General features: G+C 35.8%; 1 protein-coding gene across 8 annotated transcripts; it reads left to right on the top strand.

Moving 5' to 3' along the window:
- The first annotated feature begins 31,087 nt into the window (after positions 1-31,087).
- Positions 31,088-119,009, top strand: LOC131051079 (mitochondrial ATP-independent inner membrane protease subunit 1a). Of its 8 annotated transcripts, none has more exons than XR_009107081.2 (7): positions 31,123-31,302; positions 31,559-31,616; positions 32,238-32,390; positions 32,654-32,909; positions 32,992-33,102; positions 78,650-78,787; positions 118,632-119,009. XR_009107081.2 is itself a non-coding variant. In XM_057985443.2 (6 exons), exons 2-5 carry the CDS (start codon positions 32,250-32,252, stop codon positions 78,683-78,685), a joined length of 510 nt encoding a protein of 169 aa, XP_057841426.2. In that variant the 5' UTR covers positions 31,126-31,302; positions 32,238-32,249; the 3' UTR covers positions 78,686-78,699; positions 118,632-119,009. The 8 variants fall into 8 exon arrangements, 1 of the variants encoding a protein (XP_057841426.2); XR_009107079.2 differs by having other exon boundaries at positions 31,126-31,302; positions 32,688-32,909; XR_009358238.1 differs by having other exon boundaries at positions 31,126-31,302; positions 31,546-31,616; positions 32,688-32,909.
- Positions 119,010-144,179: the final 25,170 nt, after the last annotated feature.

Raw genomic sequence — 144,179 nt, 5'->3', positions numbered from 1 at the left:
ATGACATCATTACCTCCAAATATAATATCATCAACAAATACTTCATTGACCAGTATTTCATCTCCTTCAGACTTGAGATATATGTTACTATCATCACTGGTTCTCAGAAAGCCTATCTTCATTAGATGTGTATGAAGCCTTTCATACCATTCTCTAGGTGTCTTCTTTAATCCATATAAAGCCTTATAGAATCTGCATACCGTGTATTTCTCATCAGTCAAATCATAACCATCTAGCTCCTCTATGCATGCCTCTTCTTCCAATATCCCATTCAAAAATGCAGACTTAACATCCATTTGATATACCTTGAACTTTTTGTGGGCTGCAAATGCAAGTAAAGTTCTGAAACCTTCTAGTCTTTCTACTAGTGCAAAAGTTTATCCATAATGTTCTCCTTCTTCTTGTGCATAACCCTTGCAAACTAATCTTGCCTTGTTGTGAACTACAACACCATCTTCATTCAATTTGTTCCCGTATACCCATTTAGTGCCTATAACATTCTTATTTATCAGTCAGGATACTAGGGTCCAAGTGTTGTTCTTCTCAATTTGATCTAATTCCTCCTCCATATCTTTAACCCAATGATCATCACCAAATGCATCCTTAGCAGTTCTTGGTTCAATAGTGGAGACCATGCAAGAATTCTCTATGATTCTTCTTCTGGTTAGCACTCCAACATCCTTATCTCCAATTATCTGCTCAGGATTGTGATTCAATCTCACATATCTAGGAATAACATGATCATTATCTTCAGGTTCAGCTTCTTCATTGTCATCTTCTTCTTCTGACTTTATCTGTTCTGGTTGAACTGGTGCATCAGAATTTTCTTTGTCGGTTTCAGATTTCACAGTTTCTGTTTCCAAAAACAAAATGCAAGGATCTTCATCCTTCTTCTCTGAACTGGTGCATTCTGAGACTTCAAGAAATTGATCCACTCAAACATCAACACTCTCAACAATTCTCTATTTCTGGTTGTTAAAACATTTGTAGGCCTTACTCTTGGTGGAATAGCCAAGAAATATGCCTTCATCACTCTTAGATTCAAAATTGCTAATATAATCACATCTCTTAATAAAACATTTCCTTCCAGATATCTTAAAATAACTAACATCAGGTGATCTTCCATACCAATATTCATAAGGAGTATTTTCCTTACCTCTCTTTACCAGAACCCGGTTCATTGTGTAGACAGTTGTGCTGACAGCTTCTCTCCAAAAGGTTTTCGCTACACCTTCTTGTATCAACATTGTCCTAGCACCTTCAACAACTGACACGTTGTTCCTTTCTGTGATACCATTCTGTTGTGGTGTTCTTGGTGCATAAAGTTGTCATTTGATACCATTCTATTCACAGTACCTAGTGAATTCCTCAGAAGTGAATTCGCCGCCTTGATCTATCCTTAGACATTTTATCTTCTTACCGCTCTCTTTCTCTGCTAAGGCCCTGAATGCCTTGAACTTACCAAAAGCTTCAGTCTTATCCTTCTAGAATGTGACCCACATCATCCTTGAGCAATCATCAATGAGAATCATAAAATATCTGTCACCTTGAATTCTTTTTGTTCTTATTGGTCCACAAAGATTTGTATGAACCAAATCTAACAAGTGCTCTACTGAAAAGGATTTTCTTTTGAAAGTTGAAGAAGTCATCTTTCCTAACTAACATTCTTTGCAAAGAGCATTAACTGATTTGTCTAACTGAGGCAAACCTTTCACTGTCTTGGACTTACTCACTTTAACAATGTTATCAAAGTTTATATGACAAAATCTCCTATGCCAAAGCCAGCTATCATCTATTTTTGCAATAAAATAGTTGCTAACTTTAGAATTGAGTTGAAATGGGCTTCTTTATTTTGTCTTGATTGCAATTAATTCACCTTTGTTGTCAAAGATTTTGCACATACCATTTTTAAACTCTAGTGGGTATCCTTTATCATTAAGTTGTGCCACACTCAAAAGATTGTGCTTTAGTCCTTCAACCCGGTAGACATCATCTGCACTGCTCTTCCCATTAAGAGAAATAATTGCTTTACCTTTAACCATGCAGGGTGAGTCATTAGCAAATCTAACAACACCACCATCAAATTATTTCAAGGAAATAAATTTGCTCCAATCACTAGTTATATGATGTGAACAACCACTATCAATGATCCAATCATCAAATTTATCCATCCTGGATACTAATGCCTTCTGGTCTGATATCTCTTCCTTAATAGCTACAAACACAATATATTCACTAGCATCATCATCAGATTCTTCATCAGTGGTACCACTATCAATAGCAATAAGATAATCTCATTTGCCTTTACCCTTATATTTCTTGAATTTATCTCTCTTGTGTTCATTTTCACCATTGGGACAATTAGCCGCTATGTGACCAATCTTGTTGCATGCAAAACATTTTGAAAAGTAATTTACCTTTGTATTTACCAATGCCTCTAGGCAACCGCTTTGCCAATAATGCTTCAATCTCCATAAACTGTCTTCATCATCAACATCTCTGCTGGATCTAGATTCATAACCATGACTAGTATCTCTACTTTTTCTCACAGATGGGTTAGAAATAGAAGCTCTAAATGTAGACTCAGATTTCTGTGCACTACCATCATAACCGTTTAATTTAAAAGCAGTAAGCTTGCCAATGATGGAGTCAAGGATTACCTTAGTTTTGTCAATGGACTTTAGCTCTTGAATAGCTGCAACTCGAATAGCATAGACCGGTAGCAAGGTTCTCAGTACCTTACTGATTACTGTGGCATCTTCTACTTTCCCTCCTGCACTCTTAATTTCACTAATTATCTCTTTTATCCTTTGACCATACTGTTGGATATTCTCACCTTCAGACATCCTCATGTCATCAAACTTTCCTCTTAGACTCTCTTCTTTAGCGATCTTAACATGTTCATAACCGCTATAAATCTCTTCAAGTTTTTCCATACTTCATATGCAGTTTCAAGACCATGAACATCTACATATTCAACATCAGATAGGGAACTAATAATAGCCTCCAATGCTTGATGATTTTCTTGTTGTTCTTTCTTTTGATCATCAGTCAGAATTCCAGTAGGTGCAATATACTTAGTATCTATATGATCCCAATACTAACTTTCCAGACTCTTGATGTAAATTTTCATTATGTCACTCCATATCCTATAGTTTTCTCTGATGAACTTCGGACCTTCCTTCTTCATAATGATCTAGCGGAACTTTTCCTCAAGTTGTTAGGCTTAGACCTTAGAGGACCTAAGAAGCTCTGATACCAATTGATGGTATGATGAAAGAATAAGTATCTAATAGATTACTGAGGGGGGGGGGGGGGGGACGTGAATCAATAACTAGAAAAACTGATTATAACTCCTAAACTCAAACTCAAACATGCAAAGTAATCTTGTCAATGAAATACCACTGTCAAGATCAATACTCATAAGAATACCAGTTGACTGTTACAACAACTTAACAGTAAACATCATTTAACTTGTAAACATCCAAGTGCTTTATCATATGCCAATGCTTCATTTCTCAATGCATCCGGTTACCACGCCTTGTCAGAAATAGTTAATCAAATCAATCATAATATAATAACCACAAAAACATTCACCACATGACACAAGTATTTATACGTGGAAAACCCAAATAGGTAAAAACCACGGTGAGATGAGACTCACAAGATAATATCTGAACTCTTCTAAAGTTCGCCCTGTTAGGAGCCAAGCCTGTTAAAGCTTTTATAAAAGTCTTATTAAGAACTGATCCTGTTAGGAATCACCCAGTTAAGGGATTGACTACAAATGCCCTTTTAGAAGCAAATACTCTGTAAGGAGTAACCTCAGTAGAGGATTTGAAAATCCAATCTAATGGACCACCTTGTTAGAGGATTTAATGAGTAACCAAGCTTGTTAGAGCTTACTCGGTTAGGGGATTTCAATTTTGTTGTAATTGTTAAAAAACATGAGTTTCTTGATCTGTCTGAAAAGCACTACATTTGCTTGATCAGATCTATTTAAGCTTCTATTTGCCTTTACTCAAATTGCATACTCATTCTCTGATTCGGCAATCACACACTCAACTGATTTCTGCCAACTCTTGCCAACACTAAAACAAAACAACTGTTGGTATTTTGGTATGGTTTTGTCATTGATGTCAACACCTGCTAAATTCACCTATCTTGGAGATCCAGCAACATTCACCGGCAAACAATAAACTGTGCAACAGTTACCAGTATATGGTTAACCGACAGGATATAATGTTCACCAGTACTTGCATTGACATGGAAGACACTTGGTAATGTCGAATACATCATGTGGACACTTTACTTTGAAGTAATAATCATTAGTATATTCTCATTTGCATATTTGCTTTTACCGGCAAATAGGTCCAAGTTATCTAGGGTTACACTAGCAGGTTTATCTTTTCCAGATCAGCATGGCATGCTATGGAGATGATTTATTATTGTTGTAAATGCATTAAGCCGACATGTTCAATCGGTTATTGCATTGGATATTGTATTGTTTGTAAAATGTTTTTATTGTAATATCTTGTAGAGCCGACCTACTACAATTGGTCTTAGGGTATGGTATAAATGTAAAATCTTATTTGTAAGATCAAGTGTGGAATGCGAAAAAGATTTAAGGAAGGGTATATGCGAGATCAAGCAGGGATATACACGAAGACATCATTTGAAGGTGAAGTTAGGTTTATGTAGAAGCATATCAGCATTACACCGGTACTGAATTCAACATATGAAGATGCTATTTTGTGCAGTACATTCTCATTGGATTTAACCATCTAACTGTAGTCAGTGTGACTCCCATTTGTGATTGAGCAGTAAGCTCTAGGCTGTTGGCCTTTCTGCATGTGCAGACCCCTCTTTGTACACTTATTATCTGCAGTAGTATCATCTGATTGTGGGTAAGGTTTCCCACCGTGGTTTTTCCCCTTACAGGGTTTCCACGTACAAATATTGGTGTCATGTGTTGTGGATGACTTTATGCTTATGTTTCATGCACTAATTCTTACCGATACAACAATTTTCTGTTAACACTGCTTACCGGCATACTTAACTGTCTTACCGGTATTAAGCATTAAGTTGGTTAATAAGATTTTGGTTTGAATTTATCTAACAACTGATTCACCCCCCCCCCTCTCAGTTGTCTCTGGGACCTACAACAACTTCATCGACCTAAAATACAAATCAATTAGGTCGGTAACACAACAAAAATCTAATCCTCTCATTGAGATTACAAACAAGTCGGTACAAGCATGATCATTGGATTTTATAGAAATATCTACACATCAATCAAGAAAACCTCAACCGCTCCTTGATTACCGCTTCATCGAGCTCAGTAACTCGTCACGCATTTTGCATTAGATGCAATACATTTTGTTCATTCCCTAGACAAACAAACACGCCAAAACATTTTGAACTTGTCTTCATACAATGACCTTACGTGTCACCATCATTGCCGCTCAACATCAGATCATAAACCAACATAACCAATTCAACAACCTTAATCGGTTAGGGTTTAACAAAAAACAACTGGTAGGGTTTACCGGTTACATAATATAGAAAGGGTTTAACCTTTAACTCCAATTACCAGTTAAACTCACAAACTTACATACCAGTTTACAATAACCTTCACAAAGCTCTTCCTACTGGTTATAAGACAATATCAACAATAACAACAATAACAACAATATCAGCAATATCATTACTATCATTATCAGTTCAATTGACATCAATGACAACACAACATATCATTAATGCAATCTTCATGCAAATGCCAACAACCCCGTGCTAGGAGATGACACATGGTTCCAACTAACACTCTAGACCTAGGCTGACACCTAGCAACCAAGGGACTCAACATAACATCCATGAGAGATAAACAATCAAATAGCAATGAACCAAATCACATAACAAGGCTAATCATAAATCATTAAACTCCCAGAGGCATACCAACAATCAAGGAATAAGGATAATGGACACATGTCAAGAAAGAGTGTCATCACATGCTAGCCTCATGTGGAATCTGTCTCAACCTTGGAGCTAAACAAGGGAGATTAGTTCACCGCACCAATGATCTTCCCAACCATAGATCCTAAAACCATCTCCCTGGGACCCGCCATTGGGGCATACAACTCAAATTAATTATCTTGATTAAGTGAATCCTAATTACCCAAACCCACTAATTAATTGTTTAAGGTTATCACTTGCAATTAAATATAAATTGTCCATGTGGTTCCATGACAGGTCTAGACCCTGAGCATCCTTACAAGGAACCTCTTAGAAGTCTATTGGTCATGACCTTGGTCCTACACATGAAAGAGCCCACTCTCCCTAACCATGGACCAAGACCTTAGGGTGAAACATAACAATAACAACATCACAAGGAGACTCATACATAATCCACCAATAACAACATCATGCTGATACAAAACTGAAGCATAACAAGGACCATGAAGTCAACATGAAAATCAAGAGCCTCGCCCATCAAAAGCACAACAATAAACAATAGTAAGGCATACACCATCTTACTCAATAATATGCAAATACGATCCTCAACAGTGAGGCACAACCATCCCACTAGAGCTCACATAAAATCAACCTCAACAACAAGGTATTCTCCTTCTTGCTGGAGCTAATCAACATATATGTACAATCTTCAATGACAAGGCATAACCATCTTGTCAGAGCACAAATCAACAATAAATGAATAATACTAAGCCATAAGCATCTCTAATAAATTCAAGACAATCACAAAAAGCCTCCGGTACAAGCCCAAAATCCCAAAAATGCATCACAAACTAACAAATAATCAAAGACCCATATATAGAGCAGTTTAGTGCATCACCAATCAGATTAGCGCATTTGCAAAACATAGTAGCGCATTCACAAAACATAATAGCGCATCTACTATTCATAATGGCGCATTGGCCTAACATAACAATGCATCTGCCTTTTAGAGTGGCCCATATACTAGATTAAATAGCGCATACAATATATATTTTAGTGCATACAACCAATTTTGTAGCACATATACGACAGGGACTAAGAACTCAGAAAAATGGAAATAAAGACTCACAATTAACTCATAAGATTCATTAAGGCTTAAACTGTGGCTTGAAACCAATCCAGGGGAGACAATAACAAATGTATCTCAGGGAACGAGTAAAAATCTCAACAATCAACCAAGGTAAGGACATAAGATTTATTCCCAAATGCCACAAGATCTCATGGCAACACCCAACACAATAAAAAAAAAAGCATGCAAATATTTAATTCTCCAATCTTAATACATATATTTCAATATTAATAACCTTTCTTCAATTATGTTTCCCAATCTCCCATAGACAATCTTTTAGCAGACATGAAGAAAACAACTCTTTTCAAAATACAAGAATGAAAAAAGATCTCCAACCTAGAAGTAGAGTGATGGTAATGCAATCGTAGAAGAGCAAAATCCAGATCAACAAGCTTTCCAAAATCCAAAATCCAAATCCAATCCAACAAGCAATTCCAACTCCAAGCAATTCGAAAATCCATAAGTTGTAGAAAAATATCCAGAAGCACACCCAGCAAAAGCTCAAAAATCCAATAAATAAAATCTCATTAAAAAACTATAGAAGAATCTCAACCAATCAAAATATTCCAATAAACTATATTCTATACCAACCCTCTTCCAAAAATCGAGGTAAGAATATAAAATAATATTATTTACTTACCCCCAAATCTCAACCAATAAAATAATAAGGTAGGTAATATTTAACTACTCAATTAGTAACAAGAGAATGTAATAATATAATAACCAATAATAATAAATCAAATCCCAATAAAATAAATCAAAGACAATATAAATAAATGCTCGAATTAAATATAAAACCACAAATAATATAAATAAATAAACAAACAATTAAATAATAATATCCTCATAATCACAACTCCCAAGAGGGCCAAACATAACAAGGGGTAGGTACATAAATAATAAATAAATAATCAAAACAATAAATAATTAGATAAACAATAAATAACCCAATAATAAATAAATAAACAGTAGACAAATAAGCAAAATGGATAATAAATAAGTGTAAAGACAAGCATAAATAATTGAAACGAGTAATTAAACAATAAATAAATAAATAATAATCCAATAAATCAAAAGCTCAAATAATAAATATTCAATTAAACATAGACCATAATAATAATAATAATATAAAATCATTAATTAAATACAAATTCGTGAAATAAACATCAATAAATAATAAAACTCCAATAATAATAATTCACACATTATATCAAATATTAATGTCATCTATTAATTTAATTTAATACTAAATAAACTATATAAACCAATTAATTATTAACTAATAAATAATCGCAAACTTACGAGGCAACCCAACATAGGGTCGAACAACGTACCACATGATGCAGACCAACGACTCAAGCCAAGATACTAACTGACAAGGGTATCAATTTAAGCCTAGAGTGTGTAGAGGGAACTCATGTCATCTCCAATAACTTGGCATTGGGATAAAGACATGCTCATACCTGTGAGATCAAGTGGAGTCGATGTTTGGTACCTACAATCTTGCAACCACCAATAACCACAAAGCAACATATACTGTAATATATATATATATATATATATATATATATATATGATTAGGCAAGTGAGAGAGAATCACAACGTCATATCATGCTCGTAGTGAATGGTATGACATTGTTTATATCACAAATATAGTAGTAAGACAATTGCAATCAACAAAGCATCATCTCATCCATTACAATCATAAAGTGGGGTTAGCAATAATAAAATGTCATCATATCCTTGTAAGAAATATAACCGATACATGAATAATGAGTTTATCCAGATCACTACACATAAGTTTGATCATCATATTAGTCTAAGACATAATTTCATCCACATAAATCATGATGAATCCACTAATGTCAAAGAGACTATCAGTATAAGAATGAGACAAAGATAATAGAACATGCACAAACCTAAAAGTGTTTATCACACCCTCTCAAAAGGATGAGTCAAGGAGGGGTACTACACGGGGCGTGACAAATAGGCAAGGTGTGATGAGATTTGAGAAACTAGCCTATAGAAAATATTAAATGCATGATGCACAATATTAAATGCTAAGTGACTAAAAGTTCATAATGAGGCGTGGCCCCATTATAAGGAACTTCTATAATGCCACCTAAGAATAAGTGAACTTAAGTCATGTGAATGGTTTCCCACAAATAACCAGTTAGGAACAAATCACATTCACGCCAACAAAACTGTCTTGTCCCATTTTTTTTATTTGAGTTTGTAGATATTAGGTCTACTCATTATCTCTCATTTCTTCTCTATTCTTTTGTTATTGTGTATCTTTCCCCTTTTGATTGTGTCTTTCCTTTAAAATATGTTTTCCTCCTTTTTATTGAAGTTTTAGATTTTTCTATCTTGTTATGCCTTCCCTCTTTCCCCCACTTTTTTTTTTGTATTTGTCAAACTTTTAAACCTATATTTTCTAACATTCTCATTTCTTAAGCCTCAAAGCCTCAACTTATCATCTGAGTGTTGTGGTATTTCTAACATCTAAACCTTGATATTTTTCCCCTTGATTTTATTCTCATTCCAACTCTCCAACACACGTCATAATATCATTTATGGTCTATTTTGGCACCATATCTTTCAAAGGTGGGAGTTTCTTACCCATAATCATTGTTCAAATTAGAAGATGTAGATTGACATTATGATTGACCTATTATTATTGTGATGGATATAGAAGGGTGAACACATCCATTTAGTGATCATCACTTATCACTTTACAAAAATCCTGATTTAGAAGTTAATTAAGCACTTATGTTCAATCACAAAGATCAAAGGATAAAATCTCTTTGATTTAGAAGTTAGGGGATGAAACCCCTTTGGTTGGAGATCCATCTTAATTCAAAGGTTGTATTAGACCTTCATTGATCACATACTTTAGTTACTTTGTATTGGTTTGATTTCATTATTGTCGTGACTATGTACATGAAAGTTTAATGCTTTTGTAATTACTATAGTTGTAAATGATGTGAACGTGATTCAATTTTAATTGGTAACAAAATAAATATTAAGAGTTATATTCATAGATGTTATTTGTTGTTTAGAATGCGATGATAATGATAATATGTGAATAGTGAATTAAACTAGAGTTATTTAAGATCTATTTTAAGTTTTAAGAATTTGATAGATCATTGATCCAAATAATAAATGATTAAAGAAGGTTAAATTTTTTATTTGTATAACCTTTTTTGCCAATTTATTATAAGCTATTGGGTCTAATATGGTAAGGAGAAGCATCAAGGTTAGGCATTTGTGGCCCATGAAAATAAATATTGAAGGCTTAATCAGACATAAGCTAAGAATCCCAAGTTTAGAAGGATAGATATTGTAGTAATAGTTATCAAATATGATATGATCTTTCTAATTAGAGAAACAATCACAAAGACTAAACAATGTATCATCCCAAGTGTTTTGAAGATCATAGGGTTTGGTAATGAAATAATCAACACATACATGACTAATCCTAGAAAAGAGCTAGTATTCATGGGGTTTAACAATAAAACTTCATTTTCATGAACACACTTGAAGTAGTTGTGAAGCATATAAGGAGTAACCTACACAATTTCAAACTAAGGATAACCCAAGAGATCACTAAATAGGTTATAGGTAAGAATAATATGACAGAGTAATTATAAGTATTTATAACCCACTATAGTAAAAAGGATCAAATAGTCCAATTTATCAACAAGAAAATATCATTATAGTATTTTAAAGAGACAGTAGATACCACATGACTCTTGGGGCCAAGGGTAGTTACATAAGTGCTCTTTGGCGATAATTTAAAAGCATGTTTGGGATATATGAATCTCAATAATATGAGTTTAAAACTAACACTTCAATATAACGAGTGTATCACAAGAAAAATAGGCATAAATAACTAGATTAAATGAGCTAACCACCAAGACTCAAATCTAATTACTAAATCCGCAATGACAAGGAAATGTATGACAAAAATCAATGACACGTAGAAATTAAGTATATAAAACCCCCTCATTGATTCCATTCATGGCTTCCATTGCTCTTCTCAGTTGTTGTGGTTGATTAGCTCTTGGTGTTGTGTTGGGAATCCTACACAAGAACAACACAATAATTTTGAAGATAGTGGTTATTGAGAATGTAGGAATTGATATTCAATTTATAGATTTCGAAGAGAGGAATTAAACGATCAAGATGCCTCTGAGAACAAAATCGATCAATGGTTGAGATTAGTTGAGACAAAATTGATTGGGTGTTGAACTCATTTGATTGATGAATTCATTGAATTGATTGATCAGTGAATTGGATAGACTGATTAGTGCAATGAATATATGAGTTTGTTCGAAAAAGCTGATAGATGACTAATTTGATTGCCTAGTCAGAAAAAGGTGATTGATAGTTAGACTGAAAGTTAGTGCCAGTTAGGAATTTGACATGTGTTGTAGGAAATTGACTTGAAATTCAAATTTCAATTGTATTTGACTTGAATTTGGATTTTCAAAATCATGAAATAAAATGCACATTTTATTTGAAATTAACTGAAATTAGCATTTGGGAATTTTTGAATTTTGAATTAGTAAAGATTGAATTAGATAATTAAATAACTTTAAGAAAGTATTTAATTATAGGAACTTGGAAATTGAATTTGATTAAATAGTAAAGATTATTTAATTAAAGGTATTTTATTTATAATTAATCAAATAATAAATTTATTTAATTAATATAAAGAAGAGAAAGTTAAATGATAAATGATTATAAAGAAATTGAATAATTAGAATATGATGGAATGTGATGATTAAATTAGTTTAGAAGAACAAAGATTAGATCAATTAAACAATTATTTAATTAATAAAGACGAATAATTAGTGTATTAGTGATGAGATGTTTTTAAGTGTCTACATTTGCCCATCTTTGAGACAATGTTGGAACAACGTTGTTTCAAAGAAATTTTTCAAAATTTCTTGTCCCAGCGTGTTGTGGTGATAGCAGGGTGTAATGCCCCCTCTAGAGATTGTTTGTGCATTAAAGGCATGAATGATCTCTCTAAAAAAGAAGAATGTGAGATAGTAGAATGATTAGTTGATGACATGTGTGGGTTTAATTGGGTGGAAGAAATGGTTGGAGTGATTTGTAGTTTGACTGATTGATCAAATTGATTGGATTGATTGAATTGATTGGATTGATCGGATTGATAAGATTGATTGGATAAAGATCAAGTCTGGTTTCAGGAAGGACACATCCTGTATAAGACAAATGATTGATGAAATATTATGAGTGAAGAATGATTAGTAAGAAGTGAATAATGTTAGGAAATATAATTGATTGATGGATATAATAGTTGATATGAGGAAATGAAACTATCACAAATTCTTGTGTCTTTGTTATAGCGCAACATTATCATCATTGAGTCTTATTATGTATCAATGGAGCTTTGTACACCAGGGTATAAGGAACAAACATGTAAATGATATCCCATTGTAGAAACAAACACATAGCGGACAAGGAGTGAACCCCTCCATTCTAGGTATAGCACTAAAGGTCAAGGTATGTGCAATAGTCACAAGCATAGTTATCCTTGACTTTCATTTTTGCATAGGGTACCTGCCAAATGAATGTACCAACACGGACACCCAAAGTGCCATTGCCTAAAAAATTCATCAATTAACACCACAAACAAGAAACAAAGTCACACCACAAACAAAAAACAAAGAAAAAGATCACGAACCCTCTTGGCTCTTCTAGTCACTTATGGACATCCTCGAGTAGCATAGGAACATGGCTTGTCACCAATTGATAAAGATAAATCAAATAAAAGATAAGAATAACTTGACCAAACTAGTCAACAACCATACTGATCTTCTTGCCAAGGATAAGTGTTTCTAGATAGGATGTTTGTTGTAGGAAAGATGTATTCGTTAGGACATGATATCTAATAGGTGCTTGTTTTAGGAACAATGTATCTATAAAGACATTTTGTTTGATAGGGATATTTGAAACTAATAGGCATTTGATCGGTTAGATTGTAGACTAGCTTGGTTGTTTTTCTGATGACGCATGGTTTGTTAAGCTCAATGTTTTGATTTGATTTGCATTTTGTGTCTATTGAAATGCTTGTCGTTTGCAACAGATAATTTATTGTGAATTGTAATTGATGGAGTTTTTGTGTTTTTGATTGTTTTGTTAAATTTTTAGGATTTATTGGAGTTTATTTGATTTTTTTTTTTTGGGGGGGGGGGGGGGGTGGAGGTTTGAAAGATTTTCCCATTTTTTGGATTTTTCAAGATTTTTTATGATTTTTAGGGATTTTTTTAGGATATTTTTTTTTAAAAAAGTTTTTTTATTCTTTTTTTAATTTTTGTTCACCCCTAGTGTGTAGCAAGAGAAGGAATTGTATGAATGTATGAATGAACTGTTGAGGTGGATATGGATAGGAGAAAGTTGGAGGTAGCTTATTATGGAATCAGAGGTGAGTTGGTTTCCCATGATTATCTTGTGATGGACAACATGTTTCCAAGCTAATGGATTTGATCTAGTGTAAGACAATGGTATGGTGCATTGATTGGCATGTGGTCTATATGAAGGGACATGTAAAGAGCTTTTTAAAACCATAATTTTGTATTCTTTTTTTTGTCCTTAGTTTTGACCAAGATCAAGGGATAGAAAAGGGGATATGGATGCAGATAGGATATGAATAGGAGAAGCAAGATCATAGGTAGTAATGGATGATGAAAGGAAGGAATGTATATGATAGGGGATATGGACTAGAGGGTATGGATAAGCTGAAGCAAATAGGATGCCTGAAGCATGTTGCTTATGAAGATCCTTAGCCTTGTCAAGATCAAAGGTGGAAAAATAAAATGGATGTAGATAAGGTGATGGATAGTGAATGAGGGATAATGGGAGATGTGGTAGGAAGGACGGAGTGGATGGAACTTGCCCCTAAGTGTAGAGGTCTCCATTTGCAAAAGGGCAATATGTAAGATCATCACAACATCTAGCATTGCTTGAATAAGTGTTCTTGAATATTTCAAAGATAGAGACCCAACCCACACTTAGAAACTCCAGAAAATTCAACCAAACATATCAGTGACTAGGAAGCATACTCAAAAGGGAAGAAGAATCCCAAACTAGATCAAGGTAATTAGCCTTTTATTAGTCATGTGTGTGGAAATGGGTTTATTCTGGTTCATATGATCATTGTAATCCTTAGAATCTGGTGTGACTAGCTACATGAGTTATCCTGACTTCAAAAGCATCCTGGATAGAACCTCAATGTCAGTGAGCATCCATAGCTCTAATGAGGTTATTGTTGTAATCTCATGAATATTCCTTCATTTCTAGCTAGGCATCCATAGCCCCAATGGAGTTCCTCACATGTTCCCAAAGCCAAGCATTTTGATATTGCATTTTTTATTTCTTTTCTCAATATTTCTTTTTTTGCTCATTCTTTTCTTTTGATATTTTTTATATTGGTTTTATTATCTTTTTTTTTCTTGTATTGGCTTGTAAGAAATGAAACTCACACGAGTTCGAGAATTATAGCAGCGCTCAAGCGAGATTTTAGATTTTTCACTAGTCATGTCTTCACCTAAGAAACCATAATGACTTAGAGCAATTGATTAAGTGCATGAGATATAGTAATTCGAAGATGTTGGTATCAAGATACAATAAGTGATTCTCTTTCTAGATCGAGTATGCACCCCAACCAAAAGATAATGTTAAAGGAGAACAACCTCGAATTTTGAAGTGTTTCATGAATATATATCTAAGAAATGTACTAGACATAAAATTGAGCATGAAAGAGCGTGTAACAAAATGACACAAATGCCTATATCATATATGAAGGATTTATGCAAAGGATTGAATGGGATGGATGGAAGGATGGAAAATAGGTGTTGGATAATAGATAGGATGTTGGAAGATTTGCGCAAGGATAGATGGAAATGTCTTCAAGATGAACATTGGCACATACCTTGAAGGGTGGGGGAGTGATGAATGACGAATGAATTTTGGATTTTGAGATTTTGAGGGAGGAGTGGATGTATCTAATTCAAGACATAAGGACCCAAAATGGATGAAGGAAATGATGGAAGAATAGATTTGGAAAGTGGGAGATGGACAATTGAAGGAATCTTTTGGAATAGCAAACTCGGATGTCAATTTTGTTTTTTCTTTGGGATGCAATGTTTTTGTGGGAATCCACATTGATTTTAATTTTTCTTTTCTTTATGGTTCTTTGGAACACATTGCTTCTATGGGAAATTTAGGAACCCACATGGTTTTTTATTTTTCTTTTTGCTTTGAGCCTTTGTGGCCTTTTGAAAATTGATTTTTTCATTTGGATCAAACTTTTCTTTGTTTTGACATGTCTTTTAGATTGGACATGTTGACCTTTGGATGTATGTGGATTTTTAGACACATGGATTTTATGCTCGGCATCTGAATTGCTTCTAAAGGGAATATGATTCATGGATGAATAGGAGTGATATGGGGGTTTTTGGATGGGCTGATGTACGTAGATGGTTGGAAGGTGCTCAAAAGATGCATTCCTTTATCGATCTTTATCTATGACAGGGTAATTAGATTGTGAGGTAGGGGTCACATGGATAGGCGATGGAAGTATGCAGGGTCCTAAGATGGATGGAAGAGAGGAAGGCTTTGATCTAGGGATAAAAGGACCCAAAATAGATTTGGATGATGGGGCTTGTGTATGCTTGGATTTAGATGGATAAATGTGGGATTTAATAGGGACACCAAAATTATGAGAGTGAGTTGTGTAGCCAAGGCCATGATAATTGAGATTTGCTTTGATATGAAGGGGTTATAATATACCTTTTTCATGCATGCCTAACCCTTTGCCTTCATAATACATGTTTTGACAAATATTTTTAGCAATGGGATACTTGTTGCTTTTAAAACAAGATGCGACTCCATTTTACGGAGGATAAGGTATGGAAGACATGAGAGGATCATGAAGTAGACCAGATCAAATGAAAGTGGAGAAACCCATTTGATATATAAGTGGTTCATGACTAGCCTTGATAGGGGTGATGAGATCTTGAGGTGAATTAGAATCATGAGGGGGATTAGGACAAGGAGACAAAAAGGATACTTGAATCTTGACTTGGAAGAGGATCATTGGAGTCTGTGCTTTGCTCATGATTTTGAATTGGATCATTGGATGAGATGTATTGGTGTAATTATTTATTCATATAGGATACAATTACACCTTACTTAAGTTGACTTAGGTAAATGCATAACATTGTAGTTTTCATATGAGACACTTAGGCATGTGCATACATTGGGAGTGTGTATGTAGGAGAAATTCCACCTTTTATGGTGTGATATTGTTGTTACTTTATCACATCTACTTATTGTGGGATGATAATTCCACCTTCGATGGGTGATCCACCTCATGTGGAATATTTTATTATTTCTCCTACCTACCCTTGCATCTCATTGAGCCACATGTAATCTTTGTGTGCTTTCTTGTCTCTTACCCTCACCTTTATAAGCAAGCTCATCTACATTGTATGTAATTTTTGATGATCTAGTCGATCAGTATTTTGCATCTTGATTTGAATATAATTTATTCTTATCAATCTATTTGTCTCTCTTATTATGCTATCAATTGGACTCTATATCTTGGCAAATTCTCACATGCTATCAGAGTGGTTGGAGCGCCATTGCATAACCATTTGAGAGATTTTATTATGCCTTTGAAGGAGGTTGAGAGGCGGATATGTGGATCTACACATTTTGAGGGCATCGTATGGCAATTTCAACCACACGATTGCGTCTAGGTGGCTATTTCCAAAAAAATTGAGTATAAATTTGGCCTATTTTGGAGAAAATGAATTTTGGAGGATGAATTTGCCCATCTAGGGTCGTACAGTATGATTTTGTATAAATAAATAAATAAAAATTAAACATTTCTACGATTTTATTTTAATTTCTATTTCTTTTTTAATTAGCAGAAATTTAATATTTTGTTGTAAAGTTTTTTATTGTATTAAAAAAAAATAAAAAATTATTATTTGGTGGGAGGGTCCTGTGATCACCCCCCCTCCTGTACTTTGCATCACAGAAGTTGCAAGGGTCTATCGATGATACCCTGTCCATTGGCATCCTCTTACCGACATCCTCCCACCGGCATCCTCCTTTTGACAGGTCTCCAAGCTTCGTCACCCTCGGTTTCTCTATTGCCGACTGTACAAAAGCCGCCATGCCTCATCACCATGTTGACACTCACCTCCCAACGACCACTATTTTTGTCATCGATTGACACCCATAGAGGCCATGCAATATCCACTCCAATCACCACATGAAATTTTTCTATAGGCCTATGCAACGCCCCACCAGCGAACACAGATAACGCCCACACAGATCCCAGTCGTATTGCCACATCAGAAGTATGGACTCAATACAAGCCACATAGACCGCCACATCAGCGTACGATATCACCACATCAACACCGAGTCAGCTCAACACAAGCAACCCTTGTTAGTAGCCGTACAAGGCCACATGTCATCCCAGTCAGCAGTCTGGTCACATTTCCATGCTACCACGTCATTTCCGTATGACATGTGGCACTTCGTTATTGGTCCATGTCATCATTTTTTTCGTACAGTATGAACAACCATGCAGGGGGTATGATGGTTTGGAGACAACCATACAACCATCAAATTTAATCCATTGATTTACTGACATCATCATTTTCTGAAATTTTTTTGACCCCCTCTCAGTTGAGCAGTTTTGATTTTTAGCCCAACTTTGAAGGCCCATATCTTGCTCATTTTGAGGCCTTTTTTAGTGTATTTTTTTTTTATTTGGGCTAATTTTCATGTAATTTCATGTGTTGGTGTTATTTTATGATTTTGGTGGATAGATTTTTCAGAAAATTCAGTTTTTGGTGACTATACCTATCCAATCCTCATTTCTACAACTTTTGGGGCTCCGTTCAGGGTCATACAACCTCATTTTCAAGTGCATAATTTTTTTATCTATTTTCATAATCCGCTATCAGTTTGCAATGACTTTGAGTGGATATTGTACTTTCATCATTTGGTCATTTTTTGGCCTATTTGGTACTTGTACTTGATTGGAGATCATTTATTTTTTGATTTGAATCTATTATCAACCTATTGTGGTAGTTGTAAAACAAAATCAGAAGTCCACTTTACCATTGATTGCAAGTGGCCTATTGTACACACGCTACTTATAAAGTGCCCAAATCATCATTTTTTGGGGGGTTTCTTGATTGAGTGAATTTAGGAGGGGAGTCTCTCTCGTGCTCTTGTCTTTTGATCTTGTTCTCTTTTGTTTCATCATGGGTTCACCTAAGTTTTCTTTGTTAATTGCACATAACTATGCTTCTTAGAAAATCGATGCTTGGAGCAAGTTAATGGAAAAAAGGTTTAATGTAATATGTTGATGGAACCATAACAACACCTGCATATCCTAAGGCTAATCCTAATGCTCAAGTAGATTGGCTTGTTAAAAACTCTATGGCTATTGGTACTTTAAGGAAATATGTCTCAAAAGATCTTATATTCCATATTGAAAAATGTACAATAGTCAAAGAGGCTTGGGAGAAATTGCTTCTTTGTATGGAAAAGTTGATAAGGTTAAGGGGCACATGCTTGATAGTGAAATCTCTGGCCTTTATCCCAAGAATTTTGATTCCATTGAGGATTATGTAACCAAAGCTAATGAGCTGAGAGCATAATTTTTGGATTGTGGTATAAACAAGAATGATGATCAATTGGTTTTCAATTTGGTGCACAAGCTTCCATCAAAATATGCAACCTTTGTCTCTAGCTTCCATACTCAAAGATTGACAAGTAGTACAAACTAGGCACCATCTTTTGCTACATTGACATAATTGTTGATTCTTGAGCAGGATAAGCTGAGGCAAATGGGGATTCTCAAGTCTTCAAAGTCCATGACTTTGGTGGCTAATCAAGCAAATCAAGGAAAGGGCTCCAACAATAAGCATAATAACTCTAAGCCAAAGCCACAACAAGAGAAAACACAATCACCCTCTCCACAACAAGGTTATTCTACATCCTCATATTTGTCTAAGGGGAAATCATCTAAGGAGAAGTATTTTGTGCATATTGCGAGAAGTCAGTACATGAAGAACACTTTAGTTACAAGAAGGATATCGATGAGTTGAAGCATCTTCTTGAGAAGAACAAAATCAATTTACCTTCTAGAATTTCTACTTTAGCTTCTCCTTCATCCTCCAAAGGAAAATAAATTGATAAGGGAAAGAACCACACTTCTTGGACACATAAAGGACAAGCTTTTTGTGCTACTACAAGTCATGATTCCGGGAGATGGCTTCTAGATTCAGGGGCTTCTCATCATATGGCATCTTTGTAGTCTAGGTTCTCTTTATTTGAGCATTTCCACATGCCACCAATTTTGATGGGAAATCATACTTACACAAATATGATTAGGAAAGGATCTATATCCATTGGGGATAACTCCAATGATGTGTTGTGTGTACCTTATTTGACAAATATTTTTCTTTCCATCTATCAGATCACTAATGGAGCAACAAGGAGAACTGTGGAGTTCACACCTGATTCAATTATAATTAGAGACTTGGAGAGGAGAGTTATCCTTGCAATTGGGGTGGTGGATCATGCATCTCAGTTGTACTCTTTTTCACATTTTGGTCCTTTTGATGATGTCAATTTTTCACATGATGATCACACTTGTTTTAATTCAGATATCGAGGAGAATTTTGGTTACTTGAACTTGGGGATTATCATATGTGACCCCGTTTCTTGAGACTAGCATTTCATCTCCTCCTCTTGATATCACATCACCTATTGCACCTGATGATGTAGATGATGCTACAATTGTGCCTTCTTATGATTCAGTGTAGCAGGATATACCTTGTCTTCCAGCTTTTGTTCATTGGGATGCCTACTTGACAGACATTGTAGGTTTGTTTGTGGAGTCCTCCATTGTAGATTTGGGAGACATCATTGATGATATTCATCATCTCTTTGATGAAGATGATCCTTCTTTGATTGTTGCAAGGAAACACTCTGACCCTCTTGTTCATTCTCTACATGATCATTCTTTCAAGATTGATATGATTCTGGATTTTTATGTACAACACTTGGAGGAGGTCTCTTTATCCTTAGAGGAGACATGTGAGTCTTTGGAACTTGTTCTACATTCATCTCCACTAGATCTTGGAGTGCCTTTTTCAGCAATGTGGACCGGTACACCTGATTTGGAGGGGGAAACTTTCAGCATCAACATGGGGACACTTGAGCAGTTTTTCAGAGACTCCACACATTTTGAGTTTTTTCCCTACATCTTCCCTTCATGATTGGGGAGACTTCATGGATACACCTTTGGTTTTGTTTCTTCCCAAGGGGAGGAATGTTCTTCGACGTTCGTGGATCAGTTTTTTCATTTAGCTTCGAGCTGCTACTATTGGTGCATATTTTACATTGAGGAGGGGCTACTTGGTCTCTCTTCTTCTCTCTTATGGGGGGGGAATTTTTCCTTACATGGGGTTTTGTCCTTCACATACTTCTTTTAAAGTTCTCTTATATATATATTCATCTCTCTTTTGGGGGGGGAGTTTTTTTCCCATGTGGTTTTCTCCCTTTCTTTGTTTGTGAGAGATATATTTGCATCGGTTTGATTGTGTACATTTGTACATGGGCACCTAACATGACCTCGTAATTGGGACCCATCTTGCATTGTTAGCTTAAGTGAATTCCCCTAAGTTGCACTTAAGGGGGGTGTTGGTGTAATTATTTATTCATATAGGATATAATTACACCTTACTTAAGTTGACTTAGGTAAATTCATAATATCATAGTTTGCATATGAGACACTTAGGGATGTGCATACATTGGGAGTGTGTGTGTAAGAGAAATTCCACCTTTTATGGTGTGATATTGTTGTTACTTTATCATAGTGGGATGATAATTCCACCTTCGGTGGGTGATCCACCTCATGTGGAATATTTTATTATTTCTCCTACCTACCCCTACCTACCCTTGCATCTCATTGAGCCACATGTCATCTTTGTGTGCTCTCTTGTCTCTTAGCCTCGCCTTTATAAGCAGACTCATCTACATTGTATTTAATTTTTTATGATCTAGTTGATCAATATTTTGCATCTTGATTTGAATATAGTTTATTCTTATCAAATTATTTGTCTTTCTTATTATGCTATCGATTGGACTCTAGATCTTGGGAGATTTTCACAAGATGGAAGGGATATCATGATCTTTCTTAGGAGGTGTGTGTTGAATGGGATTTGAAAAGACACTTTGCTCTTGAAAGGGAAGGGGATCATTGTGAATGGAATACAAAAGGATGGGGGGGTCTTCATAAGATTCTTGATAGGTGGGATCTTGATTAAAAAATTAGAATAGATGAAAGGATTTGTTCTTAATCTTGATTTATTTCAGGACTCTTTTCTTATAAATTTTGATTATCCTTTGACATTGGGTAGGAGTTTGGGTATGCATGGAGGATTTTTGGAAGGATTAAACACTTTGGCATGATAATAATGGATTTTTGAAGTTGGTTTGACTGCTAAAGTGACTTTGCAGATGCTAATGAGGACAAGACTAGAGGACCAAGTTAATGACACTATGCAAGACAGATTTTAAGGATTTTATATGACCCAGGTTGAGACTATGATTGATGAGAAAAAGGTACCTTATACTAGACTTACGAGCATGGACACAAAGAATAATCAAACATTGATTAATGATGGAGGGTCTCTTGATTTTCAACAACTTTTTAGGCAAGTGCTTAAACTTGTTTCTAAGACAATGTGGATGCAAAATAAGGGTTGTGAAGGATATGCAACCTATAAGGACCAAAGGACTCTAAATAGAATCTACGATTGTAAAAGGTAAATAAGACAACACGACTTTTCATAGTTAACCTTGTGTTTGAGCTAAGTTTTTATTTTGAGAACTTTGTTGAAGGCTTTGGTGACTAAGTTGTTGTCTTGGGACCTTGTTGGAATGCAAATCTTTGTTATAGGAATTCTTTGTGTTTAAAGCACAACATACAAAATGGTTGTTTGATTTTTGAAAAAATTAAGAACACAGTCAAGTACAAATTCCTAGGTTGGAAAAAGACAATATTTGTTGGATTCCCACTGCGGAAATAATTTAAGCGACACTTATTCTATGTGGATAGCTTAGAATTTTGGTAGCACTAACTCCCCCTGATGGGGTTTGCCTAGTTTTCTCAACACTTCACCTAGTTGGTGTTACTCAATTGCACCAAATCACTAGGCCTAGTTTCTCTCTAGACCTTCAAGTCCTTATCAATCTCTTCTAGGGCTTGATTCTTGTTCTTTCTAAGGTGTTTGGTTCAAGTGTTTTGGCTAGGAACCCTACCAATTCATAGTGCTTCCCATGTACTCAATTATGGCTTCTTGGCTTCAAGTTGTCAAAATGACCTCCTACCATTGTGAGATTATGCAGAGGTGTGGAGGTGTCTTCATTCATGTTTTGGATGCATTTAGGGTCCATTTGAGGTTTTCCATCAATAGGTTTCTTAGTGATTTCAAAATCTTGCCTAGGAAAGGGCTACAAGGAATTAGCCCAATTAAGCCTCCTAAAACCAGTTTTTTAGGGCTTGAGTGAAAATGGTCCAAAAGACCCCCAAGAAATCTTGGATTTCCTTCAATGGTTCATCTAACCTCAATATATTTTTGTGGTTTTAGCTTCTTGTTCCACCATTCAATGTGCTAACCCCAAAATGAGGGTTTTGGAGGGTTTCTAGGCCTTCTAGGTGGCAGTGACAGGTCAAGTTGGGGTTTGTGCATTAAATGAACTCTTCAAGGCTCATCCTTGCATTGGAAACTCTGTCCGAACTCCTTGGACCCCTTCAAAAACTTAGAAAGTGATTTTACGTCCACCTCTGCACTTGGCACTTCATTTTCACCTTATTTCCTCTAGCCGGGTTGCTCCTGGACTCGCCTAGAATAAGGTGACAGACATATCAAATATCTTCTCCAATACTTTAACTTGCATATGTACACTATACAGAGGGTTTCCCATCGTGTCCCAACAAGCCATGATGGCAGCACATGCGGAACTCATGGGGCAACCATGTTTACAAGAAAACTGCTATATACAAGCCAAAACTGGCTGCTTGCAAATTAAGGCAAGAAAATTCTAATGAATAGTATCTACAAAGCTCTATATTGAACCAAAAACACAATAACATACATGAGTAACTCAATCCATTTCTAGATCAGTGGATTCAATCCATCTTTCTATACAAAATGAGTAAAATCAAGCCAAAACATTGCCAACTAGTCTGAAAATGAGTAGTTTCAGATTGTTAAGCTTGCAAAACATATTCACCAACCTTGGTAACCATGAAAGAGAGGGTTCTTATAGAATTCCCATGTGTGGAGTCATCCTAGGGTGTTGAACAATCCCTAACTCCATCGCTAACCATTTCAGGACAAAAGTTGTCATGACAACTTTCAAAAGTTATGACAACTTTGGCACTTTTGGTCTTTCCAACCTATAAGACCTATTCCAAGTCATCAAAAATGACTTTTAAAACTTTCCTAATACTAATTTAACCCTCCCTAATGCCTATACCAATTTTTGACACTTTTGACCATCAAAAAGGTCAATTGGCTACTCAAACTCACTATTTACACAAAAATGCAAACCTAAGAAGTATGAACACAACCTAGGCCTACATTGACTCAAAACTCTAACTCTTGGACCTTCCTGTAGTCCTTATTCACCACTGACTTGGCTAGGGTCAGTACAAGCCAAAATTGAAAAGACTAAACAATCCAAGTCCTAGGTGCTCCTGCACCACCCCCAACATGACACTCACTTCTCAGGCATACCAAAATTCAAATTCCCAAACACCTGAAGATCTAGGGGAACTTGCTATATCAACTTTGAGATTGTGAGACGAATTTAGAGGTGCGACCTCCTACGCTAGAAAATAGAGGGATTTTTGGCTACTAAAAATAGTTGGTTCATAGCGGGGGGAACTTTAGTGGAACCTAGTGTCTACTCATGCGGTGGTGGCTCACTTAAGAGCCTATCCCGAAGGAACTGTTAGTGTAGATACACGTTACCAAGTAGTCATAGTTTTCACTGAATTTTTAATTTATATAGTAGGCTTAAGAAATACCCCTTGGGTCATTCTCTCTCACCAACCTTATGGGCTACTCGAGAGGCAGGCTAAGTGTCGCTAACACTTTTCTCTTACACCTAGGAGCACGAAAGCTAGGGGAGAAGATAGTGTGTGTTAGCAATAGGTCCACTCATGAGCACAAGTGTGCCAAACACAAAAGACACTGAATATATTTAAGCACCAATTGAAATATTGTTTATTCTAGAAAAAAAGAAGGCACACACCTAATTTACCTCTGCAAGCAAGTAATTAGTAGTTTGAGGTTTTATTTATGTCTTTGACCAATCAAAATACTTCTATTTCACTGCACTTTGCCACACCCTGCAGACAGACCATTAGTAACAGAAAAAACTCGAAAATAAAGATAAAACAGAAACAAACCAGAAACAAACCAGAATCAAAATTACCAACTGAATGTGAAATAGTACTTGAAGCGAATGTGAAATAGAGAGTGAATGAATGTGAAATCGCTTCCTATAGAGAACTGCAACTCAAAATCTACAAAATAGATGATTAATTTTCACAGATTATCGTCAAAATCTCAATTGCGTCCCATGTATCATCTTATACTTTTGAATGTAGGCTTGGACATGTCTTTGATACTAAAAATATTGGATTTGTAATTCTGGTTCAATTAGCAATTGATCTACTCGTAGGGTTTTCTGATATTTTCTCTGTAGTCGTTTGTGTTATGCTCGTCGCGATCCTGCAATCTTAATTTTTATCCTACGAGCCATGTGGTTAAAGACATTGCAAATTTATTTCCTACCCTATTCAGCAAAATTTTCTCAAATTTGAAAACTAATTAAAATCTAAAATTTTCAAGCGATAACAGAAATAACAAAAATCGATTCATAGACCTTACCCACTTTTACCTATCATGCATGTGAAACATCCAACAGACGCATGCAAAACAACATCTTAGTGAATGCGAAATAGTATGTGGACATATGCAAAATACTATTGATACGAATGCAAAATCCTACCCATGAATGCAGAAAGCCATATATAATTCCTGCATTTGAAATAAGAAATAGTCCAAATCAGTAAGTCTATGTCCAAGTCGGGTTCACCAAATGTATCATGGGAAAATTAGGCATAAAAAACTAGATTAAATGAGCTAACCACCAAGACTCAAATATAATTACTAAATCTACAATGACAATGGAATATATGACAAAAATCAATGACACGTAGAAATTAAGCATATAAAACCCCCTCGTTGATTCCATTAATGGCTTCCATTGCTCTTCTCAATCATTGTGGTTGACTGGCTCTCAGTGTTGCACTCGGAATCCTACATAAGAACGACACAATAATTTTAAAGATAGTGGTTATTGAGAATGTAGGAATTGATGTTCAATTTATAGATTTCAAATAGAGGAATTGAATGATCAAGATGCATCTGAGAACAAAATCGATCAATGGTTGAGATCAATTTAAACATAATTGATTGGGAGTTGAACTCATTTGATTGATGAGTTGAATTAATTGATTGATTAGTGAATTGGATAGATTGATCAATGAACTGAATATATGAGTTTGTTTGAAAATGTTCATTGATGAGTTAACTGAGGAGAAAACTGATTTGATTGCCCAGTTAGGAAACGATGATTGATAGTTAGACTAAAAGTCAGTGCTAATTAGGATTTTGACATGTGTTGTAGGAAATTGACTTGAAATTCAAATTTCAATTGTATTTGACTTGAACTTGGATTTTCGAAATCATGAAATGAAATGCACTTTTTATTGAATTTAACTGAAATTAGCATTTGGGGATTTTTGAATTTTTGAATTTTGAATTAGTAATGAATGAATTAGATAATTAAATAAGTTAAGGAAATTATTTAATTATTGGAAATTGAATATAATTAAATAATAAAGAGTATTTAATTTAAGATATCAATTCATAATTAATTAAATAATAAGTTTATTTAATTAATATAAAAAAAATAAAGTTAAATGATTATAAAGAAATTGAATAATTAGAATATGATGAAATGTGATGATTAAATTAGTTCAGAAGAACAAAAATTAGATTAATTAAAGAATTAAATAATTATTTGATCAATAAAGACGAATAATTAACATATTAGTGATGAGACATTTTTACATGTCTACAATGAGGTCCCTCATAGCCATTGTTAGGGCTATCAATAAGAGAGAATGTGACGTTAGAAGGAGAAACATAGTAGAAGAAGGTGTCATATCAATGACACTAGCTAACTCATAAAATAAAAAAATTGGGAAAATAAATGATAGTAGTAGTAGTAAAAGTGATATAAGAGGCCACTACTAGATTAATGTGATTAGAATTGTTTTTTTAAAGGAATTTCTAAAAGTCTAAATATTTGAATTGTCAAGAACAACCAGTATATTTCATTTATCATTAAGATCCTCAAACATGTACATCATTATTATCAATTATATTATTCACCTAATGTTGAATGCACACACAAATTTTAGTGTTGTGACCCAAAACACTGAGGTACTCGTTGAAAGAGTTGGTATCATATGTTGGAAAAGGTGTCTCAACCTTTCTCCTAATGTTAAGATTACAAAAACTGTGTTTTTTGAATATAAAATAGAAAAAAACAATTTCTAGGCTATAGAGTTGATTATCGGCTAAAATAAATATTTCTATTTGTTTAACAATACCTATGGGGTGCTTGTTGCATATATTTCTTCAAACTATTCAATTTTAAAAAGGTGAGCTTAATTGGCTCACCAAATTAGAAGTTGTGGCCTTTGGAATTTTGCATAAAAAATGTAATTAGTTGTTGGATGCATAAAATAGTTGTAGTGGGGAGTTACACTTGTTGACTAACTTGTGATGCATATTACAACACATCATAAATCATCTTTGATTGAGAATAAATTTGGGCACCACTATTTGGGTGGTTTTAGCTCATAGTTTTCTTGTTACCATTTGATGGTTTCACGTATTGTATGTCCTATATATTATGTGCTTGAGATGGAGGTTGCATGTGTTTTTTTTTCCAGATATTGTTAAGTTAATAAAATTCCTCTAGATCTTTGGTTGGTGATACTTGTATGAAGGCTTTCTCTAAAAGTGTATTGTAACTATGGTTTACTAAATTATACATTTGGTTGCTATGGAATGCAAGGGTTTTCTCTCAAAAGGGTTTTCCCCATGTACATCTAGGTTATGCCATTATTTATTTTAATGTTTAAATATGTTTTTTCTTTTTGTAGTTGTTAAAATATTAAAATTTGTACAACACTTTCCTTATAGTATTAGCATAGGAAGCATTTTTATGTACCTCGCTTCATTTCATTATTACTCATTAAAAAATGAGAAAAGTAACCAAGGAGTGTATGGGAGGGTGTTGAATAACATTGTTGGCTAAGAATTGTTCAAGGATGAAGAACATAGAGTTTTCTAATTGAATGAAATGATGAGAATTATTTGTCTTAATAGATATTACAAATAAAGAGATAGAAGCTGTAATATCTAATGGTTTAAAGGGGCTTAGTTTTTAGGTTAGGGAAGTTAGATTATTAAATATTTACTAGGATATTTGGAAGGGTAAGATGAAGGATTAAAAGAGGAAGTAAGAGAATTCAAGGAAGTAAGAGATAATGTATCAATCTAATCCATAGCGTTATCATATATTCCCTTATGAATACACAACAGTTGAGGAAATAAGCATATTTCATTAGAATAATCTTGTCCCAAAATGCAGATAAAAGATTCCCAATGAATGTGCATTAGACTTTGTTATTAGGGAGATGATTATTAATATAAGAGAGAATAGCCTTATAACAAAGCACAAAGTTTGTAATACATTATTTAGAGCCTCATTTATAGCACATGGTAGTTGTAAAGTTTATCTATAGGTCAATGTTGACTTGAAAGTGTTACACAAAGGCATGCAAAAGCCCATAAAATGAGTTAAAATGATTTTTGTAGCAAGGAATATAACCATTCTAAAATAGAACACTTTAGAGTGTGATTGAAGAGTTTGGCCAACACATGATGGTTATAGATGAGGTCAACACATGTAGCATTGAATGATCACATCTGCATCTTAGGGTCCTTAAATCTTACATCTAGTAGAAGAGAACAAATTGGTATCACATCATCCCATGTTGTGAACAAGATGACTAATAGGACAATTAAAAGGAAGAGTTAGGGGAGGAGTAAGGCTAGTAGAAAGAAAGATAACAAATACTTTTCTTACATCTAAATCACTATGTCATATCTATCTATCAAATAGATAACAAATACTCTTATTACAATACTAAAAAGATAGGTACTCACTGCTACACAATACTTCTACTAATATATTATATTTTTCTACTTTATTCCACATTTGTCCAAAGGGAAAATCCCTCCAAATCATTGTAAATTGTAGGGGCCAAGCATTCATGAGGGTAAAGAATAGAATATAACACTTTAATGTTTACGAGGTTAAGAATAACCTATGAGACACTCGACTCTTTTATTTTTATCATTGTGAAGTGCCGACCTTCTGCATTTTAGCTTGATAATGAGCTCTCCCATTCTCTCCACCCAATCTTCATTGAATAAATCTTAAAAAAATAGCTGTTAAACTATTTTTGTAATTGAACCTAATGCCATTGTATGCTTTTCAATTTAAAATAAAGTGTCTTTCAAATTCTACAATCTTATATACATAAAATACATACCCTCTTTCAAACTTCTTTTGACGCTCTCCACCTCCCCATTTCACACAAGACATGCAAACTAATCCTTAAGTACACAATAAGAGGCCGCAACTAAATTGGCTTCAAAACCACATAGTACAGATCAGTAACCTTTGTGTTATTGATTTTTGCGAAAATTACAGATCGTTGATCGTGATTAACAGAGTTGCGGCTTTGATTTTTAATTTTTTTTCGAACTGTGACTTTGATTTTTAATTTTTTTTTGAAAAATCAATAACATAATTTTTATTTATTTTTGATCGATAACCAGGATAATATATTGCATTAAATAGGAAAGATTTACATCCAAAATGTTGATAAACAACCTACCACTATATGGGGTCTCGCCCCTGCAAAACCAACAGAACCCGAAAAAGACACCAGACCTACAGGACCAACCACTACAAAAAAACCAGCTATACATACACATGCCCCAAAAAAAACCCGACAGTCCCAAAGGACCTGTCTATCGAAACCATCCCAGGGCCTCTTCCCTTGAGAAGTTTGGAATACCTCGGCTGGGCCTGCATCATGCCTCTCACTCCCTCCACCTGGCAATGTTCTCGATTTGCCACCACACATCGAACCACACCCCACCACCTTCGCGTGCTTCCATGGAATCTGATGGCAGATCATAGGCCTCCCATCCTCATCCAGAGGAGCTTTAGATCGAATTGGGGTCAACTTCCCACGAATCTTCACTCGCTCAGTCAGCCCCAACTCTCGCACATACTGCACAACCTCCCTCCATCCCTTCCTTGCGTTCTCAAACTGAATTTCAACAGGTCGAGACGCCGACCAAATTACGAACAGCTGCAGCTCCCCCATTTCTACACCAATCCTTCGCCACGACTCTTCCGTCATCTTCAGCCCTTTGCCAACAGCAACACGAGCCACCACTTCATTCAAACCTCCCACCCATTTGGGTCGCAACACCAAAGATGCAACTTGCTGCACCTCCTCCGTCGACTTTCCCACCGATAAGGCCAGAGCAATGAACAACGACGAAATGTTGAGGTTAGTTCGAGGCCGACAGTCAGAAACCAGAAATTCCTCCCCATCCACCCTGAAGACATTCATCAGCCTATTGCTCGAGATCAAGCCGCAAAATGCTGGCATTTGACTGTCCGTTGTCAAGGAAAAATTTGCCTCCATCCTGTCTCACCTCTTCACCAAAACCTGCACACACAACCAACACCAAAAACCAGCAACTACAAAATTCCAGGGAACCAAAATCCAAGGCCTTAAAAAAGCCACCACCATCACATGACATGATTGCTCCACACAAATCGCATCAAACCACGCATCATCACCATGCCAACTCACTGATTGCCTCCATCATCACTCCATCGCCGCTAAGGCCACTTGCAACATATTCATAGATCTCAATCCACGAGGGCCATTACTTCCCACAAGGTTAGTGTCAAAATCAACCACATCAAAAACAACTCAGGTTCACTTCCCTAAGTTTAAGCAATTCATCCAAAATCTTGAGAACTAACATATCGAAAGTCCTTGAATAATCTAAAATTATTTTCCAATGAACCATTCGCTTCTACATTTGAAAGCTTGTCAGCCTCCACATTTGCTTCCCTGAGAACGTGAGTCGCCTTATAGTCTTCAAACCCACACATAAGAAGTTTCATTCTTCGAATGTGTTTGTCTAAATGCCATGCCTCCATTCAGCCTCTAGTTATCCCGTTCACCACAATCTGAGAGTCTCCCTCCAAATGGAGTTTCTTCACTCCCATTTTTTTTGCCATAAGAATGGCTTCTAAAGCCGCTTGACACTCAGCATCGTTGTTCAATCCATCCACCAATCTTATAGCTCCTATGGCAAGAATGTTGCCACAGTCATCCCAGGCTATTACCTCAGCTCCAGAGACCCCTGGATTTCCTCTCGAAGCGCCATCAAAATTGACCTTAGTCCAACCCTTATCTAGTGGGTCCCACTCTTGTCTTGCTTCACCCATCCTTTGAGGATTAGCCCTCAAAAGCCCATTAGCAGGTCCAATAACAAAAATTTTAACATACAATTTTGAAGCCAATTTAGCCACGTCCAAGAAATCCTACCTCCACAAGACACAACATGAAGTGCATGTTCAATTATCCCTTTTTCCATCCCTTTAAAAAAAAACCTTAACCCTTGGATTACTGATTAGGGTAAATAGTTATACTTCGCGTTTGCCTAGCTGTTCAGCTGAGCGGACTTAATATTCTTGCCTTATTTAAATGTAGCTGAAAAGAGTAGCTTCGCAGAATTTATGTTCTCAATTTTTCTTGAATGCTTGCTCATTTGTAGTCTAATTGGCCGTTGCTGTCACAAATTTGAGAAACCGAGCATCTAATTTGACAAGGTATTTGCTGCTTTCCGGCCGTAAACCTAAAATTCTTAGAAAGAATTTCAAAACCCATTATCTGTTCTAGAAACGTAGCATCAGTTATCTTAATATCTACGAGTACTCAAATCAGGTTAATAGAACTTAAGAGTACATCCAAGTATGATAGAAAAGACTACGTGAACTTAAAACTCTTACTGACTGAGGCTGATAAACTTTGCTTTAAATGTGCTGTATCTGCAATTTTTTTTTTTCCTTGAGGCCTATTCAACAGCTCATTTTGATGCGTATTCTACAGCCATTCCATTCCAATAGACTGCACGCTGTTCAAGGTATTTTATCAAACAATTTGTTTGCCATTGAATGCCTTTACAAGTCACATATGTTAGGTTAAAAACTCTTAGATGTTGGGTTTTGCTTGCTTCTGTTCAGTAACTGTTATCATATGAAGATATTGCTGCATGCTTTTCTTCCATTTAATACGCTTTCTCAATTTTCAGCATTAGTTTTCCATTTCAGTGTTTCAGACTCAAAGAATATGTGTGATATGGTGGATAATCCAATCGGCTATAGTGCCCCTCCATCCCCCAATACCCCCATCAATATACGGATATGGGCCTTGCTTCTTATGGGTAAACAGCTTGCTCTACCAAAGCTATTGATTCTGGGTTGTATAATGATGGTTGTTCAAAGCTCTGAGAGTAACTACCGCCTCTATAATCCCCACCCAACCATTCCTTACCTCTTCTGATCCCATCCTGGGAAACCGATCCAGGGAATGAAATAAGGCCTTGGTTATGTGCTTCAATTATTGTTGGTAATGGTGCAATATTTCAATAACAGATAAAATATTGTTTGTTTTCTGTATAGTTTGTGTTAGAACTCAATTGAGAATATGCTTTGTTTGAATTTTTATTCAAATAATTAAAACTGTTGCTTGCTTGAATGTGAAGATTTGGGAAGAGATGCCAAGGAGATTAGCGCATGAGATCATTGGTTTACCTTGGAGGAAGTTTGCAGGGGAGGTATGGCGCCCCACATGTATTTTTCTCAAGTTCGTATGCTTCATGGACGTGCTAAGCAATTATGTTGGTGGTTTAACGCTGGTTGGTCTCTCGACCTTTCGTTATCCTCCTTTATGTAATCTTCCTTCCCATTCTATGTAAGAAATTATTATATAAAGCAACTATGCCTCATCAGTTCTAGACTTCAACTATAGATGTGCTTTCTTAGCCACTATATTCATATTCAGTGCAATGGTTTCCTTATTTTTTTTTGCGTTTATCACTTTTAACAAAATACAAGCAAGATTCTGTCCTTACAATATGCTATTTTTTTTTTTGATAAAAAATATTGCATCTGATCTCAGGCCCGACTCTATGTATGTTGTTGATTGTGCACAGCCAATGGGACCTAGCATGCTCCCTACGTTTAATATCTCAGGCGATGTTGTTCTCACAGAAAAAATATCTCATAGATTTGGAAAGATAAAGCATGGCGACATTATTCTATTACGCTCCCCAGAAAATCCAAGGAAGGTTGTTGCTAAACGTATTACGGGCATGGAAGGCGATTGTGTAGATTCTAATAAAACTGAGCATGGAAAACAGAATCAACAAATTGTTGTAAGATTTGCAACCTTTATACCTTTGCAGTGGATTTTCTGAGCTAAATGAAGTAAAATTATTTCTCTGTGTTTCTTTCTAGGTACCCAAAGGGCATGTATGGGTTGAAGGTGATAACCCATCTGTTTCAAAAGATTCAAGGAATTATGGGGCTGCTCCTTGTGCGCTTATAGAAGGAAAATTATTTTTTAGGGTAAGTTGGCATGTTACAGTTTTGCATCAAAAAGTTCTCCGATTAAAACTGATTAAAATATAATAATGAGACCATTCTATTCTAGTTTGAAAAACTTTTATGTTGGAATTGTATTTGTAAAAGTAGGATTTGGGTAGATAGTTATAACTTGTAATTTACTGCCTACTTTGTGTGAGCAAAAGGAAATGATTGAAAGGCTTATAAAGAGGAACAATACAAGGTAGATGGTGCATAAATGCAAAATCCTAAAAAATTAATGCATCCATGCGGTATTATCTTTGTTAAAGCAGCTCAAGATTTCAATGTCTTCTACCAGGTGGGTTTATCACCAAACCTCAACAGCTGTAGTGGTCTTTATATGCCGGACTAGTGCTAGATGCAAAAGCCTTCATAACACCTTCCACCACAGAGCAATATGCTACTACAGCAGAAAGCACAATATACACAATACCCCATACACTCTTACAAATGTCATTAAGTTCAATGATGCCAGCAGAGACAGTTGAAAAAGATTTTCTTGGTTTTGATCTCCTAACCATCTCTAATCAAAATTATATGCTGAGCCAGCACTAGCTGATACAATGAATTAAAGGCAAAACATGTTTTTATCCAATCCACGATATTAGCATTAAAGTCCATTTCATGCAAAGTTTGAAAGACAACTGCATGGTATATACTGTCAAAAGCATTGGCCATATCCAGTTTATGGCTATAATTTTTGTATTGGCATAAACACTAGATTGAATATCTTCTTGGGCAAGCATGATCCCATCAGAAGCGTGTCTAGAAGGGACAAAACCAGTTTGCTTTTCAGAAATGAGGATGGGAATCACACATTTAAGCCTCTCCTAGCTATAATCTTTGAAACAATTTTATAGCTGTTATATAGAGAGATAGGTTTGTGCCTTTCAATGCTATTAGCTTGATCTTATTTTGGAACTTAGGCAAGAAAGGAGGAGTTGATTCTTCCATGTTCCTTATGGCACAGCTTGGAGGCTTCCACTATTGCAAGAGATCATTCTTAACAATATCCCAATAGTCTTGGTAAAAATTAGCATTGAAACGATTGGGTCCAAGGGCAATGCTCCTTTTTCATGTTGAACTGCACTTGTTCTAAGTTTTAACTCTTTCAAAGTAACTGGTTTATTCCATTCTTTGTTATGCTCATGAGTGACAGTAGTAGAAATGTTGACTAGAAGCTTTTTAAAAGCATCAGATCTGTCTACATGCTCTTCCTGTAAAAGTTGTTGCAAGTGGCCAAATACAAGATATTTAATGCCCCTTCACAAATTCTATGACATCACCATTAAGTGAGTGAAGTCTAGTTATAAAATTTAAAATCCTTCTTTGTGAAGTTTTTCTGAAGAAGTATTCTGTATTGCTGCCCCTTGGGCTAGGGGAGGCATCTTGGATTTCAGCCTCCATATAGTTTCCTCATTTGTCAAAGATTTCAGCAGGATGTTGGAGCATTATTGTTGCCTTGAGAGGAGACCAGGGGAATGATATTTCTCATCAATATTTGTTTGGATTTCTTCAAGTTGAAGCTTAAGGTATCTAGAGTTATCTTGCTTATTATGGGAAAGGACCCAACTCCGTCTTCCTTCCTTGATGGTCTATAAGTTACTCACCTAGAGTTGAGAAATAGGGTGAGAGGAGGGTGGCTAGGCCTCCTTGACCATTTGGTCAAAGCTCTCATTCTTATGCTAATGGGAGGAGTACTTGAAAGGGATTGGTCCCCAGTTAACTTTATGTTGAAGACTGAGGACAATTGGTTTGTGATTGTAGATGAGGTTTGGAAGGATTACTGAGAAGGTGAGAGGAGAATATTCCAATAAATCCTTGAAGATCATGAATTTTTGAAGCTTGGCAGAAATATAGGGCCTAGGCACTTTCACATCTTTTATTAGACCACATATATCTCCATTTGTTGGGTTTGAGGCCTTCCAAATCATGAATATTCATGATTTCTTTCACTTGCTTTTAATTTTTATCTCTAATAGGCAAGCCACTTCCTTTTTCCTCCTAGTTGAGAACAAGGTTAAAATCCCCGTCAAAGATCCTTTTAACAGATTTGAGTTGGATAGCATATTCATTGAAGGATTGCTGATATTCGAGCTTTTCAATATAGTGATTGGGAGAGTATATATTAGTAATAGTGAAAGTCAAGTTTGTATCCTTTATGCAAAGAGAAGTTTTGATCCAATTATCATTTTTAGAGGAATTTACCAGCGAAAAATCCAAAGACTACATAGTAGTAAGGCCTCCCAATGCCCTGCTAGAGGAAATAGCTGGTCACTATTCGGCTAGACTTTATCTACTACAACTCTTGCTTCTTTAGAGCTTAATTTTGTGTCTTGCATTATCAAAATATCTGTTTTTTTGGTTTGCAAGAGGTCTTTCGGATATAAATTTTTTATTTAGTCTCCTAGAACCCTTATATTCCATGAAATAACTTTAATTGCTTACCTGATATATAGGTACCTTGATTTGCCTACTATGATGTTTGAGCTACTTCTTTTACTTGGAATTTTGCATTTTTTCTTGCCTTTTCCCAACTGTGATTTTGGTGAAGGATGGGGGTTCTTTATCTTCTTGCTCTCTCTCTCTTCACTTTGTATTGCAATATTTCTTACATCTAGTTTTGTTGGAGGGAATTGATATATTTTTTTTTTTTTTTTCTCCGAGACCCCTTATATTCCATGAAATAACTTTAATTGCTTACCTGATATATAGTTGCCTTGATTTGCCTACTATGATGTTTGAGCTACTTCTTTTACTTGGAATTTTGCATTTTTTCTTGCCTTTTCCCAACTGTGATTTTGGGAAAGGATGGGGGTTCTTTATCTTCTTGCTCTCTTTCTTCACTTTGTATTGCAATATTTCTTACATCTAGTTGTGTTGGAGGGAATTGAATTGGAATGTCATTTTCCAAGCCTTGCTCAAGAGTATCTTCATTGTTTAGTTCCTCAACTAGCTCTTCCTTTGAACTTGAAACTTCTTGCTCAAGAGCTGTAATGGGCTGGAGGAAGAAAGCTCTTTGATTGGAGGGCTGTTTGGGTAGATTATTTTTATTTTTATATTTATGGTGGATCTATTGAAAGTCTTCATTTTGTTCAGCTTGATTCCTATTGTCCTATGGCATTTTGTTATGTTGTTGGTTCATCTTTACTACCTAGTTGGTTTGGGTATGATTTGCTCCAGATTGTGATCTTGGTTGGGTGAAAACGAGGGTGTAACTAGGGGTTTATATTTCACTTGTGGGATCATTTTGGATGAACCTGGGAGAACCCATGTCGAATTCAAGGGCATTGATGGATTTCACAATGAAGTTGTCATTTTCTTTTTAGATTGCATTTTGCAAGGGTTGTCTTTTTCCTTATCATCGAGCTATGGGACAATTTTCCTAGGAATAAACCCCTAGAATATAATTGTGATAGCATAAAATAGAATCTGGACAAAATGAATAAAAAATATAGTCATGATATTGGGTTTTTATCTTGTCTTCAACCCTTGCATTTTATGATTCAAAGTCAGTCTTGACAAACCTAAATAGTTGATGATCACTAGTAGATTTCAACAACATAAAGCATTCATAAAATTTAATTTAATCGTGACATTTATTATACCTTTAATAATAGACACTACATATTTTATTATAGTTGCAACAACATATAATCAGTTTTTAATATTTATATTTCCTTATTAGCACCCTAATATTGCCTCTGATTTTAATGTTTACATAGAAACTAATTAATTAGCACACTATATTACAATTATAACACAATGTACTTAATTTATATTAATAATGTTTATTAATATATTAATTTTATTATTAGTGTATAATTTTCGTAAATATTTTTGTACATTAAAAATATTAGAAAACATCAAAAATGTATATTGCCTCTAATATTTCTCATTTTATCCTCAAATTTGTATATATTTATTATTTTTATATGGATGGGCCCAAAACAAACCCAACATTAATTTGTTTAGATCAAATCCATGAATTGATCCTCTAAACCTAAATTTGAACAAATACCAGTTGGTAATTTAGTTTTTTTGGGCAATCTCTTTTGAAAATGCCCATGCTCATGGCATAAATTAGATATAAATGGAATTTGCTTATAATCCAGCCTTTTGGTGTATCATTTAGTTTTAGGCAAGGTTACTAGGAGTCGAAGGAGTCGGGGGTACTTGGAGACTCTGGAGACTTTAGAGATTGGAACTAGTACTTGTACGACTAATTTTCAAAAATAGGAGATGGTGTACTTGGAGATGCCAATTGTTTTTTTTAAAATATAATTTAATAACTTCCAGAAAATATCTTGACATAGAACTTTGAAACAAGAACAACAGTAAAGTTTAAATACACAAATGTTAAATGTCATTGTGTCAGTTCAAAACTCACAATACGTATTTCATATTAGATTATCATTACATATTGAAATTCAAAAATATTGATAGTGTGATGCTGATACACAAACAAAAAACAAAAGTCAGAAATCTATGGTCTACTGTTCTACATTTTGATCGACCATATCAAGGTTGTTGGCTATGATGCTCTCCAAATACTCATCACTTTCAAATTCAGGTTCCTCTGATGGTAGTTAAACTGGGGGTAATTCATTAAGGCCATTTGGTTCAATTGCTTCATCCACCATGGCTGGAACTTTTCCATTAGGTGCAATTTGGTCCCAATTTGTTGAAGGACCCTCCACGTACCCAGGATCTACATGAGAGAGAAGACAAAGTGAGCTATGAATGTAGACCAGGTTCTTTGCTTTCTTTTTACCCTAATCGATACCTCTTGAGTGATTGAATAAAACCATAACTACTCCAATTTCTCTTACAAGATGAAGAGCTAGCTACTTGTGAGAGCAATCTTATTGCAAGTGATTACAATTCAGGGGTTTCACCTCCATGGTTCCACCACCACTCTTTAAGGTCTTTCATTGCTCATAAATCATATAAAGCTTCCATTGAAGAAAAATTACCCTACCCATGTGAAAACTTATTTCATCGATTCATCATAATCGAGGCATCCTCATGTTGTGACCTTTTCACACATCGCCCCATTGCTAACGGGGACCCCCTCTTTTCCTGCTTTTCGCGTGTTTAGGTTAGGGTTTTAGCAGCTTAGTGGGCAATTTTGTGTTTCCTGCCCCGAGTCCCAGAGTTTTGGTCATGCCTGGTGTCGTTTGGAGTTTTTGAAGTTATAGGATCAAGCGCATGAAAATTGAGATTTTTAAATGATCCTAGTTTTGTCTAAGTGTAGACCCTTTGGAGCGTTAGTGTGTTTTTGAGCGTCCTCATCGGTGATTTTAAGTGCTAAGGTGTTTTTAGACCTTTTGGAGTTGTTTTCTCGCTCCTAGGAAGTTATTCAAGTTGATTTCGCACTTTATCCCGATAGATTTCCTTGTGTTACGCTCCAATTTTTGGTAAATTGGCCTGAGTCCAGTTGAGTTTTATTGAGTTTTGAAGTTTCCTAGTGGTTTTGAGTGGAAAAATCATCATTTTCTGAATGAAAATCCATATTCTAAGGGTTAAAAGGTCAAAATTCCATACTAGTAGAGGTGCTCTTCCCCTCATATTCCTAACTACCCACGGTTTTCCCCACTCAAAATCCAGACTGGACATGGATTTCCCTTGAAATCCAAACTTGCCTCGTTTTTCCACCAGGGAATATGGATGGGATTGCGGATGACAGTTGTCTTGATTCCACACCTGGATCGATTTTCCACCAGGTCTTTTGTGACAAGTTTTGAGGCTTTTTGTGCAGACTCTCAGTCCTGACTCAAGTCGATTTTCCACTAAGAGAGATTTCTAATGTTTTTGAGTCTGGATTTTAATCCAAACTAGGTTCGTTTTTCCACCAGAGGGGTATTTTTGTGTGATGACTTAATTTTAAGTGGAATTTGTCATTCCACACCTAGATCGATTTTCCCCTAGACCCCATTTTATGCACATTTGATGATTTTGTGAGGATTACTGGGATCGATTTTCCCCAATTGGCCCATTTTTGGATTTAAATTGAAATATTTTAATGAAGTGAGCCCCATTTAATTGTTTTTTTAATGAAAGGCAATGATTATTAAAATAAATAAAAAACAATTAATGATTTTCAATAAGCATTTAATGTTTTCAACCTTTTAGAAGCAAATCGGTTTCACCAAGCAAGTATAAGAACAAGTGTTTTATCCCACATTGCTTGTGTGGTGAGATTTGACGATGAAAGTGAGTTCAAATAGGGAGTGATTCAGTATTATTTTATTATTGAGTTTGCCAAGTGTGTCTATGCAAGGGCAATTTTCTCCATAGTCGGCGATTTTGGAGGAAGTGTCTAAATGGAAGTGATTGATTGAAGACTCTTCTTGCTGCCATTTTTCCTCATTGCCATTTCTTTTTCCAGCTGGGCGACATGTTTGGTGGCTGCCCTTGTTGATTTAATGTCACGATTTTTTGTTGAAGTTCACCATTTTTGGTGAGGTAGCGATTTTGTAGAAAGGGGCGATTTTTGTGTTTGGAGTTTTTTTTCTCCAACTTGGACGATTTTCATTGATGCCACCATCCTTTCTTGCTGTTCTCAGACTTAGGTTGGCAGATTGGAATGCCTTTGATGACATTTTTCAGACTTTGTGTGAGGTGACGCCATGGCTGGAAAATTTCGATTTTGGTTTTGTAAGGGTTTGGTGCCATATTTTTGGTGGATTCCCTTCATGTTTGGTGGCTGCCATTGTTCCTATTTGCTGTGGTTACTTCAGATCTGAGTTTTGACGCCATTACTACAGCTAGTTCGACCTCCATTGTTGGCTGATCATCAATTTTCAGACTTATATTTTATTGCCCAGCCAACCACAACTTCAACGATTTACACTTGGAGGCATTTTGGGGATCATTTTCAGTCAATCCTCAGACCATTGGAGGGCTGTCATAGGTCAGAAATTTAACTTTTACCAGCCATACCTATGTTCCTTGGTTTGATTGTTTTCGTCATCATGATTGATTTTCATCAAATTTGTGCATATTTTGAATGATTGCAACATGTTTTGAGAGGTGAATTTATTAGTTGCAGGTTGTCTTCAGATTTGTTGACAACCATTGTTGACTGCGGAAGGTGTCCTCAGACATAATTTTGTGTGAAAACACAATCTTTCACGCCTTTCCTTAGTCACGATTGATCCGGTATACTCCTTTGCACGAAATTTCCAAGTATAAGGAGGTGTTAATTTCATGAGGGTTTTCATACCCTAACCTTGTCACATTTTGTATTTAATTGTCAAAATCTACCTAGAGTGTGGATTATTTTCGAAGAAGTTGAGAAAGTACAACTTCTGAGATCCCAAGAGCATTTACAAGCAAAATACTTGTCACAAGAGGAGAAGATTGGAGACAGAACACAAAAAAGGCTCTGAAGAAAAGATTATCATTTTAGAGAGGGAATTGAAAAAGAAAAGTTACAATACAATCCTTATGACAGGAGAATAGAAACCCTAAAGGGATAAAGAGTATTTAATAATTAAATACCTAAGTTTAGCTTAAGCGTAGAGTATAATAGACTAATAATTAAATAAATAATTATTAGCTAATACAAGATAACTCTAACACCCCCCCCCTTAAGATGAACTTAGGGAGTAGCTAAAAACACTAAATGCAGGAAAGCAAAATGCAACTACAAGAAGGCAAATTTGGGTCCCGACAACAAGGCCTGATGAGGTACCCAATCACAACCAAATCTCTTTGAAACGAAGAAATAGAGAAAACTATTAGAATATTTAATTATATTTTAGTCACCTATATTTAGTTCCTTGTTTAATGGTCATTTAGTTTTTTAGTTAATTAGCTTTTAAGCTTTATTTAGCGTTTAGCTTTTTAGTAGTTCACTTAAAACGACTTGTTCTTAATTTAGAACGTTGTCTTGTAATCTCTATATATGCGCTCGTATATTGTTGAATACATTATCTGATTATTGAATCATTCATTCAATTTATTTTTCATGGTATTAGAACATGGAAATTAAAAATTTTGAAAGTTTTTGTTATTAAAATTTTTCGAAGTTTTTATTGAAGAGATTTTATTTAAAATTGTTTTTTAAAAAAAAGAGCAGGTTTTTTTTTCTCTTCCTAGGTGCATTGTTTTCCGTGCCTCAATTTTGAGTCGTCGGATTTGCATTCTGTTTTCAGATTCTTGGTGGGTTTTTCGAGAGCTTGTTTGGGTTGGTCTCAGATTTTTCCGTGCCTCGTTTTCCGTGCCTCATTTTCCGTGCCAGCAAATTTGCCTTGGAATTTAAAAACAGTTCACAATTTCTGCTATTTCTGTGGACATTGAGATTTATGCCGTTTTTTTTGGCACCATTTATGCTGTTTTAAGCGTAGAAAATTTTAGTTTTTGGGTTTCTTCCAAACCTCGAAATTCGTACCAAAGAGTGTTGATGCGAATTTAGAGGGCAGTTTGCTGTTTTATCATGTGGTAAAATATCAGACATCACGTGGTAAAACAACAAACGTCACGCGGCAAAATAGCAGACATCACGTGGTAAAACAACACTCAATCAAGCAAAACCCTCCCCCATCAAGTGGAGTTAAGAAGATGACTTCAGAGGAAGCTTGGTCTGGCAGGAAACCCAAAATCAGTCATTTGAAAGTTTTTGGCTCTACAACAGTTCATGTTTTTTTTTAGAGTTCTGGAGATTTTCCCAAACTTAAAAAAATCATGGCCTTCTTTCTGGAATATTTTCCAGATTTTTTTTAATTTTTTTTTAATAAAAAAACGATTTTGCTTTTTTGAAGGCTTTTTGAGGGTTTCGAAGGTTTCTAGTTCGTGGGCGAATTTTTCGAAGGTTTCTAGAGCAGGTCAATGGGATTCTTTAAAGTTTGGCGAATTTTTTAATAAAAATTCATGCCCTTCTTTCTGGAATATTTTCCAGATTTTTTTAATTGTTTTTTTATAAAAATACGATTTTGCTTTTTAGAAGGCTTTTCGAGGGTTTCTGGTTCGTGGGCGAATTACTTTGTGCTGGGCAGCAGTTCATGTTTTTTTAAAGCGTTTTGGAGAATTTTGGGCCTGCAACCTGGAGTTTTCTTTTTGCATATTGAAAATTTTCTTAGGGTTTCTGCAATATTCGACTAGGGTTTTGACCCTTCATTTCAAGTCGAAATTTTATTTTGCTTGTAGATTCTTGGTGGGTTTTTCGAGACCTCAACTGGGTCGTCGTCAAATTTTTTTGGGTGCATCGTTTTTCGTGCCTCAATTTTTGAGTCGTCAGATTTGCATTATGTTTTCAGATTCTTGGTGGGTTTTTCGAGAGCTTTTTTGGGTTGGTCTTAGATTTTTCTGGGTGCCTCGTTTTCCGCACCTCGAATTTTGTGCCAGCAAATTTGCCTTGGAATTTAAAAATAGTTCACAATTTTTGCTATTTCTGTGGACATTGGGTTTTTTGTTGTTTTTTTGGGCACCATTTATACTATTTTAAGTTTGCAGAAAATTTTAATTTTTGGGTTTCTTTCAAACTTCGAAATTCACACCTTACAATTCGTGCCAGAATTCTCCTCTAGGGTTTCATATTTTTTGTGCAGTTGCTTCTATTCTGATTTTTGAATCAGATTCTTCTATCTCATGCTTTCACTAGGTTGACCTCATTCAACCTCCATTTTTGTGATGGCATCTTTGACTAACATCATGTTGGAACATAGACAAAAGTTCAACAACTGTCACAACACCTGGAAACAGTGCATGTTCACGATATCTGAATATCGTTGCCTTGATCAGATTGATTTAGGCCAAACCTCGTCTTACAGGTCCTAGGGTTTTCATGATTTTTTCCTAAAAAATTGTCTATCGGTTTTTAGATTTTTTCCACAAAAAATCATGGGAGGGTTTTTCATGATTTTTTTCTCAAAAATTGTTCGCAAGGTTTATAATTTTCCCTTAAAAATTATCTCTTCTGTAATCCGCGATATTCGTGTAAGATTTTAGTTATCTGGGTTTTACCATTTTTTTCCACAAAAACGATGATTTGTAACCTCAGATTTCTTGGTTTTTCGATTTTCTCCTCAAAATCGTAAATTCTCTTTTCGAGGGTTCCTATTTCAAGGTTTGACAGTTTTTTCCTCAAAATCATGCTTTGTTGCAGTTAGTTTGGGTCGCATCTACAAGGGCGAACATATGCAACCGTGGTATCTTGCAGTCAGTTTTGGAGTTGATACTCTTCTGCAAAAGGGTTTGCCGATTTTCCTCAAAATCATGGTTTCAGTTTTCAGTTTGGTTACCCAACATTAGGTTGGATCAATTCTGGTATTCTTGGTCATTAACACTTTTCAGATCCAGGGAGGGTCTCCACTGCAGCAGAGTGTTCTTTTCATTTGTGATCAAAAAACCTGCAGTGTCTTCTGTAGGGTAGTTAGTAGATAGAATGACCATTAAGGGAGGGTATTAGAATATTTAATTATATTTTAGTCACCTATATTTAGTTCCTTGTTTAATGGTCATTTAGCTTTTAAGCTTTATTTAGCATTTAGCCTTTTCTTTTTAGTTAATTAGCTTTTAAGCATTATTTAGCATTCAACTTTTTAGTAGTTCACTTTAAACGACTTGTTCTTAATTTAGAACGTCGTCTTGTAATCTCTATATATACGCTCATATATTGTTGAATACATTATCCGATTATTGAATCATTCATTCAATTTATTTTTCAAAAACCACATGGGAAAAAACTCTACTCCAAAAAGAGATGGGAAAAGCATGCAAAAAAGAACATGAAGGAAGGAAGGCATCAATGAGACCCCCCAAGGACAACTTCCTTCACCCCAAGCATAGAGCGCAACTGAAGATAGCGCGAAGATGCAAAAGGTTTAGTGAAGATGTCAACAACCTGCTCCTCTGTAGGAATGTACTCCAAGATGAGAAAGCCATCTTGAATCAATTGTCTAATGAAGTGCATGTGAAGCTCAATGTGTTTAGACCTTTGGTGCTCCATTGGGTTGCGGGAAAGGTGAATGGCACTCTGATTGTCACACCAAAGAATAGTGGGACTATCAGGAGGGAACCCAAACTCAGTCATCAACTGTCGAAGCCATAAAACCTCATGATTGGCTAACACCGCTGCTCGGTACTCAGCCTCTGTAGATGATAATGCAATAGCAGACTGCTTCTTGCAAGACCATGTGATGGGACCATAACCAAGGCAAAAAACAAAGCCAAAAGTAGACTTCCGATCTTGAGCATCACTAGCCCAATCTGAGTCAGTGAAGCCAACAATTTGAGGGGATCCTGAAGTATAGTGAATGCCAAACTGTGTAGTGCCCCCAAATACGTTTGGCTGCTTGCCAATGGCTCTCATGAGGATCATGGGAGAACCGAGAGACAAGACCAACCGCAAAAGAAAGATCTGGGAGGGTATGGGTCAGGTACAACAAACTGCCAACCAACTTCCTATATAAGGTAGAATCCACAGAAGGTGTAGAACAAGTGGTAGACAAAGAGACACCTGACTAAAATGGTGTGGGTGCAGGCTTGCAAGTAAGCATGTCAAATATGTGAAGCATATCAAGAGCATACTTTTGCTGAAGAATGGAAATCCCATCCGAAGACTGAATAACTTGTAGGCCCAAAAAATAGTGCAAAAGGCCAAGATCTGTCATCTCAAATTGCTCCATCAAGGCTCGCTGAATATCCTGAATCAAGGAGGATGAGCTACCGGTAATGATAAGATCATCAACATAGAGCACAAGAACAACTATATCATCCCCCTGACGCTGAATGTAGACTGTAGGATCAGAATGACAACGTTTAAAGAGTGTGGAAAGCAAGAAGAAGTCCATCTTCTCATAACAGGCCCGAGGAGCCTGTTTGAGACCATATAATGAACGTCGAAGTTTGCAAACCAAAGAGGAATCCTGCACAAATCCTTGAGGCTGCTCCATATAGATCTCCTCACGAAGGTCTCCATGCAAGAAAGCACTCTTCACATCCATCTGAAAAACTATCCATCCCTGTAAAGCTGCCAAAGAAAGTACAAAACAAATCGAATTCATTTTGGCAACAGGAGCAAAGGTCTCAGAGTAATCAATACCCTCCACCTGAGAAACCCCTTCGCAACAAGACGAGCCTTATACTTATTAATAGAATCATCTGCTGTTGCTTGTTCCTGATTTCTTTTCAAAAGATTTTCTTTGGAGGCAAGGGTTTCAGTTCTTTTTCAGAGTTTTTTAGTTTGGATCTGGGGTATCTTTTTGTTTCTAAGAATATTATATTTTTCTTAAGTTCTAACTACAGGGGTGATGTCGAAGTCTGGACTTAAGGAAAGGAGAGAACAATAGAGGATTGTTGAGATTGGATTCTATCCAGAATCCAAGATGTTATCTAGATGGAAGGAGATAACAGACACGAACATGCATTTCCTGAACCTGAACCTGATGCGACATCGGATGCTCGGAGTTGGAAGCCAGATTCCTTCCCCAATGTACGTGAACATTATGAAGAGTGGTATTTTTCAAGAGTATTGTCATTGCCTACCTTGTTGAGGATGCGATTGCTGAAGTGTTTGGAATTCCACGTGGAGCAGACATGAAGGATGTAACTAAAGAAGAATATGAAGATTGATATACGAAGAAGATGGATGCGTGTAAGACCATGGTGAACAAGGAGTGGATGATCGAGCCTAGGCCTCATCAATTCAAGGCTCCCAAGACACTCATGTGCACAGATTTCAAAGAGGAATATAGTGATTTAGTATTCCTGCTTAATCGAGTGATGGGGATGCCACAGGGTGCAATATACGATGGATGGATGTTCTATTTCATCCAGGATTGTCTTAGAGGAATGTTGATAAATTGTTCTAGAATCACAAGTGATAATCTGGACTTTCAACTGAGGAATGTAGAGCGGTCCAAGACATTCACCATGACTTCCTACTTGGTATACCTGCTTGCATGGTTTGTTACATACAAAGGATTGATATGCAGAGGTGAAGTCGGGAATGGGCAAGGACAATTCAAGAGTTATGAGTGCTATCCACAATTGAACATGTATAGAATTGAAGATTATAAGAGAGTGAATGATGTATTCACAATGTACATCACGCGGATGCTGCAAGGCAGAATCCACAGGAGGTTGTCCAAGGAGGCAACATAACTGATAGAGAAATATGGATCGTGGTATATTCAGTTTCCCACTTTCACGTACTTTAGGATTCATGGGTTTCAATCCGAACCCTACAGGCTTCCTAGGTATCCTTCCGACAGAATGATCTTGTGGGAAGTGGTGAGATAGCTTCTAGAGTTTGATTCCATTGAGAAAGAGAAGCACAGGACACGCATGACATTCCCCATTTCAGTTGGGAAGACATTGGAGGTTCGCCAGTCTGCCTTAGCCGCCAACACTGTGAGTGAGGATCTTTCATTCTATCGATTTGCAGCCTTCAAGAAAAGAGAAAGATTTGATCCAGATAAGAAAGTTGGAAGGATTAGGGGAGAAAAGTTCATCCACAAGGCAAACATAGAAGATTATTTGGCCAACCTGATGGACGAGCAGGCAGTGAAGAGACGAATGTGGTCCAGGATGTCAGTGGATTTCATGAGGAAGTGTGGACTTTTCCTCATTTCTGATCAGGTGTTAGATGACAGAGATCATATGCATCCACAGTATGAAAATGAAATGAAGAAGACGATCTTATTGCCTAATTGGTCAGAGTCACAAGAGATAGATTTAAAGATATTGATGAGAGAGGTCTTGAGTTTCTCCCATGCATGGGTAGAATTCAGATGAATAAGTTAGTTGATATGGGTGTTTCCTTCACTTATGAAAAGATGAAGCCGGAAGAATCCGCTTCCGAGGAATGATCAAAGGACTATCAATGATGTCAGGATTCATGCGGATGAAGAGAGTCAAGCTCCCAAGAGAAGGAAAAACACACCAGGAGGAGTCAAGGCTAGAGGGAAGAAGATTGAGGAGGTCAAGAAGAAGAAACAAAAGACCATCATTCCTTCACCTATCCCTCTCAGTGTCTCATCAATTAAGGAAGTTGAAATGACAGATTAGAACAAGGAGACCCAACAATGTTCCAACACAGTGATACTACCAGAGAATATTCAGGATTTACATGCCACAGCGACATCTGCTCCACCGAATGAGAATGATGATCAGCCAAGATCCCCTACTGTCCTTTTGGAACCAAGAGCAATCTTGATGATGATGATGATGTTATCTCGGCATTGAGAGGGCTTGATCGAGAGATGTGTCTCGATGATGGTATGGAGATGGCCGCTGTTCTTGATTAGCTGATGAAGAGTATGGAAAAGAGTAAGAAGATGATAGAGGTATAGCCTATTGATAACATTGACGACTACTTAGCTAGGAGCAATAAGGAGAAAGAACCAAAGAGAGCTGAGATCTTGTCGCACATAGCTAGAGATGAGACAAGAATGTAGATTGCATAGGTGGCTATTCCTATTGGAGGTGTGACGACAGACATTGCTACTCGTATGGATTTCCAAATTACTTCAGTTGCCCTTGGCCGTACTACAAGAGAGCAAGAATTTTAGGAGGTTGGTGATAACCTTAGGGCGATCAACGCAAGATTAGATAGCGAGATTGAAGAGAAGGAGAAGTACAGAGAAGAGAATATCAGACTTAGAGAGTACATTGCGGGGATAAGGCATGAGAATCCCACCCTTATTTCCCCTATTGCAGTTGATCATGGACTACATTCACACCATGAGGCAGCAAGAGATACACTCTTGGAGTTGGAGAAATGGATTGAAAGTGCAAGAAAACAGGCGGATGATTTCCTTACTCAGTTTGTCCAGGCATATGATAGGACAACAAGGCTCATGTTTAGAATCTAGTATTTGGAGGCAGTTTGGGAAGAATTCCGGCCTATCTAGGAGAGGACTATTCCACGTCTCAGAGCTTTGAAGAAAATTCCCAAGTCCACATTGATCAGGGAGAATATTGTGCACAGTGGAGACATATACGATTTCCATGGTTGGTATTGTTCATTGGCCATGAAGAAATCGAGTTATGAAAACGCCCAACTGAATTGTACAGAGATGGAAGGATCAATTCAGGATATTCAATTGAAGATCCTTTCCTCAATTGATGAGTTATTGGGTGTTGATGTTAGTGACGCTAGTGGTTTACACTTAGCCGAATTAAGAGACAAGATGAAACTTATATATTTTTGCCAGTTGGACTCTTTGAAGAAGAGTCAGATGGATGATTTGGTCTCTTTGTTGATTCATGTTCACAGTTCGCAAAAGCTCATGCCAGATTGGGAGAACACTTTGGATGCTTGCTCGGATGCATTGGACGTGATTGATTTACAACAAGATACCTTACCTAGCATTTCCATGGAGGAGTTAGATTCTGTATTGGCTAGATTCTTGGAGTATGCTAGGAGAGAGAGAGATGCAGAACAAAATCTTCTAGAAGATTCCTTATTTGATGACTAGGTATCTTTCTATTGGGTCATATGTTGGTGGCTCCATTTTTGATGTAAACCCTAATTAGGGCAATTTTAGGGTTTGGTTGGCATGACCTTGGCCCTTGATTTAGTTTTAATCTTGGCCATCCATTTTGTATGAGACTCTATATATACCCCATTGCCTCTCATTTGTAGGAGAGTGTTTTTGTAGAATTGTTGGTATATGCTGCAGCTATTTGAATCTAAATCATTGTTCAATTTGTTGGTGATTTTGCTCTTCAAATGTTGTCTTTGCATTCATGGTTCTCAATTCCTCCAAGTTAGATTAGAATTTGTTTTCATGTTTATTAGATTGAGTGAAAGATTTGTTGAATATATTTGTGTGGAATCTTTAATCCATACCACTAGCCTCTTGCCGTTGGTAAGTGCGCCTTGTGTGGTCAACTGGAAATTTGAGTAAGCTTAACTTTAATTATTATGCGTCCCTTGACAAGCGTCAACTTGGATGGTGTCAACGTTTGATGGTAATAGATTGAAAATCCATAAGTATACCTTAGATGATTGCACTAAGCTTGTGTCAATACCTGTTTGTGAGACCTTGCCTAGTTTGATTCCACTAAATTTGTTCATCATTTCCTACATTCTTAGGCGTAGAATAGATTTCTTGAACCCTATTCCTTTTGCCCATTTTTTAGTAAGAATTAAGTTCGGAGCTACATTGCTAAATCATAAGTTGTTAGCACACCTATATCGCATATTTCATGATCAAAGAAGACAATCCAAACATTTATGTAATTCCCCAAGTGAACACAACAATTCACATCGACCATTGAGTTACCCACTCGTCAAGACCTGACATGTAGAAACCTTGGAATCATTTTAGTTGATCTTACCCTTAGCATCTGAGGTGATTTTGTTCAATAGAGGGTAAAATACCTTGGTATTTTATTCTGAAATGTTATGTGCATAAAACACACATCAACCTTGGTATTTTATTCTAAAATGTTATGTGCATAAAACACACATCAATACCTCACCTTGAGTATAAATCTTTTTTATTGCAGCCCAAAATCCCTTCATTTCCTCTCTATCCTCATATGGAGCCCTCTTATTGGTCTTGTGTATTATGCCATTTAGGATTTAAGGCATAGGCAATACAATGAAGGGGTGTGTTAAGTTTGTTCCATCTTCCATCTAACTTTTTTTCTATCAAAGGATATAAACAAATATCTTTTGCATATGTTATTTTCTTGACTCTTTCACACATGGAATCTATTTCTTCAAAAATTTATCCCAAATGTAGTTTGGTGAGTCTGCAAATTTAATCACCTCACATATGGGCGTAATAAAGTCCACACCAAATTTAACATCAGCCCAAAAACGGTCATCAAGAACCATACCTCTCACCTCAATTGTAGCATTTGATGTAGATTGTCTCCAAGTTGCCCATGCATCACTAACTATTGTGGAACACAAAGTTCTTTTGACTTCACTCAATAAGAAAAAAATAAGATGCAAAGCACGTATCAACAGGTTTTAGATTTTCCACCTTGGTAAATTTTCATTAGATGGCTTGTGTGTGGTGATGGTTACATATGAATGTCTGTATTTTTTTTCCCTTTTCTATGAGAGCTCAAATCTATTGGAAATTGCCAATATCTTTGAGTGCATTATTCAACGAATGTAAACAACATGGTGCCCAAAACATATGGTTGTACTTTTTTTGCACCAACACACTTGCTGTTTTACAAACAGGGGCGGTATTAGTAACAACTTGGATTACATTTGATACCCCCCACTCTTCAATGCTGTCACATAGCTGATTATGAAGAAACTCTGCATTTTTTTCTTCCCTCTAACAATCTATTGCCTTCAAAAAATAAAGCTCTTTGTTGCATGATACCATGATATTAAGTAGTGGATGATTTCTAGTTTGTGTCCACCCATCCATCACAATACTACATCCTTTTGTAGCCCACACTCTTTTCATTGGTGCAGTTTATTGCTGTAATTGATTTTTTTTTTATCAATTTGAGTAGTGCCAATCTTTTTAGAGCCAGGTGGTTTATACTCGGTCCATTATAGATAGCATGAACTATATTTCCATGGAAAGGTGAGTGAGCAACATTATTCCATTTGCATAAAAGAAACGAGCAATTGTTGTATCAACCGCTTCTCAACCTTGCACATCAAATAGTTTTCCAATGGGGTTTGAGCTGCTAATGTGTGGTCTCTTGTGAGAATGTTGTGCTGGTACATCTCTAGAAGACACATCTACCTCTGAATCTCTATTTTGATTTTGGGTTGGAGCAGTTGCCCCCATTGTTAAAGCATGAGAACTCAAATCAGAAACCTTCACATCAGCCCTTTCTTGATCCCTCACAACATCATATCATTCTATTTCATTTGGACAAGGATCAACACATTTTCTAGGTATGTGAAGGAAATGAGCCCTCACCCCTGTGTAGGTACCTTGCCATGACATTGGGCAAAGCTTACATGAGATCGTGGCTGTTCAATCCATACCTTTTTGCCTCGTAACATGATTACAATACTTTTGCAATGGGTGCAAGGCTTGTTTTCTGCCACTTGACATTCTACACAAAACGGAAAAAAAAATAAAAATATTAGCAGCATATCCTACTCAAATATAAGTTTTTTTCATTGGATAATTATTTGTTTCTTAAATTCTGTGTCTGACCATGTGTGCTGTGCAATGTGCATCAAACATGAGTTTCAGTCTTAGTGTTTCTTTTGCCCAAGTTTGAACTTCTTTTTTGATGTCATGAAGGATTTTTCAATTTATATTTTATTTGAAATCAGAATTTTATTTGCCCACAGTGCAGAATTTCATTTGTTTGGTGGTTTTTTGTAGTTGAATGCTCTTAATGTCTTACAATATTGAGTATCCAATTTAATAGACATTGAGCAAATATAACATTTTGAAGTTTTTTGACCTGAAATTTAGTATATAGTGAGCACAATATATCTGGAGATGATACTTGGCTCTAGGCTTCGAGCAAAGCTCTAAAACCCTCATGCCTCCTGCTATATACTTGGCACCTAAGAAAATGGCTACAAGTTGCTCCAAATCTGCCCAGTTGATTCTCTAAATCTAGTCGACCTGCACTATTCTCCCACGCATGTAGAAGTAGATCATGATTTGGTTTAGAAAATAAAATGGCTATGCTCAAGAAAAAAACAATGAACATGCGTCCCACGTCTAATTAAAGGTGGTCTTTTTTTGCATAAAACAATACCATTTGAACTTTTTAGGGTTTTTAGTGCCACGTTTAGCAAGTATTTTTTACTTTTATTCTTCTCCCGTCAGTAGATCAATTGCAATGGGAGACGACAAGATTCTTCTTGGTGAGTGCCCAGTGTTTCGTTGCGTCTCTAGGGACGTTTCCAGAATTGGAGATGCATCTCTTGGTAACCCTTGTTTTAGGTTTATGTCTTTAGGAAGAGCCATAACCAAATCATTTGCCACACGCATTCTAGCCACTCAATTTTTTTCTCATTAGGCACAAGCCATGTTTTGAAAATTCCAATTCTATTATCTATAGTTCTAAGGGCTTCTTCATGCTCCCAAATAGGAACTTTGGACAGTGTCCCCTAAGTTGATTGAAGTTATTATTCTAGTGATTTAGATATTTATCTTCTTTGTTGGAAAAAACAGCTACGAAGAAACCCCTTTTACACTTTTTGCAATCTCAACATAGCTAGAGACTTTTGGGTGTTATTTCTTGTTGACCCATTGCTCCATTTTCAATGAGGGCCATCCTTTGGTAAATGTTGTTGGAGTTGATTGGTGTCTCCACAACACCCCAAGGAACCTTGCAAGACCAAAATAACTTACACAAGAGAGAATGGCAAGAATAGCTTGCTCTAATGGTGCAAGATTGAATAATGGTTGAATATTACAAATGGACATGAAAATGTGCATGAGAGGCCTTGCTTATAAAGGCAAGGTGAGAGATAGGATTTGATAAGATTTTGATATGTGTCTTAATCCTATACAATGAGACAACTAAATTATTGACCTAGGTAACTGTTGTGACCTTTTTCACACATCACCCTATTGCAAATGGGACCCCTTGTTTTTTTTTGCTTTTTAGGGTTTTGCCTTGGCGTCACAACTGCTAATCACCAGTTTCGTTTTACAATGAGGAGTTAGAGTTTTCGAGTGGTCATCTAGGCTAGTTAGGGAAATCATGCTTAAAATTGTGTTTGGATGTCATAGAAGTGCTTCGAAGGCTCGGAAGACAAAAATCGCAACTGCCTAGTGTCAATTTTGACACCTTCCTATTTTTGTGGGATTTTGCTTTTTTAGCTTTTTCTTTTTTGCTGTTTTGATTTTTGGCACTTTGGGACCAATCTGAGAAGCAAATTTTTTGGCTTGCTTTTTTGAAAGTTGACCTAGGATTGGGTCACTCAGGCCATGGCAATAGGGTTCATGTCTTTGAAATCAAAAGTTTGTGTCTCCAAGTACAAAAAGCAAGGGAAATTCTCTAGACGGGGTATTGATTCAGATTTTCCAAACAAACATGGATTGTTGATCAAGAAAATTCATCCAAGTGTTCATGGCAAAAATGGAGAAGACTATGTCTTGAGTCGTCATGAAGTCCGCTCAAGGTAGGAGTTTCCAACGTCCAAGCCGTCATGAAGTCTGCTCAAGGTAGGAGTTTCCAACGTCCAAGCCATCATGAAGTCCGCCCAAGGTAGGAGTTTCCAATGTCCAAGCCATCATGAAGTCTGCCCTCCCTTGGAATAACGTCCAACACAAGTGCAAAGTCTGCCAAGGAAAAATTCAGAAAATCGGCTGAGTGTTGATACCTTGGAGAAGGAAATTTTAAAATTTGGTTTAAGTGTCAAGGAAATGTCTTGCCTAAGCGTCAAGACAAAGCAAGACAATGTTTTAGACAATGGCAAAGCCGCCTATACAAATCATACAATTGGCTTGACCAATTGTCAAGTCCGCCATGCCACAAGTTGGAAATGTCCAATCTATGTTGACGTCTGCCCAAGGTGGAATGCCAAGTTTGTCCTGCCAAGTGTGAATTCCGCCTAGATGAGAGGGAAAACATCCAAGCCATGCTTAAGTCCGCCATGCACAATGTCTAGTCGGCTAGCGAGTCAACCCAACCTTGGCTCATGAACTATGAACTCCGCCTTGGCCAAATGGCTTGTCAAAGGTAAGCTCCGCCAAAGCATGGCCTGAAGAATGCTGAAGTCCACCATAAAGTGGCATGGAAACAATGAACTCCGCCAAAGCAATGAGCAAGAATGGCATGACGTCATCCAAAGTTCGCCATGGCAAAATAAGGAAATGTCTTGCCAAGGCTAAAGTCCGCCACCTCTAAAGCACAAAATGGCGCAAGAAGTGCAAACTCTGCCCAAGATGACATGAAGCTAATGAAGTGCTCCTTAACACTTCAAGGAAATTGGCTGGCCAAAGCTAAATTCCACCCAACAAAGGTACAATTTGGCTTAACATATAAGCAAGTCTGCCTAGAATAGGAAGTTGAATTGCATGATGAAAGGGTAGAAAATTCGCCAAGAAGAGAGAGAAATTGGCATAATGAAAGGGTATAAAATCTGCCAAAGAGAAATGTGAAATGGCACAACACATGGCAAAGTCCGCCATGAATGAAGATTTGACCAGGTTTGGAAGTCAAGGAAATTTGCCCAATACTTGGAATATTTTTCAAAATTTGCTTAACACTTAAAATATTTTTCAAAATTTGCCCAACACTTAGGAAAGTTTCCTAAACACATGAATTTTTTTGAAAAAAGGATTCCTTGCAAGTACATGGACAAGGTGTGAAGTGGCGCCAATAAACAAAAATAGAAACTTTCTTTGAAGTCTTGTGAATGGCTTGAGTTGCCATTTTGAGGAAGATGAGAAGGAGACTAGGTTCGATGAATATACGAAAAATGTAAAGATGCTAAAAAGGATCGAACTTCTCAACTTATATCAATTTCAACTTGCCATTTTCTTTCTCAAGTTTGAAAGTTGAAAGGTCTCTCTCTCCAAGTGCAAGCAAGGAAGGGAATTTCCAAAGTCCGACCCAAGTGTTGGAATTTGCCAAGAGGAAACAAAAAAATGGCTAAGTGTGGAGTTTTCCACAACAAAAGAGTTAAATTTTGACTAAGTGTTGGACAGGAAACAAGAAGAATGAAGAAGAAGAAAGAAGAAAAGTAAAGAGGAAATGAATAAAATCCTTGTCTAAGGATGCAGTCTGTCCTACTTTACACAAGCCAAATTCAGAATTAAAGGCAAATCCACAGACAAAGTTCATCCGAGCATAAAGATGGCCAGAATCTTGGCTAAAGTTGAAAAGTCCGCATGAAGGTGTTACAAAATAAAATTGAATAGCCAAAATTTGTCTAAGTATGGGAAATACTTCACAGAGAAAATTCCAATTTCCTCCATTGTGGCGAAAGCTCAAAGAAATTCTTCTCCAAATTCAAGGCACTTGAAAGAATTTCAAGGCAATCAAGAAAGAGAATTTTAATAACTTCAAGTCCAAACATCTACTCCAAGGGGACACTTCCAGACCTCAAAAGATTCAAATGCAGGTGAGAAGAAGAGATCAAAATCTGAGGTGACGCCTTGTCATCTCAGATTTAATAACTTCAAGTCCAGACATTTGCTCCAAGGGGACACTTCCAGACCTCAAAAGATTCAAATGCAGGTGAGAAGAAGAGATCAAAATCTGAGGTGACGCCTTGTCATCCTCCAACCAATTGGATTGTTCCAAACAAAGGCTTCTAGAAGGCATACATCACAATGCAACAACTTTCTATTTTATTATTGGTTTATATTTAACAGAAGGACAAGTGTCCCCAAATGTAATTCTCTCATTGGTTGAGAGGTAGTTGTAACAAACCAAACCCTAATTAGGGTTTCATTTTGTAATCTCGGTTGTTGATTTGAAATCAATCTTGGCCACTGAATTGTAATTGAAGAGCCTATTAATTGAGCTCACCCCTCATTTGTAAAACATGGGAGCATATTGCAAAAACATGTTAAGATAAGCAAATTGTTGTTTATGACTGCCAAAGTAATAAGTAATGCATTGTTCAAATTAATGGTGATTATTTCTATTATTTTGGAGTTTACATGGTTCTTATCCCTCATAGTTTAGATTTTATTTTGTGTATGTTAGACGAATGCAAGATTTGATAAGAATTGATTTATGGTGAATCTTTCGCTAATACTTTTGATGAACAAATGATTTTTGTTCATCGTATAAAGTTAGTCTGAGCTTACTTTGTGGATGCTTAACTTCTGTCTGGATGAATATTGTTCGATTTGATGGTAGTTATTCATGATGTGAAAATCATAAGCACATCCCTTGAAGATTGCACCAACTTTGTGTAGTTGTCCTAGCGTGGCGAAGCAAAGCGTGGTTACTGGTTTCACCTAGTCAATACCGTCTCTTGAATTCTTGGGAATAGATTAGAACTTCTAAACCCTTAACTCCTCTTTAGTTTTCTTGAAGTCCATGATCCAAGACCCAAAATATAGAGCTTCATTGCCTAGATCTTCATTGTGAATTGAACGAGCCAAGCGTAAGTCCCTTTGTGTATTACTAGCATATCACAACGCCCATTGAGCTTATCCAGATGTCAAGACCTGACAAAAGAATTCTTGGAATTGCCATATGATCTTCTCACAATCTTAGCATATGCGATGATTTTGTTCAAGAGAGGATAGAGTGTCTTTGGACATTTTATTCTGTGTTCGGTGGATAATAAAACACACACCAATAGTAACTAAAAGTAGTTGTCATGAGATAAGATCATGTGACAATTAATCAATCTTCTAGATGGACACCTAGGACCTAAGTAAACTTAAGTCATTTGAATAAGTCCCTTACGATAAGATCATGTGACAATTAATCAATCTTCTAGATGGACACCTAGGACATAAGTAAACTTAAGTCATTTGAATAAGTCCCCTACTAGGAACTAGTGAAAACACTAGGTGCAAGACCTTACTAGGTCCAAAACCTTATTCCCACCAACACCCCCCCAATGTAACTTAGGGAGTATATTATTATGCAAAGATGCAAGATTATTATGATGATGGGTCTCGACTCCAAAATCCTGTTAGTTACCCATGTACAAAGCAAATGCAATTCTCTCACAAAAGGAGTAAAGGAGAAACCCCAATGGGACAAAACCCTGCTTTAAAAGAGAGAAAAAATACAAACAAGAAAGGATAATGCATGGAGGATTCAGTGATACCCCCCAAGTACTACATCCATCATGAAGTTACAATCAAGTATTCCCCCATAGGAAGGAAAGAGAGAGACATGATAGCTCCCCCTCAATGTACAATGTCCTATAAAAATGGTGAGTGTTTGAATACAAAACATAGTCCAATGCCTATAAACAACATTTCTCCCCTTGGGAAGAAGATAAACCGAGTACAAATGTAGCAATGCTTCCCATTCTAGATAGGAATTAGAAGGAAGGAGAATCCAAATGTAGGATAATGTCTTTGAAATCTGCTCATGCGTTGTCAAGTCCTTGAATGAACAAATCAATTAGGTACATGGCCAATCACAATAGAAGGTGACAAACAAGGAACAAATGGAAATTGATTAAGCTTCAAAGACAAAGATGAAATGACAATGGTTGTGCCATGACTGCCATCAAATAGGAGAGATAAACCCTCAAATTTGTCTTCCAAATTTGAAATGTGAGACTTAACAAGCAATGAAGCAATATTTCAAAGATAGGAATACCAATCAGGAAGACATTTAAATACTTGTTACAATGAATCACCAACAAAAGATGAATGTGTGATTTCAATAGAAGTAGGAATTTGCAAGAGAAGTCTCTAGATCATCAAGATGCTCAAGTTTGTAAAATATTTAAACTCCTCTTAGGTATTATCATCAAAGAGAAGATTGTCAACATCAAGTGGAATGAGGCAATTTGAAGCAAGATCATCTGGGAATGGAGGAATATATGGATCTCCAAAAATCTCCCAAATTTTGGTCCAAGCTGTGTGTGGGCACCTAATTCCTGAAATCTTATGGTAGGTTTCTCTGAAGATGCTTACATTGAAACTACAACCAATTAATCCTATGATATGATCATTTCTATTACCCCAAACAAAATTCTTCCCTTGCGCCTTTGGCTCAAGAATGAGTTCATAAAGATGAGGCAAAATATTAAGCTGTCTACAATGTGTTACAATGCCTTTTTGTCATGACTCATTATTGCCTTTAGTTAAAGGAATTACAGAAGGATGAGTTGAAATTTGAATAAGCCATGATTACAACAATGATTTTTTGCCTTTGCAAAACTGTTTAAATCGTCTATGAATTTTATAAGACGACTATAGTAAATATTTCATTGAAAAATAAATTGTAGTAAATAATATTTTTATTTTTAGATGAAATAAATACACTATGCCTTAGCGGTCGTGGGACTGTATGGCTTACTTGGGCAATTTTTTTGCCTCGAAAACAACTTTGCCCAAAATTGACAAATTTATAGTCAATTCATCAAATCAGCCTCTTGAATGCAATGGCAATGTTGATTTGGGGCCAAAAGTGCTAGCTTTGAAAAATCAGTGACCTTTTGGATCAGCATCTTCACACAACTTTAAACCCTTGTGGATTTGGCAAAACACAATCAAATTTGACAAAACAAAAGGCAAACCTGACTTTCTTTGATACCTGGATTCAACCGTGAGGTTAATGAAACCCCAATATGCACCAAACAAATTCTTCAAGCCAAAACACATCCCTCAAATTTGGGAAGGAGTCTTCAGATCTGGGGCTCTGATACCATGATACAGTTGATTGGTTGCTCCACAACACCCCCAAGAACCCTGCAAGACTTAAATAACTTCCACAAGAGAGTTTGGCAAGAATAGCTCAACAATGCAACATTGAATAATGGTTGAATATTACAAATGGATGTGAAAATGTAAATGAGAGGCCTTGCTTATAAAAGCAAGGTGAGAGGTAGGATTAGACAAGATTTTGACATGTGACTTAATCCTATACAATTAGACAACTAACTGTTGACCTAGGTAACTAAAAGTAGTTGTCATGAGATAAAATAATATCATGTGACAACTAACCAATCTTCTAGGAGGACACCTAGGACTTAAGTAAGCTTAAGTCATCTAAATAAGTCCTCCACTAGGAACTAGCGAAAACACTAGGTACAAGACCTTACTAGGTTCAAAAACCTTATTTACACCAAGAAATGTTCCCACTAGTGCCAACTGAGAGAGATTGAACAATTTTTTAGAAATAAGGACATGAGGTATTTACTATTTCCATCGTTGGAACTTCTTCCCACCTCTTCATCATATGAAAATCAGCCCTATCTTATATGTTCTTCCTATTTGCAGCAGTGTTTGATGTGAGCTTCTTAATGGTAGCATCATTGAGAGCATTAGCAAGATGAGAGGAGACAACTGACTTGAAGGATTGTTGGCTTTCGAGGTTGATGCCAACCAAGGAGGAACAGGTGGCAATGATTGTCGCAACAAACCCAAGCTTTCATCATCATGTGAGCAACAAGTGAAAAAAACATATACAACTGTCAAACAAAGATAGCTATTATAATATTTAATTCTTAGGTTAGATTTTAATTTTTAAATTTATTCAAATTTTGAATTTAATATGATATATTTGAATAAAAATAAAAACTGCAGATTTAAATTATTCGAATTTAATCACAATTTTTCTCCCAAAACTTATTAGTTGACAAACTTGTTTTAAATATTCTCTTCACCAAACACAAACACGAACACAAACATGAATCTTGTGACATTGCCAATACATATTTCTATTTGTCCAATCCTTATCAGCAACCGAAATATTTCCTTATCCCTTCTTTTTCCTAAAGTACATGCTTTTGTCTGATTAAACTTGATTTTAGTGATTGTATTAGGATGGCTTTTGTCTGATTAAACCTGCTGTTAGTGATTGTATCAGGATTGCTATATATTAAATTCAGAAACTGTGTCAAATTCACTTAATTAGATTCCTACTACATGTCAGAATTTGGGTATCCCATCTATTTCAAATCTGAAAGATAGAACACTTAAATATAGATTGAGATTTGAAGTGGATAAAATATGATTAAATTGAGGTAAATAGCTATATTAATTGATTTTTTAATCAATGAATAGATTTGACAGGAATAAATAATTACTTCAAAGCCATTAATTAACTCAGTAATAACTGTGACCAAAATCCATGTTGTATTATGAGAAACCCATTCAAATTGTTTACAAATGAAATTCAACTATACAGATTAATTTTGTAGAACTAAGGTTTAATTAAGAACCAAAGTGACTGGAAATTGAAGTTAACGGGGAAATGAAGTGATTTATGCTTTTGTAAAATTCAAAATTCAGGGGCCCTAAGTCTAGAATGAACTTGGGCGTGTTTTAGCTAATAGTCACAAGTATGTAGGGAGTTTAGTTGGCAAAGAGGTTCACCTTTCTAGTGGATTCTTTCTGAAAAATGCTTAGATGAAGTGTGAATTCTGTAAAATTTTGTAAAATGTTACTTGTCTGCCAACCACAGTATGAGAATTCCTATTTTTGGGTCTTCTTTGTACTAATATTTTGCATTTTTCATGCATCGATGTTAAACAATAAAAATTTCCACTTTGCAGCAAAAAGTAGGGAATTCTTGCACTACATTGTCAGGGCTTAATTGGCAAGTTAGTTATAAATATCTATGCATGATACATGTAATGCCAAAGTGACAATTAAAAACTATTTTCCATAGAGTCTTGAGATAGGGGGATTGGGGGACCAAGGGCTTAGATGGGGATGGGGTGGGGGTAGGATGATAGTAGGTGGAGGTTTGGGGGTAGAGCCCCTAGAGGGGGTTGAGGGGCAGCGCCCCTTGTGGGGGTTTGGGGGCAGAGCCCCAATCAGGGTCAAGGGATGTTGCCACCAAGTGCAAATTAAGGCCTTCGAAACCACACGAACCTTCAATGCGCATGCTATTTTCACAATTTTATCACTTTTTTTTTTGCAACACCAAGTCCTTACTATTTTTGAAGCTTGGGAGTGATTTTGAATGAAGCTTAGATGCTTATTTATAAAGTTTTTTGTGATTGCTTAGGGTGTGGGTGGGGACCCATAGAACATTAGGGTTGGAGTTTGTGGCCTGGAATTCCAAAAAACTTATTGATATTTTAGAAAAAAATTATTTTTTCACTAATCAATTGTGGGAAACTTTTGGGAGCCTCAGGTACAGTTAGGAGACACACTTGGGAGTCCTTTGAGTGTCTTTGGGACGTCCTAGAGTCTCAATTGCATCTCCAAACTAGGGGAATATCTTGCAAACGTTCCCTCTTTGAGAGAGACATCCTGCAAAAGACCAAGGGAATGTGGTTGCAGTGTGGGATGGTGGGGGGGGGGACATTTTTCCCCTAATCCCCCCATCTCCAGAATGTGCCTATCCTAGAAATGCCTGGTTAGGGGGGTATGTGTCCATGTGGAGCAAGGATTAATACCATATAAGTTAATTTTAGTAATTTTGTTACCCAAGGGCTGAAAATGCGAGCAATTTTTTAGTTGTTATGTTGATCAAGGATTGTAAATGGTAGCTCCCCATATCAGTGACCTGTTTTGGGTCATCCACATGAAAATATAGTCTGTGAAGTAGCAAAAATCATAAGCTTCTTAATTAGGGCTTATGTTTTCTGTGCTCTTTGCAGCTACCTTGTTCTTTGTCAGTGAAGGAATAAAAGGAGTATATACTCCATTTAGTGTGACAAGCATAGTAGCTGGCAACTTGGGATAACAATCAAATAACTAACAATTTGATTGCTGGATATTAATCACCATTAGTGTCACAAGCATAGTAGCTGGCAACTTGTGATAACAACAAATAACTAACAATTTGATTGTTGGAGTTTAATCACCATAAGTCTAACTCAATGTTTTCTGTTCTTTTTGTTGCTACATTGTAGAAATAGTGGACCTGGCATCTCGGGATTAGTGTAGAATAGCAAATAGGTCAATCATTGGGATCTGATGACCATGCATTGATCATCAGTATATTGATCTTTTTGATGAAATCTTGCGATATCCTTTCTTTCTACTAATGTTTTGATATTGATTTTTCCACAGAGCAATTGAAAGATGCTACAATCTTTATTGCTTGCGTCTTATTGAGGATAATTTTTTTGACAGTTGCCATAAATTTTGTTAACCTCAACATCCTTCAGTTGTGAGATTCTTTACAGTCAAAATTTATATCGTTTTGCATTTAAGGCATGGAATGCTATATGTAAAGAAGAGTTCAATTTATTCCATTTCGTGTGAATGAGAGGTAAAAACTTCTTCTCAAGTTCTTGCTTTGCCTCTCTAGGCACTTTTTATTGTTTTTAAGGTTCTCTATCATACTTTCAATTGTTTGAACTTAGATACACCTTTTCCAATGGAGAGAAATTTATAAATAAATATCAAGTAGTTTCCTATGCAGTTTTCTGGAGGGCTACAAAATATTTTGGATGCTCCCACCAATCAATAGCAAGCACATTTTTAAAATGTTTTTGCATCCTCTGTTTAAAACTAGTTTGTTTTTCTTCTTCGTTACTAATAATGAGGCTATGGTTTATTTCTCTTTGTGCTCAATGAAAAGAAAGTACGAACCTTAAATTGTCTCTAATGGTCTTATTTATCCCCATTATGTGCATGTGGCATGTGATGCAAGGTGATAACAAATGTGCAATGAAAAAATTTGCTCTTTATGAATGTTTAAGAAATCCATTGTATCCTTTTGAACTTGATGATAAATCTTGGTCTCCAAAATTGGTTAAGAAATCATTTTATCTTGTATCTACTAGTGCATTATCCATTGCATATGGTGGATAGGGGATATGAATGAAATATTGACATAGTTCCCTTCAGATATTTGGGTATGGGTATGGGTATAGGGACAAGGACACCATTAAAATTTTTAGACATGAGTAAATTAACAAGGATATGACTATATTATATATAATTGCAATCACTAAAAATTGTAGGTATGGGCATGGGAATGTGGTCTCTATTCATTGATGGGAGCTTCCTGTCTCTATTCATTGATGGGAGCTTCCTTTGGGAAATTTGATGGGAAATCATATCAGGAATTTCATCTTGTAGATGTTTGCACTAAGGAACATTGTGCACATGAATTGTTGATGTGTGCACTAATGTTTGGAGTTTCTACTAGAGATTTGGCTTGAGGAGTCTTTTAAAATGGCAATTTGTCTCATCAAGTGTGTCTCACTTGGTGCCATCATTATTTTTATTAAGAAAGGTCATTGGTTTTTTAAATGCATTTTCCCACCTTTTGTGCCCTCAAACATACTCCCTAGGTTGGCCACCTTATCTCTTTTAGGATATGAGTGTCCTTTTACCTTTCTATGATTGCAATTGTTAGGATTGTTAGCCCTAGACCATAAAATTGACAGTATCAACATACATTATGGCAATATAGTTCATTTTAACACATCTAGATTGATTTTGTGACATGAAAACTGGATAGAACAACAAAAGTAGAGCAAGTTATCCAAGAGATAAACCACCATTTTGTACTGACTTTCCAAGCTTAATCTAACAATATTATTTCAATACAGGAGGCTAAGCAAGTGACGTGCCAACTGATGGTTAAAATTGATAATATCCAATCCAGATTTGATAAAAATAGTAGACTGAATCATAATATCAATAAGTAGTAATTATAGTAAGGACTACTTGTAATGCCCTACCAACGAATCCTAGAGGATATGAGCAAATCATACAAGGAATACATGGAAATATTTTTTTCTAAAGTAATTATGCGTGAAAATGCATAACATATACCAGAACATGCATAACATATACTTGAACATGCTCAAACCTCAAGATTAGGTGAAATCGTAGCTTACCAATAACGCACAAGAGGAAGACTAAACACTTGGAACTTTAAACGAGTAAGGGGAAAGGTCTCCCAAATCCTTGGAAAAGGTCTAAGAGGTGTTTAGGATCACACATGACCAACCCCCAAGTTGCCAAGTTCGATTCGTCAAACAGGACAAATGGCTTCGATGAAACCCTAATCGCAAATGGACGCCCCCGACACCAATCAAACTCACTCAAAACCTACTCAAACCACCTCTTAGGGTTCCCTAACATCGCTACCTTCGCAACACAATTGAAATGGAGTCAAACGGGTAGGACACTTGCATGTTTAAGGACACTGGAGCTAGACTGCTTAAGTGTCCTGGATGCTAAAGCGAGTCTTCACAAGCGCAGATCGAGGAAACTAGTGTGATGCGCAAATGTCCTTCACTCGTGCATGCATCCTTGGGATGTGCAAGCATCCTCTGGATTGGTGAACTCGCGATGACATCCTTGAGACACATGTTTGTCCAAAACCAGTGAGCTTCTCGGATGGGTTGTATGAAGCTCCAAACACTCTAAACCCCTTGGTGAAGTTGAAATGTGAATACGATCTGTGAATTGGGAGAAAATGATAAAATAGTGCGAAATGGGTTGGTGAACTCGCGATGACATCCTTGAGACACATGTTTGTCCAAAACCAGTGAGCTTCTCGGATGGGTTGTATGAAGCTCCAAACACTCTAAACCCCTTGGTGAAGTTGAAATGTGAATACGATCTGTGAATTGGGAGAAAATGATAAAATAGTGCGAAATGGGGTCAAGTTGAGTGACATCAGGTTGTCGGTTAGCTCCTACAAGACGAGGCGAAGTTTGAGTGGACTCATTTCGCCACAATTCAACCCACAACACCCCTATTTAGCACATACAACACAAAATAGCCCAACACAACTAAAATTCACTATTGGACCTCCAGAAGCACTTGCTAGATGGTTTCGGTCAAGCTTGGATTGGCTCTAAAGGACTCGATCCTACCAAGTCTTGATCAATGTCTTATGATCACAATAGCAGATGACTTAATCAATCTTCAGAACTATAAAGACCATATTTACATTCATTTTAAAGCACCAAATGAAGCGTTCTTATGATAACATCATAATATAGCATCAATTGAGAAGCATGCGTAGTCATGATTGGGTCCACTAAAGTCTAGAGTAATCATATCAATATGTTTCATTACATCAATCTCCACCTGTAGTGCTCTCAACATACATTTTCAACAATAATTGCAATGCTTATATCAAATTACATTCATATTATGACTTGAAATGAAGAAGGATAAAGAAGGTCTAATGTCGAGGTAGGTGAAGTAGCTCTCCAAAGTGGTCACGAACAAGTCTACTGGTTCCTCGACGATGTGCAATGCCACTCAACCATGTGGTACTCGTAGGTCCATCCCACCATGCTTGTGGAGATAGTCACAAGGCCCATACACTCAAACAAGACAAACAAAAATGCAATAGGCTTACACTCACACCATACGCAGAGCATACACGACACATCAAGCATACAAGAATGCAATGCACTATCAAGGATAGGAATGATACCAAGTTATAAATCCACCATAAGGTCACTACTCAAGTCTACATGGGGTTGGATATTAGAGACAAGAAGTGGGAGTGTCATTGCATAGCTTGAAGGGATGGTTCATGTGGAACCAAGTAGTCCTATCATGAAGACAAGGACACTCAATCATGCCATATCAATGCTCCATAGATGACTAGGCCTTCCCAATACGTCCTTAGCCTTTATAAGCACTCAAGGCATGCAAGGGGCATCCATAATTAACTTATTAGTGTGTTTACCCCATTGTTTTAGTTATGTTTTCATTTATTAACTCAACTCTCCAAGAGATTATCTTTGTGCTCACTTTGTGGCCTGACCCCCATTGGGAGCCACTCCCCTTATTGACTCTAAATACCCATACCCAAGCTCATCTCATTCTCATGAGTGAGGAACAATGCATAAACAATGCTAATTTCAATTATAATACACAATAATCTCATATAAACAATGCATTTCAAATCACATATTCCCAAATGCTCATATGGCCTCAAAGGCATGGAATTGGATCCGAATAGATCCCAATTCAAAATTTACATATATAGTACTATGGCTCCACATTATAATTTCACATTTTCAACTTCAAATTCACACTTTTAACAAATGTCCAGTTTGGCTAAAAACTAGTTATGGAGGCCATCGACCATTGATGGACCTCCAAAAAACTTCAAATTTCAAACATTCTTAAAATGAAAACCCGGAAAAACCCATTAATCTATAACTACGCCACACTCCAAAAATGTAATAAAATTCACATTTCATCCATTCATAAAAATTTGGGCAGAGTTTCCCCATTCCAATCGAAATTTCCAAAATTCAAATACTCATTAAAAGACCAAATTAAAATATTGGGAGTTTTCTAAATCATCCCATGACTCATTCCAAACAAGATTTGAACATCTAAATTGAGAAACAAAGAAGGAATTCTATACTCATACCTTCAAATGGAAGAAATATTCGGTCTTAAAAAGAAGACAAACACATCAAGAGAAGCCACGAAATCCGGACAGCCCAAGGAACTCACCCACACGAATCTTTTGGACTTCTACCTACAAAATTCTTCTCAACCAATCTTCCAATCTCAACAATCCAAAATGGCCATGTAGGATTTTGAGAGCAAATGTAGGAAAACAAAACTAATTGTAGAAATAAAACTCCAATTGCCAATTATATTTCACTTTTTTCACTGAAAATATAAAAATAGTAAAATCAAATTAAAATTTATAAAATCCATTAAACTCCCAAAAGATCCCCAAATGACAAATCATTTAAATCTCCTTAAATTAAATACATCTAAGGAAGGCATAGTTCATATTTAAATATTAAATTACCACTATAAAGGTAAAATTTTATTAAAATGCATATTAAAATAGTGATAATTAGCAATTGACTGACTAAGCACATACAATCTACACAAGTCATTCACAATGATGCATATGGGCAACCGAACATTACTAGAATGGTAACCGGAGGTATAATCATACAAATTAGGGAGAAATTGTCCAAATTAGGCATGATGGATAGGGCTAAGTGACATAGTTGGCCTTTGTGCTATCTCTTGTAACCATCGTCGAGGATATGGGCATGCTTAGACCTGTGGAGCTAGGTGGAGTCAATGCTTTGTACTTGCATCAACCAAAACATACAAAAACTTGTGCATACATATACATATAACATAATATACTGAAAGCATAATTAATCATTCCCCAATTGGGGTCACATAATAATTTTGGTTAGCAATATCATATCTCACTGAATCAACATTACATCAACAAAGCATCGTTAAGTAACCACATCATTATCAGTATAACCAAAATATCCTCATAATATAATCCACACATCATCATATAACATCAGGCCACATCATCGTAGAGTCATCATGCATATATGATCATCACTGAAACTACAAGTATAACCTACTATCCACATCAGCAGTGATATCATATGAACAAAAGAATATAACTCTAAGAAGGATGCACCTCACGGGTGACGATACAAAGGAATGATATACGCACAGTCATAATATAACATATATTGAGTCAATCTCGGATCAAAATAATCAGATGACAGAATGCAAACGTGGGAGGCATTACACTACCAGCATGCCAAGAACAAGAGCAGATACTATATCTGTCCTCACATTACCCTTTGTCTTGGAAGCTTTGTCTCCTTAATCTTTTGTTGTTTTTGGTAGGGAAGCCTGAGCTTGAATCTCATCAGGTAGGTAAGTTTTAACATTCTTCACAATTTCACACGCAACTTTTTTTAAAGATTATCGGATTGGTATTGAACTCTTCCTGGGAGGTATAGTGCTTACTAAACGTTAATAAATAGCTAACAACTAAGAGTGGTTCTTTAACCAGAGTTACAGGATAGCTCTCAACATTACATTAAGTGTGGATATTGACCAATTTAGGGACAACCTCATCAAATTTTCCATTGTTATTGTCATTTTATATAAGCATAATGCAATTGAGTTTTCTAATTCCTATGTGCTAAGTTTAAAGCCATTTTGGTTAAAGTCATCAGGGGTTGAAATTTTCTTTTGCCTTATTTAGAGCCTTGGATATCTATAGAATTCAGCTGGGTCCTCTTCTTAGACTTTTGCTTCGCAAAGTTAGGTGTTTTCAAAATAAATTGGAGGTTGGACGGAGTTTAGGTTAGTGTTGTAAGTTGAATCAATGATGGCTACTGAAGTGTTTACTGCATTCAATATCATTTATTGAGTTTCTTGGTTAGAGAAAGGTCACCGAGTAACAATGTACGAAATAATGTGGGGTTACATACCATATTTGGGATTACCATGTTGAAACATTGTATTATCTGTTCACCATGATTTCATGCCATGTGTTATTGGGCAGACTTGGTAGTATGATAAAAGTGTTTTCCATGATGGAAGAAAGCAGTAGCACATCTATAAAAGTATTGAATATGGGAAGAAATTTGAATTATTGCTTATGAGAGATAAATAAGGTGAGAGTAGTGAAGTGAATTTAATTTTCAGCCAAGGCATTAAAGAAAATGAGAATCAAAATGGTGTTGTGCTATATTCCAAAATAGAAAAACCAAAGGTCCCAAACTAAAATGAGAACTTCCAGTAGGAGTGAAGACCTTGTTGGAGAAATACAAGGAAATTATTTTAGATGGGTCGCATAATGGATCACCATCAATGAGCAAGACCTCTTATCAAATATTTAAAATCTTTATGTAGTTGACGAAGTAAAGCCCCAGATAGAGTAAGCTCAGTTTTGAGATGAATGCAAGTGTCAAGATCTGTTGAATAGATGCTTTGTCAGACATAAAAGCTAACATAGAAGCTAAGTGCATTATCAGCAGTGCTTGCACCAAAGAATTATTGAGAATGGCAGATGTGTGTGAACTCACTAGGAAGTACAATTTGTTTTGCAAGGATGGATCACTAGACTGACTGCTTGAGTGGAACAAAGTATTTTGAAGATTGATTTCATTTCCTTATCATTGACATATAATCTGAAAATAATAATTATTAGTATGGGTTTTGATAATCACATAATTGAGTTTGCTTTATTCTCATAAACAGCTACATCCTCAAATTTGTCCTAGTGCAATACTATGTTGAAATTAGATGCAGATCCTGTGAATTAAAACTTCTGTGACTTTTATTGACTACACTCTTTTCAGCTTCCATAAACTAGACACGAATAGCTAGCCTATTAAATTACACTGTTTGTATGAAAATCACAAATAAAGGTAACTACCTCAGCGAATACCTCAAATTGGTCTTTTCAAGTGTGTATTCACATTTACAAGTAAAATATCCATGTTCATTTGCCTTTGGGAAGTGGCATTTACAAGTTTTAAAACTCTCTCTTGATATGCTAAAATAATTGCAGTCAAAAGAATGCACATACTTCACCAAAAGTCCTCCTTTCAATGCTATAGTTAAAATGATAATAAAGTTAAATACTAACAAGCACATTTACAAGTAAAATACCCACGTCCATTTCGGGGAAGTGATATTTTCTGTACTGATAGAGGTATTAAATATTGTCTTTTAGACGTGAAAATACTGATAGTCAAATGAGAGTAAGTAAAATAATTAAAATAATTTGTCTTCTGGAATGGGTTTACACTTTACATGTACAATTAAAATAATCATAACTTACTAATGACAACATGTAACTTCATTTAATGCTGTAAAACCTAGAACTTGCACCTTATAAGTAAGTATTGATACATAAGTAAATAGTATGATAACCTAAGCATTGATACATTCATAAGTAAAAAGTATGATCAATAGAATCCTCAATACTTCTAACAGCTACAAAGGCAAGTTCCATTGTCATTTTAAAAACAGTGCCGGTAAATGTATGAACAGATTGACAATTGTAAATCTGCAAGTGTTGAAGTTTTACAATCTATTTTTTACCATACAATAAGGTGATTCATTGCAATGTAATGGATATCTGCCCATGGATAGCAGCTACACATCTTGAATGTACTGTGTTTGTAGTTGCATGGTTTAAATAGTCTGGAATATTTGCTTCTGTAGTTGTAAAGGAAGTAATGGTATTTCATGTCCAAGTTGCCAAATCGGAATCAGGTATGTGGGTATAATACACTGGTATGGCAAATATTTTTTGGGGTTTGTGTATGTCCGTACAAAAAATCATATCATATATATATGTATATTTTAAATTAAAAATCATATCATATATATATGTATATTTTTTGGGGTTTGTGTATGTCCGTACAAAAAATCATATCATATATATATGTATATTTTAAATTAAAAATTAAATATATTTATATTTAATGATGCTGTCTAAGTACAAAAGTTTCAAATTTATAGTTTTTAAATTTTATATAATTTTATAATTTTATTATATAATTATTTATATATATAGTTTAATAAACAATATACTAATATAGTATGAAATAGTTAATTTGTTTTTAAAACTATTTTAATTATTAACTATAGATAGGGGTTTGGAGTTTGAGACGAAGGAAGATTAGGTTAGTACATCAGTTTTTCCACACTTCACTTGGATCTGCTCTTATGCTACTAGCTATTTTGTTCATTCACTCCCAGACAAGAACTATCAATTCACAAATCTTATCAACCACAAAAGCCATTGAGTAGCACCAAATCTCTCTATGGATTGTTCCTCCTATGCCTTCCCCTATTCAAGTTCCTATTACTTATTCTAACATTGCTTTATTCCGATTCAATTCTCGCCATGGTTTTCGATAGATATAAAAAAAAACATAAACAAAATGCCTTGAGATAGTTAAAATATTATATTTTGATTCATAGTTTTGTTTGAAACAAAACAAGGTTCTTATTCGTAATGCAATCAAGGTTATGTTTAGGGTTTTTAATTTTTTGAAGTAAAGATTGCTGTTTAGGGTTTTTTAGAGGTCAGTAAGCAAAAATTAGGGACAAAATTCCTAACCTTGACTGATTATGCGTTGATTCTATGCAAACTCTGATTCTGGGTCATTTCGTACTTGGAATTGGCCTTATTTTCAAGCAATTCAGTAACAGTATTTTTGGTGGTAAAAATGTATGAAATACTTAAAGATGTTAGGATTAATGATAGTCCCAAAGATACTGAGAGGGGGGGTGAATCAGTATCTAACCGGTTAACAAGATATTTAACCTTATTAAGTATTTTGCATTCCAAAACAGTGTACCGGTAAATAAGAATTAATGCAGTAAACAGGAACAATAAAGACAACATAGAAAACACACCATAACACAAGATGTTTAACGAGGAAACCTGGTGTGGGAAAAACCTTTGTGGGATTTGTGACCCACAATATTCACTCATTGGCCAATGAATAAATATTACTTACAATGAGGGGCCTGCACATGCAGGAAGGCCAACTGCTTAGAGCTCACTGCTCAATCTACAAAATAGAAGTCTCACTGACTTACAAAATGGATTATGAAAATCCAATACAATGTACTGCTTCAAATCAGCATCAACTATGCCAGGTTCAATACCGGTTTAAGTTCATACTATAACCATAAACCTTATACAAAATTTGCCTTATGCATTCACATATATCTTCCTTATTATTCGCTCATTCCTATTCCATCTCATCTATCAAAATGATTTACAAGATCTCATACATATATGAGTCTATTACAATATGCCATGTTGGCTTTACAAAAGATAATTACAATTAAATACGATAAACAAAAGTTTATTCGTGTTGGTTGGGGTGCCGGTATGCATTGTTGCCGCTGCTGGTGATGTGTCTGCCGGTGTCGGTGCTTGTCGGTGGTTTACCAGATGAATGCCACAGGGTCCCCTGAAGGTTGCCAGTAGGTTGCCATCAATGACAACACCATCATTTCTCACTAGAGTGTTGAATGCCAACAATCTCCCCCTTTGGCATTGATGGCAACACTCATGAGAAAAATCCAAAAACTGTTTCCAAAAGTGAAGTCCAAAAATTTACCAAAAATATGTGCTCCCCCTGAGCAGATGATCTCCTTTGAATAGCCTTTTTTCTCTGTCCACTACTCCCCCTTTGACATCAATGACAAAGGTTGTCAAAAAATGAGTGGAAAATTTCACCTTAAGGTTTGTAACCGATTGGTTACAATCTGAAATATATCAGCCAAAACCAAATTTAAACTCTGCATGAATCTTTTGCTATCATTCATGGTTGCCTCCGTTCGTTGGATTGTGCCAGTGAGATGATGCATATGCTCTTCCGATGATCTTTCCCCTTGAATTAATGCCTTAGAGATCTCATTTCTCAGAGAGATTAGGTTATCCAATTTAGGACTAAGTTTATACTTAAGCTCTCTGGCATTTGCCTTGATCCTTGCTTTTTCTTTCTCAAATTTCTCCAACTTTTCTTCAAATCCTGCTATTTCTTGCTCAATAACTGATATAGGTTCGGATGAACCAATGATGTTATCAGCTTTATCATCAATTTCCTTTTGTACTATGCTTATTTCTTTTTCAATGTCCTGGGTCAACAGATGTGGCTTGCATGTTTCTCTGTACAGTTCCTTATACTTGAAAATTGTTGTATTCAGTGCCAGTAAAAGTGTGTTAATATGTTCAGTGCACTTCTTTATTGTTTCCTCAAAGAGTTTTTCTTTTTCTTTTTCCATTTTCTCTTTGAATGTATCCTCATTTACTTTATCAACTGTTATTACATTTCCAACAATAAATTTAGACAATGTGTCTAACTGTCCTAAAGAATCCTTTACATGATCTACATTACATTTTGGTGCAATCATCTTAAGAATAGGTATTGTATCATCAATTGCCTTGTAGGCCAATGCATTACAGTCAGTTATCCTCTTAATTGAGTCTAGAAGTACCTCTGTCACATTAGTAGGTCTGAATTTGGATGTCTAACCAACTGCCTTTATTATTTCAGTGCTTCCAGTATTAGTAACCAATTTGCTTGTATCAACCTCTGGTGGATCAGTCCGAGTTTCCATTTCAGCTAGTAATGGTTTGGGTTTCTCAGTGATTACCGGTTTCACTGTCTCAGTATGTACCTGTGCCTCTGCCGGTTTCTTTGTTGGTTTCTTTGTGTTATCAGCTGCCGGTATCTCTATCTCTGCCTCTGTAGGTTTCTCAGTGCCAGCATCCATACTACCAGTATTCATTCCACTGTCCAAAGGTTGCTCTGTATGCTCTGTTTGTATTTCAACCTCAACATTTTCTGCCGGTTGCTCAGCAATGTTTCCACTGCCAACAATATCATTCTGTACCTCTGTGCTGTCCTTGTCCACAACAATGTTCACTTCCTTAGTATCAACATTCATGGTGAATAGAATTTCTGATTCAGGGTTAGTGTCATCATGTGTTATGTCCACATTTTCAGTAGCCGGTGTATCATCAGTATGTACCGGTGTAGTATCCAAGGGTGGTGGTAAGTTGTCAATTATTTTGATGTTTGGTATTCCACCAACTTTACCTTTCCCTTTGTCCTTATCCTTCTGATATACTTTGAATGTTTTCTTGGATCGGTTTAATTCTTCCCGGTTTTCCTTTTCTACAAAAAAGATATCCCATTTATCAACCGTTTCCTCTGCAATTTCATTAACTCTACCAGCCATTAAGCTTACTTGCCGGTGACCACTAGCAAAAACTGATTTGTTAGCTTCACAAATTAATTCATCAATCTCCTCTTTAGAGTTAACTGGATGTACAGCTAGAAGTTTTTCAACCTTAAGTTTCTTGTCCAACTCCATTACTTCAATCCTCTTTGCATCCAACCTTCTATATAGATCATTTGGTAAGTCATCTACTACTTCAATTAGCACTTTCTTTTATATGTCCAGATGTAGAATAATACTGTTTTCAACACTTTCCTTTTTTGAATCAGTGAATGTGTTATACAGTTTGCTCACATTTGCCAAGTTACTGTCATCAATGATTTCATTCAGCAAATTATCCAAAGGTGGTATAACCCGTTTTTGTTTCTTCTTGGGTGTTAACTTCTTTGCTGGTTGTCTTACCGCTTGTTGCTTCTTTCTCAGAGTTCTTGTTTTCTTGGGTGGAGGAGAGGGTACCGGTGAGGGTTTTCTCTTCCTATCAACTCTCTTAAATTCAACAGGTATCTCACTGTTAGATGATGTACCAACCGGTGAAATATGTGCCTCCGGTTGTAATCCTTCCAGTTCACTTTCCTTTATTCTAGTAAGGTTCTTAACATTTTCTTTTATTTCCTTTACCTGTTTTGATTCACTCCTTATGTACTTTTCTCTTTTCTTTCTTTGTTTCATTGTTTGTACATCACTCTCAATTGTTTCTGCACTACCAAAAACTTTTTCTGTTGGTTCTCTAGGTGCTTCTAACAGGGCTTTAGCATAAGTTTCAATAATATTCACATCAACCTCATACCCCATTTCAGTTACCCATACAGTTCTAGGAAGAACTGCTTCCATCCATATTTCATCTTTCTTAATCACAAAACAAATTTTCTTATCATATTTATCTACTATACTCTGTGGTAGTCTCTCTTTGGTTTTCATTTTGGCTTGGAAAGCTTTGAAATATTCAGTTGTATTGTTTTCCTTAGCAGTACCCATGCCGGTGAAGGCTTCTTGCAATTGTTTGCCTATCGGTATGTCATATCCAAAATCTTTCTGTCCAATACCGGGAATTTGTTTTGAGAAATACAACATAAGGCATACCAAAAGATTACCAAAATGAAATGTCTCTTTCTTTTCACCTTTTATCTTTTTCAAATTATCTACTAGTTCATCCTTCAGCCATTCACACACATCTATTTTTGCATTGTTATTTACCATATCATAAGCACTTTTAATGCAAAGACTAGAAACAGAATTAAGTTGGTTTGCATGTGTAGTCTTGTAGCCTAAAATCATACTTACGAATCTCACATTGATATCCTTTATGTCATTTACTCTCAGAGATCTACTAACTATCAGATGTTGCTCCGGTTAAGGTCATGACTGTGTTGTTAGGTACCTTCTTTGTCTTGTCTGGTCTGCGGCCGGTAGAGGGTAAACCTGTCACTACCCTAATTGCTTGCCGGGTGAATTTGCATACTGAATCTAACCAAAGAAATTCTCCATGTGCCCTACTTAGGACAATTCTCACTACTTCCTTCGGAAATTCAGGAATGTTCAACATTTCCACAAAACCTAAAGTCTCAATAATCTTGTGTTCGGGTTTGACAATTCCATTTTCATCACAAATTACGGTTTTAAACATCTTTAACACTTCCTCAGAACCTAATTCTTCAATATTGCAGTGAATATAAATTCTAGGGTCTTCAACATAAGCTACACCTTTAGGAATTTTTGAAAATGCGCCTATGGAATCATCTTGCTTAGCTATCTCGGGAATAATTTTGAAAACGGGCCTAGGGCATTTTACAATTTCCACAATAGTAGGGTTTGCAATAAATTTGGGAGTAGAAGAGGAAGCCATTTAAAAAATACCTAAAGCTGCCTGATAATGTTTGAGTGCTTGAAAGAAATTGCTTCGCTTCTTTGCCTTGAATGCCTTAGCTCAGATTTCGCGCTCTCTGCTAGTTTGAATGCCAACAAAAGAATAACCAGAAATAAATTATGGGAAAAATTATTCTATTGCTATTTAAAAATCATCAAAATTTGAACCTAAAGGTGACTAATAAAAGAAAAATTGTGCAAGAACTTGATAGGAACAACGAATTTGCAAAAGGTTAAGCTATACTAAATTATGCTGGTAATAGAAAAAAAATGACTGTAAAATTAACAATGCTACTATCACTGGACCAGATAATTTTATGCACTTTGTAAAGTTCATGTGAGTTTATAGTGGGGTATTTACTATTTTTCTATGTTACCCCGAGTTTCCGGGATGGGGATGACAGGATGCGTTTCTGGGACGACAAATTTTTTTGCCAAATTTGGGGACGGCGGGGGATGGCAAAGGGGATGGCTATATAAAATATAGGAAAAATTTAAAATATATAGGAAAATTTCAAAATTCTAAATGTTCATATGAAAACATGGATAAAGCATGCATATGTACATTATATTCATATGAAAACATGGATATAGCATGTGTATGATACTATGAAAAGTTGAAAACATTTTAGAATGTAAATTCTGAACATACAACATTGTTAATACTCAATAGACAATATGCAATTATGCATTCATAAATCAGAATTTCAAATCATTCACATTGTCAATATGCATATCATAATATTTATTAATTTTAAATTTTTAAATGTTTAACAATTTGTCAATTTAATATTTATATTTATAATATGAATTAATTAAAATTTTAAATGTTTGATATAAAATTATGAATTAAATTAATAAATTAAAAATTTAATTAATTTTATCTTTTAATTTTTTTTATTTTTAATAACAATTTGAATTAATAAGGGAGCTATATTAGAAAATTTAATTTTTTTTTTTGAAAATACAACTTTTTAAAATTTTTTTAATATTTTTCAATGGCCTTAGATATGGGGGATGTTTGGCCGTCCCCGGGACGGATTGGGGACGTCCCAGCCGTCCCCAGCCGTCCTTGGGACGTATGGACGTCCCCCAGAGCTAGGGCAGGCATCCCACCGTTTCGGTGACGTCCCCTCAAAATGCAGGACAATTTGGGGACGGGGGAAAACGTCCCCTGGCTGTCCCCAAGTCCCCGAAACGTCCCTGGGACAGGGACGGGGGTTTTCAGGTCGGGGACGCGTCCCCGGGTAACGTAGCTATTTTTTTATTATCAGATTTTGGTATACATGGTAAAAATAGGAGTAACAATGTAAAAGGTATTCCCAGTAAAAATAGCAGTAAAATAAGGAGTTCTAGTAAGAGGAGGGGAAGAAAAAATAAAGAATAGAGAGAATTAATTAGAACTCATGGGCAGATTACTCTATGCAAATGTTAAAATCCATGTGAACATACAATGGGTATTTTTTTAATTGTAGGGTTTACATCGATGTAGCCAATAAAAATAGGGCTAAAAGTCTAAGAGGGTATACCCAGTTAAAATAGTAATAACAAATAATGATTCCCTGTTATAAGAGGATGCAAGATCAAATTTAGAAAAAGGGAGAAATATCTAGAATCTTGGGAATGTATTTCTTAAGAATATTACATCAATGTAGCCAATAAAAATAGGGCTAAAAGTCTAAGAGGGTATACCCAGTTAAAATAATAATAACAAATAATGATTCCCTGTTATAAGAGGATGCAGGATCAAATTTAGAAAAAGGGAGAAATATCTAGAATCTTGGGAATGTATTTCTTAAGAATATTTTCTTTACCAAATGTCAAGCTTGTGAGTACTATAATGAAGATAAACTTATTATGAGAGCAAAATGAGCTTACTCTAAGATGTAAGGTCCAAAATAATTAATAAATCTTAATGAATTAACTTTTCACTAGTATTCGAAATGAAAATACAAAGAGCTAGAGAAATAAGATCCTACAGTCTGGAATATTCATTTTGCCCTTGTTGTGTTGTCTAAGTGGAGAGTGTGTTGATTCTTCCTTGATGATTCTTATCAAGGTGATATAGCCTGGTTGCAGGTCTTTAGGTTTTTGAGATTGACTGAATAATTAAAAGAGATGTTATTATAATGTTATGTAATGTTTGGTGGACAGAGTAATGGGATTTTGATGTGAACGATATATCAAGTGGTGGCATAAAATATGTTCGTACCTGTGCAGCAATGCTTGTGAGGAGTGCAAAATAATTCTAGAAGCATCTAGAATTTGATTACAATTCTTTGTGTAGAGTTCTTGGGTTGTACAGTTCCCTCATAATTTTGGTGAAACAATTTATATATGCATAAAATATGTATGTAGTTATGCAGCAATGTTTGTGAGGAGTGCAAAATAATTCTAGAAGCAGCTTGAATATGATTACAATTCTTTGTATAGAATTCTTGAAGTGTACGATTCCCTCATAATTTTGGTGAAACAATTTATATATGCATTGCTAAGCAGAAGAGTTAGAGCAGTGCAAAAGAAATTTTACATGGATTTCCTTGTGTTTTGGCAAAACATGATGACTGGGCAATAACAATAACTGCCCCAGGTTTTAGGAATAGAAAATGTTAGTCCTAAGGCTAATAATTTGAAGTTTGAACGATAGATAATGAATATAATGCTCTCCTTGTCAATAATTATAGGATCCCTAGAATATCAAACTTAGCACCATCTTGAATCAGGTTTTACTTTTAGGATAAACCAGATTATCATATTGTTTGTAAAGTAGGTCTAGTCGTTTGAGTTACTAAGGGACCATCTGTTACCTTTTTCTTCAGTTGACGGGTGAAAAGAACTTGTGGTTCTCTGCTTATAGAATATTAATGTGATAAAATTTCTTGCTTGATATAGTGCAAAATACAAATATTTCATCTTTCAAATACAAGATGGATCAGTTTAGTCAAAAGAGTTTTTGGTGAGTTATTCAACACTGGTGCAAATATTTCATCTTTAAGATACAAGATTGATCAGTTTGTGTCATGGAATAATATAAATCATTTACACCATGCACATGCAATGTTCTTGGAGACAAGCAGGAATTTATGATTGCATCAATCAGGGCTTCAGGAGACCAGACTGGAAACATCTTTCAAAAGAGTAGGGATATTTCTGTCTAAGAGAAAGAAATGTGTTACTTGCTGAATCTTATGCTGAGAATTTAAGTGCTTTCAGATGTAGGATAAATGGTTTTTTGCCATAATTCTTCTCTCTTTTAAAATTTCAATTCTGTGGTTGCTTCAAACACATGAAGCCTGGAGGGCTTTGATATTTTAGAAGGTTTATGCTTATAAAAAATGAATTGCCTAAGCAGAAAGATCAAAGAACCTGGATTGATGGGAGATACGTTTTAATGTTAAAGCTTTGATGGGGCTGTTTTAGAGATGCTTGAGTGAGTAAAATGGTTGAATTGAAATATACTTACTTTGTTGCAACAAGGTATCGAGTAAGGCCTTGAAATATTTAAGGATTGGATGAGGATCTACATACTGCTTTTCCAATTTTTCAACACTTACTTAAGTTGAATTGGCATTTTGTATATTACTTTTATTTATTGGTATTGGTTAAAATGAGATTATGTCTCCTGAATTTTAGCACTTACATTCTATCTATATTTTTGAGTTATTTTACATTGTCAACTGTTGTGCTTCTTTCAGATCTGGCCAATTGAAGGATTTGGACACCTGAAATGAAGCAGTTCTTCAAGGTACACCATTAGAAGTCTCTGGTTTAATTGGTTATCGAGTGAGCCTTAGATGGATGCAATATTTTTGTGGTACCTGTACAACATAAGAGTAAGCTGTAACCATCTTTTTAATTTTCTGCTCAATTACTTAATTTGCTTTCAGATGTTATTGCAGTCAGTGTCATAAGAAGTTGTTGTTAAGTAACGAGTTGAAATTATTGCTTTGGAGGCGTAAAATTATTGCTTCTGAGGTTGATTGCCTTTGTATATCTCTTTATATTTTCAATAAAGTCCTTATGTTGACATATTAAACTTTTGATAATTTTTTTAACATTTATAGCTAAGTTGCCGGTACGGGTTCGGGTACGTGGGTGTGATACGCCAGTACGGCAAATTTTTTTTTTTTTTGGGGGGGGGTTTGGGTACGTCCGTACAAAAAAAAGTAAAAATCATAAATGTATACAGCCTAAAAAGTAGAAACAAAAATTAAATTTAGAATCCCAAATTGTTGAAAATATTAGCTAGTTCGGATACTTGATTATTGAATTTTAATGTTGTCAATGACAATTAAAATTCATATGTATTATCTCAATTGAATGTGTTATTGGGCTGGACCCAAATGTAACGTGGAAGGCAATTAAATATGTTATTGGGCTGGACCCAAATGTAACGTGGAAGGCAATTACATATGATATTGGGCTGGACCCAAATGTAACGTGGAAGGCAATTACAATGACAATATAATATAATTAAATAAATCAATGCAAGCCGACTTGAAGCTGCAATAAATCAATGTAAGACGACTTGAGGGTTGGCGCTAAGATGGATATAAATATAACAGCAAATGAAGCCATTAGTCAATCATCATATCACCAAGTGCTATCTGCTCTCCTAGCAGTGATCCTTCCTCATGCGAACTTGTATAAGGCAATTGTGCAAACTCTTCAAGGTGGCCAAGTTGTCAAGGATCTTCATGTGAATTCAATAAGGTCTCTTGTGCGAATCTGATCTAGACATCTGCTGCTCCTCTTAACCATTTGCTGTTAATGAAGGGCTGTGTTCTTCCCCGATATCTTGAACAACAATCTGAGATAAGTCATTGCCTTGTAAATTGTCTACATTTGAGATAATACATATCATATTTAAGGCTGGGTTTTTCACCTCCAAGAGGGAGGTTTTCCCAGGGTATTGGTGTCTTGTGTCTTTTGTTTTATTGCTGTTACTATTTATTCACAGTCTGATTATAATCTAATTGCTTAAATTAACATTTGATTGCTTAAAATTAACACAAATATCATCCATATGCTAAACAAAACTTGGAACTATCATATATGATATAAATATAACAAATTTACTGTAAGTCTAATCTAATTTCCATTTGTCAAAATTTGAATGTTATGATAGATATATTGAATTCATTGTTCATTGGTTTAACAATAAAATAACACAATTAATAATCAGCATCGTATGGGTCACTAGGAAGATTAGGATCAACATCATCATTGACATTAGATGATGTAGCTAGGGTAGTGGAACCACATGCAGCCTCACTGCCACTTTAGCAGCAAATTGGCTATTGGACTCCCCAGAAAGTAAAGATTGTGTGGCAGCTGAAAAATCCAAATCAATTCGCTCTGGATCTACATCCCAAAACTTTGTGCTCCCATCCTTGTACTCATTTTGTTTATGAGTAAGAAGGCGCAAGTTTGAATGCACATAAACTAGCTCTTCCGCCTTACTTGCTCCAATTTCGCTCAGATGAAGAGGAACTAACAACCTATTGAATAATTGACACAAAGTTAGAGGGTGACAATTATAAAATTAACTTTAAATTTTAAATTAATAATTTTATTATTTTAAAATAGTAAAAAATATAAATTTAGAGAGTAATAAAAATCAAGAAACTTACTTGCGATAAAAGTTTGATTGCAAGAGTTTGAAGGTTTGGTGATGTATGGCCATTGAGGTACCACCAAGCATGAGCATCCTTCTTATACTTGTCACGGAGAGCGGAAACACTTTGACCATTGGAGGCTACAAAATCAGCAAACTCACTTGTCATTAAATCCTCCATTTCAGAATCGGGGAAGAGTTTAGTAAGTGCTGCCCTACCCTCTTCATTGACTTCTGAATATCTATATGGTGGTACCCTTGATGACTTAGCAAGCATTTCATCACTATAAAATTAGGGAATCAATGCAAATGCAAGAAGATGTAGTGGGGTGGTCATTTTGTTCCACTGCTCAACACAAATTGACCGAACCTCTTTGAAGAAAGTTTCTTTGGGATCTTGCTCTTTTGCAATGATGATGAATTTCATTTCCTCAATCATCGAGTCAATGCCATCATATACCTCTCCCAAACATGGGTGATTCGTGTTAGTGTAACGGATCATACTCATGATGGGCTCAATGAAACTCAATCGATATTACATGCGATCCCACCAAGTGTCATCTAGGATCATGTGCTTTACATTTGTTGCCCTTTCAGTATTGGATTACCTCTATAGGGACCAACTTTGACTAATTACTGTGCTAGCAAGTGGCTCCTGCACCTTCACAAGTCGCCTCAAGACGATTGTGTTGGATGCAAATCGAGTCTCAACAACCTATTAAAAAATAAAAAATAAAATTTAGGATACAAAGAAGACATGATCAAATTTAAAAAATAAATTAAGGATTACTAAAGTGAAATGTAGATTTTAAAAATTGAAGTGTTTCAATTACCCTTAGCAACTCCAATTGCGAAAATGATCTGAAAATGGCCTGTGACATGTTATGGTTTGTGATGAACATTTGGGTCTTTTCAGCCTCAGCATAAATTTGTTTGGTCCAATGTATTTTCCTGCCCATCTTTTGTAGCATGAGGTTGAGAGAGTGGACAACACAAGGTGTCCAATATATGTGTTTAAACCGTGTCTCAATCAACATACTTGCAGCTCTACAATTCTTTGCATTGTCCGTTATTACTTGGACAACATTTTGAGGTTCCACATCTTGAATGCATTGTATAAGGATGTTAGCAATAAATTGTGCATCCTTCACATGGGCCTCACAATCCACAACTTTCAGAAACACTGCCTCTTTAGGGGACACTACAATTACATTAATTAATGGCCAATTTTTGGTATCCTTCCATCCATCATAAATGATGGATACCCCTGTTTGTTTCCATGAATTTCTAATGGGAGCCAATGCATTTTCTATGCTTTTTACCTCCTTTGCTAGTAAGGTGCTATGCACCTTCTCATAACTTGGCCTTGTGTACCCTTGTGGAGCCTCAATTACCTTTCTCAACATATCCTGCCAATATGGTGATCTTACCACATTAAATGACAAACCGTTTACATATAGACATCTTCCAACAGATTGATCTGCAATCTCTCTAGCATCATTTTTAAATGCTCTCTCTAATGGTCCCTTGCTTCTCTTCACAATAACAAGTTCTTCTTCATCAATTCTACCCAAGAATGGGTGGCTCTCTACCACAATATCAGGAAAATTACTATGAGATGGAGAAGTAGGGGGCCTCTTTGATCTACTTTCTCTTCCTCTCAACAAAGGAAGGTTGAAGCGTAACCAGCTCTTGCATCTGCTTCCTCGTGCTCTCTAATAAATACTGCGATTGTTAATGTGGTAACCCATTTTCATCCTTTCTTGGACATGGTTTGATTCCTTGTTGGGGAATGGCACAAAAATGGGCTTTGACATAGCTATAGGAGCTAGTATATTTCACACTGCAAAAGATGCATATCCAATTAAATGTTCCACCTCCTTTTACTTGGTCTATTATTTTTACATATTTCCATAAAGGTGAATTTGGGTCGATTTTGAAGGTTGGTTGAGGAATAGAGCTAGCAGTCGTTGCCATTATCTATCTACAACACGTTAAAAATTAATTATTAAAATTTAATACTACACAATAAAATTATAAATGTTAAATATTTAAATATAATTAAAAGTGAAAGTGAAATTAGTAATAATTATGAAAGTAACCTTTAACGATATTAATTAATTAATATATTTGCAAACTTGTAAATTACACAATAATTAAAATAAAAAATATTCATATTTAAAATAATAATAATACAAATTAAAATTAAATATGATATTTAATTTTAATTTTAATTATTATTATTTTAAAGATGAATATTTTAACTATTTTGTAATTTAAAAATTTGTAAAATATCATTATCATATTTATCATTTATGTTTACTTAAAGATTATGAATACTTTTATTTTCACATTAAATTAAATTTAAATATTTAACATTTACTATTTATATAAATTAAAATATAAATCATTAATTAATAAATCTATATTTCATTTCATTGCTAAAAATCTAAATTAATAAACAAATAGATAAAATAGAAATCCAAAATATAGAATTTTTTTGAAACAAATTAAAAATTTACATACCTCGCACTGCCTCCCGTTGCTGTCACCTGCCTGCCGTCGCTCCTATGGGCGTCGCTTGGCCTACCTTGGCTCTTGTGCGTGTCGTCAAGGAAGGAATGGACGTTTCCGCCCTGCATCGTGCCCTTTTCTTTGTCTGCATCGTGTTGTTTTCTCTGTCCATCAAAGGCAAAAACGAAGTGTCGTGCCCTTTTCTTTGTTCGCGGAAGACCAAAATGAAATATGTTTTTACTTTTCGTTTAGGGTTTAAATGACCCGTTTTTAATTCGCTAAGTTAAAAAAACCCTCAAAAATCGTGCATGACACGGATTCGTGAAAATGCACCATGGAATCACACGTCGACATTAGATGCGTCGGGATTCGTGGGTCAAAACATAGATGCGTTTCAATGGCTAAATGGAGGAACCCTGTCCGATTCCACTGGGATTCTAGTTCGAAGCCGAATCCGAATCGTATCGTACCTAGATTCGGGCCAAATCTTTGACGAATCGGTAACTTAGATTTATAGTTTACTGCAGATATTTTTCTAGGATATTAGCATAGCACTGCTTATAATGAATTTCATGTTTTAATTATCTGAGAATATAGCTTAAATTTGATATAAGTACATGTTTAATTTTTTTGAAGAAATTAGGATCTGTGAATAGCTAGATACATCTTTGGGGTTGAATATCAATAAAATCACCACAATCAGGAAGCATAATAGTTGTTTGTAAATGATACATCACTGTGTGTGAGTACTTGAGGTTTGCAAATACTAGTGATTGCTGCACATGCTATTGTTTATAATATATGCCTGCTTAAATGCTGCAAACAACTATGATAAGGATAGTGAGGTCCTTTTCTAAGCACAACACCTCATGGAGGTGACTGATTGTCCCATGAGGCCAAGGGGGTGCAAGGTTGCCCTGCCCTTGGGCTTGGGTGGGATGGACGTTCCTGACAACCTATTTTTAGTTTTTCCCAATCTTCTACTTTGGTTGACTGTGGGATTAAGGAACCCCAATCTTATTAAGGAGAATAAGGGTGGCAAGAAGAGAGGGAACGACTATAGAATTCCTCACTGGATACACCCCCTCACATGGATGGCAAAGGGCCACATGAGGCCAAGAGGGATGGTATATTCACTCTTGGGCCTAGGGTAGAGGATCTTAGGCACCCTATCATGCCTCCTTATCCTAACCCTTTATTTGTTTAACTCCATTAATGAATTATATATATCATACGATTAAGATAACGTTTCTAACCCTAGTAGGAAAGATCTATTTTATGGATTATGCTTTCGATGATTATTTAACATGATTGCAGGGTCTCAACCAGGATCTATCTTGTTCAACAACTTAAATTGGTAAATGATATCTCTAACTCTATTTCATTTGTTTCTTTACTTGGAATTGTGATTTTAGGGCAAAGACTAGGGCATTTACAAAAGGGGATATTACATCTCATTCATGACTATTCAACGATTACTCCTCCTTTGTGGTGTCTGCTGCTTTAACTTATGATATTCGCTGACTAACGACAATTTTCCTTTGTTCATGGATTAATAAACACAAGTTGGTGCTATAATGGACACTTTGCTGAATCAGAGTACTGTATACATACCCGATTTGTAATGTCCTTGTTGGTATGCGTTTTATCATTTACCGAACATTAGAATAAAATATCCAAGGATACTCTATCCTCTCCTGAACAAAATCACTACGTGTGCCAAGATTGCAAGAAAGACCACACGACGACTCCAAGGTCTATATGTGTGAACAGGCGACTTTGTGTCGGATAGCTACCTTGGTTATGTATGCTGAAATACAAGGGGGACTTACGCTTGGCCTATTCAATTCAGACCGAAGATCTATCGTTTGGGTTTGGATCATGGACTTCAAGAAAACTGAAAAGGAGATAAGGGTTAAGAGGTTCTAATCTATTCCTAAGAATTCAAGAGACGACATTGACTAGGTGACTTCAATAACAACACTTTGCTTCGCCATGCTTAGGACAATTACACAAAGTGAGTGCAATCTTCAAGGGATGTGCTTATGATTTTCATACTCATGAATAATACCAACAGTTGAACAATATTACTCAAAGTACAAGTTAAATCCTCCACAAAATAAGCTCAGACTAACTTTACATTATGAACAAAAATGATCTGTTTATCAAAAGTATGAGCGGAAATTCACCATAAATCAATACTTATGAAATCTTGCATTCTTCTAACATACATGAAATAAAATCTAAACTATGATGAGGGATAAGAACCATGCCAACTCCAAAATAAGAGAGGTAATCACCATCAATTCGAACAATTCATTACTTATTACTTGGCAGTTCTAAGCAAGAATTACTTATCTCAACATGTTTTGCAACATGCTCCCATGATTTACAAATGAGGGGTGAGCTCAATTTATAGGCTCCCCAATTACAATTCAATGGTCGGGATTGATTTCGAGATTACAAAATAAAACCCTAATTAGGGTTTGGTACAACTAACTACCTCTCGACCAATGAGAAAATTAGGACTCTTGTCCTTCTTGCTAAATATAAATCAGTAGTAAAATAGAAGGTTGTTACATTGTGAAGTGTGCCCTCTAGAAGCTTCTGGATAAGTCAGGTTCATTGAACTTGGACATGTTGACTTGGAACAATCTAATTGTTGAATGTCCTCCCCGAATTCTCCAATTGGTGCTGAAAAAATTGCCTATGGAAATTTGTTTGGAATGGTCCTCTTGCCCCTATCTGATCTTGATTGGGAGCTTGTCTTTGACTCTTCAGGAGATGAAATCCTTCAAGAGGTCTGGAATTTTCGCCAAGCCTGAAGACTTTTCTTGATGCTTGGAAACTCTTTCAAGTGCCTTGAATTTTGGAGAAGAATTCTCTTGTGCCTTTGCCACAATGAAGGAAATTGGAACTTTTTCTGTGAAGTATGTTCTCATACTTGGCCAAATTTTGGCTAGTCAATTTTATTTTGTGACACCTTCATGTGGATCCTCCAACACCTAGCCAAGATTTTGACCATTTCTATGCTTGGACACATTTTGCCAATGGATTTGCCTTCAATTCTGGATCTGCCTTGTGCTGAGTAGAACAAACTCTGCCCTTGGACAAGGATTTTATTCATCTTCTCCTTACTTTCCCTTTTCATTCTTCTTCTTTCTTCTTGTTTCTTCTCCAACACTTGGTCAAAATTTGATTCTTTTGTGGAAAATTCCGTACTTCGCCATTTTTCATGTGTCAAACTTTTATTTTCCAACCCATTCGTTTGTTTGAACCTTGATTTCATGCGCTACTTTGTCAAATTTGTTTTTCCCTTTAGCCATTTTCTCTCTTTGGCATGGCAAGTCGATTGTCTTCATGTCTTATCCTTGAGCCATAGGCAAATTTTTATGTCTTGCTTAGGCATCTTCACATATTCCATTTATGCCTAGTCAACTTGTGTTTTATGCAATTTGCCTTAGCGAATTTTATTTTCTTTTATCATGTCATAACTCTCCATCTTTACTTGCATAGGCGGACTTTGTCTTTGTTTGAACAATCTTCTTTTCAAATTTATCTTTGCCAACCTCCTCCCATCATGGGTGGATTTGAAGGTTTCTTTAACATTGCTTTTCTTCTTCAATTATGTCTAGACGGACTTGGATGAAGTCTTGCCATCATGTTTTATGCTTTATCTTGGACAATCTAAACCATGCTTTTCTATCATTCCAAGGTGAATTTGAGAGTTGACAAGCCAAGGCGGACTTGGCTTCCTTTATGCCATGTCTTTATGCTTTTCTTGGTTGACTTAAGGTAGTTTTGGCCACACCCTTCAACATGCTAGGCGGACTTCATGCATGCTTTGGACGTTGTCTTCTTTACCTTGCCAAATGGAGGAGTGAACTTGCTAATAGCTTAGACAAGTTTCCTAGGTTGGATTTCACACTTGGCCTGACCATTCAACCTCCCCATCTAGGCAGACTTGACTTCATGCTGGTCCCCTTTTCAACTACCAAGGCAAACTTCTCTCATGTTTGGACATTCCTCCATGTGTTCCTTGGCGGACTTTACAAATCTTTTGCCATCCAAACCTCTTGCATGCTTAGGTGGACTTTGAATGCCCTTGGACATGGCAGACTTTGAGGTGTGTTTGCCATGTTCATCTTGCTTCGTGCCATAGGCCAAGGCGGACTTGGAGCTTCATAGGCCAAGCCAGACTTGGCTTTGTTAGACCTTCCTTACTGAGGCGGACTTCAACTTCTCCTCGACATCTCCATCTTCCAAGGTTGGGCAGACTTTACTATTGGCTGGCCATCATTCCTTTTGGCTGTGGAGTTCATAGTCCATTGGACATATCCATTAGGGCGGACTTTGAGTTACCTTTGCCATTCTTGCTTTGGGTAGAGTTTACCTACACTTAGGCATGGCGGACTTGAAGCTTCATTGGCATGTACAAGGCGGAGTTCGAGGTTGCTTGGAACTTCTTTAGGAGGGCAGACTTTGAGCCATGTTTTGACATTCCCTTTTCCTTGGCTGAGTGGACTTTGAAGAGCCTTGGACAGTCCACCATAAGGCGGATTTCCACCTTCCTTAAGCATTCTTCATACCTTCTTTTCCATTGTGCAGATCGGAGTTCAAAACTTCCTTGCCATTGTACATTGTTCCTTAGTGCAGGTCGGACTTTGATGTGCTTTGTGCCATACCTTTCACCATGCTGATTGGAGTTTGCAGCTGCTTAAACATATCTTCCACCTTACCTAGGCGGATTTTCAGCACCATTGGACATTGAATTTCTTCTTTACTATGCTCCTCCTTTCTTCTATTGCCATGCTTAAGTCTTGATCTACCATGTTGAAGCTTTGATCTTCTAGAACAAAAACCCTAGATTAGGGTTTTCACCTTGCTTTTTACACTTGAAGACATAATTTTTTAATTCTGAGGACATGGGTATTGATCATATGACTTGAGGAATGATACTCTGGAACAAAACCCTAATTAGGGTTTTTACCTTGCTTTTTACACTTAGAGACCAAATCCTTCAATTCTGACAACATGGGCAGTAATGATATGGCTTGAGGATCAAAACCCTAATCTCTGAAAAAAGTAGAAAAAACATAACCTTGCTTTTTGTACTTAGATGCAAAATTTTTCGAATCTGAAGACATGGGCATTGACCGAATGACCCGAGGAACAAAACCCAAGTTCTACTTTCAAAAAAGCTAGAAAAAGCAAAAAGCGAAAAAGGCAAAAAGCAAGCCAAAAAAGCTGCTTCCCAGAATGTGCCCAAAGTGCCAAAAACAAAACTTTCTAAATTTAGAAAAAGCAAAAAAGAAGAAATTCCTAAAAATAGAAAGTTGTCAGAAATGACCCAAAGCAATTGCGATCCTCGTCCTTCAGACCTTCTAAACACTTTGACAACGTTCAAACACTATTCTGAGCATGAACTCTCTACTTGGCTCAGGATGACTTCTCAAAAACTCTCCTCATTTGCAAAAAGATTGGTGATTAGCAATTGCGATGCCAAGGCAAAACCTTAAAAAGAAAAAACAGGGGGTCCCCATTTGCAATGGGGTGATGTGTGAAAAAGGTCACAACAGTCCCCTCTTCAGTGACAGGCTACAGGGATTCAACTTCTGGCCTGCAGCATTCCCTAGGCTAGGATTAATAAATTAAATAATGGAATGAGTGATTAATTTAATTTGTAGCCCAAAAAGCTAACGTTTGGAGATTAAATATTATAACTCATCGTTATAACTTAAGTCGGGGCCATTTCAAGTTATAAAGTTATTTCTCCTAGGCAACTAAACATGGGGGACATCTAATAATTATTAAACCTTGTACTATCTGCCTAAGTCAGTCAAGGGAGAAATTTCTAGAAGCATCGATGGGTTCTAGAAGAGTTAGCAGCTTATTATAAATAGAGATCAATGCTCATAGAAGGGGATTCATTAAGTATTATCAATGTTATTTCTGGTGCTCTGCAATTCCAACTTTTACAGGACGAAACCCCTGTTGGTCTAGCCTGAACGTAGCCCAGACTGGTTTGATCTCCATCACTTACAGCTAGTATTGGCCAGAAACTACACCAGCACTCTTCATCTAAGGTGAAAAGGCAGAAATAATATTGAAGTCGCAGGGATTCAGACTTTCATCAGCGCTGGAAACTTAGAAGGGAAATCGCTGCTGTCATAGATTGCTAGATACATCATCATCACAGTCCGAACTTATGACCAGAAGTTTCAGTCTGTGCCCTTGATGGATATGTGGGCGATGGTAGGATTATGTTTGGGTGAGACTGAGAAGAAATACAGTTAGCTGCCATTAATTATCAGAATATCATCCTGTGAAATTGTTTTTATTTGCATTGAGAATTCATCATAAATCATCCATGTTTCGTTTGCCATAAAATTATACGTCAATTCCTTTAAAATTTCAAGCAAGGATATTACACAATCAGGCATTGATTCCATCCTTTCTATGTGACACCTTAATCCGATTTGCCTGTATGACATATTTGTTGATTGACTCTTAATGACTGTTGGCTGGTGACTGGAAAATTGTGATGTCTTATAAATAAGACAATTCTGTTTGATCGATTATATTTTTACTTTGTATATTGTCTTTTAAGAATGGTTCAAGGAGGTATTAGCCAGGGGCATGACAATTGTTTCTATGATACACTCTTTAATTTCATGGTAAGAAGAATATTTTTGTTTTTATTATTTTTGCTTCAGTGGGGAGCTGTGAAGAAAGTATAAATACGAGTCTGCATCAAGGTAGTGCAACATAGTCTTATTTGTTGCCCAGCTTCTAGCTGCTGGTGACAAGTAAATATGTGCGGCACTTGTTTTGCAGTGTATGATCTAAGCCTTACTCATCTGAGCCCTTCTTATTTGCACTTTTATATTTTTATTAAAATTCATGGTCTGAGAGTTTTGACTTTAAGATTCAAAACATTCAACGCAGTTGAATTGATCACATTCAGGAATTTAATTGCAAAATTTAAAAATTATGATGCAACTTCTTTTGGCTGAAGGGAAGGGGAAGAAAGTGATGAGTAAAGCAGGTACTTCCAACAGGTTTATCAAAAACCCAGATTCTCTTGGCTGCAGCTGCACAGTTGTGCTGAGTATCATGGTTTTGCCTGTATGACGAAATGCAATGCTGCTGATTCGTTCCCCTTTGTTTCTGTCTTAAAACACTGTGTCATGTTGTTAATTGTTTCTTTACTTAAATTACTTAGGCTGTAGTGGGGATATATTCTGCTTGCAATTCAATAGTTGTCAAGGCAATTCACATGATTGCTCTATACCACTTGGACTTCTTATGTGCACTTCTATTCCTATTTTTCTTAATTTTTTGCCATTAAATTTGTATATCTTTAAGATTGTAAACTCGAATGTGGATATACTTTTTTCACATTTCAGCTTGTTGTCAATGATATTATATTCCAAAACATGGTAGGAAAATTCAGACTTGGCAGCCCAAATTTTGACTGAGACTCGGGAGTCACAAAAAATTAGGCAATAAAAAGAAAATTAGTTTCATAAGACAGAAATTAATGCATTAGAAGCAAAAGGATGAATATAGAGAACACATGTCTGTCAAGCTTGCACTACAGAAGATGATAATTTAAGAAAAAAAATGGTTTTGAAACCCCTGCCAAAATTTTCCTTAAGCAGCAGAATTCAAGTATGAATCTGACAATCTGAGATCGAAATTCACAGAGTTTAGCCAGAGAAGCTTGTGAATTATCTGACAAGTTTTGACCAGTGACAAAAAAAACATCTCTGCCTTTTTTAGTTCTCATTCTTATGATGGATCATGGAGCATGATGCGAAACGTTGATGAAAAAAATTCTCACACAGCCAAATCCAGAAATCATATAAAACCTCTGCCTTTATTAAATTAAATTCGATTTTGGAAGCAGGAAATAGAACATTCAAGCTGATATTTGTAGCCGGGTAGACTCAAATCTTCCATTCCTTTGTAGTCATTAGGTATACCTTCTTTTTTCTTAGATGTTAATTGAACGGACAACTGAATTGTCAAAATGCAAGATTCTGTTGTTCAATATACTGCAAGCAATGAGATGTATTCAAGTAACTCAGTAAATATACAGCATCCATTAGCAAGAAACAGCATATGAAGGCTACGGTCTTATTGATAATTATGTTTTTTCAGAGTTTTGGGACTCGCCAAGATTTGGTGAGTCTCGAGCCGGGTGACATTGGGCAAGTCTCAGGGGCCTGGACTCAGGCTCGTTCGAGTCGTGGGCAAGTTCTGGGACTTGCGGACTCAGCCTGGACCTAGTGAGTCTTGATGCCCCGACTCGGCCAGACTTTTAAATCTCAAAAAATGACAAAAATGGACATTTTTCGATGTTTTTCTCGAAATTTCTTTTTTGGGGGGCATAGCCCTCGAACCCCCACTTCTGGCTTCCTGCACCCCTTCTATCATTGGGTTTTTCTCACATCTAACACCTTGTGCAGCTTATCATTGCTAGCCTTCAAACCCATTAGTGGGACCTACCTTAGATGCCTTTGTAGGAGGGATGCAGATTCCTTTGAGCCATGCAAGTTTTGAAAAAATAACTTAAGTGGACACCATCAAAGAACAATGTTTCAGTGTTATTTTCTCAAAAAACTTATCGCAACAATTTCATACAAAGCTCCCTCTTTTTTTCAAATGAGGGGGGTCACCCCTTTATATAGGCCTCAGGCGTTGCAAAACCCTAATTAGGGTTTCCCCAAAAGATTCTCCTCTCAAGATGCAACAAGGTGGGAGTCAACAATAAATACCCCATAAAGCCAATATACAATTAATTACAATCCTGCCAAAAATGGCACCTGCAAATGATATTCAAATTTATGTTCAAGTCTGAAGTTGTATAATATTTTTTTTTTTTTGTGTAACTAGGATAGGAAAATAAAAAGGATTTGGATTGCCTTAAGGCATCATCCGAATCCTTATAGGGCTGAGCCCTTCTTCATTAAGGAGGCGTGTAAATAGGGCTGGGCCCTATCTCCATCTAATGTATTTATGTAGAAGGGCACATAGGGCTGGGCCCTATCTATGTGCACAAATTAGGATAGGGCTGGGCCCTTTCTCTTTCACACGCCAAGCAAGGTCAAACGTGTGAGATTGTAGCATCTACCTTAGCGCCCAGGATAGGGCTGAACCTAAATAAATCGTGGAGTAAGATATAGGGCCGACCCTATCTTGCACATATAACGTGGGAAAAGTACAAAGACTTTAGTGCCAAAAAGTGCTTTATTGGGCCGACCCAATAAGGCACCAATCCTCATTTATAAAAGCTACATAGAATGCATCTTGATACAATTATTATATATGCGAATCAGATCTGCAATAACAATGCGAAATATATCTGCTCTCCTTTGGTGTGAAGATCCCTGACCTATGGATGCGACTTTGCTCTGATTGATGGGAACTAAAGTCTATTGTTCATGCTGAAGAAGGCACGGTTATGCTGATTACAAGAAGGTCATTTGAAGCTGAAGATATCTGCACATGTATTCAGCCTGAGATAAGTGTTGTAAGACTGCAATTTTATTCATAATGAATAATCAGATCCGAGGATTTGTTGTTGCTGGGTTTTTCCTCCAAGAGGGAGGCTTTCCTAGGGTAGACTTGTGTTGTGTGCCCTTTCTATTTGTGTGCTTTGATTCTTGTGACTATGCATTATTATTTCCTGCTCATTATTGTTAATCTGATCACGAAAACTAACAATATTGTTATTCTTTTACTGATATTTTCTGTTGCTTCTTATGTCACAGGTTGCTGCAGATAACATTAATTATTTTCTATGCCTCTACAACATTTCATTGACATATACTTATAGACAATGCCCACCGATCAAGGCATGCCTTGATTGGTCATGTCTTTTGACATGCTCGATCAAGACATGTCTTGATCGGTGCATAGGCACCGCTTCACTTAAGTGTTATATGGATAACTGTCGGTCACGCCATTTAACATATTAAAGCGATTACCATTTGGGTCACGTCAAATAGTATAATTAATCGATTAACAATCGGTCACATCAAGTAATATAATCACCCGATAAACAATCGGGTTATGTCAAATATAATCATTAGATAACCGATCGGTATAATGTGAGATTAGGATGATAACTATTATAGTTATCATATGATATCATCAATCGATGCTATCATATGATAGCTATGATAGTTATCATAAATCTGGTCTGATCTTATTACAATCACAGCATGAGTAATATGATTATAGTATGATCGATTATGCATATAAGATGATTACAACAAGTTCATTTATTTAATCATGAGGTCTACATTTATATTGTAGTTATATCGATAAGGTAGATGATTGAATGAGAGATAAATGAAGTCTCTCATTCAATCGTTTATCTTACCGAAGCTACTAAGTTTCAACACTCCCTCTTAGCTAGGGAAGATAACTGGAGACCTATGTAAAAATAAGCATCATATTTCTCATAATAAAATGTATTACACGACTTCTTTATACAAAGGATCATATCACATATGCTCGTGACATGATGCATCACGTAATGAGTGACACAGGAAGATATCACATTACACATCATATAGATATCACATTACACGTGATATCAGTATCGCATAACATGCGATACCTTGGATATAAAATACTTGAGAATGTTGAGTTCCCTTATATCCAGGTTATGGTATGTGCACTGACATTATGTCACATAATGTCTACCATAACATATCATGGCACATCCATGAGTCGGAGTGATATCAAGTCAGCATGATATCAACATTACAAGATTGTCACCTCATAATGTTTAATACAAGTGTTCATAGTCTAAAAGATCGTCACCTTTTAGAATTGTACACAGGGGGTGGAGCCCATAAAGTCATAACACGACAAAAGAAGTTTACACATTAAATATCTCATATATTAGTACAGATTACAAAATGATTATAACTCAATCATACCAAGACCTTTTCTGAAGTGTTCAACTTTCAATCTGGCTAGAGGTTTGGTCAGTATGTCTGTTGTTTGGTCTCGTGTACTGATATACTGCAACTGAATCACATTCCTATCCACCATATCTCTCACATAGTGATAAGGGATCTCAATGTGTTTGGATCTATCATGAAATACAAGGTTCATGGAGAGTTTTATACAACTCTGATTGTCACAATGATTTATAGTAGGCTTCATTGGCTCTCCAAATAATCCCACAAGTAGCTTCCGTAGCCATATTGCTTCTCGTGCAGCCATGGAAACTGCGATATATTTGGCCTTTGTAGAGCTCTGAGCTACTAAAGACTGTTCCCTGCTAATCCAAGATATCATGGCTGAACTCAAGCTGAAGCAGCACCCTGAGGTGCTTTTTCTGTCAGTCACACTTCCAGCCCAATCTGAATTAGTGAACCCTTGAAGATTCAAATCAATATTCTCATACTCGAGTCCATAGTTGAGAGTGCCTTGAAGGTATCTCATTATATGTTTTACTGCCATAAGATGAATCTCCTTAGGTTCACACATGAATTGACTCAAGGCATTTACTGGATAACAAATATGAGGTCTAGTATTGACTAGGTACATTAATGATCCAATCATTTGTCTGTAGAGCGTAGGATCTACCAATGGGGAATCTGCTATTGTCTCCTTCAATTTGTGAAGATTAGTTTCCATGGGAGAAGTCATGGGTCTGCAGTTCATCATACCAAATCTCTTCAATATGTCTAAGGTGTATTTTCCTTGATTAAGTATAATGTTGTTAGAGTTTTGCCAAACTTCTAATCCAAGGAAGTAATGTAGAAGGCCTAAATCCTTCTTATCAAACTCCTTTTCAAAGTCTTTCTTACATTGACCAATAAGGTGATTTTCTCCTGTAATCAGAAGATCATCAACATATAAGATCAATATCAGCATGTCACTTTTGACTTTCTTGAAGTAAAGATTCGGATCTGCATCATTCTTTGAGAATCCCAATCCCAGTAGATAGTTGTTAATTCTTTCATACCAGGCCCTGGGAGCTTGTTTTAGACCATATAGAGCTTTCTTTAATCTGCACACATGTGTCTCTGTATTGTAGATCTCAAACCCTTCTGGTTGTTCTAAGTAGACTTCCTCCTCAATTTCACCATTCAAGAAAGCTGTTTTCACATCCATTTGATGGACTTTCCAACCTTTGGTTGCTGCAATGGCTAGTACTGTTCTGAGAGAGGTGTATTTAGCAACTAGAGCAAATGTCTCATCATAGTCTATTCCTTCTTTCTGTGAGAACCCCCAGGCAACAAATCTGGCTTTATGTTTCTCTATGCTGATTTTGAATAGCCACTTGGATGAGACAACGAATTTCCCTTTTGGCCTAGGAACAATTTCCCATACATCATTGTTGAGGATGGATTTATATTCTTCTGACATGGCATCTTTCCAAACTTGATGTTTAAGAGCTTCTGGTACACTAGAAGGTTCTGATTTAGAGAGATCATTCATTAGGGCTACATAGCTAGTGAATCTTCGAGGCCTCTTACTTTCTCTAAAAGTCCTTGAAGGAGCTGCAAAATCCCTTGCTTCTTCCATTGTTTTGTGAACCCACAAAGGTCTTTTCTTAGCGATTTCTTGGGGAGGAATTTGTTCTTCATTTTCTTCTGAGCATTCCCTCTGAATCTCAGGAGTGGAATCCTCTTCTATCTCTGAAGATGGAACCTAGATTTCTGACTCAATAGAGTATTTGGCTCTTTTGAAGGCTATGTCTTCTTCAAATATTACATCTCTACTAAGTTCAATATTGCTATGTCCAGGCACAAATACTCTGTAGGCTTTAGAGGTTTCACTATATCCAACAAAGATTCCTTTTCTTCCAGAGGGTTCTAGTTTTGTTCTTTTCTCTTTAGGTATATGAAAGTAGACAGGGTATCCAAATATCCTAAAGTGAGTGATATCAGGTTTTATACCTGTGAAAACTTCTTCAGGAGTTTTATCTTCAATGTGGGAGTGAGGGCATCTATTTTGTATGTATACAACAGTGTTGGAGGCTTCTGCTCAAAGATGAGTTTCTAAGTTTTGATCAAGAAGCATGGCTTTGGCTGCCTCTACAATGGTTCTATTTTTCCTCTCAGCAACCCCATTTTGTTGGGGTTTGTAAGGGACAGTGAACTCCCTCTTAATCCCAACATCTTTACAAAATTCCTTAAAAATGTCTGAGGTGTATTCCCTCCCATTATCAGTCCTTAAGGTTTTTATTTTCCTTCCGGAAGAGTTTTCAGAGAGAGATTGGAATTCCTTAAATCTCTTGAGAATCTCTTCAGATTCTTTACGTTTAAGAAAATAGATCCTGGTTTTCCTGGAGAAGTCATCAATGAATATTACATAGTAAAGGAACCCCCCTAATGATGGTACAGACATTGGCCCACATAGGTTAGAGTGAACTAGTTCTAAAACATTGCTTGTTTTCCTAGAACTATTTTGAAAGTAACTCTTAGTATTTTTGCCTAGGGCACACCCCTTACATGTACCTAAATGGTATTGTTTTAACTTAGGCAAACCAATTACTAATTTTTCCATTGAACATAAATCACGAAAGTTTAAATGACCTAATCTTCTATGCCAAATTTCTTTTGAATCTGTAATCTCATGAAGTAGGGCTAGGTTAGATTCAGTACATACCTCGTATAAATAGCCTTTTCTATGTCCTAGGGTTGTAACCTTCTTGATGGAAGAGTTTTGTGGCCATACTAGGACTTTACCATTCATGAATGTTATTTTGTACGCATCATCTTCAAGTGCAGATATGGAGATTAAGTTCCTCTTGATGCCAGGAACGAATAGAACTCCAGTGAGTTGAAGAGACATGCCTGTCTTCAGCTTAATGGTGCAGGTATTGACGCCTTTCATTGGATGTGGAGAGTCATCACCAATGGTTACTTCCAAATCATTTTCTTCTAACATGGAATCCAATAATTCTGTATACCCAGTGATGTGTCTTGAAGACCCACTGTCAATGATCCAGGTGTTAGATTTATTGGATACTTGACTGGAGAGGGCAGAGTAGAATACATGCTTCTCGGAGTCATATTCTTCCCTTTTAACTTTTGCAAATGTAGCTTGTTGTTTGATTCTATCCGGACATCTTGCTGCATAGTGTCCATATTGATCACACCTAAAGCACTGAATGTGAGAGTTGTCTCTTTTAGATGACCTTTTCTCATGTCAGTTCTTTCTCTTCTTGAAATGTTTCTTCTTGTTTTTCTTGTTGGTGTTGGTATTTAGAACATGGAGATCTTCATCTATGTTCTTTTGTTTGATCCCCTTCTTATTTAGCCTTGACTCCCTCTTGAAGACAATCTGCTCTTAGCCTATCAAATTTCGGATATTGAGCTCTTGCACTAATGCCTTGGACGAATGTTTCCCATGTACTAGGCAACCCATCTAGAGCCTTTGCTCTGGATCTCATAGCCAAGCGTTGCCAGTTCATCCCTTAGGGCTGATACCCGCATAAAGTATGCATTGATTGACTCTCCTTTGTTCATATTTATATGATTTATTTCCCTTTTTAGAGCCAGGGTTCTACTTGCATTGTTTATCTCAAATGCACTTTCAAGTGCTTTGAACATATGGTAGGCAATCTCATGCTTTGTTATTATTGGCATGATGTGATTTCTCACTCCATCGACTATGATCTTCATGGCCTTTTCATTTCCCTCAATCCATGTCGATTTGTTAGGTTCATTCTCTGGTTCTTTAGATTCAACTCTTACGAATGATTCAACTTTATTTTCTTTTAGAATCATTTTAATTCTGAACTTCCATGCTGAGAAATTGTCGCCTCCTTCAAGTCTGTCCTTAAATCTGATAGCATTAGCCATGGGAAATATGATGTTTATATTTTCGGTTTGAACTTCTCAAATTTGAATGCCTCAGGTTCGTTCAACGTGGCTCTGATACCATGTAAATGATATTCAAATTTATGTTCAAGTCTGAAGTCGTATAATATTGTTATTCTTTTATTGATATTTTCTGTTGCTTCTTATGTCACAGGTTGCTGAAGATAACATCAATTATTTTCTATGCCTCTACAACATTTCATTGACATATACTTATAGATCATGCCCATCGATCAAGGCATGACTTGACCAGTCATGTCTTTTGACATGCCACATGTCTTGATCGGTGCATAGGCACCGCTTCACTTAAGTGTTATACCGATAACTATCGGTCACGTCATTTAACATATTAAAGCAATTACCATTCGGCCACGTCAAATAGTATAATTAACCGATTAACAATTGGTCACGTCAAGTAATATAATCACCCGATAAACAATCGGGTTATGTCAATTATAATCATCAGATAACCGATCGGTATAATCTGAGATTAGGATGATAACTATTATAGTTATCATATGATATCATCAATCAATGCGATCATATGATAACTATGATAGTTATCATAAATCTGGTTTGATCTTATTACAATCACAACATGAGTAATATGATTATAGTATGATCGATTATGCATATAAGATGATTAGAACAAGTTCATTTATTTAATCGTGAGGTCTACATTTAGATTGTAGTTATATCGATAAGGTAGATGATTGAATGAGAGATAAATGAAGTCTCTCATTTAATCATTTATCTTACCGAAGCTACTAAGTTTCAACAACACCCATAAAGTATTAATTAACCATTACATTCAAAAAGTGCCCACTATGCAATGAATGTACCCTCATGAAATAATCGCCCATGATGCCATAAATGCACCATCATCTCCTGAACGTGACGACTGCATGCAAAAGGAATCTGCCATAATGCCATATATGTGACAGCTGCATGCAAAGAGATGCTTCATTAATTCAGCGTGCATTGATTCGGCTGCCACTTGGCGAGAGAACCTTGGAGAGAGAAAACTTCAGGAGAGAAGAATTTGATCCATGAAGAATTTTCTTGAAGTTTTTTGAACTTTCCTTGCTCTGGGAGAGATTTTCAACGTTTTTCCACCATCTCCTATTTTTTAGGGATCTCCCTAAAATTTAGGACTCGGGGCCATTAGAGATTCGAAATCTGTAAAAATTTCTGGATTTTGATAAGATTTGGTGTCTAAAAATGGAAATTTCAAAAAATTACCCGAGGGGATTTCTGCTTTTCATTCCTCCTTGACCCTTGGATTTTCATGTCTTAGACAAATTTCCTTAGTTTTTCGGCTTGAGCATGGAATTCATTTTGCATGGTGGAATTCATCATTTCATCCTTGGTCATGGGAGTCTTTCGATATTAGCTTTGTTTGAATTATCCCTCATCCCTTGGATTTGGCGCCCTATGACCTTCTTGGGCGGATTTTTGACCTTGTCATGGAACTCTCTATTTGTCCTTCTTTCCATGACCTCTCCTATTTAGCGCCCTCTTGAGGAGTAGGGCAGAATTTGACTTGTCAAGGAATTCACAATTTTCAAAGTTTTCCATGAGTGCCTTATCTTCTTCTAGGGTGGCTTTTTGCATATGTGGAGGAATTCACACTTTTTTCATTCTCCCTGTTGACCATGCTTTGGCGCCCTTTGACTTTCCTAGGCGGGATTTTTTCAGTTGTTCAAGGAATTCATACATTTTACTATCTTACATGACTTCTTGACTTTGGCGCCCTCCTGAGGAGTAGGGCGACATTTTGCTAGGAGGAAGGAATTTTGACGTTTTTATGAATTCCATGACAGAATAGTTTTGGTGCCCTTTGACTTCCTAGGGCGGCATTTTGGGTTGGCGATGGAATTCCCTCCATTTCTTGCTTTCCCAGGAACCTTCATTTTGGCGCCCTTCACTCCCTTTGGGCGCCATTTGGACTTGGGCGTGGAATTTCTTCATTTTGCAATTTTCCATCTCTTAATGGATTTGGCGCCCCATCTTGTGCTTGGGCGGATTTTTGCATGAGGCATGGAATTTGAAGCTTTTTGCATTGTCCATGACACCTCCTTGAGCGCCCTTTCAACTCCTAGGGCGGATTTTTGCCATAGGGAGGGATTCTTGATTGTGGAATGAATTCCATGGTGCATCAATTTTGGCGCCCATTTGACCCCTAGGGCGCTAATTTCACCTTGCCTTGAAATTTTATCCTTCTTCATCCAGACTTAGTCGATTCTAGCTTCTTTCTGATCAGTCTACCATCTATGGATTTGATGTGATTTCCTGGTCTTAGATAAATTTTTCGAGCTTTCCACTTCAGGAATTTGCTTCCAACACTTAGCCAGTTTTGATTGATCCTGTCTGCTTTTTGACTTTCCGGAATTAGAAGTAGTCGTGAATGCTTGATCTTCATCGCTTGCCTGAATAGTCCTGTTAGAAATAATCTTTCCAAAAATAGAAACTTTTAAAAATGTCAACGTTAGATCCTAAATCAAGAAATAGAATGACTTACTATAAATAGAAACTTGCTAAAAATAGAAAATACTAAAAATAGTAAGTTTGATTTTTAGCAAAATGAAGACATTTCGGGACTCGATGAAATCCTTGAAAAATAGGAACTTTCTAAAAATAGAAAGTTGCTCCTTTTTGGCTCAAATTTTACTAGGAGGTTCCTTGAAGGGTCTCGATTCCTGTTTTAAGTTCAAATTTTCCAAACCCTAAAAGAATCCCTAAAATCTAGGACTAAAGGCATAAACCCTAAAATTGAGAAAACGAGCCCCAGGCTTGGCCAAAATCACTCAAATGAAAGGCAGACTTGATCAATTTAACCCCCAAACACTTGCAAAGCAAAGAGACTGACGAGACAGCTGCGAAAAGACTCAAAAAACAAAGCCAAAAGACCGGGAGGGCCTAAAATGTAGGGGGTCCCCATTTGCAATAGGGTGATGTGTGAAAATGTCACAATAGGTATTTGATCATTACTCTTGGTTTTACCATTTTTGACAAGGAGGCTGTAGATACAAGTTCTCATTCTGTTCCTCATTTGCCTAATTTATTAGTTTTATGTTATTTGTTTATGTTCTTTTGAATTTTACTATGTATTGACATTGTTTTTTAACATGTGACAAAGCTTTTAGTTAGCTTCCTATATATGTATATATGCTTGGGTCATTGTCTTAATGAGGAAATTTACAGAGTAGTTGACTCGTCTTTATGTAATCTGCTTTGTGAGTAATCATATTATGTTGCAGTATTTGTTTCAATGAATTGTTGCTTTGAAGGTTAATGTTTGTTAATGGGGAGTTCTTTCAATCTTCATATTTGAGGACAAATGCTAGAGTTCATATCATGGATTGGGTATTTGATCATTACTCTTGGTTTTACCATTTTTGACAAGGAGGCTGTAGATACAAGTTCTCATTCTGTTCCTCATTTGCCTAATTTATTAGTTTTATGTTATCTGTTTCCGTTCTTTTGAATTTTACTATTTATTAACATTATTTTTTAACATGTGACAAAGCTTTTAGTTAGCTTCCTAAAAAACACTATGAAAGAGAAAAAAAAATAAAAATCAATTTCATGCTACTTTGCTAATGTACACAAGTATATATTAAACAATTGAGTTCCAAAGTGGATTCTTTTGGTTTGGTGAGAAATTCACTAGAAACATATTTGCCTCTATGGTGTCAACAACTAATGAACTAGTCAACCAATTTATCAACAGAGTTGTTCATGCACTTCACTCAACTAAAACAAACTGAACTAACCCAGAACTGTTCTATGTAAAAATTGGATGATAACACAACTGTTCTAATTTCTAGCAGCTGGAATATTCTTTGCTGTCCATAATTATTGGAAAAACTCAATAATAAAAGATGAGCACAGTTTATTTAATTTGTGTTTAAACAAGCTATTGTTAATTCAACTATCGACAGGTTGGTGAAACATGACGGGTCAAAGACAAAAGCTGAGGGGGTAGATATGTCAATTGAAATTGTATGTCCAACCATCAAACTCAGTATCTAGCTCGGAAGCATCAGACACAACTCTTCTTGTTGGATCAGGATTAAGTGACAACAACTTGGGATCTATGGGATGCTACCAAAGATGAAATGAGCAATTAATAATAAGGGGATTGAGGATGATTCGAGATGGGATTGAGATCCTCTACAATTTAAGCGTTTAACAAATTAGAATTAAGGAAGTCACACGCAAGTTGGCTGATCAAGTCACCATCTTGAATTACTTCAATTATGATCTAAATTAAGTGCCAAAGCTATATTTTAATTATTATGGGAGCATTCAAAAGCATAGTGGATGATTTTCCTTTTGAATAGCATGAGGACTGCAGGTTCTGAGCTGAGATTTTGGAATGGACTATCCATGCCTTCTGTATGTTGCAAGTCAGTATTTTTGTGTATTTATGAAAATTTCTTCATTCATCAAGCATCTCCCTTGCACTTTCATGGATGACAAAGCAACGAGAGAGTCAGCCAAAGAGATCAAGGATGAGGCCACAAACCTAATCAAAGAAGAATTGGCCTCTATGTTTGGATTTACGGTTGCAAAAATAGAGAAGCTCATTAGAATTGTCAACATCATTTGATGAAGTACAAAAGATGCAATTATCTAAAGGGAAGTTGCTCTTGCAAAATGAAGATACCTCCTATGCACATGAGACGAGTCAAATACAATGATGTTCCTTATGTGGACAAAGTGAAATACTTAATCAAAATACTATATTATTAGAACAAGTCTGTCTTATAGCAAGTAACTGATTGATTTAACTAAGGGAGAAGGGTCCCACTCTTCCAACAGCTGAATTCTCATTAATGATAATTGTAGTCTTTATCTTGTAAGCAGCAGTTATGAGAGTGTTGTATTTGCCTTTATAAGCTAGTATTTATATCAATTTTAGCAATGCAAAAGAGTTGAGAGAGATTAGTTGAAGCAAATCCAGGCATTGGTTGTAACTTTGTTAAGAAACTTTGAACTCAAGCTGGAAGTAATGAAGATACCTTGCAAAATGAAGATACCTTGTATGCACATGAGACGAGTCAAATACAATGATGTTCCTTATGTGAACAAATTGAAATACTTTATCAAGAAGTACTAGATTATTAGAACAAGTCTATCTTATAGAAACCATTTGATTTAACTAAGGTAGAAGGGTCCCACTCTTCCAAGAGCCAAAATGTTTTTAATGATACTTGTAGTCTTTATCTTGTAAGCAACAATTACAAGAGTGTTGTATTTGCTTTTATAAGCTAATATTGTGGAATCAAATCTAGGCATTGCGAACAAATCCAGGGGAATGCTGATGGTGGTGGGGAGAATTGGGGATGAAAGATTGGAGGAGGTTGCCATGGAGGAAGATGTGAAGATGAATGTCGTGGCTGAGAGTTGCACGAGATGTCAAAGGGCTGACAAAGAGCTGAAGGAAATGGGGAAGGAATTGCGTAGGGTGAAGGATAGAATCCTTGAGTTGGAAATGAAGATGGGCAACATATCCAGATTCAACCTCCTAGTTGTCAATGTGTTTTTTAGGCACCTCTAACATAGAATAAAATACCAAGGTATCTTATCCTCTCTTGAACAAAGTCTCTGAAGTGCTATGCTTTGCAATCAATTGAGACAACTCCAAGGTTCCAAAATGTCAGGTCTTGATGTGTGGATAAGCTTAATGGTTTGAAGTGATAATGCTGGAATCACAAGGGGGACTTACGTTGCACATGAAAACTTGAATGCTGTTGGAACTCGATCATCTGATATTGCAATTTTGTGATTCTTTCTCTCCTAAACTAACTTGAATTGGTAAAAAAGGACAAAAAGAGGAGGGTTTAGGAAGACCAATCTAATCCTAGGAATGAAGGATCTAGTGAATGACTTGGTGGGACTCTACTAGACTTTTCTTTGACATCAATGAACAACTCCACAAAGCTAGTGCAATCTTCTAAGGTAAATATTTGATGTTCAAATTACCACCAACAACATAGACACCATCAAGGCAGTGCATATCAATGTGTGAATATCAATTGAAGTTAAGCTTAAATAAGGACTCTAGTTGACCACGCAAGGCAAGTTTACAATCAACAAACTGCTAGTAGTATGGATATGTGAGTCTCACCATTAATCATCCACAAAATCTTTGATTCAATTAACCAACATTAAAACAAATGAGAAGCAAAAACCGTGCAAATTGTTGAAACAACACATTTTACCATATCTTCAATGAAAAGATTATATTCATTTATAAGTCTTGGCAACAATTTCTTCTTCTCCTACTCTACTCTACTCTACTCTAGTCTAGCTTCTAATTCCTAATTGCCTTAGTAACTATTCTTCTATGCTTCTAACATTAATCTCTATTAACCTTTACAAATGAGAACACTGAACCTTATATACAGGTCTCCATTACAATGAACAGCCCAAATTGATTCAAGATCAATGGTCAAGGTTACAAGATAAAACCCTAATTAGGGTTTGTTACAACCACCATTACATTGGTTAATGAGAGATGAGGATAGGTCAGTTAAATAATATTTGATGTAGCGCCACATGTCACTTGTTCCATCCTTGGATGAATGTTGTCTTGGTACCCTTTGATTGAACAAATGGCGACTGGAATGCCACCTCAGCTTGCCTTGTAGACTTGATCAACTCTTGAACATTCTTCATGATGTTTGGAATTCCTTGTGATCTTGTTGTGGATTTGTCTTTCCCTCATTTGTTCACCATCATGGTGAAGTTTTCTTTTGAAAATCTTGACCTTGAAATCTTCTTCCAATCCTTGAAATGTTGATCTTCCTCATTCACATTTGTGATGTTGTCCTTGTAATATGCTTGTAGAGTCATCTTGGAGCTGATCCTTCATCATTTGTTGCTTTGAAGTGTTGAGCTCTTGGTATCCCTGCAAGCTGCATCCTTTTTCACTTCAAGTCTTGATCATCATGCTTCCCTTCCTTGTAGCAGACCTGCAAAACAAACAAATATTGAATCAAACACCTATGGGATAAACCTTGTTTCAACCTCAATCCTTGTAGGGACTAATTCAGTCCTTGAAATTTATCACTATCTTCATGATCATTTTCTCATGATGGAAATTCAAAGGTCATAGGGACTGCTTGCTCTTAGCAAATTTTACTTCATTTTGATGCCTTACCCTTGGAGGGGAGATTTGATCTCCCTAGGGACCCCTCTTTCCTCATGACTTGTGCTCTTTCTTTGTAATTCTGCCTTCAAGTGGAAATCCGACCCTCATCGGAACTCATTGCCCTTGAAAATTTTGCGTTAATTTGATAACCATTTGATGGAGTGGAAATTCGAACCTCATAGGGACTTTTTGCTCCCAACTGTTGTCCCAATTTTTGATAGGTAATTTGAACAATCAATTTTCCAGAATTAACTTAGGTTCTGATTTGAATCATATTTCTGGAAAATGCAAGTGATTTGATCAAAATCTGGAAAATGTCCTCAGAAAACCTGATTTTCAGACTTAGGATAAGTCTGATTTTGATGTGAAGTCTGAAAATGCACCCTTAAACTCAGAAAATGAATGACATTTCGCTGTCTCAGGTCTGATTGCCAAGTTTAAATGTATGAGAACACCTCTGAAAATCCTGTTTCAATGGCTGGAAATGATCTTGTTCATGGTGCAATCTATATGTCTGAAGCAGTTCGCTGTCTCAGGTCTGATTGCTGAGTTTAAATGTCTGAGAACACCTCTGAAAATCCTGTTTCAATGGCTGGAAATGATCTTGTTCATGGTGCAATCTATATGTCTGAAGCAGTCTGCGCTTGCTTGGCTGGAAATGGTACATTTTGGCATAAACAATCATTGGGAATGTAAAAAATCGCACCTCTTCCTCCTTGGGCGATTCCAATCCTTCCTTCCTTCCAGCTCACTTGAAGTCAAATCAGCAACTTAATGATATTTTATTGCTTGTTGGCCTGCGTTTTTATTCAACATTTTGCCTTTCATTGTAACCACACAGTGAATGTGCGATAAATAACATGTTAACCCAGTAAGGTGGAAAATCGCTATGCATTGGGACATTTGAACTTAGTTTGATTTCCCCTTCATTTTGTCCACCAAATGGAATGGTGGAAAATCGCACTTCATAGGGACCGATTTTCCATCCAAATAATATTCATTTTGCATTAAAAACTCATTTAATCTCGCAATGGATATATTTTCTACAAGTGGAAATTTGCCTTGCATCAGGACTGATTATCCTTCTTGAAAAATTCTCACCAAACTTAGTCAAATACCTCCCGGTGGAAAATCGATAGTCATTTGGACACTTAAACTTGTTCAAATCCTTGCAAAACAGCCTCAAGTGGAGATTCGATCTCCATAGGGACACTTCAGTCCCTATAAAAAAATTGCTTGACTTGAGTGGAAACTACAAGGTCATTGGGACTAATGGATTTGTATTACCTTTGCTCATTCATCCACTTGCAGCCTTATTCACTTTCATCCCACTTGGTTCCACTCAACAATGAATGTGGGATAAATGTTATAAAACATAGAAGCAAAAATCGTTTGGGGAAAAAATTGGCAAACCAGAAGTATAAGATTTTTTGAAAAAAAGGGGAAAAAAATTGGATTTAAAAAAAATGTAAAAAATTATAGAAAAAGAGACAAAAACTAGATTTTTTTTAATTTAAGCTCATTTCCATAGCATAGAGATATAGGGAGAAAATAAAATAGAGTTTAACCCATGAATTGTTAAAATATATTCCTTGTTCAGGCTGATTACATTGCATTTTAAGTTAAAATAGTGTGTAATAAAACAAAAGTGTTTGTTTTTTCTTCTAAAAATATAATGTTTTGTAATATATAAGATGATAAAGGAGTTTTGTTTTTTCTTCTAAAAATATAATGTTTTGTAGTAAATAAGATGATAAAGGCAAACAACTTTATGCTTTGCACAAAAAGTTCATGTGAAAAGTTTAGTGAATATGCTTTTCTTCTATATGCATGCCCTAATACACTAACTTTTACTCAACTCAAAATAGTTGACAATATGCCTTTGTTGGGTTTCATCTAGAATGGCAACTTGGATTGAGATAACTCACATGCTCCATCCAACTTTTTAGTGATTCCATTTGTATAATCTAGCCATTCTTTTTTATAGATTGTCATGTTGTTGTTAAGATATTTTCATTGGTTGTTCATTCAGTTTTTTGCTTATCATTGAGCATTGCATATTGGAGCTTTTCATATTTTGGGGGTGATTTCTAGCCAAAGTAAATTCTCCTTCATATTTCTAGGGACAAATCATGTTATGACATTTTGGTAAACTTAAAAATTTAATTAGAATTCATGATTCTTCCTTACTCATTTATTAGTTGATATCCATTTGTTATTTGTGTCATTTTGATTAGTTGTCATCATCTTGGTCATGTTACCATCTTTTGTTTGGGGAGGTGTCACCTTTGTTGTGTGGAAAAATAGGTACTTGTGTTTATCGATCTCAGTGATCATCAATTTGGGGCTACACAGTCATGGGAAATTCTCAACCCTGGTTGCTCAATGACTAACATAAAGGGACACTTACTCACAATAATTACCATGATTGGTAATTGTCTTCAGTGTCTTTCTCGTAGTAGCATATTTCATTGACACAACAAATTGAAAGTGTAAATGAACTTCAATTATACTTGGGTTTTAAAACAGGAAAATCATGGGAACACCCAACAAATTAAAATATGCTGAAATATTTGTAAAGATATGGAAGAAAGCTATCATTGATATTTCATGCCAAAAGTAGTGTGTAGAAAGAGAAACAAACACAAGACAAATAATTTTTTTTGTTCCATGTTACAAACTACTATCGAATTCTTGATTGAGCTTCAAAACGAAATGGTGAGTTGTCACTGAGAAATCCTTGGTTTACTGGTAAAGGGATTGGATTATTGCAAATCCCAGGAAAAACTTGTGGGTTGTTTAAAGGCAAAGGAAGGAGGTTTTTTGAAAAAAGGAGAAAAACTCTTATTCAATGGCCCATAGTTTTTTCTTGGTATTTTGAAAAATTGCAGATTTTTCATAAAACATTAGGTTGATAAAAAAATTGGTCGGCTGGTTCAAACTGGCACCACCACAGATTCCAAGTGACAGTTAACTATGAGTTTTTCATGGCTAGTGTGTAATGCTCCAAAATTAGCTATTAGCATAATAGAAAACAGGTTGATCAACATTATTTTTGGGGACAAGGAGCACCATACAATGGTAGTGTGCGATGCATCCACATGTGTTGTTGCCATGTGTGACACCACATGATACCAAACAGGTGTGAAGTGACCATGCGCAAGGAATGGAAGGAGGACAATAAGTACAAGAGGAGGTGATCGGCTGGCTCATGTACCCATGTGGCACGCCATGTGTGACAGTGGAACTATGAAGATGGTAGGGTGTCAATGCACTCCACACCACAAGGGAGAAGCATTCTCATGACAAATTTCTCTTTTGACTGCAATTTTTGTGTGTTCTGCCTAAGTGGTTTTTGGGTATTACCATAGTTATCAGGAGATCCGTACCGGTGTCTCCGGTACCGAATACTTCTCCGGAAACTTCTTGATGCATAGGTGCTTTTGGATGCCGTCTCCAAAGTCTCTCGACTAAAAATTGATGTCTCCTCCTAGAAAACTTAGGGCAAAATGCAGTAAAAAGGCAAAAAGAATAAAGCAAACAAATAAGATAAGCTTGCAACAAAGCAAAGTCGTAGGGAAATGACTACTAAGGAAACTGTTTCACAGGAAGACAAAAATCTATGCAAAGTTATAGTGATCAGATCCATTGGCAGTGTAGACTTTTTGAGAGGACTGATTTTTTATCATTGTAATAGTCTAAAGAGAAATCACCTTTACTATTTAGTGAACAATATTGAGTGTTCTCAACATCTATATTAATTATTACCTTACTTTCACTAAACAATTTAGACTCGCTATGGTATCAGCAATATAAGCAATTTTAGTTTCAATTTTTATTAAATTTTAAAGTTAATGTTAAACTTTACCACTGTTCTTGTTTTCAAAGTTTTGTCATGATATGTTTTGGAATTTGTTAAATATTATTTATTAAAAAATTGGCGTCTCCGAGTACCCTCGTCTCCTATTTTTGAAAATTAGTTGTACCAGTATTGGTACCACTCTCCGGAGTTTCCAAGTACCCCCGTTTCCTGGTAACCTTGGATATTACACAATGCTGCTATTGTCTTGCTCTTTGATAGTGGTTGGCAGCAATAAATGGTTGTAAGTTTGAGACAAGTAAGAAAGATTCTTGTAGATTCTTGTTCGCTTATGGTTTTAGACTTCAATTTGACAATAGTTGTAGGGGCTTGGTGAATGGTGATAATGGGCTTTGTTTCCTCAACTTCCATTGTCTTCCTATATGATTTTTTGTTTAGCATTTTTGGGCTTTGATCAAGAAACGTGGTTCTTGAATGTCGTATGACAAGAATAAAATTTTTGATGCTAATTGTATGTTTTAATATATGTCAATAATTGACAAGTGCATTAGTGATTGATTGACAGAAGAAATTTTTGGTTTTCAGTCCTCAAGTAGATGTTATGACTGTTGGTGGACAATTGATTTTCAATCTATCTTGTGGTTTGAGGTTGAGTTCTTTGATCTTAATTGAAAGAAGCCAAGTTACGATTGAGAGGGTTAGTGGTGTTCTTTAAACAATTTCTTTTTCCAAAATACAACCAACTGATGTGTATGGTGTACTTGAATGAACTTGGACACGTTTGGCTTATCTACTGAGAGTTGGATTTTGGGACATTTATGATTTTGGAAAGCTTTTGAAATGGATTTGTAATAATAAAATACTGTTTAAAGAAAATTTTATATTGTAAAATAAATAAGAGAGAGAGAGTTGAAGTGAGTTTACACCAAACATGCACAAATAGCACACAGAACAATTGAAGATGCAGATTAAGGCAAATTGCAAATATGAAAGCATAATTGGTGCTATGATGATAATCTTTGAAGTGAGAATAGCAAAAAAATAGGACACAAGTGATCACTTAGAGAGATGATGCTTATTCCTTAATGAGTCCAACTAAGCATAATTTAGAAAATCTCAAAGTTTTTCTGGATGATCTCACAGTAGGCAAAGGGGAGCTTTAGTTCAGGGTTCTTCTATAGGTTGTGTGTTAGTCAATCAAGCAAGAAGATTGTTGTGACATTTTCACACATCGCGCCATTGCAAATGGGGACACCCACTTTTTTCTGCTTCTAGGTTAGTTTTTAATCTTTTAGCTACCAGCCTTTCATTTGGAAGAATTGTAGTATCTTAGGTGGCTAAGATGTAATCAGGACAAGTCTTTCTCATTAGGATGAAGTCGGGTACAGCATTGCCCTTGCCCAACCAAGCTTCCGACCTGCCTCTCCCAGCACTGCCAATGGCTGACCAAACCCAATCGCTTCCCTTCCATCTCCCCTCATTTCATTTCCTTTCATCTTTCCATCTCACTCCTCATCCCACAACCCCTCCATCTTTTCTATCTTCCACATCTTTCCTTCCACCTCTTTATGCCTTCACCACCTAACATTCATCTCCCTTCTCCCCTTTCTTCATCTTTCCATCCTTCACCTACCATTCATTCATTATTCCCCACTTTTTACCCTTCCAGCCCCTACCCACCTACCTTTACCTCCCTTATTTCTCTAAGCTTGCTTTCCATCTCACCCAAGTCCTATCCCTTCTCCCTCCATTTTCCTTGACCTACCTATCCCCATATCCTACCTTCACTCCCCACCATATCCTAAACCTCCTTTATTATCCTATCATACCCCCATCCTCCCACATCATCCTATCTTATATTCCCAATTTCCATTTCCTATATCCTAACCCACACCTTATATTCTAAACCTCCCTTTCTTCCCTTAGGCTAACCCCAACCCCATATTAACTTAACCCCCTTTCCTCACTAATCTTTCCACTTTCCTAGCCTCACATCCCCCCGCATCTCCCTTTTCCTAACTCTTTATAACTTCCACCAGCCCTTATAACTCCCCACCGCTCTTATCATACCCCATCCATACCCTTTTCCTACCCTCGTGGCCCACCAAACCTTAAACCTGGAAATTTAAAATGTTTTTAAAGGCATTACCATTGCCTTTGACCCTTTCCTCACCACCGTGGCATGCTGGCTCCACAAGGCATTATGGAGTAGATTGAAAATGTTTTTGTAAGGCATTAATAATGCCACTTCAGCATAGAGGCTAAACTGACATTAGCACTTCTTTTGGGATAGAAAGTATGAACTTAGCCTTGTGAATTTGATTTTGAGCGACTCACCTTAAAATTTGAAAAAAATCAAAATTTGTCTAAGGCATGGAGATAATTTGTTGTGCATTGCTTTTGCGCCTTTCGTGCATAGCCTTTGTGCCTTTTGTGCGTAGCTCTCGTGCCTTTCGTGCGAAGCCTTCGCGACTTTCATGCATTACCTTCACACCTATCGTGCATTGCTCCCGACGCATGGTGCATTGTTCTTAACGACTGTTGTCATTGTTTTTGATGCCTTGTGCTATTGCCTTGTTCAATTATGAGAGAAATCAGAGCTACGCCTTGCACAATGCAAGTCATTCAATGGATGCAATGAACGAAGAGCAATGATGATTCCAGCGCATACAAGCTATGAGCATTCAATAACACTATCTCAACACTTGACATTCATACGATGCAATTCGTGCAACCTATCCAATGAAGATTTTAAGTTCGATGAAGGATTCAAATGATAAATGAAAGGGCATTTGATAAAGGGAGATCAATTTCAAGGAAGCATTTAAAATTGATGCCTTATGATGCTAAGTTCAACATGAATCATTAAATTCAAGGCAGCCAGTTTAACCTTGATAAAAAAAAATCAAAAGTTTTAAAAGTTCTAAGCTGGGTTATTAATGATAAGTGCGATAAGATTGAGAATTTGGATGTAAAACTTGAAGTTGTTTTGTCAAATAAGGGCGCGCTTTATGAACAACAGCAACACATTTGCAACCTACGATGCTGAGTCAATTCGATCAATGCAAGGTACCACATTTAATAATGCAAAGGCAATTACACTAAGTTACAAAATTCAAAGTTCATGAGCTCAGATTGCAATCAATGTGTGATACCTTATATTCATTCATTGCATTTAATCTGGGTAGTGATCCACAAGAGGGCCTTGATTTTATAAGGTGGTGTCTTCATTTAGCTGTATCGCATTGAATAATTATGATCTGGTTGCTAATGGTTGAATTGCAAATGACATTAAATGAAGGTGGCCAGCGATTTGTGATGAGGTATCAACCTTTCCAAAGCGACTGTAAACTCAATATTGATCGTTTCATTTGATCAATTTCATATTGATATTGCTTCTACCTCTGCAATTCAATTCTCTGATCATCTGCAAATCAATTTCACCATCGAATTGGCTAGACAGTGATATGATTTTGAGAAATCCATGAAAGTGATTCTTGTTTGAAGATCAGCAATGCGACTTTAGAGTTGATTTTGTTCAAGTTATGTTATGCACAAACGATTTTGGAGATGCAGCGACTCACAGAGATGATTTTGGCGAATTCATAAAGGGGGGCGATTGTGATATTTTAACAGGATTAGCAATTCATTATCCAGTTCAAGTTTGTAATTACCTCATCAGCGACTTAGTCCATCATCAGCAACATATAGCGAATTCATTTGACAGTCAATTCGTCTTGCAAAGGTGGCAGTGTTGACAACGAATATTTTTGGAGCAAACTTCATAACCCAGGTGGTAGTGTTGTTTGATGATGACAGTGAATTAAAGTGATCCACTTTTTATTTCAAAAGAGAAATGCCTTCACAGTGACTTCAAAAGTCCAAGAACTGATTATATTAATGTCATTTCATATCAAAATGACTTTGACAGGCAGCGAATGCACCTAGTGAGATCAGTGAATTTGAAAGGAAGGTCACCGAGCTCGCATTTAAGTTCATCGGAATTCCAGCGATCAATATTTGTTTGGGTGTATAAGATTGGTCAAGAGAGCAACTGAAGCAATTGATCTATTTGAAATAGATCGCAGGTCTGAAATAAGGTTCACCTCATTGTTTTTGCACAAAACAAAGCCTATCTTTGTGACCGATCCAATTTCATATATATTGCTTTCACAAAGATTTTGTCTTAGATGTTTCAATTTGATCATCCTGAGATTTTGTAATGAATTGTTAGAGTGGTCATGATCAATCAAAGATTAGAATGCAATCTAGGGTTTTAGGCTTATCATTCTAGATTAGGATTCCTATTTGCAATCAACTATCATATCATGAAACTAACTTAGCCAATTCTCCCAGGTGCAAGATGGCGGGAGCAAGGCGAGCTCTCATCAGGAAGGACATTGCATTTCAAGTCTTTACAAGGTAGCTGTTGGGATCATCAAGTCACAAGGTCATACAAGGTAGGAATAGGAGTCATATACATCAAGGGGAATACAAGAAGACTCCAGGTGCAATTCAAGACACAATGAAGATCAAGGATTGACAAGACAAGGTCTACACCAAATGCAACATCAAGGCAAAGGGTAGCATCAACATCAAGCATTCAAGGATGAATTTTTTTACTATCTTGAATTTCCTTCGGAAATCCAAGAATCATTGCTAGTATAGTCAGATGACAGCTCAAGAATGCAAGTGATCAAGATAAGAGATAGTTTCAAAAAAGTTAATCAAAGTTAGAAGATCGACATGAGCAAAGTTATCATCACATTAGGATCTTGGACATGTTGAGTATCAAGAGATATGCCTCATTCATCTGCACTTGTGATGAGCTACCAAAATCAATCAAGCTGAGGTGGCACCCAGTCATCACTTATCCAATCATATCATTTCGAGATAAGGGGTTAAAATTCAATGAACCTAACAAAGAGAATAACTACTACAAGGGCACAATGTTCAATGCACCTGCCATTGTCATCTATTGGTTGAATTTTCGTAGAAGGACGTGTCCCATCAAATGTAAATATATCATTGGTCAAGCATTAAATGCTTTGTAATGGGTTCAACAAACCCTAATTAGGGTTTCTATCTTTCGATCTTGGACATTGATTGCAAATCAATTTGAGCCACCGAATTGTAATGAGAGCACTATAAAAGGCTCAACTTCTTCATTTGTAAAAGTTAATAGTGGTAGTTCAAGAATCGTTAATAGTAGCAGAAAGCAAATAATTAGAGTATGAAGAGAAGGCAAAGATTGTTGCCAAGACATTATTGTAAGAAGCATGTAAACTTCATTGAAGATATGGTGAATTCTATATGTTGATTCAACAATTTGCATGGTCTCTACTTCTCAATTTGATTTTCATGTTAGATGAATGGAAGACTTTGTGTATGATCAATGGTGAAATTCATATATCCATACTACTAACACCTTGCTAATGGTAAAGTGCTTTGCGTAGTCAACTGGATCTATTTAGCCAAAGCTTAACTTCAATTATCGCTTCTTCATTGATATGCATCAATTTGATGGTGTCTTTGCTTGTGGTGATGATTTGAAAATCATAAAGCTATCCTTAGGAGATTGCACTAGCCTTATGGAGATGTTCGCTGCATGTCGAAGCAAGACTTAGTTGAATTTAACTAAAGATTGTCCTTTGCTCTTACATTTTTAGAGTTAGAATAGCCTTCTAAACCCTTATCCTTTTTTCCTTTTCTTTTAACCAAGTGAAATCCCACGTTCCAGCATCATTCGAGCATTCAAGCATTCAACGTAAGTTCATCTTGTGAAACCAGCAATATCACATAATATACAATTGAGTCTATCCAAGAGCACGTCAAGACTTGACATTTGAGAACCTTGGAGTCGCCCCACTTGATCACGCAGCTTAGCATTTGGGAGTTTTTGTTCAAGAGAGGATAGAATACTTAGTATTTTATTCTGTGTTGCATAGTGCATAAAAACATCATCAACAAAGATATACAAAGGTGAACTTGAAAAATGGTTTTGTGGCAATATTGCTGTTTTTGTAAGAGAACTAGACATGCCCGATGGCCTGGTACAGACAAACTGACACTTACAATGTATTACTGAAGGAAGATTTCCTTGCAATCGATGCAGGGGGGAAAGTTAGTCTGTATAAGAAAACTCTTGGAGAGGACTCCTTTGAAAATCATTCAGTAATTGTTGATCGACTAAAGAGGTGTTTGTAATAGCTTGAAGGGTGCTCAAATTGATATGGAGGACAAGAAAAATGATGAGGAGAGAGACTGATACAAGATTGTTTGCAGCTATAACAGATATGACTTGATGGGCAAAGAGGTTGCAGCCTTTCAATTCAAGGAGAGCTTCCAAGAGGGTGAGAAAGGCAAGGAGCAGGCAGAATCAGCTAGGGTTCTGCTCCTATTCCTTAATGGAGATGGTGAAGAAAACTGAAGGAGGAGGCTGCCCTTCAAAAGACTACATTTTTTCCTCTGCTTAGGAAGTCTATTTGAGAATTTTGTTTAAAGCCTGGCTTAAATCATCCTAGGATGAAAATGTTTGAATCAAACCATTTTGTATATTTCAAACAGGATTTTGTATGCAAGCCAAGCATGAAGATTGTGTTCCAAGGACAAAATCTTAAGATGAATATATTTGTCACAGGTGAAGTAGGGGATTTCATGAAATACAAGTACGAGGGGTCAGGATCAGCTCCAAGATGAACTGGTAGAGGAGGAGTCAGAGATATGAAATGCTTGATTAGAATCAGGTAACTACGGAGCAGGAGAAACCATCTGAAGCTTTCTTTGATTTCTATTAATGCCGCTTTTCTAGTGAAGGTGCCTTGGAGCCTGATAAAGGAATATCAAGGGGTAAAGCTAGATTGGCAAATTAAACTATGAAGTATGACAGGTCCCTAGATTTTGATGATTTTATAGTTAAATTGTACAAAGCCAATGAAGGACAGATTGTAGATGAAATGGATTAATAGCGTGCCTTTATGTGAGGTGAGCACTAAAAATCTGTAAAGCTGTTATTTAGGAGAATGGATTGGCAACTCAAATTCAATCAAGTACAGTAACAGTTACTGAGCATGCATGGAATGGAGATGGAGATTTGAACTTCTCTTGTTTCCAGATCTCTAGGCAAAAATTCAATCAAAAATCTTTCTTTAGCTGGTCAGCTATGTAGTAAAGACTGGATGTCTCCAAAACAGTGAAATGATTGCTTAGTATTTAGTCCCAAAGTAATCAACATATATTTTCTGTTTGCCATTGTACTAAACTGGCCTGGAAAATGTCTTGGACGATTATTCTTGTTTTGTAAAAGTGGATTACTCGGAATGCTGTACGGATTAATTGTTTTGGCAATGTGAAACACACAAATTGACTTGATACCTTATGGCTTGTTCGCTCCTTATGTATTTGTGGTGATTGTGGAACAAGCGAATTTAACTTGTATTTGATACTGAGGGCAGATACCCAATTGGCTCCACAAATGAAGCCACTCTATCCTTGGTTATCATGTAGTTTGTTTATGGAGCTTAGCATTTCACACTAGGAAGTGGGCTAGTTTCTTCAGACTGAAAAGATTGGTGAATGGGGAAATACACAATAGGTGAGGAGGGAGGTTGCCTAGAGCTTCCTTTAATCCATGTGAGGTACAAATACGAGGCTGAAGAAGATTTACATTTAAGTACTGAACAAAAAACAGTGAACAAGTATGTAGTGCTTGAGATAACAGAAACTGGAACATACTCATAGAAAATGTCAAAGGAAATCCAGTAATCTCTACCGAGTCTTCAGGAGGGCTACAGTTTCCAGATATTCTATCCAGCAACAGGAAATTGGGTTGACAATGAAGGAACTTAATCTCCTCCAATAATTCTCTTGATTGATTTCAAGGGAGAGAATAGAGAATGAAGTTGAGAAGGTTTTCACTGAACATCAGAATTGAGCCTGAATAAAATCAAAAAAAATTTACACTTAACCTTTGAGTTAAACAAGCAGACTTTGGGGCTGCCTCATGTCAGTAACAGAATAAAATTGAAGATGGTATTTGGAAGCAATTGCAAACACGGGAATGAAGTCCTAAAATTGATGATGTTGGTCATGCATAATCAACAGGATAGAACTGCCTCTTTATAGGGCTTGTTTTTGATGCCACTCTATCTGATAATGTAGAGGGTATCAGATTTTGGATGTTTACTTGTTTAGTTTTGTCAAAGGATGATTTGATGAAGGCAAGACTTACGTTGTAACAGAATCTCAGAACTCACCAAAGTACCTCTCCTTTCAAATCTTGTAGCATTTTACACAAAAGAACAACACGATTTGGCTGCTGGTTGCTTGATGGCTAATGCTCCTACTACAGGGTCTGATAAGTGCAATAGATTAAAGAAATATGATTAGGATTTTTTTTTTCCGAACTGGAATTTATGATAGTGGTTGACTGCATCCATGTCCTTTTGGAACCTTGAACTCGCTGATCACTTTTGATAGGTTTGTTCACACAGTGTATGCTTTGGTAACGTAGGTGCTGGCTGTATTCAATAACAATGGAAATTTTGTTTAGTCTAAGTGACGCAATAACACTTATGTAATGGCCTATCTCGAAGATGTATAGTTTTTTACAGTTGCTTTAATCACATATTTAAAAAGGTACAAAATCTAGAATCTACTAGAAGACTAGTCAAATGTTATGTGCAGTACTATTCCATAACATTCAACCTAAGAGGGGAAATTTGTGCGTTTAGCCAAATCATTGTTAAAGTTGGAGTATTTAAGTAACATTTTCAATTAATGTGATCTTGCATAGCTCTCACTCAAATATGCGATGCTTTGCATGTGACTTCACCAGGATTTTGATATGTTTGGCTAAAGTTACTCTTTACAAGTTGTGATGCATCTTTTAGAATTTTCTGAAAACGACATTAATTTTTTTGTTTGAAGAGATCCATCATAAATAAATCAATCAAGTGCTTTGCAAATGCAACAGCTAGTTCCTTCATATATAATCAATCCATTATGAGACATTGATGGTAATCGAAAAAAATCAAGGTAGTTTGCGAATGTTCTGGACTAGATGAGCTTTTGAGGGAGGTTCAAAATGAACCCACCATTTTTGGACGTGAATTGTTTGGAGCTTACATTCCTGTTCTCTTTGCCGCTAGTTTCTGTTCATGCTCTTAGACAGATGACAAGACTTCCTCACTAGAAAAGTGTTAGTACCAGTTTTTAAATTTTTATTAATTAAGGTTTAGATTGGCCTATAGAATTAAGTTCTTGAACAGGAAGATCCATTTTTGCTTCAAAATCTAGGAGTTTGAGAAAGTTGCTATAACTTGTTCTAAATAAAATAAACTAACTTTCAAAAAAGGATTACGTATTGCTTTGTTCGGGGAACTTGAATGAAAGGGCTTTAGTGTGTTATTTTCAAATGACTTTATATTTTGTTATTTTAGTTGTAAATACTAGTCAACTTTTCTTTAATAGCTACATATCTATGCTAGGTTTATCTGGTTACTAGAGTCAAATACCATTGCTTGCTTGTTTCCAATATTCCGCATGCCAAGCTATTGTTTGTAAAAATAGTAGCTGTACTTTTGTGAACAATAATGTGGTCGTTTTACATATATATTTTGAACAATCTTTTCCTTTAGAGACATTTCTCAGTTCATACAAGTAACCATTTTGGCCCACAAAATTAACAAGACAAATTTTTCAGGTGTTTTGGCAGATTGTATTTGATGATAACGTAACAAAATTGAGGTGGTTGGTCAACGTCGAAGGATACAGTAAACAATAATGGTTCGTATTTGTTTATTTTAGATTTCAATAAACATTGAAGATGCTATTTGCTTGCACTTAAATTCTTTTAGGCTCGATAATTTGCTTGGAAACATTTGGTGATGAATGACTCGATTTTTGTTCTCACGACGTTTGTATTGAATATTTCAAAGTTGCTACTCGCATTTTTGGTAGTTGATGGAAGATGATATTATAGTGTATTTTTGTTTGTAATTTTTTTTAACGAAGTGATTGAGAATTGAAGTGAAAATTAAAAGAATGCTGACTTTTAATTTGGTCAGGTATTTTCTTTGAATTTCTAAATGTTCCAATCAAGCAATGAATACAAAATATCTAAGAAAGTTCAAGAAGATAACAATAGGTTATGTTGAGAGAATGCGGGATGGTTAAATTGTAAGTTAACACCGTATTTTAATAGTAATTCTAGGCTTTCACATCAAAGTTGCTAGTAATTGATGGAAGATGATATTATAGTATATTTTTCGTTTGTACAAGTTTTTAACAAAGTGATTGAGAATTGAAGTGAAAATTAGAAGAATGCTAACTTTTAATTTGGTCAGGTATTTTTCTTTGAATTTATAAATGTTCCCATCGAGCAATGAATACAAAATATCAAATAAAGTTCAAGTATATAACAATAGATTATGTTGAGAGAATGCTGGATAATTAAATTGCAACTTAACACATTGTATTTTAAAAGTAATTCTAGCCTTTCACTTCAAGGTTGGCCTAACTTTTTGAAAAACTCAAGGCTTTCACATCAATGTTTGTCTAGCTTTTGCTTCCAAAGATCTTTAGCAAAATCTTAAACTTGGCTGAAAAAAAAGTTGTAAACTTTGATTTCTTGAATTGTATGCCTTTTCAAAAGTTATTTATGCATAATTAATTTGATTTTTGGTTACGTATTTAAATAATTGTTTATTAGTTTATTTTCTCTAGTTTATAAGATTTAGTTTAAGGGGTATTTGTTTTATCATTTTATTCTTTTAAGTTTTTTAATATGTAATGGCTTGATTGTGTTGGTTTTTTGTTTTCAGGGGTTAATTCTTTTATGAAGTTGGGATTTGTTTTGTTTTTTTCTTTTCATTTTTCAGTTTGGAAGGCCTTAATTTTATTTAAATTTAGTTGAATACACCACCTATGTATGTTTTTCTTAAACTAATTTGCAATTAGTGCTGTTTTTTTTCATCAAAAATTTCGGTCCTTAAGGAAAGCGACAACAATCAATGCTACATTGCTCTTATTTAATTTTCACATTGTTTGTGGATGTACCTACATAATTTTTTTTTTTGAGAATGTGGAATTAGAGTAGAAGTCACCTTATTATATTTCCCCAAAAAATTGGTTATGGGGAGTTTTTCTAGGATGTCCCCTACTTGTTAGTACGTCCTTCATCCCATGTGGGAGATGTTGCCACTTGACCTTGTTGAGGAACACAACTTTGACACCTTGCTTTATTATTTTAAAATAGAATAAAAAATAAGAAAAGTAATTTTTTTTATAAAATTATTTAAATTTAATTATTGAATTAAATAAATGTATATATTATGAGAAATTTATATATTATACTTAATATTATGTAAACTATAATATAATTAATTTATTTCATTAAAGAGTAATTATATGATTTACGAAATGATTAGTAACAAATGTAATACAACTCAAATTATAGAGGAATTAGCTAATTGAAGAATGATGCACCCCATTAATATAGGTCTTTGACAAAGATATAATAAACATCATATATTTTGAGCTACATGAATCACACCTTGTCATAATTAGGTCTTATCAAGTTTTTATTGGCACATGGACCGTGTGCCAACTTTTCGAAGTCCCCCCTTTTTAAAACAAGCTTATGTTCATTGGGACCCTCAATAACAATTTTATATTATTTAAATAACAAGTTAATTTAACTTAATATCTTATGTTATTTTAAAAATAAAGTCATTGATCACATAAAATATAGAAATACCGATTTCAAATGCTTCCATCTACATTTCTAAAAATAGCAAGAAAAAGTATTGTAAACCCAACTAAAACTAGAAAAATTACCTTTAGAGTTTCATATTCTCCAACTCATTAGCCTACGTGAACTCGAATGAATAGGCCAATGGTTTACCCTATCGGCTGGTTAGGAAAGGGATATTTTGCCCTTCCCCAAATTGCTTATCCTCGAGCAATTTCAACTTTGGTTGCTGTAAAATTTGTTCACTCTCCCACATTGCATCCTCTATTGGCAAATCTTTTGATTTGATCAAATATTCCTTGATTACCCGCTTCTGAAGAACTCACTTTTTGAAGTCAATAATGGCCTTTGGTATCAAAATCAGTTTCCCCTCATCCAATGGTGGTAACACAAATGAGGGTAACACATTATGTCCAAGTGCCTTCTTGAGCTTGGACACATGGAAAACATGTCCTAGCTGTTTACTCAAGCTCCTAAGCAACCTCCCCAACCCTCCTAGTAACTTTGAATGGTCCATAAAATCTAGGCTTGAGCATCTCTACTCTACTTTTTGAGAGTAGATTGTCTGTAATATGCAATCTTAAATAAAGCAGGTCTCCAACCTCAAAATTACACTCTATTTGTTGTTGATCAATGTCAATTGTATTAAAAATGGTGCAATGGCTCCCAACAGTCCTCCTTTTCTGCCCTTTTCAAACTCCTCTGTCGTTGTCCTTGCGTCGTTGCCCTTGCATTCTCATCTGCTGCTGCGTTGGTTGTTGGTGGGTTGGGTGTCGTGGATGCCCCTTTGATGCTGTTATTGCACGTACTTGTGCTGGTGTTGGTAGTGTTGTTGTGGGTGCAATGGCTCTTGGTGTTGTTGTGTCTGTTGTCGTTGGTGATCTGGTGGGTGCTAAGGTCCCTCCTAGACCTCCTTCCTTTGTTGGCTGATGAGGCTTTGCTCATGTGGCCAGATTTGCTGCTCATCCCCCTTAGGGGATTCATCTTTTTCCTTGTGCCAAGACCTCCCTTGTGGTGGTTTATGGCCAAGAGGTTGTGGAAAATGTTGATTTCTATCAATGTTGTGCGTTGGTTTGCAGATTTTTTAGGTTTTGGCCTTGTCTCCTGGACCTCCTTCGTTGGGTGAGTGATTCCTGAAACCTTTAATTGCTCATTCCATTGAACTTTTCCTTTGTGTTAAAGGCTTTTTTTATTGCTTCCTTTACTTCTTATGTTTGTGATTTGATTCTGGGCAAGTTGTGGGTTTGGGGAAATCGCTCTCTCTGCCAAACCTTGGACAACTTCCTTTAACCCCCTTACCGAACCACTTAATGTGTGTTTGATATGGGTTCACCTTCTTAATCTTCCCCTTTATTTCTCAAAACACTCTTGTTACGAGGCCATTGGCAACTCTTTTGGTTGATTTTTGAAGGTCAATGATGTTACGTCCTCTACCTTTGCTTGCATTTTGGTTGATATTGACATCTCCACGCCTCTCCTTGGGGATGTGGTTCTTGTGGTTGGGGTTAGGCCATGGACTCAATTGTTGTATTATGAGGGTCTCCCCTTTCGTTGTCGAAGATGCTTCTCAAGGGGTCACTTGCCTTCAGATTGTTCTCTCATGTTATAGATTTGCTCCTACTTGGTGGAAGGATGCTACTATTGATCACTTCACCGTCAATGCTTCCAATTCGGATTCAGATGACTCCTCTCAACATCCTCCCGGGATGAGGTTGTGCCTCTTACTACTATAGAAGCTTCGACTGACCCTCTTGTCACTACTGATGTGGTCTCTTTTGTCACTAATGCTCCTCCACCCATTGCTCCTGCTTGGCAACATCGTCATGCTCCTGGTGATTCTTCTCCGAATGCTGTTTTGCAGTAGTTTGTTGTTGTAGCAGACAGAAACCTCGTGTGTCCCCCCTCCTTGCTTGATTCTTCTTTTGTTGTCCTTGATAGTAGTATCACTTGGACTATTGTTTATCGCAGGCAGAAGGAGAAGTCCTCCCCTCCTCCCCAAACCCGTTCATGTCAAGTTTCGGGTGTATCTCCCCACTCTTGAGTTGGGTTGTTGCTGGTTTGACAGGCTTCTAACAGTGGACTTTTGGCTTGTTGTTTTTGGCCTGGTCAACTGTGTTTTGTTTGGGATTTGTACCTTTGTTTTGTATTCTTTTTTCACCTATGGGCTATTGTAAAAAGGGTCAACACCCTTGTTTTGTTGTTTACTTTAATAAAAACATACAACTTTTGTCACATTTGTGTTTGTTGCAAGTTTTTTTTTCAATGTTTTCATGATGACTGGACTCTTTTATATCAAGTCTTTTGCCTTAGGCACTCTGTTGTCTCCTAGAAGATCCTTGAAGTTGGGAGCCTCATATCCATACAAAGCCATAAATGGTGTCATCCTGATAGACATATGGTAGGTGGTATTGTAGCGATACTTCACCTATGTTTAACCACTTAATCCAAACTCTGTTATTAAGAGACATAGTTCCTGATTACCCTTCCACCAATTTATTAACGATTTTCATTTATCCATATGTTTGTGGGTGGTAGCTTGTATTTGGAGTGAGCTCAGTCCCACTCAACCTAAAGAGTTCTTGCCAAAAGAATACTCAAATACTTGTTGTCCTTGTTGCTCATAATGCTCTTTGGTAGCCCATGGAGTCTAAATGTCTCTCTAAAAAGTAAATCAACTACTTGTGCGATTGTATATATAGCCGAGATAGTGAAAAAGTGAGCAACTTGAGTGAATGGGTTAGTCATCACATAAATACTATCATTGCCTTAAACCTTAGGGAACCTCATAACGAAATCTATCGAAATGCACTACCATTTCTGATTAGGATTGGGCAATGGCTGAAGTAGACTGCTTGGAAATTTATGCTCATTCTTGTTTTACTACCAGATTGAACACTCTAACATACTTAAGGACTTCATTCTTAAATTCTTTCCAAGCGAATCTCACACGAATCTGCCTGTAAGTCTTAAAGAAACCTGGGTGGCTAGCTATGGGAGTATCAAGAAAAGTCCTCAAAATCTTCGTCTTAATCTGTAAAGAAGACATCAAATGAATTCTATCCTTATACACACGATCAACTCATTACCACAGTATGCTTGTTTGTGCCTTGCATAATCCCTGCTGCCCATGAATTTTTCACATACTCAATTGTAATTAACTCTATCCAAGTAGCAAAATTCTCCACTAGAGAATATATATGAGGTCTCCTTGAAAGTGTATCAACAACTATATTCTTCTTCCCCTTGACATAAACAATGTCAAAGTCATATGCTTGCAATCTGTTGACCCTCTTTCATCGCCTATCATTGAGATCCTTTTGATTCAAGAATTATTTAATACTTATGGTCCGTTTTGATGATAAATTTACCTCTAACCAAATATGGTCTGAATTTGGCCAAGGCGTGCATGATGGCCAATATTTCAAGGGTGTTTATCTTGCTTAAACATTGCCCCTATTTGCTCACCTAGAGCATCACACTCCAACTCGAAAGGATTTGGAGAAGTTTGGTATGGCTAATATAGGACATGTAGACATCACCTATTTGAAGTGCCCATAACTCTTCTATTTTGAATTGGTCCACACAAATGCTCCCTTCTTAGTGAAGTTGGTAAGCGATGTAGTTGCTTGAGAAAATCCCTTAACAAACCTCCCATAGAACCCACATAGACCGATAAATCCTTTAAGTTGTGTGAGATTGGCAGAGGTAGGCCATTCCATAACAACCTTAACCTTCTCAAGATCTACTCACTCTAGGCACTGATGATGTGACCAAGATAAAGAAGCTCTGTCGTCTTAAAATCCCACTTTGACTCCTTAACATAAAGAAACTCACTCTCTAGGATGGTCAATACTTCAAGATGTTGCATGTGTTACTCCCAAGTTATATTGAAAATCAAGATGTCATTGAAAAATATTAAAACAAATTTCCTCAATTGTTTCTTGAACACTTGATTCATACAACTCCGAAAGTGGTTGGGGCATTCATAAAATGAAAGGGCATTATTAGAAACTCGAAATGTTCCAAATGGCACTTGAAGGCATTTGTCTCTATATCGTCCCATCTCATCCTCTAGTGGTATCTAGATCTGAAATTGATCTTAGAAAAATATTGAGTTCCATGTAACTCATCAATCAACTCATTTGTTATGGGGATTGTGTACTTGTTCTTGATTTTTTTGTTTGTTCAAGGCCCTATAATTAATACACATCTGCATTGTACCATCCTTCTTTTTAACCAGGACTATTGTTGATGCAAAGAGACTCTTGCAAGGCCTTATGTGTCCCATCTCAAGCAACTTGTTAATTGCCTTCTTAATTTCATCTTTGTGCTCTTAGGATGTTGATAAGGAGTTGTGATCATAGGTTTGGCTCCCTCTTCTAGCTCAATGATATGCTCCATACCCTTCTCAGGTGGAACTGTAGGGGGAATACTCCCAAACACCTTGCTATGCATAGATAGCACTCGCTAAATATTTGGGAGGTAATTGATCTTTTGCCGATTTGAAATTTCTGCAACCTTGGGCATGATAAGACACTCTGTTGCCTACTCAACTTGATCATGTCTAATATACCTTTCCATCATCTTTAGTGACACTACTCTAAGTCCACCATTTGAAAGTCTTATGAGTACCACCTTTTTTTTATTTTTTATTTTTTATGTTCAAACTTCATTTCCAACTTTTGTAAGTTGAAAGAGAACTCCATAATAGATATCCAAAATATATCAAGGTAATATCATTGTCCCCCATATCTACCACATAAAACTCATCTTGTGGTTGATAATCATCGATTTGCATGGATTTTAAATTTTCGGAGTACAAGGAATTTTATATCCGTCAGCTACCATTACCTTAAACCTTTTATGCTCTTCTGTTTACAACCCTCTTCTAGCCAGTACCCTCTCATCAATGAAATTATGTGTTTCTCATGTATCAATCAAAGTGGCTACTCGTTGCCCTTGTATAACATCTTTTACCTTGAAAGTAATTGTCTTTTGGGCATTAGGGAGTCGGGTAGGGTCCTAACTTCCTTGGGCTCTTCTAAAGTGTTTTTCTCTTGGCCACTCTTAAAATTAAATTAGTGGTCTTCTTATGCAGGTTCATCAGTAGAAAATTAGTTTATATGAAGGATCTCATGGTTCCCTATAATGAAAACACAATGTCTTTCTCGCGAGATCATTCAATTGTTCACTGTCCAAATCTGATTTGAATAATTTCGTGGTTGATGTGATTCCTTTTGAAAATATTTTTTGTCTTTGTTCTTTTGTGGGAAACCTTTGAATTGAAATTTGCTCCTTGAAATGGTAGTTTCCAAGTCTCTAGCCTTTTTAATTGCTTCTTGTAGGATAGGTGGATTGAATACCTTAAAACATCCCTTCAAAGGTTCAAGTAACCCATATGTAAAAAGTACGAGTCTCCTCAAAATTATCTGTCACCAAGACTTATAATTGCTGAAAATCATCAACATGCATCTATTGAACCCAATTGTCTCAACTGTGCTAATTCCTTAAAATGTAGTCCTTCTTGTCGAATCTCTCTATTAACCTCTCAGTGAACTCTACATAGGATGTGATTTGTGCATGTCTGAGTGAGCATACCATGATGCCACCACTCATGGGCACAACACATTTTATAAACTTTTCTTCAAGCATAGGGTCAAGATTGAACTAAGTGTCCACTTTTGAACCATGCTCTCATTGAAGTCTTACTAGATCCATCAAAATGGGGTAGGTTAAGTTTCCTAACCTTTCTATGCAATCCATTATGTTGTTCCCTATTGCCCTTGTTAAACATATGTCTCATCTTGAGATCAATATAATCACGTAAAAATATCACACTGAGGATATGGTCCTACACCAATCCAATCCTATCTAAGCTCCTCCTATAATTCAACAAATATAAGTTCATTCCTTGTTGGAGGTTCTACTCTGGGTGGAAAAATGGGCATAAGAGGACTAGCTATTGCTGCCTTGTGCTAATTTGCAGCTCTATGATGATCCACTCGTCTTGGCTCATTATATCCGCTATTGTTGACCCCTATTTGGGCTATTGCATCTACTAACGATGCAATACGTTGATTGGTTTGCTCTTGAATTCTAAGAAAAGCATCCAAAAGGGATGTTGTACGATACAGTTTCTGGTCACTATTACCTCTCACCTCTTTCACCCATGTTCTTTGAATTTGTTGATTGCTTAGAATGGTTCCTTGAGTGTTGTTCTTCTGAATTTGAAGGCTAATGTTCCCAAAAATTTCCATTGTCTTTTTTGTTATCTTCATTCTTTCTCGTTGATGCTCATGGATATACATTAACCCATTGGATGGTAGGTCAAGCTGGGCTTTGATACCACTGTAATATGCTACCTGTTGTTCTTTTTAATTAAAATACTATGTTATATTTTTATTTGTTATCTTTCAGACTAGATGAAAGATGTAGAAGGGGTTTATTTTATATTTGATATTCAACATATAACAATAATAAATTGTAGTAATTATAAATTCTGAAACAACTAAATGCCGTGCAAAACAATAGCAAAAAATTCTAAATTTATATGCTAGGTAAAATAATAGTTTTTCACCATTATAACAACCCACTTCGTAAAATACCCCTATATATCTAAATCAAACATACTCAGAAAAAGGTTGTTGGCTTGAACCTACTGCAACAATATCAACCCTGCAAATTTCTAAATCTAGGGGCCACATCTCAAAATTTTAGTGCATATGTCAAGGAAAGGATGGAGGAATGCCTACTGCCCCTAATTGACACAAATAGTGTCGAAATGACAACTTAAAACCCAATGCTTAGGCCAAGAAGTCTCATGCTAGCCAAGGGAATAATTGCATGTAAGATTTGGAAGGTATGACTAGCATAGGAATGTGTTTAGCCCACCATAAGATGTCAAAACTCTTCTTCACCTATTCAAACCCTCCTAAATCTGCACAAACAACTCCAACAAATTCTGCAACAATCCCTGATATTGAAGAAATCACATACTTTGACAAGGCCACATGTGTTTCCTGTATGAAAAAACCATTAGATCTCCCAGACTGTATCTTTCAACAACGTAGAAGATGTCATTAGCAAGGGATTTCATCCTCACTAACCAACAAGAAAGCCTCCAGTGAAGCTACAATCAAAACTTTAAAACATGCATGCTAGAATGAATCTCCAAAAAGCTCTAATTCACTTTAAAAATGGCGCCACTTTCAAAACCCAAATTTCCCGCCCAAAAAAGAAGAGAAAGATTCGATTTTTAATTTATTCATAACTCCTTATGCCTCCTTGGGTTGGGCATCATCTTCTAGGAGTCCCCCTTTTTAAAACAACTTTATTTTCAATGGGACCCTTAAAGCCTTAACTTTATATTATTCAAATAACACAAGTTAAATATTTTAATTTAGCTTAATACCTTATTTTAAAAATAAAGTCTTGGACCACAAAAAATATAGAAATACCGATTTTGAATGCTTCCATCGACATTGTTAAAAATAACAAGACTGATTATAGGCACTATCAATGATTCAATCTAACTTACTAAAAATAGTAAGTACTGGAAACTTGCTCAAAACTAGAAAGATTGCCTCTAGAGTTTCCTATTCTCTAACTCATTAGCATACAAGAACTTGACTAAATAGGCTAATGGTTCACCTTGTCGATTGGTTAGGAAGGGAACAATACACACTTTTATATCATGGTTCTAGAGAGGAGGCTACAATTGGTTGCTTTTTAGAGATTTACATGATTGCGCCTATACCAAACTTAAAAACAACTTGAAGTAGATTTCCTATCAATAAAATCTCTTGCAAAATCATGATCATAACATCCATGTAGATGAGCATAGAGTATTATACGGACCAAAAATAATAATGCCTTTAGTATGTGTCAAAATATGTTTTGGCTTTTTCTAATATTGGATATAAGGTTCTTGCATGAATTGAGATGAGACAACTATTGTAAAAGTAATATCAAAGTTAAACATTGTGAAATAGATTAAGCTCCCAATTAGATGCCAACAAGGAGGGTTTAAACTTTTCATGGAGGGTTGAGGGTCAATTTTAATACCATATTTGATAGAAATGACAGTTATATTACAATCGTCAAATTTAATAAGATCTTGAGTATATTTTTCTTATGATATAATGGAACGGTGTTGGAAGATTGACATACCTATAAATGGCGAAGACAACCTAGACTAGCCATTTCAAAGGTATTATTTAAATTATGCATGTATATGTGAATTAAGGAAGTAAGATTGCTTGTGATAAGCAAGTCTTCCACATACAAAATAATGATTCAATAATTTGATCATTTTCAATTTCGACAATTTTTTATTTTTTAAAAATCATAATTACAATTAGAGAACTGAAGATTTTGGAATACTAAGCTTGAAATAGGTAATATCAAAGATCAAGTAAATCTATTGTTGTTTAAGCCATTATAAAATGTCTCTTTTTTTTTTTGATATTTTGAAAGATTATTGATCTGTGCAATTAAAAAGTGAAACACAATTTGGTAGAAAAGATAAGTGCTTAGTTATCATACATTCACCACAATCGCATGTACCTTAGTATTAGCTTTGACATCATTAGTAATCATACTAGCAAGAAACACTTCCTCATTCTTTAAGGTAGTTTGCTAACCACCTTCCAAGATGGGAGGAGAGGCATTGTCCTTACAAGTTCTCACCCTAGTGTTATCAATCTCACCACCCTTTGCTAGGGAAGCATTAACTTTATTTGAAAACAAGTAGGAGTTGCCTTAGGAGGCAAGGAAACTAGAGCATTTTACCTCGAGAGTAACATATTGGGGGTGATGGTATGATGATGTACTTTAGCACCTACTAATCATGGGGGTTTATGATTTCTCTTATATGATTTCTTGGTACATTAAGAAGTGAGGTGCTTTGTGGAGTAACAATGTCTATATTCAAAAGTAATTTTCTTCTAATCTATTGGTTGTCCCCATCTTTGATCCCCTACCAATAGGAAGATTTTTGTAGGCAAACCCTTAGAGATGCCCATCTTATATAGATGTAGACATAAGTGGAGCAAGAGTATTTGGAAGTTGCCTTCAACATATGATGGAAGAATTCATGTACATTACCAATATTCTCTAAGCATCCAATTTCTAATAATTGTAAAATACGAAAGTTGTACACATAAATAAGTAATAAAGAATTTGAATGTGGATCAAATGTATAAAACCATGGCTTGATGTACAAGAAACCACCTTGAAAATCCTATGACCCAACTTGTAGCACAAAGTTCTTCTCTAATTGAGTTGAATTCTAATATGAGAAATTCCCAAGCACATAGAAAAATGAAAAATGTATTGTCCAAGCCGTCCTTCCACCGTGCCATGACCCATATAGGCTAGTTATGTAAATCAAAGCCACAACCTAAAAAAACTATAATTCATCACATGTTTAGATGGATGCTTTGACTTGAAGATCAATCAAACATTAGGGCAAGTGCAAAGGATATGATGGTTCAAAAATTGAAATGAATTAGAAGAATTAGAGAATTAGTTATCAACTAGGAATAATAAAAGAATGTTCACCTTTATCAAATATTACATTAGAATCCACAAAAAAAATTTAACCTTTTTTTTTTGTAACCCTAGGCAAATCTTTAGAAAATGAATCATATAGCTCCTCAAATTTTGATTACATAAGAAGTTTGTAAAGGTATTACTAATGTCCTTAAAAATAAAGTCCAAAATTAAAAAAATTCTCCTTTCAATGTGCATTTCATTTCATTGACATGCAAGGAATCACAAATATTGTAGATACACATGCTATGTTTACTTTTAATTAACTTTAATGAGGATAACTTTTAAACTTATTCCAAATCAAATTGAATATTGGTAAGTGATAAATACTTTTAGAGTTCAAGCAAACTAACTTGTACTTTAGTAGGATTCATGTAACTAGAACAAAGTTTACGTGTCAATTGAGTATTTAGCCTCCTATTTGTATTAAAATGTGCCCAACATTTGATACATGTGATAAAGTTATTCATGTGTGAATGAATAGATTAGCGTTTAAAGGGAACATTTCTAACAACCTTATTACCTTTCTTTCTATGGGACGTGGTTCAAATATTATAAGAAATCTTGGAGAGGAGAGCCTCTACATGTTGAACACACTAATGTTTACAGGGAACATTTCTAACAACCTTATTACCTTTCTTTCTATGTAATGTGGTTCAAATTCTATAGGAAATCCCGGAGAGGAGAGCCTCTACATATCAAGATTGTTTCCTATTCTTATGATCATGGAGTTATAAAAAGAATTCTTTAAGAGAGTTAGTGGTTTTTGTCAATCATGTTTTTGATGAGATTAATATGAGAGTTAGTCTTCACTTTGAGGAATCAATTCTATTTAAAAAAAAAATCTAGACTTCAGTGATGTTCTAATGTTCCAATTCTAAAATATAATATTCATAGCAATGGTTTAGGGATTTTTTTAATATTGATAAATTATATAAATATGGCTCACAAGAGTATTTGAGAGCAAAGACAACCAAAAACAATTCCTAGGTAGTACATATCACCATACACCATGAGATATCAAGTCAAAATTGAAGTCCAAAATTAACACTAAAATGTAAAAAATTAACAAAGTTTATGACAACTAGTAGATCTATTAAATATAAAAAGAAGCCCACCACCTACAATCACTGAGTATCAACAAACACTAGTATAGCAACTGAGACATCAATTCTTATATCTTTGTTAACATTCTTTTGATCTAGATCCTTGATGAAAATTTGAATTTGATTCTTTAAAGTGTTGATCCTAAAGCCAATACATTCTCTTATTAGCCAACTCATTGTTATTGGAAGGATTGCCACAACCTTCCTTGAATTTGAAACCTTTTCAAGATGTGCAATCTCATTTCCATTTGACTTGGTATCTCTAATAACAACAATAATTGTGTTGCTAGTGATAAAGTTAGATTCCTCAAGGTCACTAACCCGCACTGAGCACCCACCTTCTACATCATCTACCTCTTGAGGACCAATAATAAGTCCTTTCTTCAAACTTCATATTTGGAATAGGAGGACTCTCTTAGACAACCTTATCTACATTATCGTAACTTTTTTAAACCTATAAACCAACTTGCCAAAAAATAATAGAGATGAAAATTCTTAAGATAATTTAATGAGTAGCCTTCTTTGTCCTTAGAAAACCTCTTTATTCCTCTTGGTTTAGATAAACCATTTTAGTTTAGAAGAGCAGAGTAATTATAACATAGGCAAAAATGGACAAGGGAACATCAATATTGATAAAACCAAAGACCGTTTCCATCAAATCAATTCTATTTTTGTTGGAGCAAGAAACCCAAGAAGAGTACAAATCAAAAGCATTATGGTAAAAAGACTTCCATAAAATAAGTAAAACCAATTTCCAATTGACTGCAATGAAGACACTTAGAATCAACATAAAGGAAGACCACAAAAAAAATATGTAGATATTTTTTGATGCAGCAATAGCTAATAGAAGAAATCATTATTTTGTTATAACATTCCTTGGATCACTTCCTTCTAATACACTTAGTTCACACACTACCATATTTGGATAACCTTGTGAAACAATTGGTTAGAAAAGGATAACAAAGAAAACATATAGTTGATAGAAACATTTAAAAACTTAACTTCTTCCAATCTTGTTAGAAATAAGGATCTTAGATACTAATCATTGTAAAATATATATATAAAAAAAAAATGAGAATCATGCAACCATATATTTTACACTTACACAAGATATGTATGTGAAAAAACCTTTTTTGAGTGAAAAACCCATAAGAATTATTTTATTAAAACTCATATGTAAAATATAGTCTATTATAAATAAACTAAACTAAGGGACACTTCTTACTTCAATTAGAAAATTAGACTACAAAAATAAAACACATGAAAATAACAGAGAAATATAGAATTACTTATTTATTCATCAAACAGTATTACATATTTATAGCTACCGAAGGGTCAAAGATCTTCCTATAAAATAGCTAATTTGTTTAACAACACACTAGATATAATTGACAACAAACTAGAAACTAAGAGATATTGATAACTAACTACTGGAGATTGACAACAAACTGGAGAAGGAGGACAAATCTAAAAGTAGTCATTGTTTTAAATTGAAACTCACATATCTAATTCAGTTTTGACTTATTCCAACACCCCACCTTAAGGAAAAACTGAATTTAGATGGACTTTTAACATATCAACATATTACAAACTAGGTATTAAATTGAGTAGCAATATAAAACAAAACAATACATTATATAGAAACTATTCTTTGAAAAAAGTTTATAGACTAGTAAGACTTCTTCAAGTTGCTCCCAATTGCTAGTATAGTCATGCAACTATCTTCCAAATTCCCAACACCATTAGCCACCATTTGCACATGAAGTGTCTCATCACTCTCATAAAGGTATGATGATGAACTTCTAGATTTTATGGATCTCCCCTGCACTATTGGACACCAATCTTTGCATGTCTCATAACCTCAATGAGGTATAGTTTCTCCGATCCATGAGCACCTCAGACTATTAAGCATCCATCTAGCCTCTATTGCATCCTTTCCTATCTTCAAAGGATTGGCCTCTTCAAAAGAATATAAGTTCTTCATCTTCAATGATGCCATCATCACTATCTTCATTTGATGGTTCCTCTATAATTACTAACATTCTTTCAACTCTTATAGATGTAGTGCACTACTCAATTACAGATTTTGAGCATAACTCACAGAATACTCAAGTGTTCAAACAAAAATGGAGCACATGGCTCTGATACCAAATTATAAAATTAGACTACAGAAATAAAACATTTAAAAATATAATAGAGAAAGACTGAGTTACTTATTTATTCATCAAATAGTATTACATATTTATAGCTGCTAAAGGCTCAAAGATCTTCCTACAAAATAACTAATTTGTTTGACAACACACTAGATATAATTGACAACAAACTAGAAACTAACTAAGATATATTGACAACTAACTGCTGGAGATTGACAACAAATTAGAGGAGGACAAATATACAAGTAGTCATTGTTTTAAACTAAAACTCTTTGCCGTACATATCTAATTCAGTTTTGACTTATTCCAACAAATTTCACATGGCCAATAATACTTTCTATGCATAGTGATATAACTCACAATTAACTTCAAGTTCACACTTTTAAATGAGAGAGACCTCCTTAAATATAGGATAATGAGTGGCAATACCCTTTGCACCCCCATTCAAAGCAATCATTCATAAATAATAAATAATTTTAATAATTATTAGATTATTAAATGGTATGCTTTATAACATAATGTATATAACCTTATGTTAGAACAACATATAAATGGTATAAGGATATGACCCCTAATAGCATAATATTCTAACACTTCTCTTTAATGTTAGCAGAAGGCGTCATATGCCAATTAACATTAAAGAAAAAAGTACCCCAATAACTTGGGTCTTTTTTGATAGTGATAAACATGGACACAAGTATATGCTAAAATGAAAACCATGTATTCCAAACTACATGAAAGTCATTTTGTCATAATTTATAATCCCGGTGTTTTAAAAAAGATGCTATGAGGTTTTATAAATTTTTTTAGTGGAGCCCATGTCTCCTCAAATTAGCCTCACTCTAGGTTCATTATATAGTGTTAGTGGGACTTAATGCAATGCTTTTATAAGTGAAGATTTATAAAGAGAACTCTAATATGTGCTTGTAGGGCTTAAGAGAATGCATAGAAGCTTTATATTATGCTTGTTAGGTCTTACATCAATGGATTTAGGCATCTTGAGGTGTTAACATGTCTACAGGTCTTATTTTATGCTTGAGGTCTTATATCTAGATGTCTTATTTTACAATGAAACATTGAATTGAATTTTAAGCATATAATGCTTAACAATCTTATGTATTATCCATTAGGTCTTAACATTTAATATTTAGCCACTATTTGGTGCCATAAACATGCACACTCCACCTTAATGACATCACTTTAAAGCCAATCACTACATAGAGGCTTTGATATGTGATGGTTAAGATTCCAACTATTTCTTCTATATCGTAACATGCCACTAAATATTTAGATGAATATAATTGGAGATAGATGTAATAATTTCGCTTGAGCAAGGTTCCCATGATCTTCAATGTGTTTTTCTTTGTTTGGAAATGAGATTCTTTGGTAAGAGTAAAATAACTTTTCTATTAGATAGTAAGGTGGTACTTTTAAGAGTTTCTTCAATAAATAATCAATGATTCTTTAGGAGCTACTTTTGTATATTGGCCTTTTGATTAGATAGGTTTTTAAAAGTATTCCACCATCCATGTAAAAGCATTTGCACCATTTATATAGTCTATGGTAGATTTCTAATAAATAAAATCACTAGCATAGTCAATAACACAAATAATCAAATAAAGTTGATTCTTGCTGTACAAATAATAAAAGCCATGATTAATTATACGGATTTTTAATTTACTAATGAGCATATAAATTATTCCACATAAATCTAGAATATAGTAAATTTGACTGAAGATAATGTGAAGATCATTGTGCTCGGATTAAGGTGCCTCAACCTAAGGAGTCCCAAGTGGATATTTAATTAATTATTTAATCGGTTTTGCATGCTGATTTTAATTAATTTAATGTTATAATATAAATTTCCAAAGTGCGAGCAATTAATATTGAGGAGAAAGAGAGAGATGTGCCATGCGTCACAAGGAGGGAAGTGGGAAGTTTTAAGAAAAGTTTTGAGAGGAAGCTCTCAAAAGTTCCCTTCTTGCGACAAGTGGTTGCGTAGTTTGTTTTCCTTTCTTGTGTACGATTTTGGAAAGATTTTTAGTGGGACCAAATCTTCCACATGGATAGAATTGGAGCAAAATAGAAAGTTCTTTTTTGGCAGAAAGGCTTGATTTTCTTGGACACCTTGCATTTGTGGAATAAATAATATTGTATTAAATATTATTTATGAAAGAGTTATGCACAAAGGAAGTTTCTAATTATATGTTGTAGATACGTTGAATGTGGACGCTTTTGAGAAGCCGCTTCCTTTTGCATTGTAAACTATGAATATAATGTGTTGTAGAAGAGAAGTAGAGTGAAGTATTTTTGAAAGACGATGTTATGCTGTCGAAATGATTCTAGGTTTAGATATCATAGTTGAAGACGCCTGCAAGAGCATAGAATCTACATATTGTTTGTAATAGCTTTTTACTATAATACAATTGATCTGTGCTTTGGTGTGGTGGGTTTTTTCTCGAAAGGGTTTTCCCACGTTAAATCTTCTATGTCATGTGTTTATGTTAAATTTGAAATTTACTTGTGTGTGTTTTTCTTTTAACATTGTTCAGGGGTTTGCAAAGAAATTAGCATTCACTCTCCTTGGGGGTTTGCATTGGGAAGGTTGTTTCTGCTTTGCTTTCCTTTTAATTGGTATCAAAGCTTGGCTAGGTTTGTTATCCTTGGTTGGTTGTAGGGTTTTTTGTGCATATGCTTTTTTAGTGGGAAGTTTTTGCAGGTAGAAGTTTCTTATCCCAGTTGTAGATTTAAGATGGCAAGTAGTACATTTGGAAGGATTGAAATGGATAAATTCAATGGCAGTAATTTTGAGTTGTGAAAACTCAAAATGGAGGACATGCTCATTGACAAAGACCTATGGGTTGTGATATCTGGTCAGAAAACCTAGACTGCAACCCAAGATGCTTTGGATACAATGGATTAGAAAGCTAAGGGTCAGATAAGACTCGATTTGGTTGATTCTGTGCTCCTGAATGTTCATCAGAAGAAGACTGCAACTGAGCTTTGGAAAAAGCTTGGTGACATTTATCAAGGGAAATCCTTGGTCAATAAACTTTTTCTGAGAAAGAAGTTGTATTCTTTGATAATGGAGGAAGGAGGATCTATTGCAGATCACTTAAATGCATTCAACATGCTGGTTGCCCAACTAAACTCTGTTGGTGTAAAAATTGATGATCAAGAATGTTGCATGCTTGTACTATGCTCTTTGCCTGATTCTTGTGATCACTTGGTTATGGCTGTTGGAAGCACAACAACCACTTTCAAGATGGAAGATGTGGTTGCTTCGCTATTGTCTGAAGAAATGAGAAGGAAGCCTTTTGAGATGGCCAAGGAGGCCCTTGTTGCTCGTTGTAGACCAACAGAGAAAGGCAAGAAGAAAGACAAGAAAGTGAAGTCAAAATCTCTAGGGAGATCAAATTCTCTTGGTAAAAGGTCCAAGGCTAAATGTTGGAATTGCGGCAAATCCGGTCATTTCCAGAAAGATTGCAAAGAGAAGAAAAACAAAAACAAGAATGCCTCTGATTCTGATTCCGACCAATCCTATCAAGATGATGCAGATGCTTTTGTCTCTGCCTTGGTAACCCATGCATCAAAAGATGTATGTTTGATTGACTCACGTTCTTCTTTCCACATGACCTCTCACAAGGGTTGGTTCTCAAAGTATGAAGAATATGATGGTGGGAAGGTGTACTTGGGTGATGACTCTCACCTGAAAATTGCTGGTCGTGGAAGAGTTAAGATCCGATTACTTGATGGTTGATTGAAAGGGATTGATGGTGTACTGCACATTCCTGGTTTGACATGAAACCTTCTTTCAGTTAGCAAGATGAGTGATGTGGAAGTGCAAATTGTTTTTTCACAAGGTGGATGCAAAATAACTAGAGGTTCTATGGTGCTTGCTAAGGGTGTTATGTTAGGTACTCTGTATAAGATGGAAGCATGTGCGGTTTAGTGCAATAGCACTTTTGTGAAGTCTAAGAAAAGGGCTTTAGATTCTTCATCCTCACCGTCAGATCAAGTAGAGAAGAAGGTTGTTGTATCAACATCTGACAATCATGCTTTCTGGGTACCTAAGGGTGCTAATGCTTTGGAGATGAAGCTCTTAGTCGAGAAGACAATGTTGTGGCACTAAAGACTTGGCCACATAGGTGAAAAGGGCTTACGAGCCTTGAAAAATAAGTGCCTTGTTGAAGAGCTTGATGATTGTAACCTCGAGTTTGACTTTTGCAAACTTTGCATATATAGAAAACAACACCGTGTTTCTTTTTATTCCAGTTCTCATAAGTCTTCTAGGGTTTGGGGCTATGTTCATTCTCATGTATTTGGTCCAATTAATTTGCCTTCTTTAAATAGATTTGTTTACTTTGTTTCTTTCATAGATGAGTGTTCTAGGAGGGCATTTGTTTATTTCCTCAAAAGTAAATCTGAAGTTTTCAATATGTTTAAGGAATTTAAGTTCTTGGTTGAAAATAAGATTGGTAGGAAAATCAAGTGTTTGAGGAAGGATAACAGTGGTGAATTTTGTTCTACTAAGTTCGATAGGTTCTATAAGGAACACAAGATTGAAAGACATAAGATAACTCCATATACACAACCAAATGGAGTTGAAGAGAGGATGAACATTTTTTTGATGGAGAGGGCTAGGAGTATGTTGAGTGGTGGTGGCCTTGAACAAAATTTTTGGGCTGAGGTAGTTGCCACTACATGTTATTTGATAAATAGATCTCCTACTTTGACACTTGTTGAAAAGACCCTTATGGAAGCATGGTCTAGCAAGAAGCCCTCAATAAGACATCTTAGAGTCTTTGGATATGAGGCATATGCTCATGTGCGTAATGAAAGAGATCTACATTGGAGAACAAGGTGATTAAGTGTATCTTCATTGGTTATGGTATTGGTATGGAGTACAAGCTTTGGGATCCAGTTGTAGAGAAGGTGCTCTATGATAGGAGTGTAATCTTTACAGAGCTGAAACCTTCCATAGTTTATTTGTAGCTAGAGAAGGAAGAGAAACAAAAGGAGGTAGTTCAAATTCCACCCACTCTCGAGAGAGTTGAGCTATGTGCTCCTGCGGGACTTGATGATGAGGAGAATTCTAGCAGCTCAGAGAGTTCATAAGAGGAATAAGATCCTCAACCTCAACCTTTGAGAAGGTGTATATGTGATAGGCAACAACTTGAAAGATATGGTTACTCACCATAAAGGTTTGGTTATTCATTGTTAGATTCTAGTTGTATCTTTGCTTTGATTGCTAATGTTGTTGAGCCTAGGACTATTAGAGAGGCAACGGGTATGCATGATGCAGATTCTTGGTGTAGCTAGGAATTTAGGAAAACATCAAAGCGATATCAATTAGCCAACCACAAAAGCTAAATTGCAATGAAATGGATCCTAGTACATTCAACAAAAGAATTGAAGATAAGGTATAAACAAGAAATGCAAACCAAAAACAATCTCCTTCAATTGACCTCCATTGTTTCTCTCTCTCCTTCGAATATGTTGTGGATCTCACCTACAAAGCACAATTGCAAGTGAAAGCAAGATTTGTAAGTGAAATTGATAGCGGAAGGATACTCGAAAAATGTGGTTGTCGAAAATGAGCAATGAAAGCTCAATTTATAGAAAAATTGGGGATTTGATTGAATGACTAAGATTGAAAATAACTTTGGTTAGATGGACAAACCCGATTGAGTGCACAACATAGCTACCATTTAGGGAAGGATGAAGATAGAAGAAAGCAAATGGGAAGATATTATGAGAATAAATAATAAAATCTTTATTTATCTTCTCATGAATACCAAATTAGTAGGTTGAAGAGATAAGGGAGATAAAAATTAGAAAGTGGAAGAGCTAAGTGGGGTCATATTACACCCACACATGGTGATTACATAAATTAAAAATTTATTTAATTAGAATGATTGGAGAAAGGGGATTAAATAATTAAAAATAATTTTTTAATCATAGAAGAATAATTAGCTTAAAATAAAGGGATTAAATAATTAAAGAATTATTCAATTGAAGAGGAATAGTTAGGATTAGTCGATTAAGATCAAGATTAATTGATTAGAAAGAGATAATGATGAATATTCATTAAATAATAAATATTATTTAAATAATGGTTTAGAAGAACAATAATTAAATAATTAAGAATTATTTAATTATAAAAAATTAGAAGAGTAATATTAATATTAATTAAATAATTAAAACTATTTAATCAGTTTAGATGCAAAAGGTTCTAGTGAAAAGTGTTGCCAAAGACTTAGGACAATTTTCAGTGTCTACACTTGGATGGAAGCCATGAATGAAGAGACATATGCATTGAAGAAGAATGCGACATGGGATCTGGTACCTTTGCCCGAGGGAGGTAAACTCGTTGGTTGTAAATGGGCGTTCAAGAAGAAATTGGGTCCATATGGCAATGTTGAGAAGTACAGGGAATGGTTGGTCACGAAGGGATATTCCCAAGTGGAGGGAATTGATTGTGGGGAGATATTCTCCTATAACTAAGATGACATCCATTCGTCTTTTGTTATCTCTCGTAGCAACTCATGATTTGGAAGTCGAGCAGATGGATGTGAAGACAACTTTCCTTCATGGTGACTTGGAGGAGGAGATTTACATGTCACAACTAGATCACTTTGTTGAGAAAGGTAAAGAGAATCTAGTATGCAAGCTGAAGAAATCTCTTTATGGTCTTAAGCAATCTCCTAGGATATGGTACCGAAAATTTAACACCTATGTATTGTCATTGGGATTTGAAAGATCTAAATCTGACCATTGTGTTTATTATAAATATGAGAATGGTCATATTTTCATTATTGTCTTGTACGTGGATGATACGTTGTTCATTGGGAATGGGAAGAGAATGATTTCAAATTTGAAGTCTTAGTTGTTAGCATAGTTTGAGATGAAAGATCTAGGTGTAGCATGATATATTTTGAGAATGAAGATCACAAGAGATAGAACTAACAAAAAGCTTTGGACTAGCCAGAGAAAGTATGTGAACTCTGTGTTGGAGAGATTCAACATGACAGATTGCCGACAATTAGTTGTTCCTGTTCTAGAATGGATGAATATTTCTTTGGAAGACTATCCAAAGTCTCCTATTGAGATGAAGGACATGACCAGAGTTCCTTATGAAAGTGCTATTGGTACCCTGATGTATGTTATGGTTTGTACAAGGTCAAACATTGCACAAGCAGTGGGAGTCCTTAGTCACTTTATGGCTGATCTGAAATGGGTGCATTGGGATGCGATGAAGAGAGTGTTCAAATATTTGTAGGGCACTTCTGAGCATTCCTTATGTTTCCATGGTAATCCTACTGGACCTTGGCATTCCTTGAGTATTCATGGGTATGTTGACTTTGATTGGGCTGGTGATATCGATAACATAAGATCCATTAGTGGATATGTATTCACAATGTTAGGTGGTGTAGTAAGTTGGATGAGCAAGTAGAAAGCTACGGTCGCTTTATCCACAACCGAAGTTGAGTACATGGCAACCACTCATGCTTGCAAAGAGGCCATTCGGCTTAAGAGACTATGTTCAAACATTGGTTTTGATGTGGGAGATCACTATCTATTGTGACAACCAGAGTGCCATATGCTTGGCAAAGAGTCCTACTTTCCATGCCTAAACAAAGCACATCGATGTGCAGTTTCATTTTGTTCATGATATGGTGAAAGATGGAAATGTGAAGTTGGAAAAGGTAGACACTTTGATGAATGTTGTTGATCCATTGACAAAGCCAATAAGCACAAAGAAGCCTTAGTGGCGTGCTGGTTCGATGGGCCTTGGTGCCTAAGCTGTGATATGATGAGGTCTTCGTCAAGTGGGAGATTGATGGGATTAAGGTGCCTCAACCTTAGGAGTCCCAAGTGGATATTTAATTAATTATTTAATTGGTCCTTAATACTTACTTTAATTAATTTAATGTTATAATATAATTTTTTAAAGTGCCATGTGTCACAAGGAGGAAAGTTTTAAGAATTTTTTGAGAGGAAGCTCTCAAAAGTTCCCTTCTTGAGAGAAGTGGCTGCATAGATTGTTTTCCTTTCTTGTGCATGAATTTGGAAAGATTTTCAGCAAGACCAAATCTTCCACATGGATAGACTTCGAGCAAAATAGAAATTTCTTTTTTGGCAGAAAGGCTTGATTTTTTTCGACACCTTGCATTTGTGGAATAGATAATATTTGTATTAAATATGATTTATGAAAGAGTTGTGCACAAAGGAAGTTTCAAATTATATGTTATAGATACGTTGAATGTGGACGCTTTTGAGAAGCCGCTTCCTTTTGCATTGTAAACTCTATGAATACAACATGTTGTAGAAGAGAAGTAGAGTGAAGTATTTTTGAAAGATGTCGTTATGTTGCCGAAATTATTCCAGATTTAGATATCACAATTAAAGACACCTGCAAGAGTATAGACTCTGCATATTGTTTGTAATAGCTTTTTAGTGTAATACAATTTATTTGTGCTTTGGTGTGGTGGGTTTTTTCTCGAAAGGGCTTTCCCACGTTAAATCTTCTATGTCATGTGTTTATGTTAAATCTGAAATTTATTTGTGTGTGTTTTTATTTTATCTGTAATGCTATTTAGTGGTTTGCACAGAAATTTTCATTCACTCTCCTTGGGGGTTTGCATTAGGAAGGTTGTTTCCACTCCTCTGCTTTCCTTTCACATTGGTGAGGAGATTATATGAGATTTACATGTACATAAGTAAAAATAATTTGTTTTCTTGTTCAAGAAAAAATAGTCATGCTACTACATATCGTGATGATCTATTAAAAGTTTAAGGAGTGGATGAGCTATTATTTCCTTGGACACTATATTAGAGAAATAACTACCCATTATAATGATCATTATGGGATGGTACAACCCGATTTGGACTAGTGGTGGAAAACTTGTGCTCTTGAAAGAGAGGTCACAAGTTCAAATCTCATAAAGGGGGTAGGGTATGCACACCTTATCGGCTTCAGCCCATTATTGATCAAAAAGAAAAATGATCATTATGGGATGTTTATTTTTCATATTAGTATGATTAAAATATGGAGTAGATGCAACATAGAGCAAAAAATCTCCTTGCAAAGAGATGCATATTAAAGTTAGCTTATATTCAAATATTGCAACTAAGTTCAATGCATGTTGAACAACCATTATTTTGGCTGAGATTTATCATGAGATTCCCCCCCCCCCCCCCCCCCCCCCCCTTCTTAAAATTATTCTTAAAATTCTCATGACTTAAGTGCTGGGATTTGTCAAAAAATTCTACAAGAAAACTTCAATAAATAACTATTGATGAGAATAGGGAATTGATGTGTAATGTAATATTTAATTATTGCGATTCCTTTTTTAATATCAATTTTCATCAATACCTCATCAACAAAAATGAAAAAAATGTGGAGCTCCAATTAGTCACCTTGCTCTATAGGTGCATTTGGTAACTAATTTATTTATTTTAATTGATAATCTCCATATAGAGGCACATTTACTTACATATTGCCTCATACAGTTGAAGTTAACGTCAGGGGTTAACCTTTGTGTTGTAACATAATCATATTTTTGTTGTTGCTTTGCTTTACCAATACTTGGGCTACATTAAATGCCCAGTGGGGTAAATTTTCGTCATTTGTTGTAGGATTTATTGTAATATTTATATTCCTTGCATTTGGAAACACATCTTGAGGGCCATCCATTAATAAAGTCAGGGCTTCTACGATGTTCAAGATTAGACAAGCCATCTATTGTTCTCATATTAAATTGAGTATCACTACAATTACACACATTTTATATCTAATTTACAATCATTATTGATAGTAAACCATTATGCAATAAAGTTTTAGTCCTACCTCAACTTTCTATGTAATTGACAAATCTTTTAATGGTATAAAATTTATAAATATAATATTTTTTAATATGATATTTTTATCCTCTTTATTTGATATTCATCATTCCCCATGTGATGTTGCTAAGCTTTTAATGCTACAAACTATAGATCAAGTCATTCTCTATTGAAATATCAAAACATTTAACCTTTATTTTCTTTGATTTAATGCTTCATCAACCTTTATGTGTAACTTATATTCTCACATTAGCATCATTAGGAGGATTTTTTTTAGTTGGCATTTTATATGCAACACTTGTTTCAAGTGAAGTAGTAGATAAAGGAACTTCTTCATTCTTGTTGATGGTTATATTACAAAGTTAAGACACAACATTCAATTTTTCATTATCAATCATACAAGATATTGCTATATGGAAATAATCTAGTTTCAAATAATGATCTTGTACATATGAAACAACTGATAAAAATCTTGGATGAATTTTCTTGGCTAGTAAGATTGACCATCAAAATTTAGGCCTCCGAAAATTTATCTATGGATTTTTTAGACAAAAAGGCCATCTTAAAAGAAATACTAAAGACGGATCCCTAGATTATATTTCATATTATTGAATCATAAAAGTAATATAGTAGACAATATAGTAATAATTCGAGATTATAAATACATTCTTTCAATTATTGAAGAGCATAAATGAATGCATGTAGCCTTAACAACAATGAAATCTATGAACTTTGTGCTATTAATTCTCAAGTAATTTTCCAAATTAATGACCAATTTTTTTGCATTAAGTCCATTATTAAGCCATAGAAAATTGTTTTTTTTGATAAATTGTATTTGGTTT

The sequence above is a fragment of the Cryptomeria japonica genome, chromosome 6, assembly GCF_030272615.1.
Source record: "Cryptomeria japonica chromosome 6, Sugi_1.0, whole genome shotgun sequence".
Lineage (NCBI taxonomy): Eukaryota > Viridiplantae > Streptophyta > Pinopsida > Cupressales > Cupressaceae > Cryptomeria > Cryptomeria japonica.
The sequence above is the reverse complement of the archived record's forward strand: the minus strand, read 5'-3'. Positions and strand labels throughout refer to the sequence as shown.

What these genes read in the sequence shown, in the direction of transcription:
- LOC131051079 (XM_057985443.2), top strand. Translation starts at nt 32,250, where the DNA reads ATGCCAAGGAGATTAGCGCATGAGATCATTGGTTTACCTTGGAGGAAG. An exon ending in ATGTTGGTGGTTTAACGCTG is followed by an intron (nt 32,391 to 32,687) that starts GTTGGTCTCTCG and finishes GATTGTGCACAG; the next exon opens with CCAATGGGACCTAGCATGCT. An exon ending in AAGGAAAATTATTTTTTAGG is followed by an intron (nt 33,103 to 78,649) that starts GTAAGTTGGCAT and finishes TGCTTCTTTCAG; the next exon opens with ATCTGGCCAATTGAAGGATT.